This window comes from Pseudophryne corroboree, chromosome 12, assembly GCF_028390025.1.
Source record: "Pseudophryne corroboree isolate aPseCor3 chromosome 12, aPseCor3.hap2, whole genome shotgun sequence".
In the NCBI taxonomy this organism is placed as follows: domain Eukaryota; kingdom Metazoa; phylum Chordata; class Amphibia; order Anura; family Myobatrachidae; genus Pseudophryne; species Pseudophryne corroboree.
In genome coordinates, this window is record NC_086455.1 from 3,655,501 (window position 1) to 3,799,679 (window position 144,179).

General features: G+C 50.5%; 1 protein-coding gene across 4 annotated transcripts; it reads right to left on the reverse strand.

The window, feature by feature from the left end:
* Positions 1 to 4,343: 4,343 nt before the first annotated feature.
* Positions 4,344 to 110,811, reverse strand: INTS3 (integrator complex subunit 3). Of its 4 annotated transcripts, none has more exons than XM_063946700.1 (30): positions 109,994 to 110,811; positions 79,340 to 79,423; positions 74,149 to 74,232; positions 68,747 to 68,860; positions 65,355 to 65,439; positions 64,527 to 64,593; positions 62,719 to 62,863; positions 60,731 to 60,860; positions 49,865 to 49,962; positions 48,238 to 48,429; positions 47,664 to 47,751; positions 43,582 to 43,661; positions 41,227 to 41,318; positions 40,467 to 40,573; positions 37,750 to 37,881; positions 37,490 to 37,619; positions 37,263 to 37,317; positions 37,061 to 37,164; positions 36,730 to 36,774; positions 36,463 to 36,583; positions 35,585 to 35,752; positions 35,380 to 35,448; positions 30,073 to 30,142; positions 28,779 to 28,892; positions 25,850 to 25,898; positions 20,172 to 20,339; positions 11,896 to 11,996; positions 6,846 to 6,918; positions 6,514 to 6,667; positions 4,344 to 4,760 (listed from the first exon to the last, which is right to left on the reverse strand). In XM_063946700.1, exons 1-30 carry the CDS (start codon positions 110,060 to 110,062, stop codon positions 4,683 to 4,685), a joined length of 3,066 nt encoding a protein of 1,021 aa, XP_063802770.1. In that variant the 5' UTR covers positions 110,063 to 110,811; the 3' UTR covers positions 4,344 to 4,682. The 4 variants fall into 4 exon arrangements, with proteins under 4 accessions (XP_063802770.1, XP_063802771.1, XP_063802769.1 ...); XM_063946701.1 differs by having other exon boundaries at positions 30,073 to 30,148; positions 35,585 to 35,738; positions 36,464 to 36,583; positions 109,994 to 110,810; XM_063946699.1 differs by having other exon boundaries at positions 30,073 to 30,148; positions 109,994 to 110,810.
* Positions 110,812 to 144,179: the final 33,368 nt, after the last annotated feature.

The window sequence follows — 144,179 nt, forward strand, 5'->3', positions numbered from 1 at the left end:
GTCACTCTCCCAATCACTGAATGAGGCCTATGAAGGAGATGTAACACACTGCGACTGACGCGGCCAATAATGTATAAATATTATTAAATGCCATCATTAACGATAAAATACTCCTGTGTCAGGCGTTTATATACCGCAATAACTGACGGCGGCAGCCCGGTCTGTACTGCGGCCAGCCGATCACCACACCTGCAGCTCCGGCTGCAACGTATACCATACAAATAACAATTCACTTTTATTGCATCAGACTCGTGTATATCATCAAAGACAGCAGCACATCCCTGTGCATAGACAGGTATAGCAACAGTGCCATCAGCAATAGCCGGATGTGATTGGTGCAAAGGTATATGGGGGTGGGTGCCATGGTGGCGAGGAGAACCGGTGCTGGATCATCACCGCAGATCTTACCTGCCATCTGATAATATATAATAAACCTTATGGCGGCAGATAATATATATACAATGGATGCAGTTTACGCCACAAATATAGGTGCTGTTCTGCCTAAGGGTAGGGAGGCGAAACGCCAGGTCGCGACTCAGCATGCGCAGTACCGTAAAGCACGATTTGCGCTTCTCAATCGGACGTACATCCAACCGTGCCTGAGCCCAAATCTGTTATTCCTCCCAATGATGGCGGAGCATTATTTCTGCCATAACATCTCTCAGGTTTCAGATTCTGCAGGGTTACAATAGTCCCCTGCGGCGTACTCAGTCTCAGTGTACTGCGGAGTCATGCTCTGGAGAGGAGGCGCGGTCACAGAGCAGCGTTCCTGCGCTGGGTTATGTGGGGAACTCCAGGAATGAGGCCAGGTGACTGGAAATAATTAACTCCAGAGGTGGGGGGTGGGGGAGATGAATGTACTGCCACGTTCCAACTCCCCGAGGCCAGATGAGTACAGATCCAGGACATTGTGGAACAGCTGTGACACCTCCACTCCCGAAACAAAATCTGTGCTGCTCCCCTGATCATGTCCCCGCGCCACTCCAGATTCTCAGCAGCGTTCAGTGCTCCAATCACCTCATAATACATCGCAGCAGTATGTGTCCTTCATTGTGATCACTGATAGGAAGCCGGTGATAATCCACAGTAAAGAGTCCTGTATGTGTAGGAAATCCTCACTCACACATCTCTCATCTCCTGATATACTCTGTGCTGCTGGGGACCCTGCTCCTCCCACTATATAACTCTCAGTCTGTGGCTCCCTGCTGCCTCCATTCCCCTCCTCACATCATGTCACTGCCCCTGTCACATGCAGCCCTGTCCTCACTGACACATCACTCATCTCCTGATATACTCTGTACTGCTGGGGACCCTGCTCCTCCCACTATATAACTCTCAGTCTGTGGCTTCCTGCTGCCTCCATTCCCCTCCTCACATCATGTCACTGCCCCTGTCACATGCAGCCCTGTCCTCACTGACACATCACTCCTCTCCTGATATACTCTGTGCTGCTGGGGACCCTGCTCCTCCCATTATATAACTCTTAGTCTGTGGCTTCCTGCTGCCTCCATTCCCCTCCTCACATCATGTCACTGCCCCTGTCACATGCAGCCCTGTCCTCACTGACACATCACTCATCTCCTGATATACTCTGTGCTGCTGGGGACCCTGCTCCTCCCACTATATAACTCTCAGTCTGTGGCTTCCTGCTGCCTCCATTCCTCTCCTCACATCATGTCACTGCCCCTGTCACATGCAGCCCTGTCCTCACTGACACATCACACATCTCCTGATATACTCTGTGCTGCTGTGGATCCTGCTCCTCCCACTATATAACTCTCAGTCTGTGGCTTCCTGCTGCCTCCATTCCCCTCCTCACATCATGTCACTGCCCCTGTCACATGCAGCCCTGTCCTCACTGACACATCACTCATCTCCTGATATACTCTGTGCTGCTGGGGACCCTGCTCCTCCCACTATATAACTCTCAGTCTGTGGCTTCCTGCTGCCTCCATTCCTCTCCTCACATCACGTCACTGCCCCTGTCACATGCAGCCCTGTCCTCACTGACACATCACTCATCTCCTGATATACTCTGTGCTGCTCGGGACCCTGCTCCTCCCACTATATAACTCTCAGTCTGTGGCTTCCTGCTGCCTCCATTCCCCTCCTCACATCATGTCACTACCCCTGTCACATGCAGCCCTGTCCTCACTGACACATCACCCATCTCCTGATATACTCTGTGCTGCTGTGGATCCTGCTCCTCCCACTATATAACTCTCAGTCTGTGGCTCCCTGCTGCCTCCATTCCCCTCCTCACATCACGTCACTGTCCCTGTCACATGCAGCCCTGTCCTCACTGACATCACTCATCTCCTGATATACTCTGTGCTGCTCGGGACCCTGCTCCTCCCACTATATAACTCTCAGTCTGTGGCTTCCTGCTGCCTCCATTCCCCTCCTCACATCATGTCACTGCCTCTGTCACATGCAGCCCTGTTCTGACACATCACTCATCTCCTGATATACTCTGTGCTGCTGGGGACCCTGTTCCTCCCACTATATAACTCTCAGTCTGTGGCTCCCGGCTGCCTCCATTCCCCTCCTCACATCACTGTCCCTGTCACATGCAGCCCTGTCCTCACTGACACATCACTCATCTCCTGATATACTCTGTGCTGCTGGGGACTCTGCTCCTCCCACTATATAACTCTCAGTCTGTGACTTCCTGCTGCCTCCATTCCCCTCCTCACATCATGTCACTGCCCCTGTCACATGCAGCCCTGTCCTCACTGACACATCACTCATCTCCTGATATACTCTGTGCTGCTGGAGACCCTGCTCCTCCCACTATATAACTCTCAGTCTGTGGCTTCCTGCTGCCTCCATTCCCCTCCTCACATCATGTCACTGCCCCTGTCACATGCAGCCCTGTCCTCACTCACACATCTCTCATCTCCTGATATACTCTGTGCTGCTGGGGAACCTGCTCCTCCCACTATATAACTCTCAGTCTGTGGCTTCCTGCTGCCTCCATTCCCCTCCTCACATCATGTCACTGCCCCTGTCACATGCAGCCCTGTCCTCACTCACACATCTCTCATCTCCTGATATACTCTGTGCTGCTGGGGAACCTGCTCCTCCCACTATATAACTCTCAGTCTGTGGTTTGCTGCTGCCTCCATTCCCCTCCTCACATCATGTCACTGCCCCTGTCACATGCAGCCCTGTCCTCACTGACACATCACTCATCTCCTGATATACTCTGTGCTGCTGGGGACCCTGCTCCTCCCACTATATAACTCTGTCTGTGGCTTCCTGCTGCCCCCATTCCACTCCTCACATCATGTCACTGCCCCTGTCACATGGTGCCCTGTCCTCACTGACACATCACTCCTCTCCTGATATACTCTGTGCTGCTGGGGACCCTGCTCCTCCCACTATATAACTCTCAGTCTGTGGCTTCCTGCTGCCTCCATCCCCCTCCTCACATGTCACTGCCCCTGTCACATGCAGCTCTGTCCTCACTGACACATCATTCATCTCCTGATATACTCTGTGCTGCTGGGGACCCTGCTCCTCCCACTATATAACTCTCCTGTGGCTTCCTGCTGCCTCCATTCCCCTCCTCACATCATGTCACTGCCCGTCACATGCAGCCCTGTCCTCACTGACACATCACTCATCTCCTGATATACACTGTGCTGCTGGGTACCCTGCTCCTCCAACTATATAACTCTCAGTCTGTGGCTTCCTGCTGCCTCCATTCCCTCCTCACATCATGTCACTGTCACATGCAGCCCTGTCCTCACTGACACATCACTCATCTCCTGATATACTCTGTGCTGCTGGGTACCCTGCTCCTCCAACTATATAACTCTCAGTCTGTGGCTTCCTGCTGCCTCCATTCCCTCCTCACATCATGTCACTGCCCCTGTCACATGCAGCCCTGTCCTCACTGACACATCACTCCTCTCCTGATATACTCTGTGCTGCTGGGGACCCTGGTCATCCCACTATATAACTCTGAGTCTGTGGCTTCCTGCTGCCTCCATTCCCCTCCTCACATTATGTCACTGCCCCTGTCACATGCAGCCCTGTCCTCACTGACACATCACTCATCTCCTGATATACTCTGTGCTGCTGGTGACCCTGCTCCTCCCACTATATAACTCTGTCTGTGGCTTCCTGCTGCCTCCATTCCCCTCCTCACATCATGTCACTGCCCCTGTCACATGCAGCCCTGTCCTCACTGACACATCCCTCATCTCCTGATATACTCTGTGCTGCTGTGCACATTCTGATGATGTGATTGGTTAGAGGCTGTGTGGATAGGCAGGAGAGGAATAGAGGGCGAGGTGCGAGCAGGAATAGAGGGCGAGGTGCGCTGGGAGACGGGGTGGGTTTCAGGAATCCATTTATTGTGTTTTAAAATATTATTTTTCTAAAAAACATGTACATGTCTGTATGGGGGCGGCGCGTCCGGTAATGAGACTTTTATTTACAGTTCAATAAGAAAATATGAAATTTGTTTTAGTATAAAGGTCCCGCCTCCGTCATGGGAGGGGCTCAGCGTCCACTCAGTTTATTGCGCCCGTGTAGCGTGGCTTCTGGGGAAGATGGCGGACTGATGTGAATTGTTAGACGCAGTGATCTGCCCAGTACAGATAAAGTCCCCAACAACGTCCTGATCCGCCCACTGCGGCCTGGATATCGTCAGCTCCAACCAGTGGGGGGGATCAATCACTGTCTGAGCCCACCGCGGCGGACCCCTTCCTCTTCCTCTTGCTGGGCTTTGGCTTGGCGTCTTCCTCCTCCTGTAAGTACATTATCACATCACACAATGGTGCAAGTATTATCCTGTCCCACCCCACCAAGAGTCCAACACGGGGACCACCAGCCCCTTCCCAGCATTACTGTGTACCAATCCCCTCATCAATGGTCCATAGTCCCTCTCACACCAGCCACCCCCACCACAGTCCCCACGTGGCCATCTCACACCAGCCACCCCCACCACAGTCCCCACGTGGCCATCTCACACCAGCCACCCCCACCACAGTCCCCACGTGGCCATCTCACACCAGCCACCCCCACCACAGTCCCCACGTGGCCATCTCACACCAGCCACCCCCACCACAGTCCCCACGTGGCCATCTCACACCAGCCACCCCCACCACAGTCCCCACGTGGCCATCTCACACCTGCCACCCCCACCACAGTCCCCACCCCACCGGGCCATCTCACACCTGCCACCCCCACCACAGTCCCCACCCCACCGGGCCATCTCACACCTGCCACCCCCACCACAGGCCCCACCCCACCGGGCCATCTCACACCCGCCACCCCCACCACAGTCCCCACCCCACCGGGCCATCTCACACCTGCCACCCCCACAGTCCCCACCGGGCCACCCCCCACCACATTCCCCACCCCACGGGGCCATCTCACACCTGCCACCCCCACAGTCCCCACCTGGCCCTCCCACACCTGCCAACCCCACCACAGTCCCCACCGGGCCATCTCACACCTGCCAACCCCACCACAGTCCCCACCGGGCCATCTCACACCTGCCACCCCCCCATCCCCCCACAGTCCCCACCAGGCCATCTCACACCTGCCCCCCCCCCCTTCCCCCACAGTCCCCACCAGGCCATCTCACACCTGCCCCCCCCCCCTTCCCCCACAGTCCCCACCAGGCCATCTCACACCTGCCCCCCCCCCCCCCCCCCTTCCCCCACAGTCCCCACCAGGCCATCTCACACCTGCCACCCCCCACCACAGTCCCCACCGGGCCATCCCACACCTGCCCCCCACCGGGCCATCTCACACCTGCCACCCCCACCACAGTCCCCACCGGGCCATCTCACGCCGCCAGCCCCCCCCCCACATACACACAGTACCCACCAGGCGCTCTCAGACCATTCACAGTCCCCACTAGCATCATGCAATCTCAAACCAGTCACCCATTATCCCCACCAGGCGCTCTCACCCCCGCGCAGGCCCCACCAGGCGCTCTCACCCCCGCGCAAGACCCACCAGGCGCTCTCACCCCCGCGCAGGACCCACCAGGCGCTCTCACCCCCGCGCAGGCCCCACCAGGCGCTCTCACCCCCGCGCAGTCCCCACCAGGCGCTCTCACCCCCGCGCAGTCCCCACCAGGCGCTCTCACCGCCGCGCAGGCCCCACCAGGCGCTCTCACCGCCGCACAGGCCCCACCAGGCGCTCTCACCGCCGCACAGGCCCCACCAGGCGCTCTCACCGCCGCACAGGCCCCACCAGGCGCTCTCACCGCCGCACAGTCCCCACCAGGCGCTCTCACCGCCACGCAGTCCCCACCAGGCGCTCTCACCGCCACGCAGTCCCCACCAGGCGCTCTCACCGCCACGCAGTCCCCACCAGGCGCTCTCACCCCCGCGCAGTCCCCACCAGGCGCGACTGGCGCTCTCACCCCCGCGCAGTCCCCACCAGGTGCTCTCACCCCCGCGCAGTCCCCACCAGGCGCTCTCACCCCCGCACAGGCCCCACCAGGCGCTCTCACCCCCGCACAGGCCCAGTCTCCCTGCGACTCACCGATGCGGTGCTGGATGCAGAGTCCTCTTCTGTGTTAGCCGGCTGCGCCATGTTCTTTCTACTTCGAGGACTCGTCATGGGACCTTTCCGCCGACTCTTGGGCGGCTTTGTTGAGTCTTCATATTCCTCCGCCAGTGAGAAAAGGTCGCTGAATCTGAGAGGACAAGACACTATCTAGGATCTGTTCTTTAATGTACGGATGCACTATTACCAATCAAGACGCCCTAAGACTATGCAGCGGAAGTGAACGACACAGCCGCGTCGGGCAACAGAAGGCCCCCACTGGGTGTTCTATACAGCACACAGCCTCAACCCCCAGGTGCGGCACTTACTTCATCTTGTGTGCCTCGTCGCAGCTGGCCTGGACATGCTGGAGGGCTTGTAGGATCGGCGTCTGGCTGAAAACTGAGCAGAAAACACCATTATGGGTCCAGCCTAGTAATAACTCTCATCCTCACTGCTGCCACGTCAGTGACCAGCACAGGGATGGATGGCCCCATGATAGACACGTCAGGATGCTAGCAGCATGTAACACACATCACACAGCACTCGGAGAGAATTCAGCTTCTTATCATTAATGAGATGACATTTGGGGGTAGCACTATGTGGAACGTATGGTTGATAACCATCCTCCACGGTGCCCCAGCAAACTGCAGATACTGCCGATACCTGCCAGGTGCCCCGGAACAGGGAGAAGAGGAAAAGACTGTCACATCAGGCTTGCAGTAGCACTGTTCCGCCACCAGGGGGAGCTGCAGCTCCACAGTCAGAAAGGAATCTCGTGCAATGTGGCTTCTAATACCAAAAACTTCTCATTAAAAGCCTAAAAACAGGGTCACATGGGACCCGAAAGGTTCTCTTTCGCTCTCCAGGACTGGACAACACCCTGTGAGACCTTACCTGCCTGCCGTGTGTTATCCCTGTATTACAATGACCCCCATATAACATTACATGCCGCCACTGACAGCTGCTGTGATCACTAGTGTTTGGTGACCTCTATATATAACATACAATGACCTCCATATAACACTACATGCCGGCACTGACAGCTGCTGTGATCACTAGTGTTTGGTGACCTCTATATATAACATACAATGACCCCCATATAACACTACATGCCGCCACTGACAGCTGCTGTGATCACTAGTGTTTGGTGACCTCTATATATAACATACAATGACCCCCATATAACACTACATGCCGGCACTGACGGCTGCTGTGATCACTAGTGTTTGGTGACCTCTATATATAACATACAATGACCCCCATATAACACTACATGCCGCCACTGACAGCTGCTGTGATCACTAGTGTTTGGTGACCTCTATATATAACATACAATGACCCCCATATAACACTACATGCCGCCACTGACAGCTGCTGTGATCACTGTTTGTGACCTCTATATATAACGTACAATGACCCCCATATAACATTACATGCCGGCACTGACAGCTGCTGTGATCACTAGTGTTTGTGACCTCTATATATAACATACAATGACCTCCATATAACACTACATGCCGCCACTGACAGCTGCTGTGATCACTAGTGTTTGGTGACCTCTATATATAACATACAATGACCCCCATATAACACTACATGCCGCCACTGACAGCTGCTGTGATCACTAGTGTTTGGTGACCTCTATATATAACATACAATGACCCCCATATAACACTACATGCCGCCACTGACAGCTGCTGTGATCACTAGTGTTTGGTGACCTCTATATATAACATACAATGACCCCCATATAACACTACATGCCGCCACTGACAGCTGCTGTGATCACTGTTTGTGACCTCTATATATAACGTACAATGACCCCCATATAACACTACATGCCGCCACTGACAGCTGCTGTGATCACTGTTTGTGACCTCTATATATAACGTACAATGACCCCCATATAACACTACATGCCGCCACTGACAGCTGCTGTGATCACTAGTGTTTGGTGACCTCTATATATAACATACAATGACCCCCATATAACACTACATGCCGCCACTGACAGCTGCTGTGATCACTAGTGTTTGTGACCTCTATATATAACGTACAATGACCCCCATATAACACTACATGCCGCCACTGACAGCTGCTGTGATCACTAGTGTTTGGTAACCTCTATATATAACATACAATGACCTCCATATAACAGTACATGCCGCCACTGACAGCTGCTGTGATCACTAGTGTTTGGTGACCTCTATATATAACATACAATGACCCCCATATAACACTACATGCCGGCACTGACGGCTGCTGTGATCACTAGTCTTTGGTGACCTCTATATATAACATACAATAACCTCCATATAACACTACATGCCGCCACTGACAGCTGCTGTGATCACTAGTGTTTGGTGACCTCTATATAGAACATACAATGACCCCCATATAACACTACATGCCGCCACTGACGGCTGCTGTGATCACTAGTGTTTGGTGACCTCTATATATAACATACAATAACCTCCATATAACACTACATGCCGCCACTGACAGCTGCTGTGATCACTAGTGTTTGGTGACCTCTATATAGAACATACAATGACCCCCATATAACACTACATGCCGCCACTGACGGCTGCTGTGATCACTAGTGTTTGGTGACCTCTATATATAACATACAATGACCCCCATATAACACTACATGCCGCCACTGACAGCTGCTGTGATCACTAGTGTCTGGTGACCTCTATATATAACATACAATGACCTCCATATAACACTACATGCCGGCGCTGACGGCTGCTGTGATCACTAGTGTTTGGTGACCTCTATATATAACATACAATGACCCCCATATAACACTACATGCCGCCACTGACAGCTGCTGTGATCACTAGTGTTTGTGACCTCTATATATAACATACAATGACCCCCATATAACACTACATGCCGCCACGGACAGCTGCTGTGATCACTAGTGTCTGGTGACCTCTATATATAACATACAATGACCTCCATATAACACTACATGCCGCCACTGACAGCTGCTGTGATCACTAGTGTTTGGTGACCTCTATATATAACATACAATGACCCCCATATAACACTACATGCCGCCACTGACGTCTGCTGTGATCACTAGTGTTTGGTGACCTCTATATATAACATACAATGACCCCCATATAACACTACATGCTGCCACTGACAGCTGCTGTGATCACTAGTGTTTGGTGACCTCTATATATAACATACAATGACCTCCATATAACACTACATGCCGCCACTGACAGCTGCTGTGATCACTAGTGTTTGGTGACCTCTATATATAACATACAATGACCACCATATAACACTACATGCCGCCACTGACGGCTGCTGTGATCACTAGTCTTTGGTGACCTCTATATATAACATACAATGACCTCCATATAACATATATAACAATATGGGATGTGGCTGAGGGATTTGGACACAAGGATGTCTTGATAGGAAGAAGATCTGGATGTGGGATTTCGGAAGAGGATAGACCAGCGTATAAGAGCCTTTGGCCGAAGCTTATGTTACTTCTATTCCGCTCTCCTAATGAATAGCAACTTTAATTGCTCCCTACAATCATTGTCATGACTAGAAAGGAGACTTCAGGACTTTACTTTAAGTGCAGAAACCATTGCTGAGGTCTGTAAGAAAAGTAAAACACCTTCGATGGGCCAAAGACTCCGGAACTGGACACTGGATCAGTGGAAAAAAGTACTTTGGTTCGACGAGTCCAAATATGAGCTTTTCGGAATCAGAAGACTACAGAATGTTGGAAGAATGTTTGGAGAACGTGTCTCAGATAAGTCATACAGTTACACGTCATGACTTGGGGTGGTTCTGGTGGAGGACAGGTTGGCGATTTAGTTCCATCAACTATGGATATAATGATAATATGACTAATACTGTTTCACATAATATTGTAACTAAACATTATCAAACTGGTTTATAATTTTATAGTAGAACATAAATTTCAGATTAAAAGGACTTTCATCAATGTGTCCTCCTCTGGCGTGTATCACTGGGTCACATAATTTGGACATCCGAGACACTGACTTTTCTAAAGTTTGGTAACTTATCCCTTTCCAGGTCTCAGACATTCCCATAAATCTTCACTATTTGTTGGAGCCATTGCACAAACTTTTCAGTCTAATTCATCCCAGAGGTTCTCAATGGGATGAGATCAGGTGGCTGAGGAGGCCACGCCATCATCTGTAGAACGTTCTGCTCTTCCTTACTTTCCAAATAACTGATAGACGGATGTGTGCTGAGGGTCATTATCTTGTTACAGGATGGAACCCTTCCCAATAATTCCACTTCCACTTAGTACAGCGTGATGTACTAACATACGGTGGTATCGTTTCTTTTCACTACATTTTGTTTTTTTATTAACAATTACTTTTCTTGGCCAAAGACTTTTGCACGCTAGTGTAGGTGGTGAGGACCCATGGGATGAGGTGGTGATGGGGATAGTATGTAGTGTGGCACCATGGGGATAGGAGGGTAGGTCTTGACAGTGGGCATTACACAGGGGTACGTGGCCGGGGCAGGAAGAGGACAGGTGGGGAGGACCCATGGGATGAGATGGTACATGGGGATAGGAGGGTAGGTCCTGACAGTGAGCATTATACAGGGATACGTGGCCAGGGCAGGAAGGGGACAGGTGGTGAGGACCCTTGGGATGAGGTGGTACATGGGGACAGGAGAATAGGGCCAGGCAATGGGCATTATACAGGGGTACGTGGCTGGGGCAGGAAGAGGACAGGTGGTGAGGACCCTTGGGATGAGGTGGTACATGGGGACAGGAGAATAGGGCCAGGCAATGGGCATTATACAGGGGTACGTGGCTGGGGCAGGAAGAGGACAGGTGGTGAGGACCCTTGGGATGAGGTGGTACATGGGGACAGTAGAATAGGGCCAGGCAATGGGCATTATACAGGGGTACATGGCCGGGGCAGGAAGAGGACAAGTGGTGAGGATCCATGGGATGAGGGTAGGTCTTGACAGTGGGCATTACACAGGGGTACGTGGCCGGGGCAGGAAGAGGACAGGTGGTGAGGACCCATGGGATGAGGTGGTACATGGGGATAGGAGGGTAGGTCCTGACAGTGAGCATTATACAGGGATACGTGGCCGGGGCAAGAAGAGGACAGGTGGTGAGGACCCTTGGGATGAGGTGGTACATGGGGACAGGAGAATAGGGCCAGGCAATGGGCATTATACAGGGGTATGTGGCTGGGGCAGGAAGAGGACAGGTGGTGAGGACCCTTGGGATGAGGTGGTACATGGGGACAGGAGAATAGGGCCAGGCAATGGGCATTATACAGGGGTACGTGGCTGGGGCAGGAAGAGGACAGGTGGTGAGGACCCTTGGGATGAGGTGGTACTAACAGTTTTGTTTGGTGTTGGACAGGTTCACTCTCAGATTGTCCAGATGTTCCAGGATCTGCTCCAGCGTCAGTTGGGCCAATTTACTGCTCGAACTCCGGAGACTGCAAAGAGGAAACAGCAGATTATACATCCATGTGCCTGACGGTCGCCGACCAGGAGAGGTCACACAGCACATCTCGCCTCCATCTGTGTCACTCACTGACCTCTCTCTCTGACCAGGCCTGTCTCGTCTCCATGTGTCACTCACTGACCTCTCTCTGACCAGGCCTGTCTCGTCTCCATGTGTCACTCGCTGACCTCTCTCTCTCTCTCTCTCTCTGACCAGGTCTGTCTCGTCTCCACATGTCACTCACTGACCTCTCTCTCTGACCAGGCCTGTCTCGTCTCCATGTGTCACTCACTGACCTCTCTCTCTGACCAGGCCTGTCTCGTCTCCATGTGTCACTCACTGACCTCTCTCTCTCTCTCTGACCAGGCCTGTCTCTTCTCCATGTTTCACTCACTGACCTCTCTCTCTCTCTGATCAGGCCTGTCTCGTCTCCATGCGTCACTCACTGACCTCTCTCTCTCTCTGACCAGGCCTGTCTCGTCTCCATGTGTCACTCACTGACCTCTCTCACTGACCAAGCCTGTCTCGTCTCCATGTGTCACTAACTGACCTCTCTCTCTGAAAAAGGCCTGTCTCGTCTCCATGTGTCACTCACTAACCTCTCTTTCTCTCTGACCAGGCCTGTCTCGTCTCCATGTGTCACTCACTGACCTCTCTCTCTGACCAGGCCTGTCTCGTCTCCATGTGTCACTAACTGACCTCTCTCTCTGACAAAGGCCTGTCTCGTCTCCAAGTGTGTCACTAACTGACCTCTCTCTCTCTCTCTCTGACCAGGCCTGTCTCGTCTCCAAGTGTGTCACTCACTAACCTCTCTCTCTGACCAGGCCTGTCTCGTCTCCAAGTGTGTCACTCACTGACCTCTCTCTCTGACCAGGCCTGTCTCGTCTCCATGTGTCACTAACTGACCTCTCTCTCTGACAAAGGCCTGTCTCGTCTCCAAGTGTGTCACTAACTGACCTCTCTCTCTCTCTCTCTGACCAGGCCTGTCTCGTCTCCAAGTGTGTCACTCACTAACCTCTCTCTCTCTCTCTCTCTGACCAGGCCTGTCTCGTCTCCATGTGTCACTCACTGACCTCTCTCTCTCTCTCTCTCTCTCTCTGACCAGGCCTGTCTCGTCTCCATGTGTCACTCACTGACCTCTCTCTCTCTGACCAGGCCTGTCTCGTCTCCATGTGTCACTCACTGACCTCTCTCTCTCTCTGACCAGGCCTGTCTCATCTCCATGTGTCACTAACTGACCTCTCTCTCTGACAAAGGCCTGTCTCATCTCCATGTGTCACTCACTGACCTCTCTCTCTGACCAGCCCTGTCTCGTCTCCATTTGTCACTCACTGACCTCTCTCTCTCTCTCGCTGACCAGGCCTGTCTCGTCTCCATGTGTCACTCACTGACCTCTCTCTGACCAGGCCTGTCTCGTCTCCATGTGTCACTCACTGACCTCTCTCTCTGACCAGGCCTGTCTCGTCTCCATGTGTCACTCACTGACCTCTCTCTCTGACCAGGCCTGTCTCGTCTCCATGTGTCACTCACTGACCTCTCTCTCTCTCTCTGACCAGGCCTGTCTCGTCTCCATGTGTCACTCACTGACCTCTCTCTCTGACCAGGCCTGTCTCGTCTCCATGTGTCACTCACTGACCTCTCTCACTGACCAAGCCTGTCTCGTCTCCATGTGTCACTCACTGACCTCTCTCTCTGACCAGCCCTGTCTCGTCTCCATTTGTCACTCACTGACCTCTCTCTCTCTCTCTCTGACCAGGCCTGTCTCGTCTCCATGTGTCACTCACTGACCTCTCTCTCTGACCAGGCCTGTCTCGTCTCCATGTGTCACTCACTGATCTCTCTCTCTCTCTCTCTCTGACCAGGCCTGTCTCGTCTCCATGTGTCACTCACTGACCTCTCTCTCTGACCAGGCCTGTCTCGTCTCCAAGTGTGTCACTCACTAACCTCTCTCTCTCTCTCTGACCAGGCCTGTCTCGTCTCCATGTGTCACTCACTGACCTCTCTCTCTCTCTGACCAGGCCTGTCTCATCTCCATGTGTCACTCACTGACCTCTCTCTCTGACCAGGCCTGTCTCGTCTCCATGTGTCACTCACTGACCTCTCTCTCTGACCAGGCCTGTCTCGTCTCCATGTGTCACTCACTGACCTCTCTCTGACCAGGCCTGTCTCGTCTCCATGTGTCACTCACTGACCTCTCTCTCTGAACAGGCCTGTCTCGTCTCCATGTGTCACTCACTGACCTCTCTCTCTGACCAGGCCTGTCTCGTCTCCATGTGTCACTCACTGACCTCTCTCTCTGACCAGGCCTGTCTCGTCTCCATGTGTCACTCACTGACCTCTCTCTCTCTCTGACCAGGCCTGTCTCGTCTCCATGTGTCACTCACTGACCTCTCTCTCTGACCAGGCCTGTCTCGTCTCCATGTGTCACTCACTGACCTCTCTCTCTGACCAGGCCTGTCTCGTCTCCATGTGTCACTCACTGACCTCTCTCTCTGACCAGGCCTGTCTCGTCTCCATGTGTCACTCACTGACCTCTCTCTCTGACCAGGCCTGTCTCATCTCCAAGTGTGTCACTCACTAACCTCTCTCTCTCTCTCTCTGACCAGGCCTGTCTCGTCTCCATGTGTCACTCACTGACCTCTCTCTCTGACCAGGCCTGTCTCGTCTCCATGTGTCACTCACTGACCTCTCTCTCTCTCTCTGACCAGGCCTGTCTCGTCTCCATGTGTCACTCACTGACCTCTCTCTCTCTCTGACCAGGCCTGTCTCATCTCCATGTGTCACTCACTGACCTCTCTCTCTGACCAGGCCTGTCTCGTCTCCATGTGTCACTCACTGACCTCTCTCTCTCTGACCAGGCCTGTCTCATCTCCATGTGTCACTCACTGACCTCTCTCTCTGACCAGGCCTGTCTCGTCTCCATGTGTCACTCACTGAACTCTCTCTCTCTGACCAGGCCTGTCTCGTCTCCATGTGTCACTCACTGACCTCTCTCTCTCTCTCTGACCAGGCCTGTCTCGTCTCCATGTGTCACTCACTAACCTCTCTCTCTCTCTCTCTCTCTGACCAGGCCTGTCTCGTTTCCATGTGTGTCACTCACTGACCTCTCTCTCTGACCAGGCCTGTCTCGTCTCCATGTGTCACTCACTGACCTCTCTCTCTCTCTCTCTCTCTGACCAGGCCTGTCTCGTCTCCATGTGTCACTCACTGACCTCTCTCTCTCTCTCTCTCTCTCTGACCAGGCCTGTCTCGTCTCCATGTGTCACTCACTGACCCCTCTCTCTCTCTGACCAGGCCTGTCTCGTCTCCATGTGTCACTCACTGACCTCTCTTTCTGACCAGGCCTGTCTCATCTCCATGTGTCATTCACTGACCTCTCTCTGACCAGGCCTGTCTCATCTCCATGTGTCACTCACTGACTTGTCTCTGACCAGGCCTGTCTCGTCTCCATGTGTCACTCACTGACTTGTCTCTGACCAGGCCTGTATAGCACCTTGGACAGGTCACACTGTGATATGCATGGGTGTAATATGCATGGGAGTAATGGGTGTGATATGCAGGAAAGGAATGATGTGATGAATACTATACACGTTACAGGCACAGCTGGATAACTCCAGAGTTAGCAGATGTATCTGGATCTATAGCATATTACAGTGCGGCACTGGTGTGGTGAGTTGGATCTATACCATATTACAGTGTGGCACTGGTGTGGTGAGTTGGATCTATAGCATATTACAGTGCGGCACTGGTGTGGTGAGTTGGATCTATAGCATATTACAGTGCGGCACTGGTGTGGTGAGTTGGATCTATAGCATATTACAGTGCGGCACTGGTGTGGTGAGTTGGATCTATACCATATTACAGTGCGGCACTGGTGTGGTGAGTTGGATCTATAGCATATTACAGTGCGGCACTGGTGTGGTGAGTTGGATCTATACCATATTACAGTGCGGCACTGGTGTGGTGAGTTGGATCTATAGCATATTACAGTGCGGCACTGGTGTGGTGAGTTGGATCTATAGCATATTACAGTGCGGCACTGGTGTGGTGAGTTGGATCTATACCATATTACAGTGCGGCACTGGTGTGGTGAGTTGGATCTATAGCATATTACAGTGCGGCACTGGTGTGGTGAGTTGGATCTATACCATATTACAGTGCGGCACTGGTGTGGTGAGTTGGATCTATACCATATTACAGTGCGGCACTGGTGTGGTGAGTTGGATCTATAGTATATTACAGTGCGGCACTGGTGTGGTGAGTTGGATCTATAGCATATTACAGTGCGGCACTGGTGTGGTGAGTTGGATCTATACCATATTACAGTGCGGCACTGGTGTGGTGAGTTGGATCTATAGCATATTACAGTGCGGCACTGGTGTGGTGAGTTGGATCTATAGCATATTACAGTGCGGCACTGGTGTGGTGAGTTGGATCTATAGCATATTACAGTGCGGCACTGGTGTGGTGAGTTGGATCTATACTATATTACAGTGCGGCACTGGTGTGGTGAGTTGGATCTATAGCATATTACAGTGTGGCACTGGTGTGGTGAGTTGGATCTATACCATATTACAGTGTGCACTGTTGTGGTGAGTTGGATCTATACCATATTACAGTGCGGCACTGGTGTGGTGAGTTGGATCTATAGTATATTACAGTGCGGCACTGGTGTGGTGAGTTGGATCTATACCATATTACAGTGCGGCACTGGTGTGGTGAGTTGGATCTATAGCATATTACAGTGCGGCACTGGTGTGGTGAGTTGGATCTATACCATATTACAGTGCGGCACTGGTGTGGTGAGTTGGATCTATACCATATTACAGTGCGGCACTGGTGTGGTGAGTTGGATCTATAGCATATTACAGTGCGGCACTGGTGTGGTGAGTTGGATCTATAGCATATTACAGTGCGGCACTGGTGTGGTGAGTTGGATCTATAGCATATTACAGTGCGGCACTGGTGTGGTGAGTTGGATCTATACCATATTACAGTGCGGCACTGGTGTGGTGAGTTGGATCTATACCATATTACAGTGCGGCACTGGTGTGGCGAGTTGGATCTATACCACATTACAGTGCGGCACTGGTGTGGTGAGTTGGATCTATAGCATATTACAGTGCGGCACTGGTGTGGTGAGTTGGATCTATACCATATTACAGTGCGGCACTGGTGTGGCGAGTTGGATCTATAGTATATTACAGTGCGGCACTGGTGTGGTGAGTTGGATCTATACCATATTACGTGGCGGCACTGGTGTGGTGAGTTGGATCTATACCATATTACAGTGTGGCACTGGTGTGATGAGTTGGATCTATAGTATATTACAGTGCGGCACTGGTGTGGTGAGTTGGATCTATACCATATTACAGTGCGGCACTGGTGTGGTGAGTTGGATCTATAGTATATTACAGTGCGGCACTGGTGTGGTGAGTTGGATCTATACCATATTACGTGGCGGCACTGGTGTGGTTAGTTGGATCTATACCATATTACAGTGCGGCACTGGTGTGGTTAGTTGGATCTATACCACATTACAGTGCGGCACTGGTGTGGCGAGTTGGATCTATACCACATTACAGTGCGGCACTGGTGTGGTGAGTTGGATCTATAGCATATTACAGTGCGGCACTGGTGTGACGAGTTGGATCTATACCATATTACAGTGCGGCACTGGTGTGACGAGTTGGATCTATACCATATTACATGGCGGCACTGGTGTGGTGAGTTGGATCTATAGCATATTACAGGGCGGCACTGGTGTGGTGAGTTGGATCTATAGCATATTACAGTGCGGCACTGGTGTGGTGAGTTGGATCTATAGCATATTACAGTGCGGCACTGGTGTGGTGAGTTGGATCTATAGCATATTACAGTGCGGCACTGGTGTGGTGAGTTGGATCTATAGCATATTACAGTGCGGCACTGGTGTGGTGAGATGGATCTATACCATATTACAGTGCGGCACTGGTGTGGTGAGTTGGATCTATAGCATATTACAGTGCGGCACTGGTGTGGTGAGTTGGATCTATAGCATATTACAGTGCGGCACTGGTGTGGTGAGTTGGATCTATAGCATATTACAGTGCGGCACTGGTGTGGTGAGTTGGATCTATAGCATATTACAGTGCGGCACTGGTGTGGTGAGTTGGATCTATAGCATATTACAGTGCGGCACTGGTGTGGTGAGTTGGATCTATACCATATTACAGTGCGGCACTGGTGTGGTGAGTTGGATCTATACCATATTACAGTATGGCACTGGTGTGGTGAGTTGGATCTATACCATATAACAGTGCGGCACTGGTGTGGTGAGTTGGATCTATACCATATTACAGTGCGGCACTGGTGTGGTGAGTTGGATCTATACCATATTACAGTGCGGCACTGGTGTGGTGAGTTGGATCTATACCATATTACAGTGCGGCACTGGTGTGGTGAGTTGGATCTATACCATATTACAGTGCGGCACTGGTGTGGTGAGTTGGATCTATACCATATTACAGTGCGGCACTGGTGTGGTGAGTTGGATCTATACCATATTACAGTGCGGCACTGGTGTGGTGAGTTGGATCTATACCATATTACAGTGCGGCACTGGTGTGGTGAGTTGGATCTATAGCATATTACAGTGCCGCACTGGTGTGGTGAGTTGGATCTATAGCATATTACAGTGCGGCACTGGTGTGGTGAGGTAGTGTGAGGGAATGCAGTCACAATCCCGGTGGTCAGCATACCGACGCCAGAATGCCGGCAGGGGGCCGAGGGCTATTACCACTCTTGGGTGTCCATCGGCATTCTGGCGGATGGGACCCCAGCGTCGGCAAGCTGAACTCTAGATAGCGACCGTCGGGATCCCGAACCTAACCCATTAGTGTGACACTATCAGCTGTCTCCTCCGCCAAGATCAGGCACTCAGGAAAGACTACAGAGACAATGAGATGCCATACAGGAGTAATATAAGCTACAGCTGGTAATTGTGGTTCTGATCCGTGTCCAGGACACCAGGATGATCATCTGAAACACTGGAGGATGGAGACATGGATAGAAGGTCCTGGTTCTTCTGGCAGGAGAATTTGGAAGTCGTGGTCTAGGCGCTCAGGTCGGCTGAGATGGGGAATGGTGGTCTAGGCTCTCATGGTGAGTGAGATGGGGAGTGGTGGTTCTTGGCTCTCAGGGTGGGATAGATGGGGAGTGGTGGTTCTTGGCTCTCAGGGTGGGATAGATGGGGAGTGGTGGTCTAGGTTCTCAGGGTGGGATAGATGGGGAGTGGTGGTCTAGGTTCTCAGGGTGGGTGAGATGGGGAGTGGTGGTCTATGCTCTCAGGGTGGGTGAGATGGGGAGTGGTAGTCCAGGTGGCTCTTAGGGTGGGTGAGATGGGGAGTGGTAGTCCAGGTGGCTCTTAGGGTGGGTGAGATGGGGAGTGGTAGTCCAGGTGGCTCTTAGGGTGGGTGAGATGGGGAGTGGTAGTCCAGGTGGCTCTTAGGGTGGGTGAGATGGGGAGTGGTGGTCTAGGTTCTTAGGGTGGGTGAGATGGGGGAGTGGTAGTCTAGGTGGCTCTCAGGGTGGGTGAGATGGGGAGTGGTGGTCTATGCTCTCAGGGTGGGTGAGATGGGGAGTGGTAGTCTAGGTGGCTCTCAGGGTGGGTGAGATGGGGAGTGGTGGTCTATGCTCTCAGGGTGGGTGAGATGGGGAGTGGTAGTCTAGGTGGCTCTCAGGGTGGGTGAGATGGGGAGTGGTAGTCTAGGTGGCTCTCAGGGTGGGTGAGATGGGGAGTGGTGATTCCTTTCTGTCAGGATGGGTGATATGGGGAATTATGGTCTAGGCAGTGGTGGTTCCTGGCTCTGAGGATGTTGGAGATGGGCAGTGGTGGTTCCTGGCTCTGAGGATGTTGGAGATGGGCAGTGGTGGTTCCTGGCTCTGAGGATGGTTAAGATGGTACTGATGTTACTGGTCCTTGTGTTGGATGAGATCAAGCAAGGAGGTACCGATGTTGGTTAAGATCAAGCATGAAGGTACCGATGTTGGTTAAGATCAGGTGTAGTGGTACTAGTTCCAAGGCCTGATCAGGAGACCTGTTCCTAGTTCTCGCCATGGGATGTGGTAGTCTTCTAGCCAGGCCAGACTTGGCATAAAACTGCTACGTCTAAACAAGGCCTCTTACCTTTGCCGTTTCCGGGGAAGACTGTTATTCTTGATGAGCAAAGACTTGATATGTTCCGCCAAATTGTCGTCATGCTTCAAGCACCAGTGCCGCAGTATACTCGTGGTGAACTGATCATCAGGGTGACACGGCCGGCTGAGGACCATCTTTACCATCTCCTCAGTAGGTCTGGAGATTAGAAGAAGAATGATTTGGGAGGTATCATAGATGCTGAAAACGGGGAGGAATCGCAGATAAACGCAACGTAATAGTAAAAGTAACCTCTGCCTAGAGCGAAACTGAGCGATGGGTGCTCGGAGAGGCACCAACAGCCCCGCTAACCCCACATAGATGGAGGACAGGAGATGCCAGGTGGATAAGAGATCTCGCTGTACAGGATATTGCAGAATGTGACACGCTGAGGGAAGGGTGCTGTTGTGTTAAGTGCCACTTCTGTATACTCAGTGTGTCTGCATATATCCGGAGGGCTTATCGTGCTGCAATCACTGCGGACTGTAATGTGCATCACTGCTGAGCTACCACCATCCTACTTATTGCACCCACTGAGTAGCGTCCTGCTCTGTCTATTCTGCCCCATCTCCCGGGCGTAACACCTGACTGCTGGCTGTGCTGCCGTACGGAGAGGGAGAGTGTCAGCGCTCAGTGACAGAGCGCTCTTATCTACCAGGCCGCTGTCTCCTCTGCACAATAGGAGAATTCATGACACAGAGGGTGTCTGAGCGGCAGGCGGACGTACAAAAGAGCCCTGGTACAGATAAGAGGCCAGTGTAATTAGGGACCAGCGCAGCCCTAATTATGTCTCCCCCTCCACACAGGACGCCATTCCACTCAGTCATTCACCCAGTCATTCCACTCACAGGCCGAACACAGGGGCTCGTCTTCTCTGTACAGACTATTCTCCAGCTGCTAGATAGCCCCTCATCCTGCCCCACACAGTCCTCTATCCCATCCTGCACCACACACACAGTCCTCTCTCCCATCCTGCCCCACACACACAGTCCTCTCTCCCATCCTGCCCCACACACACAGTCCTCTCTCCCATCCTGCACCACACACAGTCCTCTCTCCCATCCTGCACCACACACAGTCCTCTCTCCCATCCTGCCCCACACACAGTCCTCTCTCCCATCCTGCCCCACACACAGTCCTCTCTCCCATCCTGCACCACACAGTCCTCTCTCCCATCCTGCCCCACACACACAGTCCTCTCTCCCATCCTGCACCACACACAGTCCTCTCTCCCATCCTGCCCCACACACAGTCCTCTCTCCCATCCTGCCCCAGAAACACAGTCCTCTCTCCCATCCTGCCCCACACACACAGTCCTCTCTCCCATCCTGCACCACACACAGTCCTCTCTCCCATCCTGCCCCACACACAGTCCTCTCTCCCATCCTGCCCCACACACAGTCCTCTCTCCCATCCTGCACCACACAGTCCTCTCTCCCATCCTGCCCCACACACACAGTCCTCTCTCCCATCCTGCACCACACACAGTCCTCTCTCCCATCCTGCCCCACACACAGTCCTCTCTCCCATCCTGCCCCAGAAACACAGTCCTCTCTCCCATCCTGCCCCACACACACAGTCCTCTCTCCCATCCTGCACCACACACAGTCCTCTCTCCCATCCTGCCCCACACACAGTCCTCTCTCCCATCCTGCCCCACACACAGTCCTCTCTCCCATCCTGCCCCACACACAGTCCTCTCTCCCATCCTGCCCCACACACAGTCCTCTCTCCCATCCTGCCCCACACACACAGTCCTCTCTCCCATCCTGCCCCACACACAGTCCTCTCTCCCATCCTGCACCACACAGTCCTCTCTCCCATCCTGCCCCACACACAGTCCTCTCTCCCATCCTGCCCCACACACAGTCCTCTCTCCCATCCTGCCCCAGAAACACAGTCCTCTCTCCCATCCTGCCCCACACACACAGTCCTCTCTCCCATCCTGCACCACACACAGTCCTCTCTCCCATCCTGCACCACACACAGTCCTCTCTCCCATCCTGCCCCACATAGTCCTCTCTCCCATCCTGCCCAGACACACACAGTCCTCCCTCCCATCCTGCCCCACACACACAGTATTCCCTACCATTCTGCCCCACACACACAGTACTCTCTCCCATCCTGCCCCACACACACAGTGCCCCCTCCAATCCTGCCCCACACACAGTCTTCTCTCCAATCCTGCCCAGACACACATAGACCTCTCTCCCATCCTGCCTCACACACACAGTCCTCCCTCCCATCCTGCCCCACACACACAGTACTCTCTCCCATCCTGCCCCACACACACAGTCCTCTCTCTCATCCTGCCCCACACACACAGTGCCCCCTCCAATCCTGCCCCACACACAGTCCTCTCTCCCATCCTGCCCCACCCACAGTCCTCTCTCCCATCCTGCCCCACACACAGTCCTCTCTCCCATCCTGTCCCACACACCGTCCTCTCTCCCATCCTGCCCCACACACAGTCCTCTCTCCCATCCTGCCCCCCACACACAGTCCTCTATCCCATCCAGCCCCACACACAGTCCTCTATCCCATCCAGCCCCACACACAGTCCTCTCTCCCATCCTGCCCCACACACAGTCCTCTCTCCCATCCTGCCCCACACACACAGTCCTCTCTCTCCCATCCTGCCCCACACACACAGTCCTCTCTCCCATCCTGCCCCAGACACACAGTCCTCTCTCCCATCCTGCCCCACACACAGTCCTCTCTCCAATCCTGCCTCACACACACACACAGTGCCCCCTCCAATCCTGCCCCACACACAGTCCTCTCTCCAATCCTGCCACACACACACAGTGCCCCCTCCAATCCTGCCCCACACACAGTCCTCTCTCCCATCCTGCCCCACCCACAGTCCTCTCTCCCATCCTGCCCCACACACAGTACTCTCTCCCATCCTGCCCCACACACAGTCCTCTCTCCCATCCTGCCCCACACACACAGTCCTCTCTCCCATCCTGCCCCACACACAGTCCTCTCTCCCATCCTGCCCCAGACACACAGTCCTCTCTCCCATCCTGCCCCAGACACACAGTCCTCTCTACCATCCTGCCCCAGACACACAGTCCTCTCTCCCATCCTGCCCCAGACACACAGTCCTCTCTCCCATCCTGCCCCACACACAGTCCTCTCTCCCATCCTGCCCCACACATAGTCCTCTCTCCCATCCTGCCCCACACACACAGTCCTCTCTCCCATCCTGCCCCAGACACACAGTCCTCTCTCCCATCCTGCCCCACACACAGTCCTCTCTCCCATCCAGCCCCCCGCACACAGTGCACCCTCCCATCCTGCCCCCCGGACACAGTGCCCCCTCCCATCCTGCCCCACACACACAGTCCTCTCTCCCATCCTGCCCCACACACAGTCCTCTCTCCCATCCTGCCCCCCACACACACTGGACCCCTCCCATCCTGCCCCACACACACAGTCCTCTCTCCCATCCTGCCCCACACACACACAGTTCTCTCTCCCATCCTGCCCCACACACACACAGTTCTCTCTCCCATCCTGCCCCACGGACACAGTCCTCTCTCCCATCCTGCCCCACACACACAGTGCCCCCTCCAATCCTGCCCCACACACAGTCCTCTCTCCCATCCTGCCCCCCGCACAGTGCCCCCTCCCATCCTGCCCCACACAGTCCTCTCTCCCATCCTGCCCCCCGCACACAGTGCCCCCTCCAATCCTGCCACACACACAGTCCTCTCTCTCATCCTGCCCCACACACACACAGTCCTCTCCCCCATCCTGCCACACACACAGTCCTCTCTCCCATCCTGCCCCCACACAGTCCTCTCTCCCATCCTGCCCCCCACACACAGTCCTCTCTCCCATCCTGCCCCACACACACAGTCCTCTCTCCCATCCTGCCCCACACACAGTCCTCTCTCCCATCCTGCCCCACACACATAGTCCTCTCTCCCATCCTGCCCCAGACACACAGTGCCCCCTCCCATCCTGCCCCCCCCCCCACACACAGTCCTCTCTCCCATCCTGCCCCACACACACACAGTCCTCTCTCACATCCTGCCCCCCCCACACACAGTCCTCTCTCCCATCCTGCCCCACACACAGTCCTCTCTCACATCCTGCCCCCCACACACAAAGTCCTCTCTCCCATCCTGCCCCACACACAGTCCTCTCTCCCATCCTGCCCCACACACAGTCCTCTCTCCCATCCTGCCCCCCGCACACAGTGCCCCCTCCAATCCTGCCACACACACAGTCCTCTCTCTCATCCTGCCCCACACACACACAGTCCTCTCTCCCATCCTGCCACACACACAGTCCTCTCTCCCATCCTGCCCCAGACACACAGTCCTCTCTCCCATCCTGCCCCCCACACAGTCCTCTCTCCCATCCTGCCCCACACACAGTCCTCTCTCCCATCCTGCCCCAGACACACAGTCCTCTCTCCCATCCTGCCCCACACACACAGTCCTCTCTCCCATCCTGCCCCACACACAGTCCTCTCTCCCATCCTGCCCCACACACAGTCCTCTCTCCCATCCTGCCCCACACACAGTCCTCTCTCCCATACTGCCCCACACACAGTCCTCTCTCCCATACTGCCCCACACACAGTCCTCTCTCCCATCCTGCCCCACACACACAGTCCTCTCTCCCATCTTGCCCCACACACACAGTCCTCTCTCCCATCCTGCCCCACACACAGTCCTCTCTCCCATCCTGCCCCACACACACACACACAGTTCTCTCTCCCATCCTGCCCCACACACAATCCTCTCTCCCATCCTGCCCCACACACACAGTCCTCTCTCCCATCCTGCCCCACACACAAAGTCCTCTCTCCCATCCTGCCCCACACACAGTCCTCTCTCCCATCCTGCCCCACACACAGTCCTCTCTCCCATCCTGCCCCACACACACAGTCCTCCCTCCCATCCTGCCCCACACACACAGTCCTCTCTCCCATCCTGCCCCACACACATAGTCCTCTCTCCCATCCTGCCCCAGACACACAGTGCCCCCTCCCATCCTGCCCCCCCCCCACACACAGTCCTCTCTCCCATCCTGCCCCACACACACACAGTCCTCTCTCACATCCTGCCCCCCACACACACAGTCCTCTCTCCCATCCTGCCCCCCACACACAGTCCTCTCTCCCATCCTGCCCCAGACACACAGTGCCCCCTCCAATCCTGTCCCAGACACACAGTGCCCCCTCCCATCCTGCTCCACACACATACAGTCCTCTCTCCCATCCTGCCCCACACACATACAGTCCTCTCTCCCATCCTGCCCCACACACAGTCCTCTCTCCTATCCGGCCCCCACACAGTCCTCTCTCCCGTCCTGCCCCAGACAGACACAGTCCTCTCTCCCATCCTGCCCCACACACAGTCCTCTCTCCCGTCCTGCCCAGACACATACAGTCCTCTCTCCCATCCTGCCCCACACACAGTCCTCTCTCCTATCCTGCCCCCACACAGTCCTCTCTCCTATCCTGCCCCCACACACTCCTCTCTCCTATCCTGCCCCCACACAGTCCTCTCTCCCGTTCTGCCCCAGACACAGTCCTCTCTCCCATCCTGCCCCAGACAAACACACAGTCCTCGCTCTTTCCTCCTGCCGCAGAATTACAAGTACGCATAATCTTCAATACACGTGATCTACGGTCACAGTGCTACTCACTTCTCTCGTCTGAGCTGTAAGAGGAGACAGGATAAAGCCTCGGGGTGTTCTGTAACGAGAAGTAAGTAAGACAGGACAAGTCGTGTGAGCAGAGTCAGGCAAGGGAAAGGGGGAACAGGGTTAGTAAGGCAGGACAAGACGTGTAAGCAGAGTCAGGCAGGGGAATAAGAACAGGGTGAGTAAGGCAGGACAAGTCGTGTGAGCAGAGTCAGGCAGAGGAAGGGGAAGGGGAAGGGGAACTGGGTTAGTAAGGCAGGACAAGGCGTGTGAGTAGAGTCAGGCAGAGGAATAGGGGAACAGGGTGAGTAAGGCAGGGCATGGCGTGTGAGCAGAGTCAGGCAGGAAAAGGGGAACAGGGTGAGTAAGGCAGGACAATGCGTGTGAGCAGAGTCAGGCAGGGGAAGGGGAACAGGGTGAGTAAGGAAGGACAAGGCGTGTGAGCAGTCAGGCCGGGGGAAGGGGGAACAAGGTGAGTAAGGCAGGACAAGACGTGAGAGCAGAGTCAGGCCGGGGAAGGGGGAACAGGGTGAGTAAGGCAGGACAAGGCGTGAGAGCAGAGTCAGGCCGGGGAATGGGGAACAGGGCGAGTAAGGCAGGACAAGGCGTGAGAGCAAAGTCAGGCCGGGGAAGGGGGAACAGGGTGAGTAAGGCAGGACAAGGCGTGAGAGTAGAGTCAGGCAGGGGAAGGGGAACAGGGTGAGTAAGACAGGACAAGGCGTGAGAGCAGAGTCAGGCAGGGGAAGGGGAACAGGGTGAGTAAGGCAGGACAAGGCGTGAGAGCAGAGTCAGGCAGGGGAAGGGGAACAGGGTGAGTAAGACAGGACAAGGCGTGAGAGCAGAGTCAGGCAGGGGAAGGGGAACAGGGTGAGTAAGACAGGACAAGGCGTGAGAGCAGAGTCAGGCAGGGGAAGGGGAACAGGGTGAGTAAGGCAGGACAAGGCGTGAGAGTAGAGTCAGGCAGGGGAAGGGGAACAGGGTGAGTAAGGCAGGAGAAGGCGTGAGAGCAAAGTCAGGCCGGGGAAGGGGGAACAGGGTGAGTAAGGCAGGACAAGGCGTGAGAGTAGAGTCAGGCAGGGGAAGGGGAACAGGGTGAGCAAGATAGGACAAGGCGTGAGAGCAGAGTCAGGCAGGGGAAGGGGAACATGGTGAGTAAGGCAGGACAAGGCGTGAGAGCAGAGTCAGGCCGGGGAAGGGGGAACAGGGTGAGTAAGGCAGGACAAGGCGTGAGAGCAGAGTCAGGCAGGGGAAGGGGAACAGGGTGAGTAAGGCAGGACAAGGCGTGAGAGCAGAGTCAGGCAGGGGAAGGGGAACAGGGTGAGTAAGGCAGGACATGGCACGTGAGCAGAGTCAGGCAGGAGAATGGGGAACAGGGTGAGTAAGGCAGGACAAGGCGTGTGAGCAGAGTCAGGCAGGGGAAGGGGAACAGGGTGAGTAAGGCAGGACAAGCAATGAGAGCAGAGTTAGGCAGGAGAATGGGGAACAGGGTGAGTAAGGCAGAACAAGGCGTGTGAGCAGAGTCAGGCAGGGCAAGGGGAACAGGGTGAGTAAGGCAGGACAAGGCGTGTGAGCAGAGTCAGGCAGGGGAAGGGGAACAGGGTGAGTAAGGCAGGACAAGGCGTGTGAGCAGAGTCAGGCAGGGGAAGGGGAACATGGTGAGTAAGGCATGACTAGGCGTGAGAGCAGAGTCAGGCAGGGGAAGGGGAACAGGGTGAGTAAGGCAGGACAAGGCGTGTGAGCAGAGTCAGGCAGGGAAAGGGGGACATGGTGAGTAAGGCAGGACAAGGCGTGTGAGCAGAGTCAGGCAGGGGAAGGGGAACAGGGTGATTAAGGCAGGACAAGGCGTGTGAGCAGAGTCAGGCAGGGGAAGGGGAACAGGGTGAGTAAGGCAGGACAAGGCGTGTGAGCAGAGTCAGGCAGGGGAATGGGGAACAGGGTGAGTAAGGCAGGACAAGGCGTGAGAGCAGAGTCAGGCAGGGGAAAGGGAACAGGGTAAGGCAGGACAAGGCGTGAGAGCAGAGTCAGGCAGGGGAAAGGGAACAGGGTGAGTAAGGCAGGGCAAGGCGTGAGAACAGAGTCAGGCAGGGGAAAGGGAACAGGGTGAGTAAGGCAGGACAAGGCGTGAGAGCAGAGTCAGGCAGGGGAATGGGGAACAGGGTGAGTAAGGCAGGACAAGGCGTGAGAGCAGAGTCAGGCAGGGGAAGGGGAACAGGGTGAGTAAGGCAGGACAAGGCGTGAGAGCAGAGTCAGGCAGGGGAAAGGGAACAGGGTGAGTAAGGCAGGACAAGGCGTGTGAGCAGAGTCAGGAAGGGGAACAGGGTGAGTAAGGCAGGACATGGCGCGTGAGCAGAGTCAGGCAGGGGAATGGGGAACAGGGTGAGTAAGGCAGGACAAGGCGTGTGAGCAGAGTCAGGCAGGGGAAGGGGAACATGGTGAGTAAGGCATGACTAGGCGTGAGAGCAGAGTCAGGCAGGGGAAGGGGAACAGGGTGAGTAAGGCAGGACAAGGCGTGTGAGCAGAGTCAGGCAGGGGAATGGGGAACAGGGTGAGTAAGGCAGGACAAGGCGTGTGAGCAGAGTCAGGCAGGGGAATGGGGAACAGGGTGAGTAAGGCAGGACAAGGCGTGTGAGCAGAGTCAGGCAGGGGAATGGGGAACAGGGTGAGTAAGGCAGGACAAGGCGTGAGAGCAGAGTCAGGCAGGGGAATGGGGAACAGGGTGAGTAAGGCAGGACAAGGCGTGTGAGCAGAGTCAGGCAGGGGAAGGGGGAACAGGGTGAGTAAGTCAGGACATGGCGTGTGAGCAGAGTCAGGCAGGGGAAGGGGAACATGGTGAGTAAGGCAGGGCATGGCGTGTGAGCAGAGTCGGGAAGGGGAACAGGGTGAGTAAGGCAGGGAATAACGTCACAGACAGAGCACAATATATGGAACCCACCTTTGTATTTCAGGTGCTGGAGGATGGGGATAATAGTCTCCAGGGGAACATTGTGGGCGAGGAAGAGCTGCCATGTGCAGTACTGCTCAAAGGTCTCCCATTCTAAACTCTGAACTGAAAGAGGAGATGAGTGCACTTTGTACACAACAGCCAACCCTGCCGACACAGTGTGACCGGCACCTAACTCACATCACCCAACCCTGCTGACACAGTGTGACCAGCACCTAACTCACATCACCCAACCATGCCGAAACAGTGTGACCGGCACCTAACTCACATCACCCAACCATGCCACCACAGTGTGACCAGCACCTAACTCATATCACCCAACCATGCCGAAACAGTGTGACCGGCACCTAACTCATATCACCCAACCCTGCTGACACAGTGTGACCAGCACCTAACTCACATCACCCAACCATGCCGAAACAGTGTGACCGGCACCTAACTCATATCACCCAACCATGCCGAAACAGTGTGACCAGCACCTAACTCACATCACCCAACCCTGCTGACACAGTGTGACCAGCACCTAACTCACATCACCCAACCATGCCGAAACAGTGTGACCGGCACCTAACTCATATCACCCAACCATGCCGAAACAGTGTGACCGGCACCTAACTCACATCACCCAACCCTGCTGACACAGTGTGACCAGCACCTAACTCACATCACCCAACCATGCCGAAACAGTGTGACCGGCACCTAACTCATATCACCCAACCATGCCGAAACAGTGTGACCGGCACCTAACTCATATCACCCAACCATGCCGAAACAGTGTGACCAGCACCTAACTCACATCACCCAACCATGCCGAAACAGTGTGACCGGCACCTAACTCATATCACCCAACCATGCCGAAACAGTGTGACCGGCACCTAACTCACATCACCCAACCATGCCGACACAGTGTGACCGGCACCTAACTTACATCACTCAATCATGCCGTCACAGTGTGACCGACTCCCAACTCACGTCAGTCAACACAGTGTGACCGGCACCTAACTCACGTCAGCCAACTGTGCCGACACAGTCTGACCGACTCCCAACTCAGATGATCCAACCCTGCCGACGCAGTGTGACCGGCACCTAATTGGCATCACCAAACCATGCCGACACAGTGAGACAGACTACCAACTCACATCACCCAACCCTGCCGACACAGTGTGACCGGCACCTGACATCACCAAACCATGCCGACACAGTGTGACCAGCTGCCAACTCACATCACCCAACCCTGCCCATACAGTCCCCAGCCCATACCTACCATCAACATCAATCTACTCACTTAAAATGTTCAACACAGAGTCTTTCCGGAACATCACCAGGTTTCCCATCATGACATGACACACCAACTCCTGCAGCTGAACAAGACAGAGGATCGTACAAGTCATAGCAGAGCCCTCCTGCCCACCAACGCATGATAGCAGAGCCCACCTGCCCACCAACGCATGATAGCAGAGCCCTCCTGCCCACCAACGCATGATAGCAGAGCCCTCCTGCCCACCAACGCATGATAGCAGAGCCCTCCTGCCCACCAACGCATGATAGCAGAGCCCTCCTGCCCACCAACGCATGATAGCAGAGCCCTCCTGCCCACCAACGCATGATAGCAGAGCCCACCTGCCCACCAACGCATGATAACAGAGCCCACCTGCCCACCAACGCATGATAGCAGAGCCCACCTGCCCACCAACGCATGATAGCAGAGCCCTCCTGCCCACCAACGCATGATAGCAGAGCCCTCCTGCCCACCAACGCATGATAGCAGAGCCCTCCTGCCCACCAACGCATGTTAGCAGCGCCCTCCTGCCCACCAACGCATGATGGCAGAGCCCACCTGCCCACCAACGCATGATAGCAGAGCCCTCCTGCCCACCAATGCATGATAGCAGAGCCCACCTGCCCACCAACGCATGATAGCAGAGCCCGCCTGCCCACAACGCATGATAGCAGAGCCCGCCTGCCCACCGACGCATGACAGCAGAGCCCGCCTGCCCACCAACGCATGATAGCAGAGCCCGCCTGCCCACAACGCATGATAGCAGAGCCCGCCTGCCCACCGACGCATGACAGCAGAGCCCGCCTGCCCACCGACGCAAACGGCAGAGCCCTCCTGAACACAGACGCATGATAGCAGAGCCCGCCTGCCCACCAACGCATGATAGCAGAGCCCACCTGCCCACCAACGCATGATAGCAGAGCCCACCTGCCCACCAACGCATGATAGCAGAGCCCGCCTGCCCACCGACGCATGACAGCAGAGCCCGCCTGCCCACCGACGCATGACAGCAGAGCCCGTCTGCCCACCGACGCAAACAGAGCCCTCCTGAACACCGACGCATGATAGCAGAGCCCGTCTGCCCACCAATACATGATAGCAGAGCCCACCTGCCCACCAACGCATGATAGCAGAGCCCACCTGCCCACCAACGCATGATAGCAGAGCCCTCCTGCCCACCAACGCATGATAGCAGAGCCCTCCTGCCCACCAACGCATGATAGCAGAGCCCACCTGCCCACCAAAGCATGGCAGCAGAGCCCACCTGCCCACCAACGCATGACAACAGAGCCCACCTGCCCACCAACGCATGATAGCAGAGCCCACCTGCCCACCAACGCATGATAGCAGAGCCCACCTGCCCACCAACGCATGATATCAGAGCCCACCAACGCATGATAGCAGAGCCCACCAACGCATGATAGCAGAACCCTCCTGCCCACCAACGCATGATAGCAGAGCCCACCAACGCATGATAGAAGAGCCCGCCCGCCCACCAACGCATGATAGCAGAGCCCGCCCACCAATGCATGACAGCAGAGCCCACCCGCCCACCAAAGCATGACAGCAAAGCCCACCTGCCTACCAACGCATGACAGAAGAGCCCTCCTGCCCACCAACGCATGACAGCAGAGCCCTCCTGCCCACCAACGCATGACAGCAGAGCCCTCCTGCCCACCAACGCATGACAGCAGAGCCCACCCGCCCACCAACGCATGACAGCAGAGCCCACCCGCCCACCAACGCATGACAGCAGAGCCCGCCTACCCACCAACGCATGACAGCAGAGCCCTCCCGCCCACCAACGCATGACAGCAGAGCCCTCCCGCCCACCAACGCAATACAGCAGAGCTCGCCCGCCCACCAACGCATGACAGCAGAGCCCACCTGCCCACCAACGCATGACAGCAGAGCCCGCCCGCACACCAACGCATGACAGAAGAGCCCGCCCACCAACGCATGATAGCAGAGCCCGCCCACCAACGCATGATAGTTGAGCCCGCCTGCCCACCAACGCATGATAGCAGAGCCCACCTGCCCACCAACGCATGATAGCAGAGCCCACCTGCCCACCGACGCATGATAGCAGAGCCCGCCTGCCCACCGACGCATGACAGCAGAGCCCGCCTGCCCACCGACGCATGACAGCAGAGCCCGCCTGCCCACCGACGCAAACAACAGAGCCCTCCTGAACACCGACGCATGATAGCAGAGCCCGTCTGCCCACCAAATCATGATAGCAGAGCCCACCTGCCCACCAACGCATGATAGCAGAGCCCACCTGCCCACCAACGCATGATAGCAGAGCCCTCCTGCCCACCAAAGCATGATAGCAGAGCCCTCCTGCCCACCAACGCATGATAGCAGAGCCCTCCTGCCCACCAACGCATGATAGCAGAGCCCACCTGCCCACCAACGCATGATAGCAGAGCCCACCTGCCCACCAACGCATGATAGCAGAGCCCACCTGCCCACCAACGCATGATAGCAGAGCCCACCTGCCCGCCAACGCATGAAAGCAGAGCCCACCTGCCCGCCAACGCATGGCAGCAGAGCCCACCTGCCCACCAACGCATGACAACAGAGCCCACCTGCCCACCAACGCATGATAGCAGAGCCCACCTGCCCACCAACGCATGATAGCAGAGCCCACCTGCCCACCAACGCATGATATCAGAGCCCACCAACGCATGATAGCAGAACCCACCAACGCATGATAGCAGAACCCTCCTGCCCACCAACGCATGATAGCAGAGCCCACCAACGCATGATAGAAGAGCCCGCCCGCCCACCAACGCATGATAGCAGAGCCCGCCCACCAATGCATGACAGCAGAGCCCACCCGCCCACCAAAGCATGATAGCAAAGCCCACCTGCCTACCAACGCATGATAGAAGAGCCCTCCTGCCCACCAACGCATGACAGCAGAGCCCTCCTGCCCACCAACGCATGACAGCAGAGCCCTCCTGCCCACCAACGCATGACAGCAGAGCCCACCCGCCCACCAACGCATGACAGCAGAGCCCACCTGCCCACCAACGCATGACAGCAGAGCCCGCCTACCCACCAACGCATGACAGCAGAGCCCTCCCGCCCACCAACGCATGACAGCAGAGCCCTCCCGCCCACCAACGCAATACAGCAGAGCTCGCCCGCCCACCAACGCATGACAGCAGAGCCCACCTGCCCACCAACGCATGACAGCAGAGCCCGCCCGCACACCAACGCATGATAGAAGAGCCCGCCCACCAACGCATGATAGCAGACCCCGCCCGCCCACCAACGCATGATAGTAGAGCCCGCCCGCCCACCAACGCATGATAGCAGAGCCCGCCCGCACACCAACGCATGATAGAAGAGCCCGCCCGCCCACCAATGCATGATAGCAGAGCCCGCCCACCAACGCATGATAGCAGAGCCCACCCGCCCACCAAAGCATGATAGCAGAGCCCGCCCACCAACGCATGATAGCAGAGCCCGCCCACCAACGCATGATAGCAGAGCCCATCTGCCCACCAACGCATGATAGCAGAGCCCGTCCGCCCACCAACGCATGATAGCAGAGCCCGCCCGCACACCAACGCATGATAGAAGAGCCCACCCACCAACGCATGATAGAAGATCCCGCCCACAAACGCATGATAGCAGAGCCCGCCCGCCCACGCATGATAGCAGAGCCCAGAGCCCTCCTGCCCACCGACGCATGACAGCAGAGCCCACCAGCCCACCAACGCATGATAGCAGAGCCCACCTGCCCACCAACGCATGATAGCAGAGCCCGCCCACCAACGCATGATAGCAGAGCCCAGCTGCCCACCAACGCATGACAGCAGAGCCCACCAACGCATGATAGCAGAGCCCACCTGCCCACCAACGCATGATAGCAGAGCCCACCCACCAACGCATGATAGAAGAGCCCGCCCGCCCGCCCACCAACGCATGATAGCAGAGCCCGCCCACCAACGCATGATACCAGAGCCCGCCCGCCCACCAACGCATGATAAAAGAGCCTGCTCGCCCACCAACGCATGATAGAAGAGCCCGCCCACCAACGCATGACAGAAGAGCCTGCCCACCAACGCATGATAGAAGAGCCCGCCCACCCACCAACGCATGATAGAAGAGCCCGCACGCCCACCAACGCATGATAGAAGAGCCCGCCCGCCTGCCCACCAACGCTGGATAGCAGAGCCCTCCCGCCCACCAACGCATGATAGCAGAGCCCGCCTGCCCACCAACGCATGACAGCAGAGCCCTCCTGCCCACCAACGCATGATAGCAGAGCCGGCCTGCCCACCGACGCATGATAGCAGAGCCGGCCTGCCCACCGACGCATGATAGCAGAGCCCGCCTGCCCACCAACGCATGATAGCAGAGCCCGCCTGCCCACCAACGCATGACAGCAGAGCCCACCAACACATGATAGCAGAGCCCACCAACACATGATAGCAGAGCCCACCAACGCATGATAGCAGAGCCCGTCAGCCCACGAACGCATGATAGCAGAGCCCGTCAGCCCACCAACGCATGATAGCAGAGCCCGTCAGCCCACCAACGCATGATAGCAGAGCCCACCTGCACACCAACGCATGATAGCAGAGCCCACCTGCACACCAACGCATGATAGAAGAGCCCGCCCACCAACGCATGATAGAAGAGCCCGCCCGCCTGCCCACCAACGCTTGATAGCAGAGCCCTCCCGCCCAACAACGCATAATAGCAGAGCCCGCCTGCCCACCAACGCATGACAGCAGAGCCCTCCTGCCCACCAACGCATGATAGCAGAGCCCACCTGCCCACCAACGCATGATAGCAGAGCCCGCCTGCCCACCGACGCATGATAGCAGAGCCCGCCTGCCCACCGACGCATGATAGCAGAGCCCGCCTGCCCACCAACGCATGATAGCAGAGCCCGCCTGCCCACCAACGCATGACAGCAGAGCCCACCAACACATGATAGCAGAGCCCACCAACGCATGATAGCAGAGCCCGTCAGCCCACCAACGCATGATAGCAGAGCCCGTCTGCCGACCAACGCATGATAGCAGAGCCCACCTGCACACCAACGCATGATAGCAGAGCCCACCTGCACACCAACGCATGATAGTAGAGCCCGCCTGCCCATCAACGCATGATAGCAGAGCCCACCAACGCATGATAGCAGAGCCCACCTGCCCACCAACGCATGATAGCAGAGCCCACCAACGCATTATAGAAGAGCCCGCACGCCCACCAATGCATGATAGCAGAGACAGCAGTCAGAGAATACAGACACACACTGATACACAATGGACACACAATGGACACACCTACCTGGGCAGAGTCGATGACAGCTACTATCATGTTGAGAAGCTCTCCGCTCCTAAGCGTTTCATCCGGGAACTGGAGAAGAGAGAGAGTCAGATCTGCCCACTAGCTGCAGCACACCATTCCCATGCACCAGTACTATACAACCCTGCGTCTTACACCTGAGAGCCACTGTCAGGATGGACAGATCACACTGTTGCCGAAGTCTCACCTCGCTGTATATAGAAGGCGTCAGGTAGCACAGCAGCCGCACATCGTCCTCCTGGCAGGCCTTCATATCCATCATCAAGCACGTGTGCAGGTCCCCGAGCTGCGTGGCCTGGGCAAAGGACTCATATAAATTCATCTTTCCGGCCGCCGCCTTGCTGTAGTGGGGCGTCCAGTATACGGGAAGAGAGAGAGTGGCGAGAGTGAGTACCGGGGGGAGAGCACCGGGTAACTGGGGGCGGGGGGGGGACAACATTACGTTGTAATATTCCTTCCAGACACTGGTCCCGCTATGAACACTTCTGGGGTGGTTACCATAACTCCCCACCACTGCGTATAGGGAGCATGAACTACGCACAGACCTGGGAGGGGGGGGGGGAGGGGGGGGTTGTCACATACAACGCCTCACCGGACAGGAAACGTATCTGTTTACCAGGAGGAGGAGGGAAGGAGCGCTCTGGATTTTAATTAATTATCTCTAATGAACAGACCGGACGGAGAGAGCAGGGACTGGATGTTATTAAGTAGGATCAGTGTATTAATGAGGAGATTATGTATCCCAGGCACACACCGCGGAGGGGGCAGATGCAGCCGCAAGACAATCCCTGCACCTTAACGCCCGGGCTGCAGGTAGGGTGCCAGGTGGTGTGTACAGAACATTACACGCCCCAGACATCCTCAGCCGCAGCCCAAACAGGATAACGAGGACTAATTGCAGATAGGCTTAGTAAATGAGTGACCTGGCCATTACAGGATCCCGGGAATGCGGAACATAAGAGGATGCAGTGTCCGTGAAATGACAGCGGCAGACAGCAGAGATCTTCCCTCTAGGCACAGGGACACAACATGTGGGAATCAGGGTTATCAGTGAGTGGCTCCTCACCTGGCCTTCAGGTAGTACAGCAGATGGTAGCCGATCTTGGGCTGCTTCTGGTAGAGCTCGGAGAGAAGGTCCAGGAGCAGAGAAAAGCCATTGCTGCCCTCCTGCATCTGGATAAGGTTTCTGGAAGGAGGTAATGGGAGAGAGTGAGGACTACGGTGTATTGGGCGAAGACGTGGAACCTCCCATAATGAGCTTTCAGTTCCTGGGGGGTTGTGGAGTGTTTCAGGGGCTGCTACTGTACAGGGGTGGTTTTAGAGGACACATACCGAAATATCAGATAAAGGGGCTTCCCCACCGACTCCTCCAGAGACCTGTAGATGAAAGTATTAATGTTACTCATAGGATAACCTACCTACCTAGCAGGCAATGACTTACTGCATCCAACAAGCCATCGGGCCAGACAGCACACCTCCCCCACTTGGCTGCCAATGTCTCAACCACCCACCAAACATATTTTCATTACATTGCACCACACTTAGCCTGACCATTTAACTAAGGTCCCCTTCTTATTTCCATGGAAGGCCTCCCACAGAGGCTGGCCGTGTGGAACAGCCAACGTGGAAACCAGGCAGGCATGAAGCAAATGGGAAGACCTACTCTTCTGTGATCTCCTCTGGAAGGACCTCTCCTCTAAAATGGGCTTTAAACAACTCCTGGAGGCAAGAAGCCAGTACGGATAACTGTTCTGAGTCAAAGTCTTCCTGCGGAGAGGGGAAACAAGCAGGGGGAGGAGGGTGTCAGAGAAAAGTGAGGTCACAGCAATAATATCATGGCAGATCCACGTGTACCTGCCACTCACCTCCAAAATCTGCTCCACGATGTCCTGCATCAGCTCACACTGGGACTCCATGTCACTGCAACACACAAGCATACAGACGCTATAGGCTATAAGACTCACAGACAGGCCGCTGGTCCGTCATTAAGGTGGGAACTATGAACGTGGCTTCATGCAATGGTGATCTGTAATGCAGGGACAAGGTAGGAAAACATGGGGGGAAATCTGTCAGTGGGACTGGTTTTACCAACCTTTCCTTCTGCAGAGCCACCACCTTCTCCCTCACAGGCTCCTCCAGCTGCTCCAAGTACGGGGTAATGTCCACGGGCTCCTCAATGATGGGCTCCTTGATGGGATGGAAGCGGAACTCCCGCTTTTTTTCTGGCGCGATTACCAGATAGTAAGGATAGAGAGAGAGAAGGTAGCGGGAGGGGAGAACGATTTTACATAGATATATACATGTTCCTTCTAGAGAAGATTGGTAAATAAAATAGAACAGATGGGTCAGTACCATTGTCCGAACTCTTGCTGGTCAACTCCTCCTCATCATCACTGAACGCAGCCTCCGAATTGTCGTAGCAGCTCTCCTCCTTGTCTGCCAGGCTGTTCTCCATCTCCATGGATGCCGGCTCCTCCGTCTTTACTGAGAACGGCGATTAAACCATTTTAGTCACCTGCACCCAACAATATGGGCGTTACCACATAAAATGGGGTAAACCTGATGGGTCACCATGGAAGGCGGACTACTGTGTAATACGGCTTAGAAGTTGAGCCGCTGTGATACGAATTAGAAGGTGGGCCGCTGTGTGATACGGATTAGAAGGTGGGCCGCTGTGTGATACGGATTAGAAGGTGGGCCGCTGTGTGATACGGATTAGAAGGTGGGCCGCTGTGTGATACGGATTAGAAGGTGGGTCGCTGTGTGATACGGATTAGAAGGTGGGCCGCTGTGTGATACGGATTAGAAGGTGGGCCGCTGTGTGATACGGATTAGAAGGTGGGCCGCTGTGTGATACGGATTAGAAGGTGGGCCGCTGTGTGATACGGATTAGAAGGTGGCCTGCTGTGTGATACGGATTAGAAGGTGGGCCGCTGTGTGATACGGATTAGAAGGTTGGCCGCTGTGTGATACGGATTAGAAGGTGGGCCGCTGTGTGATACGGATTAGGTGGTTGGCCGCTGTGATACGGATTAGAAGGTGGGCCGCTGTGATACGGATTAGAAGGTGGGCCGCTGTGTGATACGGATTAGAAGGTGGGCCGCTGTGTGATACGGATTAGAAGGTTGGCCGCTGTGATACGGATTAGAAGGTGGGCCGCTGTGATACGGATTAGAAGGTGGGCCGCTGTGTGATACGGATTAGAAGGTGGCCTGCTGTGTGATACGGATTAGAAGGTGGCCTGCTGTGTGATACGGATTAGAAGGTGGGCCGCTGTGTGATACGGATTAGAAGGTGGGCCGCTGTGTGATACGGATTAGAAGGTGGGCCGCTGTGTGATACGGATTAGAAGGTGGCCCGCTGTGTGATACGGATTAGAAGGTGGGCCGCTGTGTGATACGGATTAGAAGGTGGGCCGCTGTGTGATACGGATTAGAAGGTGGGCCGCTGTGTGATACGGATTAGAAGGTGGGCCGCTGTGTGATACGGATTAGAAGGTGGCCTGCTGTGTGATATGGATTAGAAGGTGGGCCGCTGTGTGATACGGATTAGAAGGTGGGCTGCTGTGTGATACGGATTAGAAGGTGCTGCCGTGTGATACGGATTAGAAGGTGGGTCGCTGTGTGATACGGCTTAGAAGGTGGGCCGCTGTGTGATACGGTTTAGAAGGTGGGCCGCTGTGTGATACGGATTAGAAGGTGGGCCGCTGTGTGATATGGATTAGAAGGTGGGCCGCTGTGTGATACGGATTAGAAGGTGGGCCGCTGTGTGATACGGATTAAAAGGTGCTGCCGTGTGATACGGATTAGAAGGTGGGCCGCTGTGTGATACGGATCAGAAGGTGCTGCCGTGTGATACGGCTTAGAAGGTGCTGCCGTGTGATACGGATTAGAAGGTGGGCCGCTGTGTGATACGGATTAGAAGGTGGGCCGCTGTGTGATACGGATTAGAAGGTGGGCTAATGTATGATGCGAGACACTAGAACCGACACAGGCCACTGTCAGTGAATCCTACTCCATTTGAACTCCAATCTTTCACTAATAAAGACTATTTTCACGTTTAAGATGATTATGATGTTGGGGGAGACAAGCAGGAGAATTATCTGCAGCAAGAGAATAGGAAAATGAGAAAACTGCGTAAAATAGGAGAGAGTATTGGATGAGAAACAGCAGCAGGTGAGCAATGCAGTAGGGAAACGATGGGGCAAAAGCAGCAGGCGAGCAACCAGGAAAGGAGAAGCACAGCAGCAGGCGAGCAACCAGGGAGGAGGAGCAGCAGGCGAGCAACCAGGGAGGAGGAGCAGCAGGCGAGCAACCAGGGAGGAGAAGCAGCAGGCGAGCAACAGGGAGGAGCAGCAGCAGGTGAGCAACCAGAGAGGAGCAGCAGCAGTCGAGCAACCAGGGAGGAGCAGCAGCAGGCGAGCAACCAGGGAGGAGGAGCAGCAGGCGAGCAACCAGGGAGGAGCAGCAGCAGCAGGCCAGCAACAAGGGAGGAGGAGCAGCAGCAGCAGGCCAGCAACAAGGGAGGAGGAGCAGCAGCAGCAGGCCAGCAACAAGGGAGGAGCAATAGCAGCAGGCCAGCAACCAGGGAGGAGCAGCAGCAGTCCAACAACCAGGGAGGAGCAGCAGCAGGCCAGCAACCAGGAAGGATTAGCAGCAGCAGGCTGCCACCAAGGGATAAACAGCAACAGGCTGCCACCAAAAGATGAGCAGCAGCAGGCTGCCACCAAGGGAGGAGCAGCAGAAGGTGAGTAACCAGGAGGGAGCAGCAGCAGGCAATAAGCCAGAGAGTAGCAGCCAACAAGAAATAAGAAAGTAGCAGCACGTAAGAAAAGAGAAGCAGGCGAGCAGAGAGGGAGCAGCAGCCGGCCGGCAACCAGGGAGCAGCAGCCGGCCGGCAACCAGGGAGCAGCAGCCGGCCGGCAACCAGGGAGCAGCAGCCGGCCGGCAACCAGGGAGCAGCAGCCGGCCGGCAACCAGGGAGCAAGAAAAAAAAAAGAAAAGAGCAGTGACAATAGGCGATGACAGAAGAGAGCGTCAGACCAGCACATACTCACGTGCAGCCCTTACTTTCTGATGCAGGAGATGGGAGGTTACAAAACTCTGGAAACTTTTCTCTGAGCATCGATCGCAATTCTTTGTCTAATTTGGGGTTGTGGAACAATGGAGCCAAGTGTCTAAATGTAATAGAAGAGACAAGTGGAAGAGTTAGCAATACAGAAGTGCACATCCCAAGTGCGAGCTCACCTATAGGACAATCCGTAGCGGAGGGTACACACATTAGCGGAACGCAACTTGCGTGTTTGTAACTGCGCATGCTCTGGAACCACGAGAAACGGGGAGCCGTGCGCATATCAACTACTGGGCTATACTGGGAAGCCGGACGGACAAGTCAATACGCTTCTTTTATAGAACTCACAAATCTGATCTGGACCCACCAGAGAGTATACCCCGTGCCTCTCTCGGACCACCTCTGACCTGTCTCACCAGCCTACGGGAGACCCCCGCCACAAAACAGAGGAGAGGCTGCACGCTTCCCAGCCCTGCTGACACTTCTGGTACTAGCGATGGGAATTATAATGGTCGTGGCCTCAGCGAGATGTAGTGTGGGAGCATCGACCCCACGTCACCATGTCTAGTGCATGCCGCACAGCTCGCACTAAACCCGCTACGGCACGAGGCACCCCAGGGCGTGCTATCACTTCATACATCACGGCTACGGTGCAGCGCTTACAGAGCGGTAATGTGTGAAGCCACATAACAGGCAGCGGTTATAAAAACGCTGCGCCGGCCCGCGCCACACCCCACCGCAATTCCCCTTTGTACTTACGCCAAGACCCTCTTCTCCATGATGTGGGTGAGGGAACTGAACACCCCTTGTCTGACGTTCCCCTCTAGAGGAGGGTAAAAATTGGGTATTATCTACAAAACAAAACAAACAATAACAAATCAAGCAACGAACTCATTGTGATGTCTCAATAAGCTGAATTTCTGCAGAACTAAGTGGAAGCCCTGTAAGAACTTATTCACAGTCCGCGCTATGTTCTCATAGTGCACATGTGCAGAGCCAGGAATCTCCGGTCACCGGACTGTCACGTGACACTGCGCACAGAGGGGACGCAGCGCCACGTGAGGCTCCGGACACCGGACTGTCACGTGACACTGCGCACGGAGCGCAAAGGGGACGCAGCGCCACGCGAGGCTCCGGTCACCGGACTGTCACGTGACACTGCGCAGAGGGGACGCAGCGCCACGTGAGGCTCCGGACACCGGACTGTCACATGACACTGCGCACAGAGGGGACGCAGCGCCACGCGAGGCTCCGGTCACCGGACTGTCACGTAACACTGCGCACGGAGCGCAAAGGGGACGCAGCGCCACGCGAGGCTCCGGACACCGGACTGTCACGTGACACTGCGCACAGAGGGGACGCAGCGCCACATGAGGCTCCGGTCACCAGACTGTTACGTGACACTGTGCACGGAGCGCAGCGGGGACGCAGAGCCACGTGAGGCTCCGGTCACCGGACTGTCACGTGACACTGCGCACGGAGCGCAGAGGGGACGCAGCGCCACGCGAGGCTCTGGTCACCAGACTGTCACGTGACACTGCACACAGAGGGGACGCAGCGCCACGTGAGGCTCCGGTTACCGGACTGTCACGTGACACTGCGCACGGAGCGCAAAGGGGACGCAGCGCCACGCGAAGCTCCGGTCACCGGACTGTCACGTGACACTGCGCATAGAGGGGACGCAGCGCCACGTGAGGCTCCGGTCACCAGACTGTTACGTGACACTGCGCACGGAGCGCAGCGGGGACGCAGAGCCACGTGAGGCTCCGGTCACCGGACTGTCACGTGACACTGCGCACGGAGCGCAGAGGGGACGCAGCGCCACGCGAGGCTCTGGTCACCAGACTGTCACGTGACACTGCACACAGAGGGGACGCAGCGCCACGTGAGGCTACGATTACCGGACTGTCACGTGACACTGCGCACGGAGCGCAGAGGGGATGCAGCGCCATGTGAGGCTCTGGTCACCGGACTGTCACATGACACCGCGCACGGAGCGCAGAGAAGACGCAGCGCCACGCGAGGCTCTGGTCACCAGACTGTTACGTGACACTGCGCACGGAGCGCAGAGGGGACACAGCACCACGTGAGGCTCCGGTCACCGGACTGTCACGTGACACTGCGCACGGAGCACAGAGGGGACGCAGCGCCACGTGAGGCTCTGGTCACCGGCCTGTCACGTGACACTGCGCACGGAGCGCAGAGGGGACGCAGCACACCACACAGGAGGCGGTATGTGCGTTAGGGTTTCCCTGTGCCTATCACAGATGATATATGAGCAGCTATACAGGAGTGTAGGGATTCACACGCCAATAACAGATGATTTATGAGCGGCTATACAGGAGTGTAGGGATTCACACGCCAATAACACAGATGAGAAATTGGGAAAAGAGAATCCTGGACTAAATATAAAATAATTACTCAGTGGGAAGGGGGCACTGAGAGCGCGGGTTGGGGCGGGCGGAGGTTGGGGTCCCAATGGGAATACATCCTTAAACCGAATTCCAAAATTGGAAACATTCTTTGCATTTCTCTGTGTTTCCAGAGCTGGCGGGAAAAGGGGGAGCCAGAACTGTGCTTGGATCACCTCCCGGAGTACTATATCCCGGGGAACGACAGGTGAGAACAGGAGGGGACTACAGACCATACTAAGCAGTGGGGAGTGGGCAGGTGTAGCAGTCAGGGTGGTCTAGCCGAGTCCCACCATTCACATCCGGCAACGCTGCCACAAGACCACAATCTGCTTTTTCTTGTGTTTCTTTTTAATGTAAGAATTCCCTGATCCCAGTAAGATTATTAGAGTCCCCGGCTACACTCCCGGCTTCACAGTAATTGCCTCCACCATGTAAACATCTGCCACCATCCGGCGAGACGGAGCTCTGGACTGCAGAGGTGAGGAGGTGACGTCTTCTCCCATCTGTGCGTTTCATGTGCGCCCATTAGGCGTCTGTGCCTCAGAGGGCAGTGTGCAGATGGCTTCATTAACGAGCTATGTATAATTCAAAGGCTTTCCTCTGCCTGCCTCTGTCCTAACGATCTGCTGACCTCCGGCCTCCGCTCTCAGCGCAGAATACGGGGGGCGGAGCGCAGGCGATGGCTTGTCTGTACACATACCCGGCACATGAAGTCCAGCAGGGTGGCGGTGATGGCCGGGTGCGGCTTCATAGAGTGGTGCATCACCAGGATGGCCGGTTCTGTGGGAGGGAAAGACTAGCGGGGTTAGGATGTGGATACGGGGAACAGGCCAATATTCATGCAAATTACACCTACATGTATCTGAGACAATTATAATCATGGTAAGCAGAGAACGCGGCGTCAGCAGCCACTGTACTATCCGGCAGACATCAGGGAGGGGATGACATGGAGAATGCACTGACGTGTTCATAGATGGCAGCAAAGGCTTACCAGCAGCGAGGGTGACGGAGAGGAGGGGCTATAGGGATATAAAGCAGTACGGGGGGGACACAGGCAGATAGTGTGCAGATACGACATGGGAGGTGCACGACATACAGGGAGGTACGATGGGGGGGTCTTGGGATAGAATGGGGTGCGACTTTCTGTGAGAGGAAGGTCCGTACATAGCGTGGGTAGTTACAGCATCTGCCACACCTCCAGAAGTAAATGGAAGAGACTTCCTGGAATCATTTCAGGGGTTTCATCCTAACAACAGACCCTGGTTATCACAGCACAACGCCTGCTATCCCATCCCACCCCGCTCAGTGCATTTCATAGAAGACACTAATGAGCAAGGAAGTAAACATGGCTGCCTGGCTCCTTTACCTCATACCCAGCAGCCAAGAGTGACAAGTCCGACGTATGACAGAACATGTCAATGCCAATATAATGAGCGGCAATAATGAAACAGCTATTACATATCTAGCGGAGGTGAGACGCTGCCTGGGGTGGGAATTATCCAGCCTTGTCTGGGCCTGATAACTGGATGTGACTGCAGAGATGGATTAACAGCTCATTACTGACTGCACCAAATATGGCCATATATCACCTACCCACACTGGAGAGAGATACCCTGTGCTTCATGCTAATATTCACACAAAGACAGCCAATCAAATCCCTACAAACCAGTGACATCACTGAGAGCGCAGCTAATCCAGTCACTTGGAATCAGTGACATCACTGAGAGTGCAGCCTATCCGGTCACTAGGAACCAGTAACATCACTGAGAGCGCAGCCTATCCAGTCACTAGGAACCAGTAACATCACTACGAGCGCAGCCTATCCAGTCACTAGGAGCCAGTGACATCACTGAGAGTGCGGCCTATCCAGTCACTAGGAACCAGTAACATCACTACGAGCGCAGCCTATCCCGTCACTAGGAGCCAGTGACATCACTGAGAGCGCAGCCTATCCAGTCACTAGGAACCAGTAACATCACTGAGAGTGCAGCCTATCCATTCACTAGGAACCAGTAACATCACTGAGAGTGCAGCCTATCTAGTCACTAGGAACCAGTGACATCACGAGAGTACAGCCTATCCGGTCACTAGGAACCAGTAACATCACTGAGAGCGCAGCCTATCCAGTCACTAGGAGCCAGTGACATCACGAGAGCGCAGCCTATCCGGTCACTAGGAACCAGTAACATCACTGAGAGCGCAGCCTATCCAGTCACTAGGAACCAGTAACATCACTGAGAGTGCAGCCTATCCAGTCACTAGGAACCAGTAACATCACTGAGAGTGCAGCCTATCCGGTCACTAGGAACCAGTGACATCACGAGAGCGCAGCCTATCCGGTCACTAGGAACCAGTAACATCACTGAGAGCGCAGCCTATCCAGTCACTAGGAACCAGTAACATCACTGAGAGTGCAGCCTATCCAGTCACTAGGAACCAGTAACATCACTGAGAGTGCAGCCTATCCGGTCACTAGGAACCAGTGACATCACTGAGAGTGCAGCCTATCCGATCACTAGGAACCAGTGACATCACTGAGAGTGCAGCCTATCCAGTCACTAGGAGCCAGTGACATCACTGAGAGTGCAGCCTATCCAGTCACTAGGAGCCAGTGACATCACTGAGAGTGCACCCTATCCAGTCACTAGGACCCAGTGACATCACTGAGAGTGCAGCCTATCCAGTCACTAGGAACCAGTAACATCACTGACAGTGCAGCCTATCTAGTCACTAGGAACCAGTGACATCACTGAGAGTGCAGCCTATCCAGTCACTAGGTGCCAGTGACATCACTGAGAGTGTAGCCTATCCAGTCACTAGGTGCCAGTGACATCACTGAGAGTGCAGCCTATCCGGTCACTAGGAACCAGTGACATCACTGAGAGTGCAGCCTATCCAGTCACTAGGAACCAGTAACATCACTGAGAGTGCAGCCTATCCAGTCACTAGGAACCAGTAACATCACTGAGAGTGCAGCCTATCCAGTCACTAGGAACCAGTGACATCACGAGAGCGCAGCCTATCCCGGTCACTAGGAACCAGTGACATCACGAGAGCAAAGCCTATCCGGTCACTAGGAACCAGTAACATCACTGAGAGTGCAGCCTATCCGGTCACTAGGAACCAGTAACATCACTGAGAGTGCAGCCTATCCAGTCACTAGGAGCCAGTGACATCACTGAGAGCGCAGCCTATCCAGTCACTAGGAACCAGTAACATCACTACGAGCGCAGCCTATCCAGTCACTAGGAGCCAGTGACATCACTGAGAGTGCGGCCTATCCAGTCACTAGGACCCAGTGACATCACTGAGAGTGCAGCCTATCCAGTCACTAGGAACCAGTAACATCACTGAGAGTGCAGCCTATCCAGTCACTAGGTGCCAGTGACATCACTGAGAGTGCAGCCTATCCAGTCACTAGGAGCCAGTGACATCACTGAGAGTGCGGCCTATCCAGTCACTAGGAGCCAGTGACATCACTGAGAGTGCAGCCTATCCAGTCACTAGGAACCAGTAACATCACTGAGAGTGCAGCCTATCCAGTCACTAGGAACCAGTAACATCACTGAGAGTGCAGCCTATCCAGTCACTAGGTGCCAGTGACATCACTGAGAGTGCAGCCTATCCAGTCACTAGGAGCCAGTGACATCACTGAGAGTGCAGCCTATCCAGTCACTAGGAACCAGTGACATCACTGAGAGTGCAGCCTATCCAGTCACTAGGAGCCAGTGACATCACTGAGAGTGCGGCCTATCCAGTCACTAGGACCCAGTGACATCACTGAGAGTGCAGCCTATCCAGTCACTAGGAACCAGTAACATCACTGAGAGTGCAGCCTATCCAGTCACTAGGTGCCAGTGACATCACTGAGAGTGCGGCCTATCCAGTCACTAGGACCCAGTGACATCACTGAGAGTGCAGCCTATCCAGTCACTAGGAGCCAGTGACATCACTGAGAGTGCAGCCTATCCCGTCACTAGGACCCAGTGACATCACTGAGAGTGCAGCCTATCCAGTCACTAGGAACCAGTAACATCACTGAGAGTGCAGCCTATCCAGTCACTAGGAGCCAGTGACATCACTGAGAGTGCAGCCTATCCAGTCACTAGGAACCAGTAACATCACTGAGAGTGCAGCCTATCCAGTCACTAGGTGCCAGTGACATCACTGAGAGTGCAGCCTATCCAGTCACTAGGAGCCAGTGACATCACTGAGAGTGCAGTCTATCAGGTCACTGGGGCACGAGACGATAATCGCAGTGCACTTGGGGGCTGCACTCGTCCTCCAATCGCAATATGCCCCAGTCATATCGGAAGTCCTATAGATTGTAAGCTTGCGAGCAGGGCCTACCTACCTCTATGTCTGTCTGTTTTTACCCAGTTTTGTTCTATTACTGTTGTTCTAATTGTAAAGCGCAACGGAATATGCTGCGCTATATAAGATACTGTTAATAAAATAAAATAAAGTGATCTGACTGGTCCGTTGTGGTTCCAGGTCCATGCGTCAGTGCTGAAACTGGCTCTGCACGAGTGGTATCTTTCCAGTGTTGATGTAATTGACCGGCACATTCACACACCCCCTCCCGGGTCACACATCAGACACGAGCAGGAATGTTTGGGTGAAGGGGAGAAGCCGGCTGATGAAAGGCAGCAGAGAAGTGGTGAAGGACATTGAGATAAGGTGGAGGCAGAGATAAGAGACGCTCTGCGTCACACAGCCTGCAGAGCGTTCTTCCTAGGGGAAACATCACACAGGTAAAGCGACACGGTGATCTCATCTTACCAATGTTCATGATGCTGTCCTTCTCCGGACTGAAGAACAGCCAATCGTAAAACAGGGCCAGCTTGGCGTTGGACGCAGCCACGTTGGACTGGAAGAAAGAAGACATAAGTTGGAGAAGCTGGCTGCCATTCATAGAGTATCCTGCAGAGGGCGTGCAAGCTGCCATATCACCCCTCTGGTGAGGCACAATCATCAGAACAGCTCCCCTAGTGGGCGGTTTATAAGGACAAATTGTGGAATTAATGGCCGACTGCAAAGAGTTCATTTTAGTAACAGTCCAGGTTTTAGGGATATCCATGTTTGAGTGCAGATGGTTTAAACCAAAATGACTGAGGTGCTACTTAAGTCACCATTGCTGAAGGCTTGTGTATCCTGAAAACCTGGACTGTCAGTGCGCCTTGAGGACTGAGTTTTGGAAACCCCAGCATGACACAGGAGTATATTGCAGTGTATTCACTGCCGCGGAACGGGTGCCATGGCGTACCGCATGGATACAGCGCCCTTTTACAGTCTGCCCCCCGTTGCGCACTGTGCGGCTGGGCTCAGTCTGTCTGTACGAGGGAGCGTCACTCACCGTGCAGGTGGTCAGCAGCCACCCGATGATCGCCCAGCGAGGCAGGACGTCGGAGCTGAGCACCTCATTAGACGGGTGCACCACCCCACAGATATAGCGGATCAGGTCGCAGCGTAGGGATTGGCTGTCCGGGGTGGAGAGGTACTGGCGCTGGAACCAATCTTGGTACCTCTTCTGCTGACCGAAGCGCACCTGGGTGGGAGGAGGAGAAGGGAGATGTTGATTAGACCAGAAAGACCCAATGCAAAGACCATAACAGCGCCAGCTGAATAATGTCCCTCCTAACTACCCCCAGACATGCAGAACGTACACCTAGTCCTCTCTTGGTTACTGATCCCCTGGTCTCTAACACCCAGAGAACGACGTTACTTCTTAACTACAGCCAAAAGAACTCAACCTCACAGCCCACCGTTAGAGAACCTCAATGATCCTCTTAAGCATAGGGAGGTCTTCTACTGGAGACAGTTAACAAGTCCTAAGGAATCAAGGCTTCAGAAGCTCCACTAGAACGGCTAAGAGCGTTTGGGCTCTGTACGAGCTGTGGACCCAATAAGTTCCTAATAACCCTAACGGATCAGAACTTGGTCCTCCTGATCTTCTAACAAGACATGGGGAAGCCACCAAGTGACATCTCAGCCTAAAGACAGCATGACCTCCCATCAAGATATGAAGTCTCTGATAAGGTTACAATACCCCTATCTGATCAGAACTCGGCCTCCCTGGTCTTCAGACTAGACTAAGAGAGGTCAGCCGGTGACATCTCAGCCTAAGATGCAGAGCTTCGTCTTTGCAATCTTCTAACAAGATCCACAGACGGTTTAGACCTACTGATCCCTTTCAGAGTCCCTCTCCCTTATCTAGACCCGGAGAACCAGATCTCAGCACCTATAACCTATCCAGACAGGCTCCTACCAAGAATTGGAGAACAAAGACTAACCTAATGCCTCACGCTTAGAGTGCCTTCTGCAAGAAAGGCCCTGCAGCAACCTACGTCACCTTAATACTAAATAATAGGAGGTTTCTGTGACATTGGCAAGCCAGCTACACCTATACACGGATAAATGGCGCTAACACTACCACTACAGTGTGTTTCTGAGGGCACGGGAAGCTGAATGCCTCATATACAGTACACACGTGTAGCAATCAGATCCGCTCCACTATCTAGCAGATATCGCAGAACCTGATACGCCTGTCAGAATTCACATCTCTCCAGCTGAGCGGAGACAGAAACCAGGGTTCACACGTCTAGATACGCCTGGTGGAGCCTCCGCAATGCTTCTTATACAGGGGACGTGTGTATCTTACACATCGATGGCTCTTCCTTCCACACATGGAGGTTCCACCTCAGTGATCGGGAGAGGAGCAGAGGGCTGAGGGATATCGATCTGGATCTAGAGCAGGCTATTATCCCATTCATAATAACAAACCGTCAAAGCTAACGCGATCGCTCGCCCGAGGAGGCCAGATAATTGGGGCTTGGGGAGGGGGCGTACAGACCAGGGGATTATGGGAGAATGAAGATGTGATTCAGGAACTCTCTCAACACCATTTGCCCAGTTCAACTGAATCACAGGCTCGCTGCGACACGTCTGTTCGCAGAAAGGCCGCGTTGTTACCATTCCCGTACCCGTGATGTCATGAAGAGGAGCTTGGTCTCCATATCGGGGGTCAGTCGACACGCCAGGAACTTCCGGGATGTGCGAGACTGCAGCAGCTGGAGTATTCCTACAAAGGACGAGAACAAATTATCACCGCAGGAGCTCACAATCTATGGATCCCGCTGGAACAATGGGCAGTCAACCGTGCAATGATCCCAAACTACTACTGGCGGCACAGTGGTTAGCATTGCCGCCTCACTGATCTGGGGTCACTGGTTAATTGGCTGCTAAGAAAATAAATGGACCCCAGACTGTGTGCACCAGGGAAACGAGACTGGGAGCTCCCGTCAGGCATGTAGTGCTGTGACCGCGCCGCGGCGTAAGGTGCCGCCATAAAGCTGAGTAGCTGAGCAAATAATTAACAGAGCGTTAGCGATTTGTACCCCAAAACATAAGGTGTGGGGCGGATCCCCAGTCACCACCCCCCAGCCACCCACATGACCCGGGGGAGTGCAAGGTGCACCAGGCAGCGGAGCGATGGACGCGTTCTAGTTATTACAGCCAATGTGTAGTAATACAGGGAGTGTCACATGACCTGAAAGCCGACCGTCCGTATACTGAAATCGCGCAATTTATTACATGTTAATGTCTTGTGCTGCTTCCCACAGTACAGGCCATATGTGGCGCAATGCCTATGGGAGCGCAGGGCCGCAGGGAAATAAGAGCAGCTGCTAATGGGCCGCTGTCAGGATGGAAGTGACATATATAAGCTCCGAGGGATTGGCGCTGACGGGCAGGAGTGAAGGGGTTAATGTGCTGCCAGAGCACAACAACTGCATAATACAGCCGCTCGCCTGTGAGCGATAATAAGGGGACCCCCCCCCCAGCTGCTTATCTCATGCACATACCTACGAGCCCCCGCTAACCTCCGGCTCACAGTGCAAGGGGGGGCCGGGGGCGAGCAGACTGGAAGATGGGTGAGAGGAGGCAGCTGCCGGTGCAGAGCGGCTCAGGAGAAAGCGTCTATAAATAGATGTTCCACAGAGCCCAGCGCCAGAGAGCGGAGCGGGGAAATAATTAGGCCCTGTGCAGGTGGGGGGCCGGGGGTATGGGGGGGGGGGACCACCAGCATAAAGAAGTACAATCGTGGGTTCCTCTTACTGCACAAAAGTAGCAGCCTATGGATGTATAACCTACATAGGTGATCCCCTCACCATGGAATTAGGCTATAATACCCACTGGCGCTCCTATAGAAATATACTGACAGTATACAGTATTTGCAGCCACCATCCTTATAATGTAACGGAGGCACTGCAGAGGCTTCACTTATTCCTCCTCCACAACCCATGCGTCCCAGCTCAATCATCTCTGTATACCAGCCGGACCCCCTCCGGTACAACACACATATAGAGGAGAGGGATAATAACACACATATAGAGGAGAGGGATAATAACACACATATAGAGGAGAGGGATAATAACACACATATAGAGGAGAGGGATAATAACACACATATAGAGGAGAGGGATAATAACACACATATAGAGGAGAGGGATAATAACACACATATAGAGGAGAGGGATAATAACACACATATAGAGGAGAGGGATAAAAACACACATATAGAGGAGAGGGATAATAACACACATATAGAGGAGAGGGATAATAACACACATATAGAGGAGAATGATAATAACACACATATAGAGGAGAGGGATAATAACACACATATAGAGGAGAGGGATAATAACACACATATAGAGGAGAGGGATAACAACACACATCTAGAGGAGAGGGATAATAACACACATATAGAGGAGAAGGATAATAACACACATATAGAGGAGAGGGATAATAACACACATATAGAGGAGAGGGATAATAACACACATATAGAGGAGAGGGATAATAACACACATATAGAGGAGAGGGATAATAACACACATATAGAGGAGAGGGATAATAACACACATATAGAGGAGAGGGATAATAACACACATATAGAGGAGAGGGATAATAACACACATATAGAGGAGAGGGATAATAACACACATATAGAGGAGAGGGATAATAACACACATATAGAGGAGAATGATAATAACACACATATAGAGGAGAGGGATAATAACACACATATAGAGGAGAGGGATAATAACACACATATAGAGGAGAGGGATAATAACACACATATAGAGGAGAATGATAATAACACACATATAGAGGAGAGGGATAATAACACACATATAGAGGAGAGGGATAATAACACACATATAGAGGAGAGGGATAACAACACACATCTAGAGGAGAGGGATAATAACACACATATAGAGGAGAAGGATAATAACACACATATAAAGGAGAGGGATAATAACACACATATAGAGGAGAGGGATAATAACACACATATAGAGGAGAGGGATAATAACACACATATAGAGGAGAGGGATAATAACACACATATAGAGGAGAGGGATAATAACACACATATAGAGGAGAGGGATAATAACACACATATAGAGGAGAGGGATAATAACACACATATAGAGGAGAATGATAATAACACACATATAGAGGAGAGGGATAAAAACACACATATAGAGGAGAGGGATAATAACACACATATAGAGGAGAGGGATAATAACACACATATAGAGGAGAATGATAATAACACACATATAGAGGAGAGGGATAATAACACACATATAGAGGAGAGGGATAATAACACACATATAGAGGAGAGGGATAATAACACACATATAGAGGAGAATGATAATAACACACATATAGAGGAGAGGGATAATAACACACATATAGAGGAGAGGGATAATAACACACATATAGAGGAGAGGGATAACAACACACATCTAGAGGAGAGGGATAATAACACACATATAGAGGAGAAGGATAATAACACACATATAGAGGAGAAGGATAATAACACACATATAGAGGAGAGGGATAATAACACACATATAGAGGAGAGGGATAATAACACACATATAGAGGAGAGGGATAATAACACACATATAGAGGAGAGGGATAATAACACACATATAGAGGAGAGGGATAATAACACACATATAGAGGAGAAGGATAATAACACACATATAGAGGAGAGGGATAATAACACACATATAGAGGAGAGGGATAATAACACACATATAGAGGAGAGGGATAATAACACACATATAGAGGAGAGGGATAATAACACACATATAGAGGAGAATGATAATAACACACATATAGAGGAGAGGGATAATAACACACATATAGAGGAGAGGGATAATAACACACATATAGAGGAGAGGGATAATAACACACATATAGAGGAGAATGATAATAACACACATATAGAGGAGAGGGATAATAACACACATATAGAGGAGAGGGATAATAACACACATATAGAGGAGAGGGATAACAACACACATCTAGAGGAGAGGGATAATAACACACATATAGAGGAGAAGGATAATAACACACATATAAAGGAGAGGGATAATAACACACATATAGAGGAGAGGGATAATAACACACATATAGAGGAGAGGGATAATAACACACATATAGAGGAGAGGGATAATAACACACATATAGAGGAGAGGGATAATAACACACATATAGAGGAGAGGGATAATAACACACATATAGAGGAGAGGGATAATAACACACATATAGAGGAGAGGGATAACAACACACATATAGAGGAGAAGGATAATAACACACATATAGAGGAGAGGGATAATAACACACATATAGAGGAGAAGGATAATAACACACATATAGAGGAGAGGGATAATAACACACATATAGAGGAGAGGGATAATAACACACATATAGAGGAGAGGGATAATAACACACATATAGAGGAGAGGGATAATAACACACATATAGAGGAGAGGGATAATAACACACATATAGAGGAGAGGGATAAAAACACACATATAGAGGAGAGGGATAATAACACACATATAGAGGAGAGGGATAATAACACACATAGAGGAGAATGATAATAACACACATATAGAGGAGAGGGATAATAACACACATATAGAGGAGAGGGATAATAACACACATATAGAGGAGAGGGATAACAACACACATCTAGAGGAGAGGGATAATAACACACATATAGAGGAGAAGGATAATAACACACATATAGAGGAGAGGGATAATAACACACATATAGAGGAGAGGGATAATAACACACATATAGAGGAGAGGGATAATAACACACATATAGAGGAGAGGGATAATAACACACATATAGAGGAGAGGGATAATAACACACATATAGAGGAGAAGGATAATAACACACATATAGAGGAGAGGGATAATAACACACATATAGAGGAGAGGGATAATAACACACATATAGAGGAGAGGGATAATAACACACATATAGAGGAGAGGGATAATAACACACATATAGAGGAGAATGATAATAACACACATATAGAGGAGAGGGATAATAACACACATATAGAGGAGAGGGATAATAACACACATATAGAGGAGAGGGATAATAACACACATATAGAGGAGAATGATAATAACACACATATAGAGGAGAGGGATAATAACACACATATAGAGGAGAGGGATAACACACATATAGAGGAGAGGGATAACAACACACATCTAGAGGAGAGGGATAATAACACACATATAGAGAAGGATAATAACACACATATAAAGGAGAGGGATAATAACACACATATAGAGGAGAGGGATAATAACACACATATAGAGGAGAGGGATAATAACACACATATAGAGGAGAGGGATAATAACACACATATAGAGGAGAATGATAATAACACACATATAGAGGAGAGGGATAATAACACACATATAGAGGAGAGGGATAATAACACACATATAGAGGAGAGGGATAAAAACACACATATAGAGGAGAGGGATAATAACACACATATAGAGGAGAGGGATAATAACACACATAGAGGAGAATGATAATAACACACATATAGAGGAGAGGGATAATAACACACATATAGAGGAGAGGGATAATAACACACATATAGAGGAGAGGGATAACAACACACATCTAGAGGAGAGGGATAATAACACACATATAGAGGAGAAGGATAATAACACACATATAGAGGAGAGGGATAATAACACACATATAGAGGAGAGGGATAATAACACACATATAGAGGAGAGGGATAATAACACACATATAGAGGAGAGGGATAATAACACACATATAGAGGAGAGGGATAATAACACACATATAGAGGAGAAGGATAATAACACACATATAGAGGAGAGGGATAATAACACACATATAGAGGAGAGGGATAATAACACACATATAGAGGAGAGGGATAATAACACACATATAGAGGAGAGGGATAATAACACACATATAGAGGAGAATGATAATAACACACATATAGAGGAGAGGGATAATAACACACATATAGAGGAGAGGGATAATAACACACATATAGAGGAGAGGGATAATAACACACATATAGAGGAGAATGATAATAACACACATATAGAGGAGAGGGATAATAACACACATATAGAGGAGAGGGATAACACACATATAGAGGAGAGGGATAACAACACACATCTAGAGGAGAGGGATAATAACACACATATAGAGAAGGATAATAACACACATATAAAGGAGAGGGATAATAACACACATATAGAGGAGAGGGATAATAACACACATATAGAGGAGAGGGATAATAACACACATATAGAGGAGAGGGATAATAACACACATATAGAGGAGAGGGATAATAACACACATATAGAGGAGAGGGATAATAACACACATATAGAGGAGAGGGATAATAACACACATATAGAGGAGAGGGATAACAACACACATATAGAGGAGAAGGATAATAACACACATATAGAGGAGAGGGATAATAACACACATATAGAGGAGAAGGATAATAACACACATATAGAGGAGAGGGATAATAACACACATAGAGGAGAGGGATAATAACACACATATAGAGGAGAGGGATAATAACACACATATAGAGGAGAGGGATAATAACACACATATAGAGGAGAGGGATAATAACACACATATAGAGGAGAGGGATAATAACACACATATAGAGGAGAGGGATAATAACACACATATAGAGAAGAGGGATAATAACACACATATAGAGGAGAGGGATAATAACACACATATAGAGGAGAGGGATAACAACACACATATAGAGGAGAGGGATAATAACACACATATAGAGGAGAGGGATAATAACACATATAGAGGAGAGGGATAATAACACACATATAGAGGAGAGGGATAACAACACACATATAGAGGAGAGGGATAATAACACACATATAGAGGAGAGGGATAATAACACACATATAGAGGAGAAGGATAATAACACACATATAGAGGAGAGGGATAATAACACACATATAGAGGAGAGGTATAATAACACACATATAGACGAGAGGGATACACTTTTATTATACCTGTCATCTATATGTGTGTTATACACTTTTATTATCCCTCTCCTCTATGTGTGTTATACACTTTTATTATCTCTCTCGTCTATGTGTGTGTTATACACTTTTATTATCCTTCTCGTCTGTGTGTGTGTTATACACTTTTATTATCCTTCTCGTCTATATGTGTGTTATACACTTTTATTATCCCTCTCGTCTTTGTGTGTTATACACTTTTATTATCCCTCTCGTCTATATGTATGTTATACACTTTTATTATTCCTCTCGTCTATATGTGTGTTATTATCCCTCTCGTCTATGTGTGTGTTATACACTTTTATTATTCCTCTCATCTATATGTGTGTTATTCTCCCTCTCGTCCATGTGTGTTATACACTTTTATTATCCCTCTCCTCTGTATGTGTGTTATACACTTTTATTATCCCTCTCGTCTATATGTGTGTTATACACTTTTATTATCCCTCTCGTCTACATGTGTTATACACTTTTATTATCCCTCTCGTCTATGTGTTTGTTATACACTTTTATTATCCCTCTCGTCTATGTGTGTGTTATACACTTTTATTATCCCTCTCGTCTATGTGTGTTATACACCTTTATTATCCCTCTCGTCTACATGTGTTATACACTTTTATTATCCCTCTCGTCTACATGTGTGTTATACACTTTTATTATCCCTCTCGTCTACATGTGTGTTATAAACTTTTATTATCCCTCTCCTCTATATGTGTGTTATACACTCTTATTATCCCTCTCGTCTATATGTGTGTTATACACTTTTATTATCCCTCTCGACTATGTGTGTTATACACTTTTATTATCCCTCTCGTCTATATGTGTGTTATACACTTTTATTATCCCTCTCATCTATGTGTGTTATACACATTTATTATCCCTCTCGTCTATATGTGTGTTATACACTTTTATTATCCCTCTCATCTATGTGTGTTATACACATTTATTATCCCTCTCATCTATGTGTGTTATACATTTTTTTTATCCCTCTCATCTATATGTGTGTTATACACTTTTATTATCCCTCTCGTCTATATGTGTGTTATACACTTTTATTATCCCTCTCATCTATGTGTGTTATACACATTTATTATCCCTCTCATCTATGTGTGTTATACATTTTTTTTATCCCTCTCGTCTATATGTGTGTTATACACTTTTATTATCCCTCTCGTCTGTATGTGTGTTATACACTTTTATTATCCCTCTCGTCTACATGTGTGTTATACACTTTTATTATCCCTCTCCTCTGTATGTGTGTTATACACTTTTATTATCCCTCTCGTCTATATGTGTGTTATACACTTTTATTATCCCTCTCGTCTATATGTGTGTTATACACTTTTATTATCCCTCTCGTCTGTATGTGTGTTATACACTTTTATTATCCCTCTCGTCTACATGTGTGTTATACACTTTTATTATCCCTCTCCTCTGTATGTGTGTTATACACTTTTATTATCCCTCTCGTCTATATGTGTGTTATACACTTTTATTATCCCTCTCGTCTATATGTGTGTTATACACTTTTATTATCCCTCTCGTCTACATGTGTTATACACTTTTATTATCCCTCTCGTCTACATGTGTTATACACTTTTATTATCCCTCTCGTCTATATGTGTGTTATACACTTTTATTATCCCTCTCGTCTATGTGTGTGTTATACACTTTTATTATCCCTCTCGTCTATGTGTGTTATACACTTTTATTATCCCTCTCGTCTATGTGTGTTATACACTTTTATTATCCCTCTCGTTTATATGTGTTATACACTTTTATTATCCCTCTTGTCTATATGTGTGTTATACACTTTTATTATCCCTCTCATCTATGTGTGTTATACACATTTATTATCCCTCTCATCTATGTGTGTTATACACCTTTATTATCCCTCTCGTCTACATGTGTTATACACTTTTATTATCCCTCTTGTCTATATGTGTGTTATACACTTTTATTATCCCTCTCATCTATGTGTGTTATACACATTTATTATCCCTCTCATCTATGTGTGTTATACACTTTTATTATCCCTCTCATCTATATGTGTGTTATACACTTTTATTATCCCTCTCGTCTATGTGTGTTATACACTTCTATTATCCCTCTCGTCTCTGTGTGTGTTATACACTTTTATTATCCCTCTCCTCTATATGTGTGTTATACACTTTTATTATACCTGACGTCTATATGTGTGTTATACACTTTTATTATCCCTCTCGTCTATATGTGTGTTATACAATGTGTGTGTTATACACTTTTATTATCCTTCTCATCTATATGTATGTTATACACTTTTATTATCCCTCTCGTCTATATGTGTGTTATACACTTTTATTATCCATCTCGTCTATATGTGTTATACACTTTTATTATCCCTCTCGTCTATATGTATGTTATACACTTTTATTATCCCTCTTGTCTATATGTGTGTTATACACTTTTATTATCCCTCTCATCTAAGTGTGTTATACACATTTATTATCCCTCTCATCTATGTGTGTTATACATTTTTATTATCCCTGTAGTCTATATGTGTGTTATACACTTTTATTATCCCTCTCGTCTATGTGTGTGTTATACACTTTTATTATCCCTCTCGTCTATGTGTGTGTTATACACTTTTATTATACCTGACGTCTATATGTGTGTTATACACTTTTATTATCCCTCTCGTCTATATGTGTGTTATACACTTTTATTATCCCTCTCGTCTATATGTGTGTTATACACTCTTATTATCCCTCTCGTCTATGTGTGTGTTATACACTTTTATTATCCCTCTCGTCTATGTGTGTGTTATACACTTTTATTATACCTGACGTCTATATGTGTGTTATACACTTTTATTATCCCTCTCGTCTATATGTGTGTTATACACTTTTATTATCCCTCTCGTCTATATGTGTGTTATACACTTTTATTATCCCTCTCGTCTATATGTGTGTTATACACTTTTATTATCCCTCTCGTCTATATGTGTGTTATACACTTTTATTATCCCTCTCGTCTATATGTGTGTTATACACTTTTATTATCTCTCTCGTCTATGTGTGTGTTATACACTTTTATTATCCCTCTCGTCTATATGTGTGTTATACACTTTTATTATCCCTCTCGTCTATATGTGTGTTATACACTCTTATTATCCCTCTCGTCTATGTGTGTGTTATACACTTTTATTATCCCTCTCGTCTATGTGTGTGTTATACACTTTTATTATACCTGACGTCTATATGTGTGTTATACACTTTTATTATCCCTCTCGTCTATATGTGTGTTATACACTTTTATTATCCCTCTCGTCTATATGTGTGTTATACACTCTTATTATCCCTCTCGTCTATGTGTGTGTTATACACTTTTATTATCCCTCTCGTCTATGTGTGTGTTATACACTTTTATTATCCCTCTCGTCTATGTGTGTTATACACTTTTATTATCCCTCTCGTCTATATGTGTGTTATACACTCTTATTATCCCTCTCGTCTATATGTGTGTTATACACTCTTATTATCCCTCTCGTCTATGTGTGTGTTATACACTTTTATTATCCCTCTCGTCTATGTGTGTGTTATACACTTTTATTATACCTGACGTCTATATGTGTGTTATACACTTTTATTATCCCTCTCGTCTATATGTGTGTTATACACTTTTATTATCCCTCTCGTCTATATGTGTGTTATACACTTTTATTATCCCTCTTGTCTATATGTGTGTTATACACTTGTTTGCTGATGGTCTGCATGACATCATAACTTGGACAGGACTGGAAGGGGGACCGTCTGTTATATGCCGATAAATGACACTTGTGGCAGGATTTAGCGGAGTCTCAGATCGCCGGATGTGCGGGAAGCCGGCCTATATTGGGCAATCACAAGGCATGGTTTTGACAGAGACAATGAGGATCATTCTCTGACTATATGTCAATAAATTATCGCCGGCACAGCAACGCAATACCCCGCCCTCCCTGCGACACTGCTCCGATGAGGGAATGGTTAACTCACAGGGGAGGGGCTATCTAGCTCGCACACGCCCAGTGCGCCTAAAAGCACTGGATTTCAGTACCGACATTTTTTTTTGGGGGGGGGGGGGGGGGGGGTGGATAGATAAATAAAATAATTCTCATAATTGGAAAATCCAGGGGGGGCCGCGGTACACGAGCAGCGGCGATTACTGCAGTGGGTACATACTGGGGTCTATGGGAATTTAACCCTATACCAGGCAGGGAAAACTGGTTCAGAAAAGCCCTTTATGGAAATGTATTATAGCTGGGGCTTGGTTCTAAAAACAATATCTCATTATTAGATCCTGGTAAGCGGAACGTTCCTAACTGTCCATCACCTTACACTGTACCATAGCGGAGGGGGGCCGGATGATGGGGGTACCTGTAAATTGGGGGTTCAGAGCTTGTGGGTTGTGCAGCATATCCTTCCACAGCAAATCAAACTCCGGGATCCGAGCGACGTTCTGCAGGAGCCGCACCAAGTCCCGTCCAATCATGAAACAGTCCATGAACTATGGGGAAAAAGGGAGAACAACAGGTCACATGATCATATAAATGCCCCATACCTGCGCGGACCCCAACATGGAGAGATGGGAGACAACAGCGGCATCACACAAGTGATGTCCTATAGCAGAGGAGGCTGCGGTCAATGTTACTCTACCCCAGCAGGGATACTGCAGTACAGGAACGGGAGATACTATCACACGGGGGGGAGGTGTAGGGGGGAGTCACAGCACTTATCCGCTCCCGTAGGAGCATCACACAGGGGAGTCACAGCACTTACTCGCTCCCGTAGGAGCATCACACAGGGGAGTCACAGCACTTTCTCGCTCCCGGAGGAGCATCACACAGGGGAGTCACAGCACTTTCTCGCTCCCGGAGGAGCATCACACAGGGGAGTCACAGCACTTACTCGCTCCCGGAGGAGCATCACACAGGGGAGTCACAGCACTTTCTCGCTCCCGGAGGAGCATCACACAGGGGAGTCACAGCACTTATCCGCTCCCGTAGGAGCATCACACAGGGGAGTCACAGCACTTACTCGCTCCCGGAGGAGCATCACACAGGGGAGTCACAGCACTTATCCGCTCCCGTAGGAGCATCACACAGCGGAGTCACAGCACTTACTCGCTCCCGGAGGAGCATCACACAGGGGAGTCACAGCACTTTCTCGCTCCCGGAGGAGCATCACACAGGGGAGTCACAGCACTTACTCGCTCCCGGAGGAGCATCACACAGGGGAGTCACAGCACTTACTCGCTCCCGGAGGAGCATCACACAGGGGAGTCACAGCACTTTCTCGCTCCCGGAGGAGCATCACACAGGGGAGTCACAGCACTTACTCGCTCCCGGAGGAGCATCACACAGGGGAGTCACAGCACTTACTCGCTCCCGGAGGAGCATCACATAGGGGAGTCACAGCACTTACTCGCTCCCGGAGGAGCATCACACAGGTGAGTCACAGCAATTACTCGCTCCCGGAGGAGCATCACACAGGTGAGTCACAGCAATTACTCGCTCCCGGAGGAGCATCACACAGGGGAGTCACAGCACTTACTCGCTCCCGGAGGAGCATCACACAGGGGAGTCACAGCACTTACTCGCTCCCGGAGGAGCATCACATAGGGGAGTCACAGCACTTACTCGCTCCCGGAGGAGCATCACACAGGTGAGTCACAGCAATTACTCGCTCCCGGAGGAGCATCACACAGGTGAGTCACAGCAATTACTCGCTCCCGGAGGAGCATCACACAGGGGAGTCACAGCACTTACTCGCTCCCGGAGGAGCATCACACAGGGGAGTCACAGCACTTACTCGCTCCCGGAGGAGCATCACACAGGTGAGTCACAGCACTTATCCGCTCCCGGAAGAGCATCACACAGGGGAGTGACAGCACTTTCTCGCTCCCGGAGGAGCATCACACAGGGGAGTCACAGCACTTACTCGCTCCCGGAGGAGCATCACACAGGGGAGTCACAGCACTTACCCGCTCCCGGAGGAGCATCACAGAGGTGAGTCACAGCACTTATCCGCTCCCGGAAGAGCATCACACAGGGGAGTCACAGCACTTACTCGCTCCCGGAGGAGCATCACACAGGGGAGTCACAGCACTTACTCGCTCCCGGAGGAGCATCACACAGGGGAGTCACAGCACTTACCCGCTCCCGGAGGAGCATCACACAGGTGAGTCACAGCACTTATCCGCTCCCGGAAGAGCATCACACAGGGGAGTCACAGCACTTACTCGCTCCCGGAGGAGCATCACACAGGGGATGTTCTATAGCGGAGGAGGCGGTCTGTGTTACTCTACCTCAGCAGGGATACAGCGGCGGGAGATACTATCACATGGGGGGGGTCACAGTACTTACCCGCTCTCTGAGGAGCATCATGCAGAAATCCACCTCCTTCTGCCTCAGCGGCGAGAGCTGGGGGGTGCCGTGGTGGTCTACAATCAGTCGCAGGTAGGTGTACACAGACATCGCTATGAGGATGCTGCTCTTCATGACCCACTCCCTGTAACACGGGGCGAGAGGAACGGAGGGAGACACATATGGTAAATTATATTTACCAGGAATGTATCCTTTCAGCAGGATTACGAAGTATAAAGCACAGATCACATGGAGAACCAGATCGCAGAACCATTGTGCCGACTCCCTGATATCCAACAATGCAAATGAGACACGTGAGCTTACAATCACATGTATCCCGTAGGCTCCCAGGAGCCGGGCCCTCCCTACCCCCCACTTCACGGCTGCTCTGCTTGTGTCTCTGTCTGCAACGTGTGCTTCGTATGACTGACCGGGCCTTATAAACACACAATGACTGCAGATCACGGGGTAATACACGGGGAACAGGTATGACCGTGCGATCAGCTTTAGTATCCCCTGCGTCCCTCTCCTCGCCAATGCCTGCGTGCAGCGTCCTTTATTTCAGCTGCGGACGTGCACCGGAGGCACCACATGACAATGCCATAACGACTGCAAGCCTCTGACACAGTCCCAGCAGCCTCTCACGGTCCGAGAGCGAGCGTGTGGGAGAGGGGAGGAATAACAGTAACGCACATCACTGGAATGTTTTGCTTTCTAAATAAAGAGCAATTAGCCCTAGATTCATGGCCGTTCCTCTCCTAGAGAACACATCCTATTTATACGCCACATTTATCTTCCTAACCCCGCTTATTACTGCTCTGCAAACACGGATATTCTGCGCAACACCGACACTGTCACTACAACAGGAAAGGGAGACGCTCCGCTCATCAATCCGTTCTCAGCAGTAGCAAATGGTTCTCGTTAGTTCACAATTTCTCATGATGTCCCGGATAATCCTCCGTGAGGTATAAGCCGGGGTCCGTGGAGGGGTCAGATGCAAGGGGGGGACGTGCCCTGGAAGATAAGTGACTGACGGGCCAGCATGAACCAGACACTTGCCCTTTTTTAGGCTTGCTAAACAGCCGTAGTACTCAGCCCATTCGTCTTCTGCGCGGTGCGGGCCTGGGACAGCGCATCTGGCTGCTCACAGAGCAACGTGTATTTTGGCAACCCAAGAATTTATTTTGACAGGATGGATTGATGCCATCGTCACGCAATATTTATTATATTAATACAAGAGCTACTCATCCTTTGTGTGTTTATACATTCATTGCATTATGATGTAGAGGGTGAGCTGATTTGCCTTCTGTTTTACTGAATAGCTGTATAATAACTGTTGACCGCAACAAGCTGCCATATTTCTATGAATGCTTGCTTCCCATCTCCAACTAATAACCTGGAGAAGGGCGATTTAACGGATTAAGAGCAGCAATGAGTGACTGATTCCATTTATCATTCGCTTATGTTGTCCCAATATTACAACTGCTATAAAATATTTTATCATAAGACAGCAAGGAATCCCCCACATAGAATTTACTAAGCAATATCCTGATGTTACTAAAATATAAAATGACACCCTGGCTGACTGTGACAGGACACACGGTGAGGAAAGAGACATTGCCTCTACGCAAGCTGCAGCCATTTTGTGGCATTACCTCACAATGCCCTAGTGCAGTGAATGACCAGGAATCCTGGCTCGGCTCACAAAATGGCCGCCTGTACTCTGTGTAGGCAGCAGTGACCGATGAATGAAGCCCCCGTGCCGCTGGGTATAAGTTAACAAGCTCCACACTCTGGAGACCACTTACTTCTGATCCATCAGAATTTCCAGCACACTCTCAGCCAGCCAGATATTCTTAGCGGATATGTCGCCCCCTGTAGGTGGAAGGAGGAGAGACAGACGGAGAGAATAATGGCATTTTCCGGAGATTACAGACGTTCAGTAATTACATCTTGACGAACATGTGTTCCCAGGTGACAGGATCTGTGATTACATCCGCGCAGTGTTACAGACATTGCAGAGACCTCACCGGCTGCATGTAATCAGCCAGTATTGGTGTACGCAGGCAGCCATTACCTCAGGGGATGATGTATACAGAACACCCCCCACCGTGTTACTGTCCCCGAGTCACACTCATGTGGTACCAATAATTCACATTACCCCAGTGTCAGTATTAGTGTATGCAGACAGCCATTACCTCAGGGGATGATGTATACAGAACACCCCCCCACTGTGTTACTGTCCCCGAGTCACACTCATGTGATACCAATAATTCACATTACCCCAGTGTCAGTAATAGTGTATGCAGGCAGCCATTACCTCAGGGGATGATGTATACAGAACACCCCCCACCGTGTTACTGTCCCCGAGTCACACTCATGGAGTACCAATAATTCACATTACCCCAGTGTCAGTAATAGTGTATGCAGGCAGCCATTACCTCAGGGGATGATGTATACAGAACACCCCCCACCGTGTTACTGTCCCCGAGTCACACTCATGGAGTACCAATAATTCACATTACCCCAGTGTCAGTAATAGTGTATGCAGGCAGCCATTATCTCAGGGGATGATGTATACAGACACCCCCCCCCCCCCCCATGTTACTGATCCCCTGTCCCCGAGTCACACTCACCTGCGATCTGCTTCATGAAGGTCATACACACCCCATCTGCGCCCAGCACCCCGCTCTTCACCAGCTCTCGGACCAGCCACACCAGCTGACATGAATAGAAGGTGGCACCAGTTAGTGAGACACCCTGACAATGTCCTGTATGTCAGCAGTACCGGCATCAGTCAGTCATAGTTCCCTATCATACAGTGACAATCTCCACACACCGAACCGGCATCACCTCATCACCTCCAGCCCCCTATCTTACACACCGAACCGGCATCACCTCATCACCTCCAGCCCCCGATCTTACACACCGAACCGGCATCACCTCGTCACCTCCAGCCCCCTATCTTACACACCGAACCGGCATCACCTCATCATCTCCAGCCCCCAGCTTACACACCGAACCGGCATCACCTCGTCACCTCCAGCCCCCTATCTTACACACCAAACCGGCATCACCTCATCACCTCCAGCCCCCTATCTTACACACCGAACCGGCATCACCTCATCACCTCCAGCCCCCTATCTTACACACCGAACCGGCATCACCTCGTCACCTCCAGCCCCCTATCTTACACACCGAACCGGCATCACCTCATCACCTCCAGCCCCCTATCTTACACACCGAACCGGCATCACCTCGTCACCTCCAGCCCCCAGCTTACACACCGAACCGGCATCACCTCGTCACCTCCAGCCCCCTATCTTACACACCAAACCGGCATCACCTCATCACCTCCAGCCCCCTATCTTACACACCGAACCGGCATCACCTCATCACCTCCAGCCCCCTATCTTACACACCGAACCGGCATCACCTCATCACCTCCAGCCCCCAATCTTACACACCGAACCGGCATCACCTCATCACCTCCAGCCCCCTATCTTACACACCGAACCGGCATCACCTCGTCACCTCCAGCCCCCAGCTTACACACCGAACCGGCATCACCTCATCACCTCCAGCCCCCTATCTTACACACCGAACCGGCATCACCTCATCACCTCCAGCCCCCTATCTTACACACCGAACCGGCATCACCTCATCACCTCCAGCCCCCTATCTTACACACTGAACCGGCATCACCTCATCACCTCCAGCCCCCTATCTTACACACCGAACCGGCATCACCTCGTCACCTCCAGCACCCTATCTTACACACCGAACCGGCATCACCTCATCACCTCCAGCCCCCAGCTTACACACCAAACTGGCATCACCTCAGCGTACCCAACACCAATGTCACCTCATCACCTCCAGCCCCCTATCTTACACACCAAACCGGCATCACCTCATCACCTCCAGCCCCCTATCTTACACACCGAACCGGCATCACCTCGTCACCTCCAGCCCCCAGCTTACACACCGAACCGGCATCACCTCGTCACCTCCAGCCCACACACCGAACCGGCATCACCTCATCACCTCCATCACGCCTATCTTACACACCAAACCGGCATCACCTCATCACCTCCAGCCCCCTATCTTACACACCGAACCGGCATCACCTCATCACCTCCAGCCCCCTATCTTACACACCGAACCGGCATCACCTCATCACCTCCAGCCCCCTATCTTACACACCAAACCGGCATCACCTCGTCACCTCCAGCCCACACACCGAACCGGCATCACCTCGTCACCTCCAGCCCCCTATCTTACACACCGAACCGGCATCACCTCATCACCTCCAGCCCCCTATCTTACACACCGAACCGGCATCACCTCATCACCTCCAGCCCCCTATCTTACACACCGAACCGGCATCACCTCATCACCTCCAGCCCCCAGCTTACACACCGAACCGGCATCACCTCATCACCTCCAGCCCCCTATCTTACACACCAAACCGGCATCACCTCGTCACCTCCAGCCCCCAGCTTACACACCGAACCGGCATCACCTCATCACCTCCAGCCCCCTATCTTACACACCGAATCGGCATCACCTCCAGCCCCCAGCTTACACACCGAACCGGCATCACCTCCAGCCCCCAGCTTACACACCGAACCGGCATCACCTCCAGCCCCCATCTTACACACCAAACTGGCATCACCTCAGCGTACCCAACACCAATGTCACCTCATCACCACAGAGTCTCCAACATGAATGTCACCTCATCACCTCAGCGTACCAAACACCAAAATCCCCTCATCACCTCCAGCCCCCTATCTTACACACCGAACCGGCATCACCTCATCACCTCCAGCCCCCTATCTTACACACCGAACCGGCATCACCTCATCACCTCCAGCCCCCAGCTTACACACCAAACTGGCATCACCTCAGCGTACCCAACACCAATGTCACCTCATCACCTCCAGCCCCCTATCTTACACACCAAACCGGCATCACCTCATCACCTTCAGCCCCCTATCTTACACACCGAACCGGCATCACCTCATCACCTCCAGCCCCCTATCTTACACACCGAACCGGCATCACCTCAGCATACCCAGGACCAATGTCACCTCATCACCTCCAGCCCCCATATTACACACCAAACCTGCATCACCTCAGCGTACCCAACATCAATGTCACCTCATCACCTCAGCATCCCCAACACCAATGTCATCTCATCACCTCCAGACCCCTATCTTACACACCGAATCTGCATCACCTCAGCGTACCCAACACCAATGTCACCTCATCACCACAGAGTCTCCAACATGAATGTCACCTCATCACCTCAGCGTACCAAACACCAACATCCCCTCATCACCTCCAGCCCCCTATCTTACACTCCGAACCGGCAGCACCTCAGTGTACCCAGGACCAATGTCACCTCATCACCTCCAGCTCCCATCTTACACACCGAACCTGCATCACCTCAGCGTACCCAGGACCAATGTCACCTCATCACCTCCAGCCCCCATCTTACACACCGAACTGGCATCACCCCAGCGTACCCAGGCCCAATGTCACCTCATCACCTCCAGCCCCCATCTTACACACCGAACTGGCATCACCTCAGCGTACCCAACACCAATGTCACCTCTTCACCTCCAGCCCCCATCTTACACACCGAACTGGCATCACCTCAGCGTACCCAACACCAATGTCACCTCATCACCTCTAGCCCCCATCTTACACACCGAACTGGCATCACCTCAGCGTACCCAACACCAATGTCACCTCATCACCTCCAGCCCCAATGTCACCTCATCACCTCAAGCTCCACTTTCACGCCAACATCAGCTGATTACCCCAAAACCTGCTTAATTTGAGCCCCACCCCACCCCTTGACCAACATCAGAGCCACACATCCCAAGCACCCTCGTCACCAATGTCACACCGGTCAGACACGTGCCCACAAAGAGACAGGCCTCACCTCTGTGACAGGCGTACCCCCTCCCAGCCAAATGAGCAGTCCCCTTCCTGCACACCTCTCCCACCTCCATGTACCTACCTGTGTCCGGCAGGTGTCCTGCAGCTTCAGGTATTTCTCCATTAGGAGCTGGTTGATCTTGTTGAGGACGATGTTCATGCCGTCTCTGCTGACAAGAGCCAGGTCGCGGTAACACTACGGGGGTGAGAGACGGGTCACACGCCGGCACAGATAACAACCCTGTACCAGTTACCACTGCATCTGCCAAGAACAGAGGTTCTCAGTTGTGGTCCTCAAGGCGGTCCAGGTTTTACGTTTATCCATGCTTGGCCACAGGTGACTTAATGAGCACCTCAGTCAGTATGATTTAACCATCTGTGCTGAGCCTAAACCTAAACCCTGGACCATTGGGCGTGCCTTGAGAACCGCGTTTGAGAATCCCTGTCCTAGACGCAGCCCGGACACATTTACAAGCCAGGTTATGTGTCAGGGCGAGTATCCCTAAAGATGCAGATGGCACATGTAATAAGCGACAGGTGCCGGTAAGTGTGCATCTTAGTTGCTGCAACTGAACTGCTTCACAAGACTGCGCCGATTCATCCGATATGCGACACATGTATGCCTGTGTGTGACTGAGGCTGAATCGCTATAGGAAGTGCAACAATGCAACGCCGCGGCTTTATATCACGGCAAACCCCGCTGTGCAACGTATACAGACTCAGGCGCACACAGATCACAAGTGTCGCATACTGCATTAATCAGTGCAGTCCGGTGAAGCGGTATAGTCATGCCATGTTGCGACTACGATGAACATTTACTCGAAAAAGAATTTAAAGAAAACCAATCAGCGCCAGCCGTGGCTCATTCATGCCAGGAGTATGGCGTGCTGGTGCTAGATGTATGAGGACACAAATGTACGTAACGTGTAACCGCTTAGAACCTGCTGTATAGGTGTGAAAGCCCCCTACGTAGGTTACACCGGCTGAGGGCATCACGGTCCACCTCCGGTGTATCGCAGTAGGCCATCGCGGTGGACGGGAGACCACAGCGCTATGACATGATTCGCTAGAGAGAACGTCAGTGGTTCTGGAAGAGCAGCAGCAGTTATTCTGTCACATATATATCTACATCAAAGTAAGGAGATGAGCCCCCCACCCCTGGAGCATAAGACCAGAGAGTGAGGGGCAATTAGAGGATTAGACAGAACGCGCTATAAGGTGGGTGAGGGATCATCTCCGGCTGAAGACCGTTTCCCCGCTGCACAGTAATTGCCGCCAGCACTTCTGTCACCACCTTGGTGGAGAATTAGCATAGCGCCCCCCGGGGGACGGATGTGTGGGAAGGTACAGAGGACGCGCAGCACTTCACAGGCACAGACGCACGCGTGCAGATATAGTCACACCTGTGAGCGGATAAATAAAAGATGACACGGAGAGGAAGCGACACAAAGAGATGGAATGAGTAACGATGGGGGGAATGAAGCGGAGGAATGACTGTTCTCTCTGCAGACGTGACGGTGTTAACCCCGATCTCACACACAGATGCCAGGCAGAGTGTCAGCTCCAGCATCAAAGTGACAGATCTAATTATCCGTCAACCGAGAGGCCTGCAGCGAACCGGCGCCGCGGATCAAACGCCGCGTCAGAAGGAACTAATGAGAAAGTTTCAGGAGACGGCAGTAAAGGTGCGATCTGTCACCGCCCCTGGCGCCCGGTGCATTCGCCTGATGTACAGATGGCGCAGGCGGCACAGAACCTTATCCTGTCTGATGAATTATACAGCTATAACGAGTCAGAGCGTAATAACGTCACTGGAGTGTTAGATATAAGTTATTGCGTGCTAATTAGTGATTGGGTCCCCGCAATGACGCGGACAGCGGCACTTCTGGAGTGTGTGTCCCCCGCACACCATCTATGTTCTGCGGAAACGGCTCTGACTCCCCAGGACCCCTCCGCAGATACCTCCTTAGCTATATGGGGGATTCAGACTTTATGTGACTACATTACACATGGCCGGCGGCACATTACAGCAAACACATCACCTTAATATTTCCAGCCATGTCTGTGCCTTTTACCAGGTGTCACATCATCTGGCATTGCTACTAATTTCTCTACAATTGTCTGTGTCTTTCAGCCAGGAATCCGATCATCAGGCGGAATTGTTTACACACCTATCACGTCTTTGCTTTGTAGCCAGGTATTAAATAATAATTAAAGCCTTTTAGCCAGATATCAGAACATCAGGCAGAGCAGTTTATTTTTCCATCCCCATATCTGGGCCTTTAACCAAGTGTTAGATCATCAGGAAAAGGGGGGTATTTATTATAGCCATGTCTGTGCCTTTTAGCCAGGTATTAGTTCATCAGGCAGAGCTGTTAATTCTACAATACAGTGTCTGTGCCTTTTAGCCAGGTATTACTTCATCAGGCAGAGCTGTTAATTCTACAATACAATGTCTGTGACTTTTAGCCAGGTATTAGTTCAGACAGAGCTGTTAATTCTACAATACAGTGTCTGTGCCTTTTAGCCAGGTATTACTTCATCAGGCAGAGCTGTTAATTCTACAATACAATGTCTGTGCCTTTTAGCCAGGTATTAGTTCAGACAGAGCTGTTTATTCTACAATACAGTGTCTGTGCCTTTTAGCCAGGTATTAGTTCATCAGGCAGAGCTGTTAATTCTACAATACAATGTCTGTGACTTTTAGCCAGGTATTAGTTCAGACAGAGCTGTTTATTCTACAATACAGTGTCTGTGCCTTTTAGCCAGGTATTAGTTCATCAGGCAGAGCTATTTATTCTATAATACAGGGTCTGTGCCTTTTAGCCAGGTATTAGTTCATCAGGCAGAGCTGTTTATTTTACAATACAGTGTCTGTGCCTTTTAGCCAGGTATTAGTTCATCAGGCAGAGCTGTTTATTCTACAATACAGTGTCTGTGCCTTTTAGCCAGGAATTAGTTCAGGCAGAGCTGTTTATTCTACAATACAGGGTCTGTGCCTTTTAGCCAGGTATTAGTTCATCAGGCAGAGCTGTTTATTCTACAATACAGTGTCTGTGCCTTTTAGGCAGGTATTAGTTCATCAGGCAGAGCTGTTTATTCTACAATACAGTATCTGTGCCTTTTAGCCAGGTATTAGTTCATCAGGCAGAGCTGTTTATTCTACAATACAGTGTCTGTGCCTTTTAGCCAGGTATTAGTTCATCAGGCAGAGCTGCTTATTCTACAATACAGTGTCTGTGTCTTTTAGGCAAGTATTAGTTCATCAGGCAGAGCTGTTTACTTTTCCAACCCGTATCTGTGCCTTTAACAAAGTATTAGATCATCGGGCAAAGGGGGGTGTTTACTCTAGCCATGTCTGTGCCTTTTAGCCAGGTATTAGAACATCAGGCAGAGCTGTTTATTTCTCCATCCAGTCTGTGCCTTTTAGCCAGGTATCGGGGAGCTGTATTCTTTTCCAGCCAATGTCTGTGCCTTTTAGTCAGGTATTAGATCATCAGGAAGAGCTAATCATGTGAATACACGCAGACAACCGCAGGTCTATACTGAGACCGGTACACCCTATCGCTGCGAGGAAGCAGAATGCGCTAATTAGTGGGAAATCTAACACATCCGGTGCCAGCGCAGCTCGGGGACCTGTAGCGGTCCCCAGATACCAGACTACCCCGAGGAACGCCGTACCCCAGTAATCAGCGGCGTGCTGGATGAAGCCGGCCTCCTCCCACTTCTCAATCATTGATCAGAAACTTCAGCTGTCTGGAGAAAGTAATTAGCAGCTTGAAAAGAGCTTCCTCCACTTAGAGGACGACTGCGCCAGCGCGCCCCCCCCACCCCTCCCCCGCACTTCCAGCTAACGACTATTCCTAATAAACCCAGTCTGACGGATTAAACTAACACGATGCGGATCAGCTCACAGCACGGAGATTCTGGAAATTAACTCTCGGCTGCCTTGTGGCCAACTCTGTACCTGTCTGCGTGTAGCCGGCAAGAGACGGACGGCTGACTGATGACGGACAGCGGTAACACCAGCCCTGAGACTTATACACTGCCGACGCTCATCTCCTGGCAGCAAGGGGACGAGGAGGCGCTTCGTACTCACAGCCCGTTGCAATTCCCAGCCCTATCCGTACCTCCAGCCTGACCCCCTACTAGGAAAGGGTGGGGGGGGGGGGCATATGTAAGTGGAGGAGCTTAGGTGGGGCTTATTATGTGCAGATGTTGTGTGTGTGAGTAGCGCAGCGTCTCCGATACGCAGTAATTGTCATTGTTACGCTAGACAGAAGCTGCATCTTCTACATGTGAGGTCATCATCCCATGCAGCGACCCCTGCTGGAGACCATGTGACCACTGACGCACAGCGCCAAATGCTCGCATCTCATCCAATACGATTCCCGTGTGTGTCGCCCACAGGCAGGCTTCTATGCAGGAAGAGTTCCTGCCAGCGGGAGGTTATGTTATCATGCTTGTACTGCAAGTGCATGCAGACCGGATTCCTCTGACAGACCATCACCTGGCAGCCAGCAACACGTTCTATGCGGTCAGATATCTCGCAATTCTCCCAGGGGCCTCCCCACAGTTATCTCCGCTCCTTCACAAAGTAACAAGCCACGTGTAGGAACACTGATTTATAGAGTAATGTCCGACACCCAAGTCTTCCTGCATCAGTCTAATGTCTACTCTGTGCTTATCATACCCGTCACATGTACTCCTGTCCTCACTGACACATCCTCCTGATATACTCTGTGCTGCTGGGGACCCTGCTCCTTCCACTATATAACTCTCAGTCTGTGGCTTCCTGCTGCCTCCATTCCCCTCCTCACATCATGTCACTGCCCCTGTCACATGCAGCCCTGTCCTCACTGACACACCACTCATCTCCTGATATACTCTGTGCTGCTGGGGACCCTGCTCCTCCCACTATATAACTCTCAGTCTGTGGTTTCCTGCTGCCTCCATTCCTGCCTCACATCATGTCACTGCCCCTGTCACATGCAGCCCTGTCCTCACTGACACATCCCTCATCTCCTGATATACTCTGTGCTGCTGGGGACCCTGCTCCTCCCACTATATAACTCTCAGTCTGTGGCTTCCTGCTGCCTCCATTCCCCTCCTCACATCATGTCACTGCCCCCGTCACATGCAGCCTGGCAGAAGGTAGGGATTAGGTAGGGATTGCAGTCCTGAGACTGGGGATTCCTCTCAGGGGCCGCAGCATTAATAGTATTACAGCAGCAGCAGCATATGGAAACAGAGGGCTGAGCCGGGGTCACGACCTCTCCCAGGGTGAGTGTTTGCTTAGCGTTTCCCAGAAAGTTGGGAGGGCAGCTCCACATGTCACAGTAACAGGACGGCAGAGCCTTGCAGGACGGGGGCGGGCGGCAGCCGGAGCTGATGGCGAGGACTGGGTGCTATATACCATCCGAGACTTCCTCTGCTGCCGCCATGTATGAAGATCCCCGAGCACGTACTCACTGCACCACTCACCTTCTGTGCCTGGGCCGGCTCATACAGCACGAGGGTAAAGAGTCCCAAACAGACCTCTTCATGCTGGGTGGCTCCTTTACACACCTAGGGAGGGGGAGAAGAGACTGTCAGAGGTGGCCCCAGCACTTATATCCCAGCGTCAGAGTGTAAGCTCTGCGGGTGCAGTATATCTGTGTATACACAATATCACCCCCTATCATACACTCACCAGCACTTATATCCCAGCGTCATAGAGTGTAAGCTCTGCGGGTGCAGTATATCTGTGTATACACAATATCACCCCCTATCATACACTCACCAGCACTTATATCCCAGCGTCATAGAGTGTAAGCTCTGCGGGTGCAGTATATCTGTGTATACACAATATCACCCCCTATCATACACTCACCAGCACTTATATCCCAGCGTCATAGAGTGTAAGCTCTGCGGGTGCAGTATATCTGTGTATACACAATATCACCCACTATCATACACACACCAGCACTTATATCCCAGCGTCATAGAGTGTAAGCTCTGCGGGTGCAGTATATCTGTGTATACACAATATCACCCCCTATCATACATCCCAGCGTCATAGAGTGTAAGCTCTGCGGGTGCAGTATATCTGTGTATACACAATAACACCCCCTATCATACACTCACCAGCACTTCTATCCCAGCGTCATAGAGTGTAAGCTCTGCGGGTGCAGTATATCTGTGTATACACAATATCACCCCCTATCATACACTCACCAGCACTTATATCCCAGCGTCATAGAGTGTAAGCTCTGCGGGTGCAGTATATCTGTGTATACACAATATCACCACCTATCATACACTCACCAGCACTTATATCCCAGCGTCATAGAGTGTAAGCTCTGCGGGTGCAGTATATCTGTGTATACACAATATCACCCCCTATCATACACTCACCAGCACTTATATCCCAGCGTCATAGAGTGTAAGCTCTGCGGGTGCAGTGTTATATCTGTGTATACACAATATCACCCCCTATCATACACTCACCAGCACTTATATCCCAGCGTCATAGAGTGTAAGCTCTGCGGGTGCAGTATATCTGTGTATACACAATATCACCTCCTATCATACACTCACCAGCACTTATATCCCAGCATCATAGAGTGTAAGCTCTGCGGGTGCAGTGTTATATCTGTGTATACACAATATCACCCCCTATCATACACTCACCAGCACTTATATCCCAGCGTCAAGGAGTGTAAGCTCTGCGGGTGCAGTATATCTGTGTATACACAATATCACCCCCTATCATACACTCACCAGCACTTATATCCCAGCGTCATAGAGTGTAAGCTCTGCGGGTGCAGTATATCTGTGTATACACAATATCACCCCCTATCATACACTCACCAGCACTTATATCCCAGCGTCATAGAGTGTAAGCTCTGCGGGTGCAGTATATCTGTGTATACACAATATCACCCCCTATCATACACTCACCAGCACTTATATCCCAGCGTCATAGAGTGTAAGCTCTGCGGGTGCAGTATATCTGTGTATACACAATATCACCCCCTATCATACACTCACCAGCACTTATATCCCAGCGTCATAGAGTGTAAGCTCTGCGGGTGCAGTATATCTGTGTATACACAATAACACCCCCTATCATACACTCACCAGCACTTATATCCCAGCGTCATAGAGTGTAAGCTCTGCGGGTGTAGTATATCTGTGTATACACAATAACACCTCCTATCATACACTCACCAGCACTTATATCCCAGCGTCATAGAGTGTAAGCTCTGCGGGTGCAGTATATCTGTGTATACACAATATCACCCCCTATCATACACTCACCAGCACTTATATCCCAGCGTCATAGAGTGTAAGCTCTGCGGGTGCAGTAAATCTGTGTATACACAATATCACCCCCTATCATACACTACCAGCACTTATATCCCAGCGTCATAGAGTGTAAGCTCTGCGGGTCCAGTATATCTGTGTATACAGAATATCACCCCCTATCATACACTCACCAGCACTTATATCCCAGCGTCATAGAGTGTAAGCTCTGCGGGTGCAGTATATCTGTGTATACACAATATCACCCCCTATCATACACTCACCAGCACTTATATCCCAGCGTCATAGAGTGTAAGCTCTGCGGGTGCAGTATATCTGTGTATACACAATATCACCCCCTATCATACACTCACCAGCACTTATATCCCAGCGTCATAGAGTGTAAGCTCTGCGGGTGCAGTATATCTGTGTATACACAATATCACCCCCTATCATACACACACCAGCACTTATATCCCAGCGTCATAGAGTGTAAGCTCTGCGGGTGCAGTATATCTGTGTATACACAATAACACCCCCTATCATACACTCACCAGCACTTATATCCCAGCGTCATAGAGTGTAAGCTCTGCGGGTGCAGTATATCTGTGTATACACAATATCACCCCCTATCATACACTCACCAGCACTTATATCCCAGCGTCATAGAGTGTAAGCTCTGCGGGTGCAGTATATCTGTGTATACACAATATCACCCCCTATCATACACTCACCAGCACTTATATCCCAGCGTCATAGAGTGTAAGCTCTGCGGGTGCAGTATATCTGTGTATACACAATATCACCCCCTATCATACACTCACCAGCACTTATATCCCAGCGTCATAGAGTGTAAGCTCTGCGGGTGCAGTATATCTGTGTATACACAATATCACCCCCTATCATACACTCACCAGCACTTATATCCCAGCGTCATAGAGTGTAAGCTCTGCGGGTGCAGTATATCTGTGTATACACAATAACACCTCCTATCATACACTCACCAGCTCTTATATCCCAGCGTCATAGAGTGTAAGCTCTGCGGGTGCAGTATATCTGTGTATACACAATATCACCCCCTATCATACACTCACCAGCACTTATATCCCAGCGTCATAGAGTGTAAGCTCTGCGGGTGCAGTATATCTGTGTATACACAATATCACCCCCTATCATACACTCACCAGCACTTATATCCCAGCGTCATAGAGTGTAAGCTCTGCGGGTGCAGTATATCTGTCTATACACAATAACACCCCCTATCATACACTCACCAGCACTTATATCCCAGCGTCATAGAGTGTAAGCTCTGCGGGTGCAGTATATCTGTGTATACACAATATCACCCCCTATCATACACTCACCAGCACTTATATCCCAGCGTCATATAGTGTAAGCTCTGCGGGTGCAGTATATCTGTGTATACACAATATCACCCCCTATCATACACTCACCAGCACTTATATCCCAGCGTCATAGAGTGTAAGCTCTGCGGGTGCAGTATATCTGTGTATACACAATATCACCACCTATCATACACTCACCAGCACTTATATCCCAGCGTCATAGAGTATAAGCTCTGCGGGTGCAGTATATCTGTGTATACACAATAACACCTCCTATCATGCACTCACCAGCACTTATATCCCAGCGTCATAGAGTATAAGCTCTGCGGGTGCAGTATATCTGTGTATACACAATAACACCTCCTATCATACACTCACCAGCACTTATATCCCAGCGTCATAGAGTGTAAGCTCTGCGGGTGCAGTATATCTGTGTATACACAATATCACCTCCTATCATACACTCACCAGCACTTATATCCCAGCGTCATAGAGTGTAAGCTCTGCGGGTGCAGTATATCTGTGTATACACAATAACACCCCCTATCATACACACACCAGCACTTATATCCCAGCGTCATAGAGTGTAAGCTCTGCGGGTGCAGTATATCTGTGTATACACAATATCACCTCCTATCATACACTCACCAGCTCTTATATCCCAGCGTCATAGAGTGTAAGCTCTGCGGGTGCAGTATATCTGTGTATACACAATATCACCCCCTATCATACACTCACCAGCACTTATATCCCAGCGTCATAGAGTGTAAGCTCTGCGGGTGCAGTATATCTGTGTATACACAATATCACCCCCTATCATACACTCACCAGCACTTATATCCCAGCGTCATAGAGTGTAAGCTCTGCGGGTGCAGTATATCTGTGTATACACAATAACACCCCCTATCATACACTCACCAGCACTTATATCCCAGCGTCATACAGTATAAGCTCTGCGGGTGCAGTATATCTGTGTATACACAATATCACCCCCTATCATACACTCACCAGCACTTATATCCCAGCGTCATAGAGTGTAAGCTCTGCGGGTGCAGTATATCTGTGTATACACAATATCACCCCCTATCATACACTCACCAGCACTTATATCCCAGCGTCAGACCCCCGCTGTGTGTGTCAGGGTACCTGAGGCGGGGGAATAGAGTGTAAGCTCTGCAGGTGCAGTATGTGTTATATCTGTGTATGCGGCAGACATGGTAATACCAACAATAACACCCCGGTGAGTGACACCCTCACAGCGCTACAGGGCGCACCCACCCGTCACATGATTTATGATTTCGTGACATTAAATGTGGGGTAAATGTTCCTCTCACCGCCCTGTGAGTTACTGATCCGCCACGCAGGACGCAGCGTCACCCACAGAGCGCTGTGGGAAGGTCCCCCTGTCGCTACCCCTGATCCCAGCGAGGTTGACACAGGCCCGGAGACTGTATAGGGGCTCATTCCCATCAGGTACCAATCTGCGAGGGCGAGTTCATTTCACAAATGCGCGCTCCAGAGTATCCTCCAATCCAATTAAAACGCCCATTGGCGACACTCGCAGTGGGGGTTAGCGAATCCACCCATATGTGATGTGGGAGAAAAGTGGGGAGACCTTCCTGCACCCCAGAAGAGGGAGCGCTCCATTAGCAGAATCATACATGGGGGTAGCGGACAGTGAAATGCGCGGTCACTGCTTCAATGCGAATCTGTCATTGGATTGCAAAATAAATTTTCAGTAAAAACGGCAGCTCGTGGCTCGCGCAACGGAACTCGCACCTGATAGGACTGACCCCTGTGAACGGAGGCTGGGGGGCACATCACAGCGACATGGGGGATTATGGCGGTAATATGCCCGCAGGGACACAGACCCCATATAGTACAGGGGGAATGCAGGGGGTCACTGGAGCAGGAGGCACTGTGGACCTCATGCCTCGCGCATGGCTGAGGAGCCACTCCGTCGGGTCACATCACACCAGGCCAGGCAGATGAACACAATCATGTCGCCCAACGTCTCAGACTGCGGGTCCAGATGTACTTACGTAGGCATTGAGCGCGTCGTTGGCTTCTCGCTCCGACACGCCGGTCGTCATGGAGGTTACCAGCCCCATGCAGCGCTCCAGACGCTGAAAAGGAAAGAGAGGGAGATGAGCAACACACGGGACATCACCAGTGTACACATTTATTTATATAGCGCCAGCATACGCCGAAGTGCAGCATGCGTCAGATAAAACACATAGGTGACCGTACAGGACAGGGGTACAGCGGGAGCTGGGTAATGGGGTGCGAACATCACAGTCCCCGGAATAATGCGCTATGAAACCAGCACAAACATGGGGAGAACATACAAACTCCGCACATTTAACCCTGGTAGGGGTCGTACCCAAGACCTCAGTGCTGTGAGGCAGCAATGCTAACCGTTACGCCACTGTGCCAGGAGTGCAGGGCGTAGCCACACCCTAGCATACACATAATCAGGACGATCCCCCAGCAGGGGCGGCAGGATAAGCGGTCACTATAAATGAGGCATCAGCTCCGCTATGGCTCCCTGGGAGCATTAAGGTTACTCTGTATTACAGGCAGAGTAGTGGGTGCTGGGAAGGGGCTTCCATCAGAGGCAGCGTACACTGTACCTACACCCACACGCAACCCCGCACCCGGACACGGATATAGGACGGGTAATTAGGAACGGGAGATGATGTTACCCTAATACTGTAATAGCTAACTGTCAAAGTCAGAAAAATATCACGATGCACACTGCCATATTTGCACCTCATATGTGTCCCTGCTGCGCATGCGTGCGCTCTCCCGTGCGTGCGCATACTCGCTGTTGCGGGCACCCGCAGGCGCACGGTATGCGCATTTACGGTAGAGATTGTATGCGTCTAGCGGGCGACTCTTTCGTTACATATTTTCACCATATAATGTATTTTGTAGATTATGGTCCCTTTGATAGAATCTGAAAGTTTAGTTAATGTAGCATGTTCATGGACAGAGAAATCCCTCTTTGTTTGATACGAAGGGTCAGACAGGAGTAATACAGTGGTGTTTAGTATCCATCGGAAGAATATTTAATTAGCAATATTCCGGTGTTGGTTTGAAACAGATTAATCGCTCGTGCGAATAGTTATGGACATAAGAAGTTTATGTCCATTTACTATTATTTGCACTTACTTATCCATGCGGCGGGAAACCTAGTTTCCCACCCACCTGAGCAGTTGGAAATTGTCACAGCCCACCTGTATGAATCAACCTATGACCTTTTGTTATAATGCGAAGACGAATTCCTGTGTCCAATAAACAATGAGATTGTAGGGACCATTGAATTGTATTGTGCGTGGGGCATAAATAGACAAGCCGATCACATCCAGCTCACTCTTCAACGGTTCTCATTGCTGATAATCGGGAGCTGGATGTCCAGAGGCGCATGCGATCGTTCCCCTTTGTGCGTAAGTTTTTCTCCGCAATCATATTGTCTTTCTTGTTATTGTGGGCCATATCTCTCTCTCTCTCTCTCTCTCCTCTTTCTCTCTCATTTTTCCTTAAACGTAATAGTATTGTATTGTATTTCCTGTGTAGTTATCTGGTTAGTTAGTCTATGTTATATTGTAGTGTATGACTTGTACTGTATTATTCTTTTTGCAAGTATAACATCCATATAAGGCGTTAGACCCTAAGCCTGGTAGTTGTGTATTTCTTATAGTGTTAAGTATTCCCAGAGCGTCAGTGACGCTCGAACAGCTTTTAAGTTAATAAGGTTACACTGTGTTGCATCTACACCCTATCTCTACACTAAGGTTTTACTGCATATTACATTGTTTATGGTTTAGATATAAAGGTTTAAACATTGTGAGCATCTGCGCCGCTGGTGATCTCCTCGTGGTCCCGAGCGTCCGCTACGCTATAGCGAACCATTACGTTAGTCAGCAGCCAATAGCGTGCCGGCCTGTGATCACTTGGCCGTGAGCGAACGTGACGCTTGAGCGTCTCGACCACGGCTAAGCGATTGTTACGCAACGTGCGTACCCTTACGGTACTCCATATGTCAATAGCGTACAGTGTTCTTAGGCCTCTTAAAGGGTTTTAAATAAGATAAATATTCAGCTTTATCAATTGGCGGCTCGTCCGTCCTTCACATATCTCTGCTAGGTAATTTCAGCAGACATTATCCATCAGCAAAGGGCGGGAGATCATATTCCTCGTAGTGCTGTCTGGATAAGCGTCTGCTTCGCTTAGTAAAGGGTGCTGAAGGAATCCGGAACCGGAGGTAAGAACAACACACTAGTGTCTTTTAAAACTGTTTATTTCTGTCTTGCGTACGCACGCACATATCTGCATTTCCTTTTCAGTCGTGTATTTTTCATATATCACTCTCCTGTTTGCCATTTTATAATTGATAAAACGTGCTAAGAGAGATTTGTCGCTATTTCATAGTTAAAGTGTAAAAGTAATACATTAAGGGATAAAGTAAAGCGCACACGTAACTCTACCTAAAGGTACAAGGAGAGATTGGCGTGGGGTTCGGTAGATGATCGAGGATCATCTACATTGATAAACGTGTACATTGTGTTACGGTGGATATTTGCTTTGCGTACACGTGTCTCTAACAAAGGGTGAGACTCGCGTACGCAACTCAAAGGCCGACGCACGCAGCGTATATTACGCAACGGAGCGCCCGGGTACGCCCACGTAACTCAAATCACACGCTAGTGTTATTTTAACAGGCGAAAAGGTGGCAACGCGATAAATAGCGCAAGTTTATTTTAGTGTCCGAAATTTAGACTAACAGATCCTTCTCCAAATTCACAACACATCTGGTTTAAAGAAAATTTCTGCGCAGAAATAGAAATAGAAACAAAAGTATACATGTGGTGAGTGAGTGTTTTGTATATATAAGTTTATACAATTTTCAAGGTTGAACCACAAGAAGTCGAGTTCTCGCAGAGGTACATGCATGTAAGTGTCGTACATGGTGGCTAGGGAGGCATCCCTTGTTAAATATAAAATTTGAGCAGTAGAGTGTAGTAGACCAGGAGGTCATACTGTAGCACAGACCAGGAGGTCCATAACAAGACCAGGAGGTCCAGGTACAGCAGACAAAGAAGTCCGCTATAAATAAGAGAAAAGGGCACAACCCAGGGGGTTGGTGCAAAACCCATATAGGCCAATAAAGCTCTGGCTGAAGGAATTTGCAGCCGAAATTTTCGATTCCACTGGTCGCTCAGCACATAAGATTAGTTGCTTATGTGCTGAACGATTGTACCGCACGTAATTGTGTGCATTAGTTAGTCTGACCAGTACCATTTGTGTACGAACCCGGTCATAAACACTATTTGTACATTCTGACGTGATTTGTGTAATTTTTTATTTTCTGAAGGGAAGTTCGCTGGTCACTCAGGAATTGTCCAACAACCAATAGTTACTGGAAAGGGTCAATGCTCTGCGGAACACACTCACATGTTCCAGTAAATAGAGGTTCCTAGGGGCCCTGGGTCGAGTACGCCAGCGCTAAGGCAGTGTGTAGGTCGTATTGGTCGGCGTGGGCGAGTGAGTGGGGTACTCGGTAAACCGCCACCGTCAGCCTATCGTGAACATTTTGGTTTTTGTAAGGGTTCGCTGAAGACCCTGATTGAAGGTCAGAGGTGGTGAAAGCAACGCCTGCAAGTTATGGGGGCCAATTGTTCAGGAAGGGGGCGATCAACCTCGGTTCAAGTTGATTCAGTAAACCGACCAGTCGGGTCGGCAAGGTACGTAATGTGTGAAAAATATGGTTCACACACAGAGGTTTTATGTGATGAATGGGAGAGAATGACTGTACATGACGGGGAGAAATTCCCAAGAGTAGGTAGCTTTAGCCCAGAAGTGTTACAAAATTTAAGGAGGAGGATATGTCTCATTAAATCAACAAAGAGACGAATCCAGCATTATGATTATTTGCAGTTATGGCAACAGGAGGGTGAAATACAGAGAGGATTGGCTCTGGCGGCGGGATCTAATCCTATCAAGAAATTGATAGCCACGGCCCCGCCGCCACCATACATATCAGGAGAGAAATTGGTTGCGGAGAATGACGCACTAGGGTGTAACAAACAAACACTTAGCAACTGTGTAAATGTTAATAAGTTAACCAATGCAAGTACTAACCCGTGCAAGTTGTACCCTGTTTTGAACTTTCCCCAGGAGTGTGATCAAGAGGACGAATCGGCAACAATATCGGCGCTCTCTCTAGCAGCCACCATATCAGAAACAACAGTAGGCACGGCCCAACCCATAAGATTAGTAACAAAGCCCCCTAGCGGAGGGACAGGTGAGGTCGTATCTACGGGTAAGTACGGCACCATACACTATGCTGAAACCATTTCACCACAGGCTGTAGAACCTACACAGAATGATGTTAGTAGACTTAATCCTGTGAGGGTAATAGCAGTTCCAAATGGGAAAACTGACACAACAGGAATCACTCCTGTTAGGAATATTGCCATGTACAGCCCATTTTCCCGAATGGAATTAAGAACCATAGTGTCTGAATTCCCTGACCCTAGGAAAGACTTAGTTGCCAGCCAGAAATACATCAGAGACCTAGGGAACACTTTAGAGCCCAATAACAAAGACTGGCAGATATTGTTGAGGGCATGTTTACCCTCCAATGTCGACGCAGCTCAATTTTTAGCTGACTGTGGATTGGATCAGGATGTACCTCTTACAGATGTGTACAACAAAGATAATGTAAAAAGAATAAGTTTACAATTAAAAGAGTATTTTCCAGCGGTAGTTAAATGGAACAAGATTTTCTCCATTAAACAAAGAGAGTCAGAAACTGCTGCAGAATATTTTCACAGGGCATTATTAGAAATGGCAAAATACACAGGTATAGAGGACATTAAAACAAACATAAACCATCGAGAAGTAGCAGTATCTGTACTGATGGATGGTTTAAAAGAGACATTAAAAACAAGGGTACAGACCACGCAACCATGTTGGCGAGGTCTGTCGGTGGCTACTTTGAGAGAGGCAGCTGTGGATCACGATCGGAATATCACCAGACACAGGGAATCACAAGGTGATAAGTTAATGGCCGTAAGTATACAGGCCCTGACCACAAGGCAGCCTTTGTATAAATCACCAAACCCTGTGGGTAAGTCAAATGTGGTAACTTGTTTTTCTTGTCATAGACAGGGACACATGGCACGAGACTGTAGAGTGAAACATTCACAAAACTCATATCAACCCCCTAGACAACGACACGACACACGACATTGGGAGCATGGTCCGCAGAAACGGAGTTATGAGCCACATGCAGGGGAAACAAAAAGATACCCCCCGAACAGAGACTGGCAAGCCTCTGGTAGTTCCCATTTAACCCCTTCACAGGTAGTTGCTGCCAGCGGGATTCAGGGAGGTCACCATACCCAATAGGGGTGTGGCCATACCTGTAATCTGCAGCCAGTAAAATTGATTGCAAGTCTTGGGAGTGAACCCGAAATTGCAATTAATGTAGCTGGTAAATCATTAAACTTCCTTGTAGATACGGGGGCGGCCAAGTCAGTGATAAATTCGACAGTGGGCATGAGAACCACTGGTAAGACAATTCCAGCCATGGGAGTAACGGGAGTAGTCCAGCACTACCCTGTTAGCAAACCAGCCGAGATTACAGTAGGGCCTTTACATACCAAGCATTCCTTTTTGCTGGCTGCATTGGCACCGACTAATCTCCTGGGAAGAGACTTATTGTGTAAAATGGGGTGCGTCATTTATTGTACTCCTGAAGGTGTATTCTTGGACATACCTGAGAATCACGCTCAGGAAGTGCGAGACATGTTAGACTCCCCATCAAAATTAATGTCACATACCATTATGACAAATAGGACTCCATCCCAAGTAGAAGAAATGACATCCCAGATACCAGAGTCACTGTGGACTAAAGACGGACAAGACACTGGATTGATGGCAAACGTAGCTCCAGTAATTGTGCAAGTAAAAGATGGTAGGATAGCTCCAAAAATCCCACAATACCCTCTGAAGCCAGAGGTGGAGTTAGGAGTATACCCAGTAATAGAGCGCTTGCTACAACAGGGCATTCTGGTAAGAACGTCCAGCACTGCCAATAGTCCCATCTTCCCTGTGAAAAAGAGTGGGGGGAGGGGTTACCGGCTAGTGCAGGATCTAAGGGGGATTAACAAAATAGTTGAGAGTCAGTTCCCCGTAGTGCCAAATCGAGCTGTCATCCTTATGCAAATCCCTCCCACTGCAAAATTTTTCACTGTTATTGACCTCTGCTCCGCTTTCTTTTCGGTACCTCTGCACCCTGACAGCCAATATTTGTTCGCATTTACATACAGAGGAGTCCAATACACATGGACTCGATTACCACAAGGTTTCATAGACAGTCCAAGTATATTTTCCCAGGCTTTGCATGATTGTTTACAGTCTTTCCAACCAGAGAGTGGATCAGTATTGATACAGTACGTGGATGATCTACTACTGTGTTCTGATTCATTGGAAGCATCCCTGAAGGATACGAAACAGCTCCTGTTTCATCTTTCAGACACAGGACACAAGGTTTCCAAAGACAAGTTGCAATTATGCCAAGCTAAGGTAAAATATTTGGGACACTGTCTAACACAAGGACTGAGACACCTGACCGCTGATAGAATTCAAGCAATTAGAGACATGACTCTGCCTCAAACCCAGCAACAGATCAGAACGTTTTTAGGAATGTGTGGGTATTGCCGTAACTGGATCCCAGGATTTTCCATTCTAGCATTACCTTTGCAGGAGATGGTTTCCTCAAACAAGCCTGATCGGATTTCGCACACAGACGAGTCCGAAATGGCATTTGAGAGACTTAAACAGTGCCTAACGCAGGCACCAGCATTAGGTATGCCAGACTATGGGAAACCCTTTGAGCTGTACGGAACAGAAAGTGCTGGTTGCGCAGCAGGCGTCTTAACCCAAAAGCACGGTGATGCCAGCAGGCCGGTAGCATACTATAGCGCTCAGCTAGATACGGTAGCGCGATCCCTCCCCACATGCTTGCGAAGCGTTGCTGCGATAGCATTGCTAGTAACGAAAAGCGAAGATGTAGTGCTAGGTCACAACCTCACAATTCATACACCACATGCAGTGTCAGCCTTGCTAAATTCTGCCCAAACCAGGCACGTCTCATCAGCGCGGTTTACAAGATGGGAATTGGCACTAATGGCCCCCGTAAACATCACCATAAGGAGATGCAGTGCATTAAATCCTGCAACATATCTCCCAGGTGTGCCTGGACAGGCACAAAGGGTGGAGGATGAGAGTGGTGGGGAAGGAGAATTTAATACAAAGGAGGACACACATGATTGTATGGAATATTTGACCCAAAATTTTACCGCAAGGCCTGACATCAGTGACAACCCACTGGAAGATGTAGACCTAACTTTCTACACGGACGGTAGTTGTCACAGACAGTCAGACTCGGGAGACTTGTGTACTGGATACGCAGTCGTAGATGACCAAGGCACCATAGAAGCAGAACCGCTAGGCCCACCTCACTCAGCCCAGGTTGCTGAACTGGTCGCCCTAACCAGAGCATGTGAATTGGCTAAGGGCAAATCAGCCAATATCTACACCGACTCTAGATACGCATTCGGGGTAGTCCATGATTTCGGAGCCCTATGGCGCCTCAGAAATTTCATGACAGCAGCTGGTACACCGGTAGCGCATGCAACTCACATAAAAAGGCTTCTAACAGCGATACAGGAACCCGACAGAGTGGCTGTTATCAAGTGTAAAGCACACACATATAGCCAGGACCCAGTATCACTTGGTAACAGCCGAGCAGACGAAGCAGCTAAGTTAGCAGCTGGTACCCCCAGACAGACAGACACCACACAACTGATGGTATTTAATACCATCAACACACAGAAGTTGTGTGAGATGCAAAATTTGTGTTCCACACAGGAAAAGGCAGTCTGGAAGGCAAAGGGATATGGCCAGGAGTCCTCAGGACTCTGGACGGATGGACAAGGTAAACCGGTGGCCCCCAGAGCATATCTTCCATGTTTAGCTGAGGCAGCTCACGGGCTGACTCATCTGGGCAAGGAAGGAATGTGCAAGTTGGTAAGAGCATATTGGTGCGCCCCAGGATTTTCATCTCATGCAAGTAAGAGAGCAATGTCATGCCTTACATGCTTGAGAAAGAATATCGGAAAGGCAATACCAACAGAACCATCTCATGTCCCACCTACAGGCGGTCCTTTTCAGGTAATACAGATTGACTTTATACAATTACCCCCTTGTCGAAATTTGAAATATGTACTTGTTTGTATAGATGTGTTCTCAAATTGGGTCGAAGCATTTCCTGCGGCCACAAATACCGCTATGTTTACTGCTAAGAAAATTGTGCAGGAATTTGTATGTAGATATGGTATCCCTAGAATTATCGAAAGTGATAGGGGTACCCATTTTACAGGTGATGTCTTTCAAGGAATGTGTAAGTTGATGGGAATTGATAGCAAGCTGCACACTCCATACCGTCCACAGGCGAGTGCGAAGGTGGAAACAGTGAACAGCACTATTAAAAATAAACTGAGCAAAGTTATGGCAGAGACAGGATTGACATGGCCAGAAGCTTTACCCATTGTACTGTACAGCATCAGAACCACTCCCAGGTCCCCTCTTAATCTGTCTCCCTTTGAAATCTTGTTTGGTCGACAACCGCATGTTATGATTAACCCTCAGGATGATTTGAAGTGTAACAATGAAGTGACTGTAAAGTACCTGGTTAACATGAGTAAACAGCTAAGGAATCAAAATGACAATCTGAAGTTAGTGATTCCTGATTTGCCAGATAGTAATTGTCATGACATTGAACCTGGGGATTATGTAATGATACGGAATTTTCTACGCTCAGGTTGCCTTATTGACAGATGGGAGGGACCATACCAAGTCTTATTGACTAGCACTACAGCATTGAAGGTTGCCGAGAGAGAGACTTGGGTTAATTCGTCCCATTGTAAGAAGGTTGCTGATCCAGAGGGGTCCCGTGATAAGGAACAGACGGTAGAGGAAGTTGTATCACTGGAGTGTCTGTTCCAGGAGGACTGAGGCGGCACCTGAGCATTGAAAATCACAAGATCAAAAGCAGTTGTCGATCCCCCGTTTCCCTTTTATTGTTTTTCTCCACTTCCCATCCCCTCTCCCTCAAATTATTTTTCCCCCTTCTCATTCTTCTTCGTTTCCTCCTATAAGATGGACTTGCCTCAAGAGACTGTGATCCGGATTTTCCTGTTGACCATGATGTTGACCAGAGCAGTCTGTTCCGGCGAGAGTACCCTGGAGGTCGAGAAAGGTTCTGGAATGGGTTCTGATGACAGAGATGGAGGCGTAGTTTTCCGAGAACAACATAATCAACAAGCAAAGGCGAGTATCAGAAAACGATCCGATAATATAGACCATAGAAGGAATTGTGAAGGATTGTTAGCTGAAGAAAACTGTATCTGTAGGCTCTGTGACAATGTAGTTGAGGATGGGTGCATCAAGAAATGCCAATCCAGTTTTAATATCCACATGGACCGGCACCCCTTGAGTGACTATCACTCCTTAGTGGGTAGTGTGTTAAATCAAACAGATTGTTGGGTATGCTCTCAAGTACCTCAAGGTCATAGCAAATCAGGACTAGTACCATTTCCTTTAACGATAGGGGAGGTACTTGAGCCAAGTGGTGGGAGGCCGGTGGACAGGAGGTTTAATATCTCCAGTCCTCCTAGTTTGAAGCTCCACCAATATCATGTGGATAAGTCCCTAATATGTTTTAACATTTCCAATCCCCGAAAGCCGGGAAATTGGGAAGTGTCATGGAGTAACCAAACCATGACCTTTTCATATAGAGCAGATAGAATGCCGACAGATACAGAGCTTATACGCCACATAGCCAGTAGAGGAAAATCTTTCCGATATAGGTATACCCTAGGAAGTAGGATTACGAGAGTTGGAGAGGTATCCCCAGGATACTGTGCACATATCGTACAAGCTGATACGTGTACTAGACAGATGGGAGAATTAGGGTTAGGAGATTTCATATGGAAGATGTGTAATATGGTTATGTCCTACTCCGTCCCATATGTTCTCCCCGATGATGCATATTTCATATGCGGGAGGAAGGCGTATAAGTGGCTTGCCCCAAACTCTGAAGGATTGTGTTATATTGGAAAAGTACTGCCTGAAGTAATGACTGTATCACATGCCAAAATGAAAGATATTCACCGTGTTGCCCAAGCTCCTTATACTCACACCCACTACGAGCACGTAGTTAAACGGCACCTGATAGAAAGAACAGAGCATCCGGCCTCTGACATGATCCATGAATCCACCGGGATTCAGTTTCTACTTGCGTTAGACATCACTCGCACCGCCAGAGGAGTGTTGAATTATAAATACATATCTGCGCTCGCAAATTTGTTAGACAATATCACAGAAATGTATGATGACACGTTTAGGTATACTGGAAGAGAACTTCAAGCTTATAAAACAGAACTGGTTCAGCATAGAATGGTTCTCAATTATCTCACGGCAGTAACAGGTGGATATTGTGTCACACTGGCAACGCAGTACGGCGTGAAATGCTGCACATATATAACGAATAGTACCGAGGACCCGGTCGAGGTCATAGACCAAAAGATGGACGATATTCTCCAATTGAAGTGGGAATTTCGCAGGAGACACAATCTCACCCTTGCTGCTGTGAGTAATGAGCTGACTAGTTGGGTGTCATGGTTGAACCCGCGAAATTGGTTCTCTGGTTTAGGAGAATGGGCTCAAGGAGTCATAATGGATGTAGGGAAGTTTCTCCTATGTATCTTAGGTGTTGTCATAACGATTGGCTTGATATTTAGATGCGGTCAGGCTTTAACGAAGTGTAAACGAAGTACTAGGGTGATGAGTTTAAGGAGTGAGGAAATTGTAATTCCAATGGATTTGATTTATGACCCAACTGTAGAAACAATGATGTGATGAAAATGCGATTTCTACGGTCCGTTTCTTTCACCTGTTTTTCCGTTTTTTCCAAGGTAAAAAGACCCACTTTTGACGAGGAATTTGATGATCCTGTATACAGACAACTGATGGATTAAAGAAGAAGTTTTGACAACCTTATACACAGATATTTGATGAACTATGCCATAGACCCCCAGTTTCCCTAGAAATTTTAAAATTACGCTAGCCCAACACTTTTGTAAGTCTATGGACATTGACAAAGCTTTTTGCCCACACGCCTTTTGGCAAAAGCACAAAGAAGACTGCATTCAACAGACACCGAACAAGACTTCAACCGACAAATGTTCATTAACCTGACATAGAATACCACTGCATTTACCGTAATTATGTCTTTACTTCATCTCTACAACCTTCAGGTAATTACACACATAGTCGATAGGGAATACAGGCACAGATATCAGCAATCACATATTCCCCCATTCATGTATCATCAACTAAAATGTGCTCCCCATTTTGTTACAACCACAGTCGAAAAGAGCTCGGTAAAGTTTGACAGCCAATCCACAGACCCGTACCACGGGATAAGAAGGAATTCAAATGTATACTTCGCAATACCTCGAAGCTTGATTTAAAACACGTACGGCACGATGATACATGACCCCCAAACACGGATTCATACACACATGCTTCTGCTATCTCACTAGGTCATACCCTTTTCCTACCTTCTCCTCTCCTCCCCTACCCAACCATGGAAATGTATTTACACTTGACATATATTTTTCTCTTTTTGAAATGTTTTAGGAAGTGGCAGTTATTGTTGACTGCCAAAGGGTGGACTGTCAAAGTCAGAAAAATATCACGATGCACACTGCCATATTTGCACCTCATATGTGTCCCTGCTGCGCATGCGTGCGCTCTCCCGTGCGTGCACATACTCGCTGTTGCGGGCACCCGCAGGCGCACGGTATGCGCATTTACGGTAGAGATTGCATACGTCTAGCGGGCGACTCTTTCGTTACATATTTTCACCATATAATGTATTTTGTAGATTATGGTCCCTTTGATAGAATCTGAAAGTTTAGTTAATGTAGCATGTTCATGGACAGAGAAATCCCTCTTTGTTTGATACGAAGGGTCAGACAGGAGTAATACAGTGGTGTTTAGTATCCATCGGAAGAATATTTAATTAGCAATATTCCGGTGTTGGTTTGAAACAGATTAATCGCTCGTGCGAATAGTTATGGACATAAGAAGTTTATGTCCATTTACTATTATTTGCACTTACTTATCCATGCGGCGGAAAACCTAGTTTCCCACCCACCTGAGCAGTTGGAAATTGTCACAGCCCACCTGTAATGAATCAACCTATGACCTTTTGTTATAATGCGAAGACGAATTCCTGTGTCCAATAAACAATGAGATTGTAGGGACCATTGAATTGTATTGTGCGTGGGGCATAAATAGACAAGCCAATCACATCCAGCTCACTCTTCAACGGTTCTCATTGCTGATAATCGGGAGCTGGATGTCCAGAGGCGCATGCGATCGTTCCCCTTTGTGCGTAAGTTTTTCTCCGCAATCATATTGTTTTTCTTGTTATTGTGGGCCATATCTCTCTCTCTCTCTCTCTCTCTCTCTCTCTCCTCTTTCTCTCTCATTTTTCCTTAAACGTAATAGTATTGTATTGTATTTCCTGTGTAGTTATCTGGTTAGTTAGTCTATGTTATATTGTAGTGTATGACTTGTACTGTATTATTCTTTTTGCAAGTATAACATCCATATAAGGCGTTAGACCCTAAGCCCGGTAGTTGTGTATTTCTTATAGTGTTAAGTATTCCCAGAGCGTCGGTGACGCTCGAACAGCTTTTAAGTTAATAAGGTTACACTGTGTTGCATCTACACCCTATCTCTACACTAAGGTTTTACAGCATATTACATTGTTCATGGTTTAGATATAAAGGTTTAAACATTGTGAGCATCTGCGCCGCTGGTGATCTCCTCGTGGTCCCGAGCGTCCGCTACGCTATAGCGAACCATTACGTTAGTCAGCAGCCAATAGCGTGCCGGCCTGTGATCACTTGGCCGTGAGCAAACGTGACGCTTGAGCGTCTCGACCACGGCTAAGCGATTGTTACGCAACGTGCGTACCCTTACGGTACTCCATACGTTAATAGCGTACAGTGTTCTTAGGCCTCTTAAAGGGTTTTAAATAAGATAAATATTCAGCTTTATCATAACCCTGCTATAGCGCCAGCATACTCTGTAGCGCTGTACACCTGGGGATGTGACTATAAGGCTGTCACTGACGTGTGCGGGTGACAGGGGCTGTTACACAGACGCTGCAGAGTAACAGGGGAGCGGAGCCGGGGCACAGACTGACGCTGTATGAGGGAGAGTGCCAACCCTCTGTGCTAGAGTAACATTCAGTGTATCTCCTACAGGACTGAGCCGTAACACCATATACCACTGCACCCAGCACTGGTTACTGATATACAGACAGGACTAACCTGTAACACCATATAACACTGCACCCAGCACTGGTTACTGATATACAGACAGGACTAACCTGTTACACCATATAACACTGCACCCAGCACTGGTTACTGATATACAGACAGGACTGACCCGGTACACCATATAACACTGCACCTAGCACTGGTTACTGATATACAGACAGGACTAACCTGTAACACCATATAACACTGCACCCAGCACTGGTTACCGATATACAGACAGGACTGACCCGTTACACCATATAACACTGCACCCAGCACTGGTTACTGATATACAGACAGGACTGACCCGTTACACCATATAACACTGCACCTAGCACTGGTTACTGATATACAGACAGGACTAACCTGTAACACCATATAACACTGCACCCAGCACTGGTTACTGATATACAGACAGGACTGACCCGTTACACCATATAACACTGCACCCAGCACTGGTTACTGATATACAGACAGGACTGACCCGGTACACCATATAACACTGCACCTAGCACTGGTTACTGATATACAGACAGGACTAACCTGTAACACCATATAACACTGCACCCAGCACTGGTTACTGATATACAGACAGGACTGACCCGTTACACCATATAACACTGCACCCAGCACTGGTTACTGATATACAGACAGGACTGACCCGTAACACCATATAACACTGCACCTAGCACTGGCTACTGATATACAAACAGGACTGACCCGTAACACCATATAACACTGCATCAAGCACTGGTTACTGATATACAGACAGGACTAACCTGTAACACCATATAACACTGCATCAAGCACTGGTTACTGATATACAGACAGGACTGACCCGGTACACCATATAACACTGCACCCAGCACTGGTTACTGATATACAGACAGGACTGACCCGGTACACCATATAACACTGCACCCAGCACTGGTTACTGATATACAGACAGGACTGACCCGTAACACCATATAACACTGCACCTAGCACTGGTTACTGATATACAGACAGGACTAACCTGTAACACCATATAACACTGCATCAAGCACTGGTTACTGATATACAGACAGGACTGACCCGTTACACCATATAACACTGCACCTAGCACTGGTTACTGATATACAGACAGGACTAACCTGTAACACCATATAACACTGCATCAAGCACTGGTTACTGATATACAGACAGGACTGACCCGTAACACCATATAACACTGCACCTAGCACTGGCTACTGATATACAAACAGGACTGACCCGTAACACCATATAACACTGCATCAAGCACTGGTTACTGATATACAGACAGGACTAACCTGTAACACCATATAACACTGCACCCAGCACTGGTTACTGATATACAGACAGGATTGACCCGTTACACCATAAAACACTGCACCCAGCACTGGTTACTGATATACAGACAGGACTGACCCGTTACACCATAAAACACTGCACCCAGCACACTGAGGGATACAGACAAGGCTGACCCGTACCCCCATATACCACTGCACCCAACATACTGAGAGATAGACAGGACTGACCCGTACCACCATATATCACTGCACCCAGCATACTGAGAGATACAGACAAGACTGACCCGTACCACCATATACCACTTTACCCAGCATACTGAGAGATACAGACAGACGGAAGCTGTATGAGGGAGAGCGAAACCCCTCTCACCGGGTCTCCTCCGTGCTACAATAACACTCAGTGTATCTCCTACACAGGACTGACCCGTAACACCATATACCACTGCACCCAGCACTGGTTACTGATATACAGACAGGACTAACCTGTAACACCATATAACACTGCACCCAGCACTGGTTACTGATATACAGACAGGACTGACCCGTTACACCATATAACACTGCACCCAGCACTGGTTACTGATATACAGACAGGACTGACCCGTAACACCATATAACACTGCACCCAGCACTGGTTACTGATATACAGACAGGACTGACCCGTTACACCATATAACACTGCACCCAGCACTGGTTACTGATATACAGACAGGACTGACCCGTTACACCATATAACACTGCACCCAGCACTGGTTACTGATATACAGACAGGACTGACCCGTTACACCATATACCACTGCACCCAGCACTGGTTACTGATATACAGACAGGACTGACCTGTAACACCATATAACACTGCACCCAGCACTGGTTACTGATATACAGACAGGACTGACCCGTTACACCATATAACACTGCACCCAGCACTGGTTACTGATATACAGACAGGACTGACCCGTTACACCATATAACACTGCACCCAGCACTGGTTACTGATATACAGACAGGACTGACCCGTTACACCATATAACACTGCACCCAGCACTGGTTACTGATATACAGACAGGACTAACCTGTTACACCATATAACACTGCACCCAGCACTGGTTACTGATATACAGACAGGACTAACCTGTTACACCATATAACACTGCACCCAGCACTGGTTACTGATATACAGACAGGACTGACCCGTTACACCATATAACACTGCACCCAGCACTGGTTACTGATATACAGACAGGACTGACCCGTTACACCATATAACACTGCACCCAGCACTGGTTACTGATATACAGACAGGACTGACCCGTTACACCATATAACACTGCACCCAGCACTGGTTACTGATATACAGACAGGACTGACCCGTTACACCATATAACACTGCAGCAAGCACTCTTATCCCAGCAATCATATCAATGTTATTAGCCGGCTTCTTATAGGACTGGATAAAAGTGCGGGGTCACCTGGGTCAGCAATTTACAAACATTAAATATTTCCCAACGCCAGCAGCCGCCTGAGAGCCATTACACACAACGCACAGCACAACAATCCACTGTACCACACAACAATCCACGGTACCACACAACTCACCGCACAGCAATCCACTGTACCACACAACACACCGCACAGCAATCCACTGTACCACACAACAATCCACGGTACCACACAACACACCACACAGCAATCCACTGTACCACACAACAATCCACTGTACCACACAACACACCGCACAGCAATCCACTGTACCACACAACAATCCACTGTACCACACAACACACCGCACAGCAATCCACTGTACCACACAACAATCCACGGTACCACACAACACACCGCACAGCAATCCGCTGTACCACACAACACACCGCACAGCAATCCACTGTACCACACAACAATCCACTGTACCACACAACACACCGCACAGCAATCCACTGTACCACACAACAATCCACTGTACCACACAACACACCGCACAGCAATCCGCTGTATCACACAACACACCGCACAGCAATCCGCTGTACCACACAACACACCGCACAGCAATCCACTGTACCACACAACAATCCACGGTACCACACAACACACCACACAGCAATCCAGTGTACCACACAACAATCCACTGTACCACACAACACACCGCACAGCAATCCACTGTACCACACAACAATCCACTGTACCACACAACACACCGCACAGCAATCCGCTGTACCACACAACAATCCACTGTACCACACAACACACCGCACAGCAATCCACTGTACCACACAACAATCCACTGTACCACACAACACACCGCACAGCAATCCACTGTACCACACAACAATCCACTGTACCACACAACACACCGCACAGCAATCCGCTGTACCACACAACACACAGCACAGCAATCCACTGTACCACACAACAATCCACTGTACCACACAACACACCGCACAGCAATCCACTGTACCACACAACAATCCACTGTACCACACAACACACTGTACAGCAATCCGCTGTACCACACAACAATCCACTGTACCACACAACACACCGCACAGCAATCCGCTGTACCAGACAACACACCGCACAGCAATCCACTGTACCACACAACAATCCACTGTACCACACAACACACCGCACAGCAATCCGCTGTACCACACAACAATCCACTGTACCACACAACACACCGCACAGCAATCCGCTGTACCAGACAACACACCGCACAGCAATCCACTGTACCACACAACAATCCACTGTACCACACAACACACCGCACAGCAATCCACTGTACCACACAACAATCCACTGTACCACACAACAATCCACTGTTCTACTGATATACAGACAGGACTGACCCGTTACACCATATAACACTGCACCCAGCACTGGTTACTGATATACAGACAGGACTGACCCGTTACACCATATAACACTGCACCCAGCACTGGTTACTGATATACAGACAGGACTGACCCGTTACACCATATAACACTGCACCCAGCACTGGTTACTGATATACAGACAGGACTGACCCGTTACACCATATAACACTGCAGCAAGCACTCTTATCCCAGCAATCATATCAATGTTATTAGCCGGCTTCTTATAGGACTGGATAAAAGTGCGGGGTCACCTGGGTCAGCAATTTACAAACATTAAATATTTCCCAACGCCAGCAGCCGCCTGAGAGCCATTACACACAACGCACAGCACAACAATCCACTGTACCACACAACAATCCACGGTACCACACAACTCACCGCACAGCAATCCACTGTACCACACAACACACCGCACAGCAATCCACTGTACCACACAACAATCCACGGTACCACACAACACACCACACAGCAATCCACTGTACCACACAACAATCCACTGTACCACACAACACACCGCACAGCAATCCACTGTACCACACAACAATCCACTGTACCACACAACACACCGCACAGCAATCCACTGTACCACACAACAATCCACTGTACCACACAACACACCGCACAGCAATCCACTGTACCACACAACAATCCACGGTACCACACAACACACCGCACAGCAATCCGCTGTACCACACAACACACCGCACAGCAATCCACTGTACCACACAACAATCCACTGTACCACACAACACACAGCAATCCACTGTACCACACAACAATCCACTGTACCACACAACACACCGCACAGCAATCCGCTGTACCACACAACACACCGCACAGCAATCCGCTGTACTACACAACACACCGCACAGCAATCCACTGTACCACACAACAATCCACGGTACCACACAACACACCACACAGCAATCCACTGTACCACACAACAATCCACTGTACCACACAACACACCGCACAGCAATCCACTGTACCACACAACAATCCACTGTACCACACAACACACCGCACAGCAATCCGCTGTACCACACAACACACCGCACAGCAATCCGCTGTACTACACAACACACCGCACAGCAATCCACTGTACCACACAACAATCCACGGTACCACACAACACACCACACAGCAATCCACTGTACCACACAACAATCCACTGTACCACACAACACACCGCACAGCAATCCACTGTACCACACAACAATCCACTGTACCACACAACACACCGCACAGCAATCCGCTGTACCACACAACAATCCACTGTACCACACAACACACCGCACAGCAATCCACTGTACCACACAACAATCCACTGTACCACACAACACACCGCACAGCAATCCACTGTACCACACAACAATCCACTGTACCACACAACACACCGCACAGCAATCCGCTGTACCACACAACACACAGCACAGCAATCCACTGTACCACACAACAATCCACTGTACCACACAACACACCGCACAGCAATCCACTGTACCACACAACAATCCACTGTACCACACAACACACTGTACAGCAATCCGCTGTACCACACAACAATCCACTGTACCACACAACACACCGCACAGCAATCCGCTGTACCAGACAACACACCGCACAGCAATCCACTGTACCACACAACAATCCACTGTACCACACAACACACCGCACAGCAATCCGCTGTACCACACAACAATCCACTGTACCACACAACACACCGCACAGCAATCCGCTGTACCAGACAACACACCGCACAGCAATCCACTGTACCACACAACAATCCACTGTACCACACAACACACCGCACAGCAATCCACTGTACCACACAACAATCCACTGTACCACACAACAATCCACTGTACCACACAACACACCGCACAGCAATCCGCTGTACCACACAACACACAGCACAGCAATCCACTGTACCACACAACAATCCACTGTACCACACAACACACCGCACAGCAATCCACTGTACCACACAACAATCCACTGTACCACACAACACACCGTACAGCAATCCGCTGTACCACACAACACACCGCACAGCAATCCGCTGTACCAGACAACACACCGCACAGCAATCCGCTGTACCACACAACAATCCACTGTACCACACAACACACCGCACAGCAATCCGCTGTACCACACAACACACCGCACAGCAATCCGCTGTACCACACAACAATCCACTGTACCACACAACACACCGCACAGCAATCCACTGTACCACACAACAAACCGCACAGCAATCCGCTGTACCACACAAAAATCCACTGTACCACACAACACACCGCACAGCAATCCACTGTACCACACAATAATCCACTGTACCACACAACACACCACACAGCAATCCACTGTACCACACAACAATCCACTGTACCACACAACACACTGCACAGCAATCCACTGTACCACACAACACACCGCACAGCAATCCACTGTACCACACAACACACCGCACAGCAATCCGCTGTGCCACACAACACACCGCACAGTAATCCGCTGTACCACACAACAATCCACTGTACCACACAACACACCGCACAGTAATCCGCTGTACCACACAAGACACCGCACAGTAATCCGCTGTACCACACAACACACCGCACAGTAATCCGCTGTACCACACAACACACCGCACAGTAATCCGCTGTACCACACAACGCACCGCACAGCAATCCGCAACACAACAAAAACCAGACACAAAAGCAAGCAGGCAGACAGCTGGGTGGGCACGAGGGTGGGGTAAAGCGTGAGACTACAGCGGCGGCTACTGGGGGTGCCAGGGGGTATCATTACACCAATGCGTCGCAGTGTGATGGGCATACGTCACACTGCGGCCTCCCCTCATCCTCTGCCACCTGCGCCAACCACACACATCATAAGCCTCCCCTCAACCTCTGCCACCTGTGCCAACCACACATCATAGGCCTCCCCTCAGCTCCTGCCACCTGCGCCAACCACACATCATAGGCCTCCCCTCATCCTCTGCCACCTGCGCCAACCACACATCATAGGCCTCCCCTCATCCTCTGCCACCTGCGCCAACCATACACATCATAGGCCTCCCCTCAGCCTCTGCCACCTGCGCCAACCGCACATCATAGGCCTCCCCTCAGCTCCTGCCACCTGCGCCAACCACACATCATAGGCCTCCCCTCATCCTCTGCCACCTGCGCCAACCACACACATCATAGGCCTCCCCTCAGCCTCTGCCACCTGCGCCAACCACACATCATAGGCCTCCCCTCAGCCTCTGCCACCTGCGCCAACCACACACATCATAAGCCTCCCCTCAGTCCGCCACCTGCGCCAACCACACACATCATAGGACTTCCCTCAGCCTCTGCCACCTGCGCCAACCATACATCATATGTCTCCCCTCAGCCTCTGCCACCTGCGCCAACCACACATGTCTCCCCTCAGCCTCTGCCACCTGCGCCAACCACACACATCATAGGTCTCCCCTCAGCCTCTGCCACCTGCGCCAACCACACACATCAAAGGGGCAGACTAGATGGGCCAAGTGGTTCTTATCTGCCGTCAAATTCTATGTTTCTATGTCTCCCCTCAGCCTCTGCCACCTGCGCCAACCACACACATCATAGGTCTCCCTTCAGCCTCTGCCACCTGCGCCAACCACACACATCATAGGTCTCCCCTCAGCCTCTGCCACCTGAGCCAACCACACACATTATAGGTCTCCCCTCAGCCTCTGCCACCTGCGCCAACCACACACATCATAGGTCTCCCCTCAGCCTCTGCCACCTGCGCCAACCGCACATCATAGGCCTCCCCTCAGCCTCTGCCACCTGCGCCAACCGCACATCATAGGTCTCCCCTCAGCCTCTGCCACCTGCGCCAACCACACACATCATAGGTCTCCCCTCATCCTCTGCCACCTGCGCCAACCACACACATCATATGCCTCCCCTCAGCCTCTGCCACCTGCGCCAACCACACACATCATAGGTCTCCCCTCATCCTCTGCCACCTGCGCCAACCACACACATCATAGGCCTCCCCTCAGCATCTGCCACCTGCGCCAACCGCACATCACAGGTCTCCCCTCAGCCTCTGCCACCTGTGCCAACCACACACATCATAGGCCTCCCCTCAGCCTCTGCCACCTGCGCCAACCACACACATCATAGGCCTTCCCTCAGCCTCTGCCACCTGCCTGCGCCAACCACACATCATAGGTCTCCCCTCAGCCTGTGCCACCTGCCTCGCCAACCACACACATCATAGGCCTCCCCTCAGCCTCTGCCACCTGCGCCAACCACACACATCATAGGCCTCCCCTCAGCCTCTGCCACCTGCGCCAACCACACACATCATAGGTCTCCCCTCAGCCTCTGTCACCTGCGCCAACCACACACATCATAGGTCTCCCCTCAGCCTCTGCCACCTGCCTGCGCCAACCACACACATCATAGGCCTCCCCTCAGCCTCTGCCACCTGCCTGCGCCAACCACACACATCACAGGCCTCCCCTCAGCCTGTGCCACCTGCGCCAACCACATACATCATAGGTCTCCCCTCAGCCTCTGCCACCTGCGCCAACCATATACATCATAGGTCTCCCCTCAGCCTCTGCCACCTGCGCCAACCACACACATCATAGGCCTCCCCTCAGCCTCTGTCACCTGCGCCAACCACACACATCATAGGCCTCCCCTCAGCCTCTGCCACCTGCGCCAACCACACACATCATAGGCCTCCCCTCAGCCACCTGCCTGCGCCAACCACACACATCATAGGCCTCCCCTCAGCCTCTACCACATGTCATGGGTATCACAAGGTGTAAGAGCCAAGACAGTGCCAGGGGCCGAGCTGCCAGTAATAACTGTACAGGATGCAGCTGACTAGCACATGGCACACTCATTGTAACACAGCCACCTGCGTGTAACCAGGACCAGCCGCCACAGACACGTACAACCGCGCTTATAAGAACGTGTGACAGTATCAGAGTACCAGTCTGCTATCTCTATATAACATATATATTATATATATTACACTACTACACCCAATAAGACAGGTCATCACGCTGGTGGAAGACGTATAGTAATAAGAAACTAGATATCCCAGGCAGAGTACTACAAGTCCCAGAGTGCACTGCTGGACTCACGGTCTGAGATGAGCAGAAGCAGCATCTCTCTCCTGGGTAAGACACCATGAATGATTTTCCATACCATCCACGTGGACTAGGACTGGGAACAGTGACCTGGCCCGCAGCTGCAGGGGGACACGGAGCGCTAATTGAGGTTCCCAGTCATTTTACGGAGTAAATGACACAATAATGACCTCATGACGGCCTTTTCTGTGTCAACTTTTTCAGTGTCGACTTTTTACCAATGTCAACCTGTGCCTGGCCTACCAGTGGTATATAGATTTAGCTGCAGCTATACGTCTCCTCACACCTATACATACTGTATGATTTATAAGCACAGTTCCCTGATTGTCCTTCCAGTCTCTATGCCATGTTGGTTTGGGATCTGCCACACATTCAGCACCGGGGACTGGCGGCCGTATACTCACGTTACACACAGCTACACCGGTTTATTATTACTGGTCATTACTAGTGCCCAGCACATTACTACCCATCTGTGCCCTCCAGCAGTGACCCTAGGGCCTGTGACCCCTGTCATGTCTGTAACGTCGCCTCTAGACCACAGTATAAGGCTATGCACTAGCAGTAAGATGGTAACCACAAGAGCTAGCACTCATGCCTGATATAACGTCAGGGTAATAACTGTGGCTGGGAACGCTACATTCCCACCCGGTGCATCACTAATGGCTGTTAGCGCTGTCTGCATACAACACAGGATAACGGGAGGAGACTGGATAATGTCAGCACCACACGGACAATGCGGACATCACTCACTCAGTGACCTCATCCCGGGAAAGAGAGAGTGGTACCCGGGTGGCGGGGTTACAGGCACAGTCTGATATGACCTGAGGAAGGAGAATGCTTTATCCAGAAAACACGTCCTGTAATGATGAAGATCTGTCTGTAAGTTGGCCGTCAGACCATATAAATCGATTGACTTTTTAAAGGGTTGAATACTTTTGCAAACCACTGTACATACTTAGGGGACAATTCCATTGTCTTACCTCACAGCTACCACTAGGGGGTGCAAAAAAAGAGCTATTCAATGGTTTAAACGCCCAGCAGCCACGGGACTGACACTTTATCTCGCAGCCTCCTGAGTTTGGCCGCCAAACGCAAGACTTTAGGCAGGTTGAGGCTTTTTTTTTCGGCTAAACCCTGTCTGTTTGGGCGCGACATGCGCAATGTGTATAACATCAATTGAATTGAGACAATTGCTTGGTCGTCTAAACAGTCCCATTTATATGGGATTTTAAGACACCCAAAACAAATGAATGTCCCCCTTAGTGCTCTATAATAGAAATATCTACAGCATTCTACCAGCAATACCACTAATTACACCAGAGTCTTACCTTTATACTATGAACCTTCCCACAAGTTACCTTACAAGTTCTCACAACTATTAATGAGGACATATAGCCAAATCCCACCAACATCTGTCCTGGTGACACACACCTCCCGAAAGCTTCTTCCTGAGACCTCTTCTTCCACCTATCATAATGGTCACTCCCTATGGACCATCTGTTCTGGTGACACACACCTCCCGAAAGCTTCTTCCTGAGACCTCTTCTTCCACCCATCATAATGGTCACTCCCTATGGACCATCTGTTCTGGTGACACACACCTCCCGAAACAGCCTCTTCCAGAGACCTCTTCTTCCACCCATCATAATGGTCATTCCCTATGGACCATCTGTTCTGGTGACACACACCTCCTGAAACAGCCTCTTCCAGGGACCTCTTCTCCACCCAACATAATGGTCACTCCCTACGGACCATCTCTTCTGGTGACACACACCTCCCGAAACAGCCTCTTCCAGGGACCTCTTCTCTAACCTATCATAATGGTCACTCCCTATGGACCATCTGTTCTGGTGACACACACCTCCCGAAACAGCTTCTTCCAGAGACCTCTTCTCCCACCCAACATAATGGTCACTCCCTATGGACCATCTGTTCTGGTGACACACACCTCCTGAAACAGCTTCTTCCAGGGACCTCTTCTCCAACCTATCATAATGGTCACTCCCTATGGACCATCTGTTCTGGTGACACACACCTCCTGAAACAGCCTCTTCCAGGGACCTCTTCTCCCACCTATCATAATGGTCAATCCCTATGGACCATCTGTTCTGGTGACACACACCTCCCGAAACAGCCTCTTCCAGGGACCTCTTCTTCCACCTATCATAATGGTCATTCCCTATGGACCATCTGTTCTGGTGACACACACCTTCCGAAACAGCTTCTTCCAGAGACCTCTTCTCCCACCCAACATAATGGTCACTCCCTATGGACCATCTGTTCTGGTGACACACACCTCCTGAACAGCTTCTTCCAGAGACCTCTTCTCCCACCCAACATAATGGTCACTCCCTATGGACCATCTGTTCTGGTGACACACACCTCCTGAAACAGCTTCTTCCAGGGACCTCTTCTCCCACCCATCAGAATGGTCACTCCCTATGGACCATCTGTTCTGGTGACACACACCTCCTGAAACAGCTTCTTCCAGAGACCTCTTCTCCCACCCATCATAATGGTCACTCCCTATGGACCATCTGTTCTGGTGACACACACCTCCTGAAACAGCCTCTTCCAGGGACCTCTTCTCCCACCTATCATAATTGTCACTCCCTATGGACCAACAAACTCTTCCAGGGACCTCTTCTTCCACCCATCATAATGGTCACTCCCTATGGACCATCTGTTCTGGTGACACACACCTCCTGAAACAGCCTCTTCCAGGGACCTCTTCTCCACCCAACATAATGGTCACTCCCTAAGACTGTCACACAGTAACAAAATGACTAAGTGTAATGAGTGTCACACAGTAACAATATGAGTATAAGTGTAATGAGTGTCACACAGTAACAATATGAGTATAAGTGTAATGAGTGTCACACAGTAACAATATGAGTATAAGTGTAATGAGTGTCACACAGTAACAATATGAGTATAAGTGTAATGACTGTCACACAGTAACAATATGAGTATAAATGTAATGAGTGTCACACAGTAACAATATGAGTATAAGTGTAATGACTGTCACACAGTAACAATATGAGTATAAGTGTAATGACTGTCACACAGTAACAATACAAGTACAGGTTGAGTATCCCATATCCAAATATTCCGAAATATAGGACTTTTTTGAGTGAGATAGTGAAACTTTTGTTTTTTGATGGCTCAATGTACACAAACTTTGTTTAATACTCAAAGTTATTAAAAATATTGTATTATATGACCTTCAGGCTGTGTGTATAAGGTGTATGTGAAACATAAATGAATTGTGTGAATGTAGACACAATTTGTTTAATGCACAAAGTTATAAAAAATATTGGCTAAAATTACCTTCAGGCTGCGTGTATAAGGTGTATATGAAACATAAATGCATTCTGTGCTTAGATTTAGGTAATATCACCATGATATCTCATTATGGTATGCAATTATTCCAAAATACGGAAAAATCCCATATCCAAAATACCTCCGGTCCCAAGCGTTTTGGATAAGGGATACTCAACCTGTATAAGTGTAATGAGTGTCACACAGTAACAATATGAGTATAAGTGTAATGAGTGTCACACAGTAACAATATGAGTATAAGTGTAATGAGTGTCATACAGTAACAATATGAGTATAAGTGTAATGAGTGTCACACAGTAACAATATGAGTATAAGTGTAATGAGTGTCACACAGTAACAATATGAGTATAAGTGTAATGAGTGTCACACAGTAACAATATGAGTATAAGTGTAATGAGTGTCACACAGTAACAATATGAGTATAAGTGTAATGAGTGTCACACAGTAACAATATGAGTATAAGTGTAATGAGTGTCACACAGTAACAATAGGAGTATAAGTGTAATGAGTGTCACACAGTAACAATAGGAGTATAAGTGTAATGACTGTCACACAGTAACAATATGAGTATCAGTGTAATGACTGTCACACAGTAACAATATGAGTATAAGTGTAATGACTGTCACACAGTAACAATATGAGTATAAGTGTAATGACTGTCACACAGTAACAATATGAGCATAAGTGTAATGAGTGTCACACAGTAACAATATGAGTATAAGTGTAATGAGTGTCACACAGTAACAATAGGAGTATAAGTGTAATGACTGTCACACAGTAACAATATGAGTATCAGTGTAATGACTGTCACACAGTAACAATATGAGTATAAGTGTAATGACTGTCACACAGTAACAATATGAGTATAAGTGTAATGAGTGTCACACAGTAACAATATGAGTATAAGTGTAATGAGTGTCACACAGTAACAATATGAGTATAAGTGTAATGAGTGTCACACAGTAACAATATGAGTATAAGTGTAATGACTGTCACACAGTAACAATATGAGTATAAGTGTAATGAGTGTCACACAGTAACAATATGAGTATAAGTGTAATGAGTGTCACACAGTAACAATATGAGTATAAGTGTAATGAGTGTCACACAGTAACAATATGAGTATAAGTGTAATGAGTGTCACACAGTAACAATATGAGTATAAGTGTAATGAGTGTCACACAGTAACAATATGAGTATAAGTGTAATGACTGCCACACAGTAACAATATGAGTATAAGTGTAATGACTGTCACACAGTAACAATATGAGTATAAGTGTAATGACTGTCACACAGTAACAATATGAGTATAAGTGTAATGAGTGTCACACAGTAACAATATGAGTATATGTGTAATGAGTGTCACACAGTAACAATATGAGTACAAGTGTAATGACTGTCACACAGTAACAATATGAGTATAAGTGTAATGACTGTCACACAGTAACAATATGAGTATCAGTGTAATGACCAGTAACAATATGAGTATAAGTGTATTGACTGTCACGCAGTAACAATATGAGTATAAGTGTAATGACTGTCACACAGTAACAATAAGAGTATCAGTGTAATGACTGTCACACAGTAACAATGAGTATAAGTGTAATGAGTGTCACACAGTAACAATATGAGTATAAGTGTAATGAGTGTCACACAGTAACAATATGAGTATCAGTGTAATGAGTGTCACACAGTAACAATATGAGTATCAGTGTAATGACTGTCACACAGTAACAATATGAGTATAAGTGTAATGACTGTCACAGTAACAATATGAGTATAAGTGTAATGACTGTCACACAGTAACAATATGAGTATAATTGTAATGAGTGTCACACAGTAACAATATGAGTATAAGTGTAATGACTGTCACACAATTACAATATGAGTATCAGTGTAATGACCAGTAACAATATGAGTATAAGTGTATTGACTGTCACGCAGTAACAATATGAGTATAAGTGTAATGACTGTCACACAGTAACAATATGAGTATCAGTGTAATGACTGTCACACAGTAACAATGAGTATAAGTGTAATGAGTGTCACACAGTAACAATATGAGTATCAGTGTAATGACTGTCACACAGTAACAATATGAGTATCAGTGTAATGACTGTCACACAGTTACACCCTTGGCCGCTGTGATCTATCTACGCCAATTACAACAAAGTAACGGAAATATATTGTCCCTTAAACACAGCATAACTATGACCTATGGATTTCCCTCTCTTCAGATCACCTACTTGTGGCTCTTATTACCCGCATCACTGCCTTCTTGTGTTCTGTGCTTTCCAGTCCTGTCTCTAAATCATCATGGAGAGCTGAGCAGTGCTGTTGTCCTGGGATACGAGACAGAGCTGTACCCAGGGCAGAAAAGACAGCGGGCCCACATCGTTTCTCAGGACAGAAAAAAATACACAACCCTGCCTGATGATATAAACACATAGCTGCAGCACACAGAAGGAACCCAGGGAACACATTCTGCGCAGTACCTTAATCATTGTGTGTGTGTATATATATATATATATATATATATATACATATACATATATATATACACACACGCGCGCACCAGCAGCTCTCAGTGTGACTGGGGTGCCCCGCACGCTCTGTGGACCCCACCCTGGCACCCCCTAATGAGTGTCACACAGTAACAATATGAGTATCAGTGTAATGAGTGTCACACAGTAACAATATGAGTATCAGTGTAATGAGTGTCACACAGTAACAATATGAGTATCAGTGTAATGAGTGTCACACAGTAACAATATGAGTATAAGTGTAATGAGTGTCACACAGTAACAATATGAGTATAAGTGTAATGAGTGTCACACAGTAACAATGAGTATAAGTGTAATGACTGTCACACAGTAACAATATGAGTATAAGTGTAATGAGTGTCACACAGTAACAATATGAGTATCAGTGTAATGAGTGTCACACAGTAACAATATGAGTATCAGTGTAATGACTGTCACACAGTAACAATATGAGTATAAGTGTAATGACTGTCACACAGTAACAATATGAGTATAAGTGTAATGACTGTCACACAGTAACAATATGAGTATAAGTGTAATGACTGTCACACAGTAACAATATGAGTATAAGTGTAATGACTGTCACACAGTAACACTATGAGTATCAGTGTAATGAGTGTCACACAGTAACAATATGAGTATCAGTGTAATGAGTGTCACACAGTAACAATATGAGTATCAGTGTAATGAGTGTCACACAGTAACAATATGAGTATAAGTGTAATGAGTGTCACACAGTAACAATATGAGTATAAGTGTAATGAGTGTCACACAGTAACAATATGAGTATAAGTGTAATGACTGTCACAAGTGTAATGACTGTCACACAGTAACAATATGAGTATCAGTGTAATGAGTGTCACACAGTAACAATATGAGTATCAGTGTAATGAGTGTCACACAGTAACAATATGAGTATAAGTGTAATGAGTGTCACACAGTAACAATGAGTATAAGTGTAATGACTGTCACACAGTAACAATATGAGTATAAGTGTAATGAGTGTCACACAGTAACAATATGAGTATCAGTGTAATGACTGTCACACAGTAACAATATGAGTATCAGTGTAATGACTGTCACACAGTAACAATATGAGTATAAGTGTAATGACTGTCACACAGTAACAATATGAGTATAAGTGTAATGACTGTCACACAGTAACAATATGAGTATAAGTGTAATGACTGTCACACAGTAACAATATGAGTATAAGTGTAATGACTGTCACACAGTAACACTATGAGTATCAGTGTAATGACTGTCACACAGTAACAATATGAGTATCAGTGTAATGAGTGTCACACAGTAACAATATGAGTATAAGTGTAATGACTGTCACACAGTAACAATGAGTATCAGTGTAATGACTGTCACACAGTAACAATGAGTATAAGTGTAATGAGTGTCACACAGTAACAATATGAGTATAAGTGTAATGAGTGTCACACAGTAACAATATGAGTATCAGTGTAATGACTGTCACACAGTTACACCCTTGGCCGCTGTGATCTATCTACGCCAATTACAACAAAGTAACGGAAATATATTGTCCCTTAAACACAGCATAACCATAACCTATAACCTATGGATTTCCCTCTCTTCAGATCACCTACTTGTGGCTCTTATTACCCGCATCACTGCCTTCTTGTGTTCTGTGCTTTCCAGTCCTGTCTCTGAATCATCATGGAGAGCTGAGCAGTGCTGATGTCCTGGGATACGAGACAGAGCTGTACCCAGTGCAGAAAAGACAGCGGGCCCACATCGTTTCTCAGGACAGAAAAAGTACACAACCCTGCCTGATGATATAAACACATGGCTGCAGCACACAGAAAGAACCCAGGGAACACATTCTGCGCAGTACCTTAATCATTGTGTGTGTGTGTGTGTGTGTGTGTGTGTGTATATATATATATATATATATATATATATACGCACGCACCAGCAGCTCTCAGTGTGACTGGGGTGCCCCGCACGCTCTGTGGACCCCACCCTGGCACCCCCTAATGATGAGTTACCTCTTCCAGCTCGTCCTTGGCATCCAGGCTGGTGGAGATCAGTAGTTTCCCTTTAGATTTCTGCTCCATTTTGGAGTTTGTGAGTGGTCTCTCCGGAAGGGGAGTGGGGGGGAGCAGGGTGACACCAGCCCCTTCCTCTATTTGCCCACACAGCGTCAGTTATATATGGGGGGGATTGGGGTGTAAGTGGGGGTTACCCCTGGGTGGGGGTAACAGGGTGTTGCTACAAGATTGGGGGCCACTGACAGGTGTATAGTTGTACTATACAGTATTGAGGGGGGGGGGGCACTTGGCTGGAAGGGGACCTCTTTTTTGGGGTGAACCCAAACCTGTCTTTTGGGGGGCTGCTATAAATAATGAGGGTGACCAGTATTTTGGGGCCCCAGGTTCTTGGGGCCCTATTATAGAGAATGGGGGCCCCAGGCTGTGATTTGGGGGTTACTATAGGGAATGGGGGCCTAGGCTGTGATGTGGGGGTAACTGCAGAGAATAGGGGGCCCCAGGCTGTGATTTGGGGGTAACTATAGGAAAGGGGGGGCAACAGGATGTGCCCTGGGCTGGCAGGGGGAGATTGTGGTACAGTGGAGCTGTAGAGGGTGGAGACTGGGGGGCTGTGAGCCGGTAATGGGGGTACACTGCTGGCCTCGGTCTAAGGCCGGTACCGGGAGATCTCACCCCCGATTCTAACACACAGAGGAAGCCATCCCGAGCCCAACAACCGCCCGGAAGCTCCCGCCCTCGTTCCAGCTATCGGCCAATCACAACGCGTAGAGGCCCCTGACTGACAGTCCGTCATCCCGCCCCCTACAGGGACCGCTTACCCCTTGGACCGTTTCCACCAATGACAGCGTGTTTCGGGCGGCGTAAGGCCGAAGCGTTAATCCCACCACGTGATCAGGGTGGAAAGCGGCTCCGCCATGTTTAGTGTGGGCAGCTGCCAGTTTAGTCCTGTGTTAGGCCGGGTGATGATATGAGAATGGTGTGTGGTATTAGGGGAGACCCGGGGACATGACAGAGAAGCTGTAGCTCAGAGGGAAGAGGCTGGGCCAGGGGGAACAGTGAGGGGAGGGGAGCATGTATATCCTCTATCATCATGCATGTCCTCTGCTGACTCCTAGTCTGTGCCCATCCCTCAGTGTCATCACCACACAGACCTGGTGCTCTCCTCAGCACCATGATCCCTGGAACCCCACTGACTGCCCCAGCAGTGCCCTCAGTTACCAATCACCCATCCATAGCACAGATACCTATTCCTACTGAGGTTACTAATGTCCCCTCATCCGCCTGCTGGGTGTCACACTCATTACTGTCCCCTCATCCGCCTGCCGGGTGTCACACTCATTACTGTCCCCTCATCCGCCTGCCGGGTGTCACACTCATTACTGTCCCCTCATCCGCCTGCCGGGTGTCGCACTCATTACTGTCCCCTCATCCGCCTGCCGTGTGTCACACTCATCACTGTCCCCTCATCCGCCTGCCGGGTGTCACACTCATTACTGTCCCCTAACCCGCCTGCCGTGTGTCACACTCATTACTGTCCCCTCATCCGCATGCCGTGTGTCACACTCATTACTGTCCCCTCATCCGCATGTTGTGTGTCACACTCATTACTGTCCCCTCATCCACATGTTGTGTGTCACACTCTTTACTGTCCCCTCATCTGCCTTCCGGGTGTCACACTCATTACTGTCCCCTCATCCGCATGCCGTGTGTCACACTCATTACTGTCCCCTCATCCGCCTGCCGTGTGTCACGCTCATTACTGTCCCCTCATCCGCCTGCCGGGTGTCACACTCATTACTGTCCCCTCACCCGCCTGCCGTGTGTCACACTCATTACTGTCCCCTCATCCGCATGTTGTGTGTCACACTCTTTACTGTCCCCTCATCTGCCTGCCGGGTGTCACACTCATTACTGTCCCCTCATCCGCCTGCCGGGTGTCACACTCATTACTGTCCCCTCATCCGCCTGCGGTGTGTCACACTCATCACTGTCCCCTCATCCGCCTGCCGGGTGTCACACTCATTACTGTCCACTCTTCCACCTGCCGGGTGTCACACTCATCACTGTCCCCTCCTCCGCCTGCCGTGTGTCACACTCATCACTGTCTCCTCATCCGCCTGCCGTGTGTCACACTCATCACTGTCCCCTCATCCGCCTGCCGTGTGTCACACTCATTACTGTCCCCTCATCCGCCTGCCGGGGGTCACACTTATTACTGTCCCCTCATCCGCCTGCCGGGGGTCACACTCATCACTGTCCCCTCATCCGCCTGCCGTGTGTCACACTCATCACTGTCCCCTCATCCGCCTGCCGTGTGTCACACTCATCACTGTCCCCTCATCCGCCTGCCGGGTGTCACACTCATCTCTGTCCCCTCATCTGCATGCTGTGTGTCACACTCATCACTGTCCCCTCATCCGCCTGCCGGGTGTCACACTCATCTCTGTCCCCTCATCTGCATGCTGTGTGTCACACTCATCACTGTCCTCTCATCTGTCTGCGGGGTGTCACACTCATCACTGTCCCCTCATCCGCCTGCCGGGGGTCACACTCATTACTGTCCCCTCATCTGCCTGCCGGGTGTCACACTCATTACTGTCCCCTCATCCGCCTGCCGTGTGTCACACTCATCACTGTCCCCTCATCCGCCAGCCGTGTGTCACACTCATTACTGTCCCCTCATCCGCCTGCTGGGTGTCACACTCATTACTGTCTCCTCATCTGCCTGCTGTGTGTCACACTCATTACTGTCCCCTCATCCGCCTGCCGGGTGTCACACTCATTACTGTCCCCTCATCTGCCTGTGTGTCACACTCATTACTGTCCCCTCATCCACATGTTGTGTGTCACACTCTTTACTGTCCCCTCATCTGCCTTCCGGGTGTCACACTCATTACTGTCCCCTCATCCGCATGCCGTGTGTCACACTCATTACTGTCCCCTCATCCGCCTGCCGTGTGTCACGCTCATTACTGTCCCCTCATCCGCCTGCCGGGTGTCACACTTATTACTGTCCCCTCACCCGCCTGCCGTGTGTCACACTCATTACTGTCCCCTCATCCGCATGTTGTGTGTCACACTCTTTACTGTCCCCTCATCTGCCTGCCGGGTGTCACACTCATTACTGTCCCCTCATCCGCCTGCCGGGTGTCACACTCATTACTGTCCCCTCATCCGCCTGCTGTGTGTCACACTCATCACTGTCCTCTCATCCGCCTGCCGGGTGTCACACTTATTACTGTCCACTCTTCCGCCTGCCGGGTGTCACACTCATTACTGTCCCCTCCTCCGCCTGCCGTGTGTCACACTCATCACTGTCTCCTCATCCGCCTGCCGTGTGTCACACTCATCACTGTCCCCTCATCCGCCTGCCGGGTGTCACACTCATTACTGTCCCCTCCTCCGCCTGCCGTGTGTCACACTCATCACTGTCTCCTCATCCGCCTGCCGCGTGTCACACTCATCACTGTCCCCTCATCCGCCTGCCGTGTGTCACACTTATTACTGTCCCCTCATCCGCCTGCCGGGTGTCACACTCATCACTGTCCCCTCATCCGCCTGCCGTGTGTCACACTCATCACTGTCCCCTCATCCGCCTGCCGTGTGTCACACTCATCACTGTCCCCTCATCCGCCTGCCGGGTGTCACACTCATCTCTGTCCCCTCATCTGCATGCTGTGTGTCACACTCATCTCTGTCCCCTCATCTGCATGCTGTGTGTCACACTCATTACTGTCCCCTCATCCGTCTGCGGGGTGTCACACTCATTACTGTACCCTCATCCGCCTGCCGGGGGTCACACTCATTACTGTCCCCTCATCTGCCTGCCGGGTGTCACACTCATCACTGTCCCCTCATCCGCCTGCCGTGTGTCACACTCATCACTGTCCCCTCATCCGCCTGCCGGGTGTCACACTCATTACTGTCCCCTCATCCGCATGCCGTGTGTCACACTCATTACTGTCCCCTCATCCGCCTGCCGGGTGTCACACTCATTACTGTCTCCTCATCTGCCTGCTGTGTGTCACACTCATTACTGTCCCCTCATCCGCCTGCCGTGTGTCACACTCATTACTGTCCCCTCATCCGCCTGCCGGGTGTCACACTCATTACTGTCCCCTCATCTGCCTGTGTGTCACACTCATTACTGTCCCCTCATCCGCATGCTGTGTGTCACACTCATTACTGTCCCCTCATCCGCCTGCCGTGTGTTACACTCATTACTGTCCCCTCATCCGCATGCTGTGTGTCACACTCATTACTGTCCCCTCATCCGCCTGCCGTGTGTTACACTCATTACTGTCCCCTCATCCGCATGCTGTGTGTCACACTCATTACTGTCCCCTCATCCGCCTGGCGTGTGTCACACTCATTACTGTCCCCTCATCCGCATGCTGTGTGTCACACTCATTACTGTACCCTCATCCGCCTGCCGTGTGTCACACTCATTACTGTCCCCTCATCCGCCTGCTGGGTGTCACATTCATTACTGTCTCCTCATCTGCCTGCTGTGTGTCACACTCATTACTGTCCCCTCATCCGCCTGCCGGGTGTCACACTCATTACTGTCCCCTCATCTGCCTGTGTGTCACACTCATTACTGTCCCCTCATCCACATGTTGTGTGTCACACTCTTTACTGTCCCCTCATCTGCCTTCCGGGTGTCACACTCATTACTGTCCCCTCATCCGCATGCCGTGTGTCACACTCATTACTGTCCCCTCATCCGCCTGCCGTGTGTCACGCTCATTACTGTCCCCTCATCCGCCTGCCGGGTGTCACACTTATTACTGTCCCCTCACCCGCCTGCCGTGTGTCAAACTCATTACTGTCCCCTCATCCGCATGTTGTGTGTCACACTCTTTACTGTCCCCTCATCTGCCTGCCGGGTGTCACACTCATTACTGTCCCCTCATCCGCCTGCCGGGTGTCACACTCATTACTGTCTCCTCATCTGCCTGCTGTGTGTCACACTCATTACTGTCCCCTCATCCGCCTGCCGTGTGTCACACTCATCCGCCTGCCGTGTGTCACACTCATTACTGTCCCCTCATCCGCCTGCCGGGTGTCACACTCATTACTGTCCCCTCATCTGCCTGTGTGTCACACTCATTACTGTCCCCTCATCCGCATGCTGTGTGTCACACTCATTACTGTCCCCTCATCCGCCTGCCGTGTGTTACACTCATTACTGTCCCCTCATCCGCATGCTGTGTGTCACACTCATTACTGTCCCCTCATCCGCCTGCCGTGTGTTACACTCATTACTGTCCCCTCATCCGCATGCTGTGTGCCACACTCATTACTGTCCCCTCATCCGCCTGCCGTGTGTCACACTCATTACTGTCCCCTCATCCGCATGCTGTGTGTCACACTCATTACTGTACCCTCATCCGCCTGCCGTGTGTCACACTCATTACTGTCCCCTCATCCGCCTGCTGGGTGTCACATTCATTACTGTCTCCTCATCTGCCTGCTGTGTGTCACACTCATTACTGTCCCCTCATCCGCCTGCCGGGTGTCACACTCATTACTGTCCCCTCATCTGCCTGTGTGTCACACTCATTACTGTCCCCTCATCCACATGTTGTGTGTCACACTCTTTACTGTCCCCTCATCTGCCTTCCGGGTGTCACACTCATTACTGTCCCCTCATCCGCATGCCGTGTGTCACACTCATTACTGTCCCCTCATCCGCCTGCCGTGTGTCACGCTCATTACTGTCCCCTCACCCGCCTGCCGTGTGTCACACTCATTACTGTCCCCTCATCCGCATGTTGTGTGTCACACTCTTTACTGTCCCCTCATCTGCCTGCCGGGTGTCACACTCATTACTGTCCCCTCATCCGCCTGCCGGGTGTCACACTCATTACTGTCCCCTCATCCGCCTGCTGTGTGTCACACTCATCACTGTCCCCTCATCCGCCTGCCGGGTGTCACACTTATTACTGTCCACTCTTCCGCCTGCCGGGTGTCACACTCATTACTGTCCCCTCCTCCGCCTGCCGTGTGTCACACTCATCACTGTCTCCTCATCCGCCTGCCGTGTGTCACACTCATCACTGTCCCCTCATCCGCCTGCCGGGTGTCACACTCATTACTGTCCCCTCCTCCGCCTGCCGTGTGTCACACTCATCACTGTCTCCTCATCCGCCTGCCGTGTGTCACACTCATCACTGTCCCCTCATCCGCCTGCCGTGTGTCACACTTATTACTGTCCCCTCATCCGCCTGCCGGGTGTCACACTCATCACTGTCCCCTCATCCGCCTGCCGTGTGTCACACTCATCACTGTCCCCTCATCCGCCTGCCGTGTGTCACACTCATCACTGTCCCCTCATCCGCCTGCCGGGTGTCACACTTATTACTGTCCACTCTTCCGCCTGCCGGGTGTCACACTCATTACTGTCCCCTCCTCCGCCTGCCGTGTGTCACACTCATCACTGTCTCCTCATCCGCCTGCCGTGTGTCACACTCATCACTGTCCCCTCATCCGCCTGCCGGGTGTCACACTCATTACTGTCCCCTCCTCCGCCTGCCGTGTGTCACACTCATCACTGTCTCCTTATCCGCCTGCCGTGTGTCACACTCATCACTGTCCCCTCATCCGCCTGCCGTGTGTCACACTTATTACTGTCCCCTCATCCGCCTGCCGGGTGTCACACTCATCACTGTCCCCTCATCTGCCTGCCGTGTGTCACACTCATCACTGTCCCCTCATCCGCCTGCCGTGTGACACACTCATCACTGTCCCCTCATCCGCCTGCCGGGTGTCACACTCATCTCTGTCCCCTCATCTGCATGCTGTGTGTCACACTCATCTCTGTCCCCTCATCTGCATGCTGTGTGTCACACTCATTACTGTCCCCTCATCCGTCTGCGGGGTGTCACACTCATTACTGTACCCTCATCCGCCTGCCGGGGGTCACACTCATTACTGTCCCCTCATCTGCCTGCCGGGTGTCACACTCATCACTGTCCCCTCATCCGCCTGCCGTGTGTCACACTCATCACTGTCCCCTCATCCGCCTGCCGGGTGTCACACTCATTACTGTCCCCTCATCCGCATGCCGTGTGTCACACTCATTACTGTCCCCTCATCTGCCTGCCGGGTGTCACACTCATTACTGTCTCCTCATCTGCCTGCTGTGTGTCACACTCATTACTGTCCCCTCATCCGCCTGCCGTGTGTCACACTCATTACTGTCCCCTCATCCGCCTGCCGGGTGTCACACTCATTACTGTCCCCTCATCTGCCTGTGTGTCACACTCATTACTGTCCCCTCATCCGCATGCTGTGTGTCACACTCATTACTGTCCCCTCATCCGCCTGCCATGTGTTACACTCATTACTGTCCCCTCATCCGCATGCTGTGTGTCACACTCATTACTGTCCCCTCATCCGCCTGCCGTGTGTTACACTCATTACTGTCCTCTCATCCGCATGCTGTGTGTCACACTCATTACTGTCCCCTCATCCGCCTGCCGTGTGTCACACTCATTACTGTCCCCTCATCCGGATGCTGTGTGTCACACTCATTACTGTACCCTCATCCGCCTGCCGTGTGTCACACTCATTACTGTCCCCTCATCCGCATGCTGTGTGTCACACTCATTACTGTCCCCTCATCCGCCTGCCGTGTGTTACACTCATTACTGTCCCCTCATCCGCATGCTGTGTGTCACACTCATTACTGTCCCCTCATCCGCCTGCTGTGTGTCACACTCATTACTGTCCCCTCATCTGCATGCTGTGTCACACTCATTACTGTCCCCTCATCCGCCTGCCGTGTGTCACACTCATTACTGTCCCCTCATCCGCCTGCCGGGTGTCACACTCATTACTGTCCCCTCATCTGCCTGTGTGTCACACTCATTACTGTCCCCTCATCCGCATGCTGTGTGTCACACTCATTACTGTCCCCTCATCCGCCTGCCGTGTGTTACACTCATTACTGTCCCCTCATCCGCATGCTGTGTGTCACACTCATTACTGTCCCCTCATCCGCCTGCTGTGTGTCACACTCATTACTGTCCCCTCATCTGCATGCTGTGTGTCACACTCATTACTGTCCCCTCATCCGCCTGCCGTGTGTCACACTCATTACTGTCCCCTCATCCGCATGCTGTGTGTCACACTCATTACTGTACCCTCATTTGCGTGCTGGGCTTGCTCAGTCTATCGCACAGTAGTGCACAAGGGGAGGGAAAGATCAAGGAGACGTTGTTGTGACCGATGGTGAAGAGATCGGACCCCTAGTGCACTTCAGCATTGCTCAGACATGCCCAGCCCGTCACATGGTAGTGCACACAGGGAGGGGACACAGGCGGGGTGGGTGCGGCAGGGTTGCACAGTGTACGGCACGGTAGCGCACACGGGGAGGGAACGCTTACACTGGCATTGCTCACATAGGCGGGGTGGGTGCGGCAGGGTTGCACAGTGTACGGCACAGTAGTGCACACGGGGAGGGAACGCTTACACTGGCATTGCTCACATAGGCTGGGTGGGTGCGGCAGGGTTGCACAGTGTACGGCACGGTAGTGCACACGGGGAGGGAACTCTTACACTGGCATTGTTCACATAGGCGGGGTGGGTGCGGCAGGGTTGCACAGTGTACGGCACGGTAGCGCACTAGGGGAGGGAACGCTTACATTGGCATTGCTCACATAGGCGGGGTGGGTGCGGCAGGGTTGCACGGTGTATGGCACAGTAGTGCACACGGGGCGGGAACGCTTACACTGGCATTGCTCACATAGGCGGGGTGGGTGCGGCAGGGTTGCACAGTGTATGGCACGGTAGTGCACACGGGGAGGGAACTCTTACACTGGCATTGCTCACATAGGCGGGGTGGGTGCGGCACGGTTGCACAGTGTACGGCACGGTAGTGCTCTAGGGGAGGGAACGCTTATACTGGCATTGCTCACATAGGCAGGGTGGGTGCGGCAGGGTTGCACGGTGTACGGCACGGTAGTGCACACGGGGAGGGAACTCTTACACTGGCATTGCTCACATAGGCGGGGTGGGTGCGGCAGGGTTGCACAGTGTACGGCACGGTAGTGCACAGGGGGAGGGGACGCTTACACTGGTATTACTCACATAGGCGGGGTGGGTGCGGCAGGGTTGCACAGTGTAATGCACGGTAGTGCACAGGGGAGATCTGCCTGCACTGTATGGGGGTCACTGACTGGTAATAGGCGTCCAGTGTATGTAACTTCCAGGGACTGACTCCAGTGTGACACCTGATAGAACACGGCGCGCCCTCGGATTCATGGCAGTAATTCAGATCATACTTACCGACTTTATGGCTGCTCTCTCCGGGAGAAAGCAGCCAGGTTGGCTCAGCAGGGGGCGGGGCAGGGTAGTGACGAGCAGAGGGGGGCGGGGCAGAGGTGGAACGGGGGCGGAGGTGGGGTGGGGCTGTGGCTGATGTATCGCGTCATTTAAGCCGCACACCCCGCTGTGTAATGGCGATATTACCGGCATTATACTGCAGGGGGCGTGGTTATGATGACGCAATTCAACAAGAATCGCGTCATCGACTGCCCGGACCGCCCACTTTACTCACTAAGTGGGCGGCCGGGCAGGGGGACCACAGAAATCGGGAGACCTGCCTGCTCTTCTGGGGGGGGGCGGGATGGTCACCTGATTTTCAGGAGCCTCCCGGCCATTCCGGGGGAGAGTAGGCAAGTATGACTACACCTGCAGTGCACACGGGGGGTCATTCAGACCCGATCGCACGCTGCCTTTTTTAGCAGCCGTGCGATCGGGTCTGAACAGCGCATGCGTGTGGTCCGCAATGCGCAGGCGCGTCGGCCGCCAGCGACGGGGATCACCGGGCAGCGAAGAATCTAACGAAGAAAGCAATCGCACCGGCGATCGTAAGAAGATTGACAGGCAGAAGGCGTTCGTGGGCGGCAACTCTCTGTTTTCTGGGAGTGTCCGGAAAAACGCAGGCGTGCCCAGCCGTTCCGGAGGAGGATTCCTGACGTCCTGGATCGTCGCAGCGGCTGAGTAAGCCCTGGGCTGAGCAGAGACTTGCGCAGCTCACTGCGCAGACCATCGCACCCCTGCACAGCGATTACCTCCTCCCCTATAGGTGGCGATTACCTGGTCGCAGCAGTGCAATAAACCGCCAGCGTGCGACCAGGTCTGAATGACCCCCAATGTCAATTATTTAGTGTGCGAGTCCTGTGTTTGGACACATTCATATTGAGTTCATTGTGCGTATGGGTAAGCGGTATGCCACATGACGGGTATTCCTCTGAGGCCGCACCGGGCAGAGATCCATTGCCCAATCCCAACGCCTCTGGTAGCTGTCTCCTGCCCGCATTAGGGAAGACTGTGAGCACAACCGGGGCTCATCTAATATTTAGTGTCGCCGCAGCTATATAAAGGCGCCATAAATGTTTAACTTGGCAAAGAGACAATTGCGCAAGAGATATATAATTCAGCTGGTTACCATGGTGATTATCTCACAGGGAAGCGGGGACTGTCAGCGTTATCTGAGGATGAGACATGCACCTCTGTGGGCCGGGCCCCACCCAAGTCACCGATCGTACACGTCTATATCTGCAGTAACGATCACCTGGCTGATAACGCGGCGTTACACCGCGGGCTTCAGGGGCGATATTATACAGCGCTCCCCACAGGAAGGGTCCAGTCCTCAGACTATGGCCTCTGACAGTCCAACCATCAGGCCACACTGACAAGCAAGCAGCTGTATGTAATATGCGCAGGAACAGGAGGCTGAACACGAGGGTCACACCGATGTCCGCCGTCCTGCCACTATATTACTACCCCTTCCATACATAACCATCCGCCATCCTGCCACTATATTACCACGACTTCCATACATGACCATCCGCCGTCCTGACACTATATTACTACCCCTTCCATACATGACCATCCGCCGTCCTGACACTATATTACTACCCCTTCCATACATGACCATCCGCCGTCCTGATACTATATTACTACCCCTTCCATACATGACCATCCACTGTCCTGATACTATATTACCACCCCTTCCATACATGACCATCCGCCGTCCTGACACTATATTACTACCCCTTCCATACATGACCATCCACTGTCCTGATACTATATTACTACCCCTGTCATACATTATCATCCGCCGTCCTGACACTATATTACCACCCTGTGACGACACGTGATGACACAGCTGGCGCGTCGTGTCGCTCAGTGGTAAAAGACACGTGGTTACTTTCCTAGCCCTGGTCCTACACATGGACTTCATCAATTGCCAATATGTTATTAGTTATATGTTAGGCAATATTGTATTATATTGTATGATGTTATTGTTACAAGGGTACAGTTATGTTTTCAATGTATATATATGAATGTAATGGTTATTGTGTTATAGTTTGTAAAATAATGTTTTCCCAATATGACTGATCAGATAACCTGTGTGTTTGCTGTTGTGTAGATACAGCCAGTCTCAGATGTCAGGCCATACACCCCCCTCATTCTTCCCCACACAATCAGATTAAGTAAGGTTACTTTAGTTAACATCTATTGTGGCCTAGGGGACATGCCTGGACAAGTGAAACTGTTCTGGGGGTGTCGCCTTATTGTAGAAAAGACAAAGGTTTGATAATAGCAAACAGGGGACGTGAGAGAGATCTGGGACAGGAGAGGAGAGAGTGTGGCAGGAGACTGACTAAGAAGTAATGTTCTGTCAGGAGTTCCAGGAGGGAATTGTCGTGTAGAATTGGATCACAGAAGTGTGCTGAGCTGTTTATAACCCATTCTGTTCAATAAACCACTGTTGGTTTTTCATCTACCACCATGACTGAGTGATTTGGAACCCGGTATCCTCACATTTGGCGGCAGCGGTGGGATCACTCAAGACACCAGCAGAAAGGTATAAACCACAGCAGGCAATGGATTCCGCCCCGCTATGCTACCGTTACAGCAAGAAGGATCAACTACAGGACCTCTGTCGAGCAAGACGGATTGAGTTTAATACAGTGGATACCAAGGAATCCCTAATTGGAAAACTGGCTCAATGGGACGTTGAGCACCCTTGTGATAAGGACGAAGAGGAGGATATGGTCGAGGCCTCAGCGGAGGAGACCAGTAATGGAACCAGGGCAGTGGAGCTTGTGGTTGAAAGTTTGTCAGCATATCGGCAGGCTGAGAAGCCGGATCTTTTATTTATAGTTTCCAAAATGCAGTACATTTGGGAGTACTGGAATGAAGCTCAGTGGGAAATCAGCAGGTGGAGAGTATCCAGCATACAGGACAAGTTGTGTCATCTGGGGAATGCGTTCATGCACTGCAGAAGTGAAGCAGCCACATGGAATCTGCTGGGGGAGCCAGAGTTTGAGGATTTCAGGGAGGAAGTGATCGCCACAGTGGCCCAAATGACACAAAGTATACAATATACAGAGACGGAAGAGCAAGTGCAGAGTAAATTGCCTTCCCGGACAGAGCCAGAAGAAGTGGCATTGGATCGGGGGCCCCTGGATACCCCAGCATGGCGAGGCCAGTGTTACAGGGTGGATGCTGAAAGGCACCACCTGCAACAGCTTCTCCCATACCCAGTGGTCTATACGGAAGGAAGCACACGAAGTGAAGACAGCAGTGAGCACAATCCAGGCACCCCAGGAGGAACTGCACTACAACTTCCCTTTTGCTGAGATGGAGGATGAGGACTTGGTGAGAGAGTGTCAAGAACTGTCTGCCCAGTATGTTACACTGGAAAAGGATGACCTTGACCAGGTGGATGCAAGGAAGCGCTGTCTGCAACCCGTTCTCTTCTCCCTGGGGGAATGTCACAGTGAAACACTCAGTGACCGGCCTGAGCTGTGCTACAACTGGCCATTTGCAGGCTTGGAGGATATAGAAACCACCCCAGAGTGCCAGCGAGACATTGAGGAAGAAGTTGCCACTATCACCCGACCACCACTTCAGCAACAGAGCCTCCAAGGGAATCCTTCAGGTGAGCACCAACCAGTCCTGGCTATTGAGCCATTTACAGTGTTGTGTTTGGGGGAGGCTACTGAAAATGAGAAGGAAGTGGGGTCTGTCATCCAAACACCCCAGGAGAAGATGCACTATGCCTTCACATTGGCAGAGGTGGAAGAGGAGATCTCTGCGAGGGCAGCAGTAGGTGGCAATGTCCCAACTATAAGCATGGCTAGTGCAGACAGTGTCTCACTTCAGGCTGATCAGCATATTCGGCTGAGGGAGGCCTATTGTGAAGCTATGTTCATGGCTGCCCCAGTTATTTTATCAGAAAAGGATGTTCAGGAAGGGCCCAGTGTATCCCCCAGCTATTGTATCTCTCCCAGAAGATTCTGGAGGTCTGTTCCCATTCAGTGAACTTGATGGTAAGGAGCTGCAGTCTGAATGCCAGAATCTTCCCTATGACTCAGAGAAAATCCAGGTATCAGACATGGTGAAAATAGCATCAGCTCAGGAACTGGAAGGGAACATGTTGCTCTACTCTAGGGCACCTGAATGTGTTTTGGACTGGCATTGTGTGCAAGGTGAAATGACTGACTCTAACCAAGACAATGGTGTTCAGCCAGGACATGTAACAGTGAATGCAGTGAATGGAGAAGGTAATGCCACTGTCCCTGTGAACCTACATCCATTTTCCAGTACAACCATGGTCGAGTTGGTGGGTACACACAAGGAAGCTGAGCAGATTGTACTCCAGGCCAAAGCATTCAAGACTCAGAGTAGGATCCCACAAGTTACCCAGCCATCCAGGCTGGAGGAAGCATTTACCCAGGATAGCACAGAAGAAACTTCTGGCATGGAGGAATCCCCATTGTGCCCTGACAATTACGATACCCATGATTCATGTTTGGGGGAGGGAAGCCACTGTCCTGATGCACCAGAGGTGATGGAAGTGGGGTTCCCAGGGAATACATTGTTGGGGAGGGAGAGTGAGGGCCCCAGAGATCAGATTTTGTTTATGGAGGAAAACTGTAACTATGTGAAATTTGAGGTTACCCAGTTGGGTGTAGGGGAATTATTAAGTCCCCAGGTGCAGTTATTGGACTTATTGAATTACACTGTTGCACATGCTGTTACCCCAACCCAGCGGCTGTCTACAAAGGGGACTTTGATTAATGTATTTAGATGGGACACCGGGGGGAAATACAAGAACTATGGACTGCTGATCACGTTTCCACTGGACCCTGGTAAGACTGTATTGAGTTATGCACTGTGGGCCACACACCCACCAGACCGGGGAAAGAAATTCCCACACAAGCCTCATGACAATTACCACAGACTTTGGACCTGGGACGCAGGTGGTCTCCGTACAAACTGTACAATGCTATTCACAAAAACCACCAGACCCACAAGAGAAACCTGCCAGTCATTATTATGACGGGGCACAGACTGTCTGATGTAGGAGAGCATCACTGCGCTCAGCAAGCTTCAGCTACTTAGGACACAGGGCGAGAAAGTAGGGGAAGGTAATGTGACGACACGTGATGACACAGCTGGCGCGTCGTGTCGCTCAGTGGTAAAAGACACGTGGTTACTTTCCTAGCCCTGGTCCTACACATGGACTTCATCAATTGCCAATATGTTATTAGTTATATGTTAGGCAATATTGTATTATATTGTATGATGTTATTGTTACAAGGGTACAGTTATGTTTTCAATGTATATATATGAATGTAATGGTTATTGTGTTATAGTTTGTAAAATAATGTTTTCCCAATATGACTGATCAGATAACCTGTGTGTTTGCTGTTGTGTAGATACAGCCAGTCTCAGATGTCAGGCCATACACCCCCCTCATTCTTCCCCACACAATCAGATTAAGTAAGGTTACTTTAGTTAACATCTATTGTGGCCTAGGGGACATGCCTGGACAAGTGAAACTGTTCTGGGGGTGTCGCCTTATTGTAGAAAAGACAAAGGTTTGATAATAGCAAACAGGGGACGTGAGAGAGATCTGGGACAGGAGAGGAGAGAGTGTGGCAGGAGACTGACTAAGAAGTAATGTTCTGTCAGGAGTTCCAGGAGGGAATTGTCGTGTAGAATTGGATCACAGAAGTGTGCTGAGCTGTTTATAACCCATTCTGTTCAATAAACCACTGTTGGTTTTTCATCTACCACCATGACTGAGTGATTTGGAACCCGGTATCCTCACACACCCCTTCCATACATAACCATCCACCGTCCTGCCACTATATTACCACCCCTTCCATACATAACCATCCGCCGTCCTGACACTATATTACTACCCCTTCCATACATAACCATCCGCCGTCCTGACACTATATTACCACCCCTTCCATACATGACCATCCGCCGTCCTGACTCTATATTACCACCCCTTCCATACATGACCATCCGCCGTCCTGACACTATATTACCACCCCTTCCATACATAACCATCCGCCGTCCTGACACTATATTACCACCCCTTCCATACATGACCATCCGCCTTCCTGCCACTATATTACCACCCCTTCCATACATGACCATCCGCCGTCCTGACACTATATTACCACCCCTTCCATACATGACCATCCGCCGTCCTGCCACTATATTACCACCCCTTTCATACATGACCATCCGCCGTCCTGCCACTATATTACCACCCCTTCCATACACGACCATCCGCCGTCCTGACACTATATTACTACCCCTTCCATACATGACCATCCGCCGTCCTGACACTATATTACCACCCCTTCCATACATGACCATCCGCCGTCCTGACACTATATTACTACTTCTTCCATACATGACCATCGCTGCCCCTTCTCCTGGCAGGTCCCTGACATTACTAGTCTGCGAGACCAAGATGGCTGCACCTATAGCTGTGTGTAACGGCACCTTACGTCTCCCACCCCAATCTCCATCTAATAATCTCTAGTCCTAGGTCAGATACATGAGACACGTACATGGCTCTAACCCGGGGGACCCACCACCACAGCAGGGTAATGTACTGCTCCTGCTCACCCACCTCCTGCTGTAAGTGATGGAAATCCGGAAATACTGGCTCACAGTCAGAGGTGCAGGGAGTGTAAGCGTCCACTCTCCTAGTGCGCTACCGTGCCGTACACTGTGCAACCCTGCCGCTCCCACCCCGCCTATGTGAGCAATGCCAGTGTAAGCGTTTGTTTGTGGCAGAAAAGTGACTAAAGACCCTAAAAAAATAAATATAAATTGTGTCCACTTTTGTGTGTGTGTCGCTCTTTTCCATTGCAACAATTTGACACTGTCACCTAATGCATGTCTACCATTAGTGGTAGACCTACTGACTGTAGATCTAATAATCCACACCCACGCTAACCGCAGCCTAATGCTAACTGCAGCCTAACGCTAACCGCAGTCTAACGCTAACCGCAGCGTAACGCTAACCGCAGCCTAACGCTAACCGCTATCTAATGCTAACCGCAGCCTAACGCTAACCGCTACCTAATGCTAACCGCAGCCTAACGCTAACCGCTACCTAATGCTAACCGCAGCCTAATGCTAACCGCAGCCTAACGCTAACCGCAGCCTAACGTTAACCGCTATCTAATGCTAACCGCAGCCTAACGCTAACCGCTACCTAATACTAACCGCAGCCTAACGCTAACCGCTACCTAATGCTAACCGCAGCCTAACGCTAATTGCAACCTAACCGCAGCCTAACGCTAACTGCAACCTAACCCTAACCGCAGCCTAACGCTAACTGCAGCCTAACTCTAACCGCAGCCTAACACTAACCGCAACCTAACGCTAACCGCAGCCTAACACTAACCGCAGCCTAACCCTAACTGCAACCTAACACTAACCGCAACCTAACACTAACCGCAGCCTAACCCTAACCGCAGCCTAATGCTAACTGCAGCCTAACACTAACCGCAGCCTAACACTAACCGCAACCTAACGCTAACCGCAGCCTAACGCTAACCGCAGCCTAACGCTAACTGCAGCCTAACCCTAACCGCAGCCTAACGTTAACCGCAACCTAATGCTAACCACAGCCTAACATTAACCACAGCCAAACACTAACCACAGCCAAACACTAACCGCAGCCTAACAATAACCAAAGCCTAACACTAATCGCAGCCTAACCCTCCCTAACCACAGCAAAACACTAACCACAGCCAAGCGCTAACCACTGCCTAACGCTAACTAGAGCCTAATGCCAACCACAGCCTAACGCTAACCACAGCCTAACCCTAACCACAGCTTAACCCTAACCACAGCCAAACACTAACCAAAGCCTAACGCTAACTGCAGCCTAACGCTAACAGCAGCCTAACCCTAACCACAGCAAAACACTAACTACAACCAAACACTAACCACAGCATAACGCTAACCACAGCCTAAAGCTAACCACAGCCAAACTCTAACCGCAGCCTTATGCTAACCGCAGCCTAACTCTAACCGCAGCCTAACACTAACCGCAGCCTAACCCTAACCACAGCAAAACACTAACCACAGCAAAACACTAACCATAGCCAAATGCTAACTGCAGCCTAACGCTAACCAGAGCCTAACGCTAACCACAGCCTAACCCTAACTGCAGCCAAACACTAACCGCAGCCTAACACTAACCGCAGCCTAACACTAACCAAAGCCTAACATTAACCACAGCCTAACACTAACCACAGCCTAACACTAACCACAGCAAAACACTAACCACATCCAAACACTAACCACAGCCAAACGCTAACCACAGCCAAACGCTAACCGCAGCCTAACACTAACCGCAGCCTAACACCAACCGCAGCCAAACCCTAACCACAGCCTAGCGCTAACTGCAGCCTAACACTAATTGCAGCAAAACACTAACCGCAGCCAAACCCTAACCACAGCCTAGCGCTAACTGCAGCCTAACACTAATTGCAGCAAAACACTAACAACAGCCTAACGGTGTGTGTCATCATGTATGCAAGAGAGCTGTAATAACCTGTGCAAGATCTGAGGGCCTGGTTCCAATTCGGGACAGTTGGGAGGTATGTAGCATGTCAGTCATGGGGGGACTATGAGCAATTGTGCCACGGCTATGGGGGGACTGCGAGCGATCATGCTGCAGGTATGGCGGGACTGTGAGTGAGCATGCTGCAGCTATGGGGGGACTGTGAGCGATCATGCTGCGGCTATGGGGGGACTGTGAGTGATCATGCTGCGGCTATGGGGGGACTGTGAGTGATCATGCTGCAGGTATGGGGGGACTGTGAGCAATCATGCTGCAGTTATGGGGGGACTGTGAGCAATCATGCTGCAGGTATGGGGGGACTGTGAGCAATCATGCTGCAGGTATGGGGGGACTGTGAGCAATCATGCTGCAGGTATGGGGGGACTGTGAGCGATCATGCTGCAGGTATGGGGGGACTGTGAGCAATCATGCTGCAGGTATGGGGGGACTGTGAGTGATCATGCTGCAGCTATGGGGGGAGTGCGAGCGATCATGCTGCGGCTATGGGGGGACTGTGAGAGATCATGCTGCAGGTATGGGGGGACTGTGAGTGATCACGCTGCAGGTATGGGGGGACTGTGAGTGATCATGCTGCAGGTATGGGGGGACTATGAGCGATCATGCTGCGGCTATGGGGGGACTATGAGCGATCATGCTGCAGCTATGGGGGGACTGTGAGCGATCATGCTGCAGGTATGGGGGGACTGTGAGTGATCATGCTGCAGGTATGGGGGGACTGTGAGTGATCATGCTGCGGCTATGGGGGGACTATGAGCGATCATGCTGCAGCTATGGGGGGACTGTGAGCGATCATGCTGCAGGTATGGGGGGACTGTGAGTGAGCATGCTGCGGCTATGGGGGGACTGTGAGTGATCATGCTGCAGGTATGGGGGGACTGTGAGTGATCATGCTGCAGGTATGGGGGGACTGTGAGTGATCATGCTGCAGGTATGGGGGGACTGTGAGTGAGCATGCTGCAGGTATGGGGGGACTATGAGTGAGCATGCTGCAGGTATGGGGGGACTATGAGTGATCTTGCTGCGGCTATGGGGGGACTATGGGCGATTATGCTGCAGCTATGGGGGGACTGTGAGTGAGCATGCTGCAGGTATGGGGGGACTATGAGTGAGCATGCTGCAGGTATGGGGGGACTATGAGCGATTATGCTGCAGCTATGGGGGGACTGTGAGTGAGCATGCTGCAGGTATGGGGGGACTATGAGTGATCTTGCTGCGGCTATGGGGGGACTATGAGCGATTATGCTGCAGCTATGGGGGGACTGTGAGTGAGCATGCTGCAGCTATGGGGGGACTGTGAGTGAGCATGCTGCAGCTATGGGGGGACTGTGAGTGAGCATGCTGCAGCTATGGGGGGACTGTGAGTGAGCATGCTGCAGCTATGGGGGGACTGTGAGCGATCATGCTGCAGCTATGGGGGGACTATGAGCGATCATGCTGCAGGTATGGGGGGACTGTGAGTGAGCATGCTGCGGCTATGGGGGGACTGTGAGTGATCATGCTGCAGGTATGGGGGGACTGTGAGTGATCATGCTGCAGGTATGGGGGGACTGTGAGCGATCATGCTGCAGGTATGGGGGGACTGTGAGTGATCATGCTGCAGGTATGGGGGGACTATGAGTGATCATGCTGCAGGTATGGGGGGACTGTGAGTGATCATGCTGCAGCTATGGGGGGACTGTGAGTGATCATGCTGCGGCTATGGGGGGACTATGAGCGATTATGCTGCAGCTATGGGGGGACTGTGAGTGAGCATGCTGCAGCTATGGGGGGACTGTGAGTGAGCATGCTGCAGCTATGGGGGGACTGTGAGTGATCATGCTGCAGCTATGGGGGGACTGTGAGTGAGCATGCTGCAGGTATGGGGGGACTGTGAGTGATCATGCTGCAGGTATGGGGGGACTGTGCGCGATCGTGCTGCAGATATGGGGGGACTGTGAGCGATCATGCTGCAGGTATGGGGGGACTGTCAGCGATAGTGTTCCTGCTATGGGGGGACTGTGTGCGATCGTGCTGCAGGTATGGGGGGACTGTCAGCGATGCAGGTATGGGGGGGGACTATCAGCGATCGTGCTCCTGCTATGGGGGGACTGTGTGCGATCGTGCTGCAGGTATGGGGGGACTGTCAGCGATGCAGGTATGGGGGGGGACTATCAGCGATCGTGCTCCTGCTATGGGGGGACTATCAGTGACCGTGCTCCTGCTATGGGGGGACTGTGTGCGATCAGGCTGTATCATTATGGCACTGTAGGGAAGTGCTGGGGCTTTTCCAATGGAGAAGAAAATAAAACCAGATTATGTATTTGCTCAGTATAAATATATTGGACAAACAAAATCCCTTTTCTTATTTATGAGTGGGGGAAAACAACATGCGGCCCCCAGCTGCTGCGGAACTACACATCCCAGCATTCTCTGCCAGTTTTAGCATGCCCTAATAGCATGAGCATTGGCAGGTCATGCTGGGATGTGTAGTTCCACAGCGGCATGTTGTATACCCCATCTGTAGAGCGTTGCACAGTGATACCACCGCTGCCACCTCAGAGTGCTGTGGACCCAGGAATGTAATAGGATCTCTGAGCAGCGCTGTGATTCATCTGCATGAAATGAATATTGATGGAGGCTGGAATTTCAAGGTATTAATGCAATTTTAATAAACATCAATGACATAAAAAATACATAAAACACATACAGGCGTGTATTCTCAGCTGAGGATACTCGTGTTTGGGGATAATGAGTCCTGGGGAGTACGGGAGCGTGTACACGTGCTGGATGGGTGTAATTAGTCCTTTATACGCAGTGCCCCTTAGATATGTTATGTAACTGCTGTTCATGTGCAGTCACGTGTCATCTCACGCCTGCTGCTAATTAGCTGTTTGCAGAGTCGGCTCCCCGCGTTCCAGAATCCCCCAAGCCGGTTTTTATGGGTCCAAGGCAACTTCCATCCACCCAAAATAAGAATTTCCTCCTTCTGCGAACAATATGATTCCGTCACTGGCTATATGGGTTTATGTATCTCTTTATGTCTGATGTCAGATAAAATTAAATGAGTATCTTGAAATACTGTCTTTCATTCATTTTGATTTAAGATGACTAATCTTACTCAGAGGAAATATAACGGTGCTTGTTTTATAACGAGGGGGGGGGGGGGGGGGCGATCAGGCATCTGGCTGCTCTCATCATTTGATAGATCAGTTTATCTACATGTCCAGGCCATTGACTGGGAGGCTCGGGAGGAAGTGCCAAAGGTTCCTGAAGATGAAGCCACTGGTCATCTTGCTGGTGAGATCCGGGATTCCATCCCAACAAATTAGGATTTTATGGCAGGTCTGCCATATATAGATGAAGGAACCTTTACCACCAAAGGTCCTATAGCATTGAGGAGGCATAGATGCATATTTTATGTAAGCTGGAAGGTACCTTAATATGAGTGACAGTGCTCTTATAGTGGACAGAAGGTCCTCTTCAGGGGTCCTACCCTGTTCCATCTGGCATTAAAGCTGATACCTTGGGGTAGGAGCTTGTTTTGAGGATTACAAATGATTGTGGAGAGCAGACGCCACACCCTTTGTTATGGCTGTGCACAACCCAACTGAAGCCACATTGATGGTAGCAGATGGTCTTGGGAAGGACTATAACATGCTTTAACTGGAGGTGCAAGAAGGAATTTGCCCCAGGAACTGTGTATTTATGACATGGAATAATTTATTACCAGTCATTTATAATGAGATGGAATTACCATTGTCTGTAACACCAACAACCTGATACCTTCATTAAGCCAGAAAATAGAGTAGTCTTTGGAAGATGTCTGAATCTTTGGAATGTGGTCACACTCTTTGGGAGACGGTCACACTCTTTGGGAGATGGTCTCACTCTTTGGGAAGGCGGTCTCACTCTTTGGGAAGGCGGTCTCACTCTTTGGGAAGGCAGTCTCACTGTTTGGAAGGCGATATCACTCTTTGGAAGGTGATCTCACTCTTGGGAAGGCGATCTCACTCTTGGGAAGGTGGTCTTACTCTTGGGAAGCCGGTCTTACACTTGGGAAGGCGGTCTTACTCTTCAGAAGGCGATCTCACTATTTGGAAGGCAATCTCACTCTTGGGAAGGCGGTCTCACTTTGGGAAGGCGGTCTCACTCTTTGGAAGGCGGTCTCACTCTTTGGAAGGTGATCTCACTCTTTAGGAGGCGGTCTCACTCTTTGGAAGGCGATCTCACTCTTTGGAAGTGGTCTCACTGTTTGGAAGTGGTCTCACTCCCTGGACGGTGGTCTCACTCCCTGGACGGTGGTCTCACTCTTTGTAGGACGATCTCACTCTCTGGAAGGCGGTGTCACTCTTAAGAAGGCAGTCTCACTCTTCGAATGTAGTCTCCCTCATTCAAAGGTGGTCTCACTCTTTGTAAGGGGTCTGACTATTTGGAAGGCGGTCTCACACACTGGAAGGCGGCATCACTCTGGAAGACAGTCTCACTCATTGGAAAGCTGTCTCAATGATTGGACTGTGGTTTCGCTCTTTTGAAAAATTGTGAACATGTGTAACTCTCTGCAAGATAGTGGCGCTTTATGAAAGACAGCCGAGCTTTATGAATGATTATCTCAGTCTTGTGCCATAACCATTGAGAGCGTTATCAATATTAATTAGTGTCGATATCAGCAGTCCTCCTAGTAGGGATCCACAATTGATCTTATAAGGGAGATTATTAATTGTGAATGTTCCCTCTGGAGACACCTCTATCTCCATCCAAGTACAGAGCCAGGATTCCGCTCCAGCAGGGAAATAATATTCTGTTTGAGCTGTTTGTAGAGGAACCCCTGCTGATCTTGGTACAGCGACCGGAGTCTACCGTGCGTCTTTATTATATGCCTGTTTGCCCTGATAACGATAACTCAAGTGTCATTGTGTAACGTCTGCGTATCTCATGTCCAACCATAGGCCATCAGCAGACGTCCCCTCTATAATATTTGAGACTGTTTTGTTCTTTCCTCCCCTAGGAGAACATCTCAGTCACTTTTGGTGTCCCTAATCCTGTTCTGACTCCTTCCTCCCCCAGTAATTCTATATATCGCATCGCTTCGAAGCACGACTTCAGCTGGGATGGATTAGAAGACTGTGAATGGCTGGCCACCGGCTATTTAAAGCTCTGTCTGTCATCCGCGCGGGGACATAATGGACACACACAAGACACAAAGACACCATTTCCCTCTGTATTGTTTACAGCCTCCCAGGCAGTGCGAAACGGCTGCTGCCTCCATTATCTTTAATTAAACTGCAGGAGATAGACGGCTGCATGTATGCTGGGTATGGAATGGAGATGCCGACGGTGGGGAGGAGAGAACCTCTCGCACTCAGCGTACCCAGAGCGGGAGGAAACAGGCGGCACCTGGAGAAGGGGTTAATGTGTTAGGCCAGGCCCGCCGAATGGAGAGGATTTCAAAGCTGCTGAGAGGCTCTGATGAAAAGAAGTGGAGTTCACGGACTGTTTGATCAGAATTATCCCGGGAGGTGTCATGCTGGGGAGAGCTGTAGCATGAAGGGGAGAGGGGGCTTAATCCACCGTTAATTAACCTTTAGTATCAGTGGTACATCACTAACTAGCTCACTTCTCGCCTGTCCCTTGCTGACAGACCTTCGCTCTGGCCTGTGACATAATATGCAGCGTCCTAGTAGTGCAACAAGAAACCACATCCTTTCTGTGTAACATTTAAGTGAACCCTTATGTTTAAAGGAATCCTGTCCTGAGCGTATGTAACAAATCATCGGGGTAATTACCGCCGAGGTGCCTGGGCCTCACCCCCTGTACCGTTACAGTATTGTAGCTTCTCAGAGCCCCTGCTACTCATTATCTGTGTCATGACCGTGGGGTACAGACACAATTACTAGATAGAGCATGTACGCAAACGTAGTAGGAGGGCAACAGTTTGTGACTGACCTATAGAGTGTGCTAGGGTGGGCCTGCTTTACCTCAGGACAGCATGCCATCATGGCCGCCCCCAGCCAGGAAAGCCAGTGACTGACCTATAGAGTGTGCAAGGGTGGGCCTGCTTTACCTCAGGACAGGATGCCATCATGGCCGCCATCAGACAGGAAAGCCAGTCACTGACCTATAGAGTGCGTTAGGGTGGGCCTGCTTTACATCAGGACAGGATGCCACCATGGCCGCCCCCAGACAGGGAAGCAAGTGACTGACCTATAGAGTGTGCTAGGGTGGGCCCGTTTTACCTCAAGACAGGATGTCATTATGGCCACCCCCAGACAGGTAAGCAAGTGACTGACCTATAGAGTGTGCTAAGGTGGGTCTGCTTTACCTCAGGACTGGATGTCATCATGGCCGCCCCCAGACAGGAAAGCCAGCGACTGACCTATAGAGTGTGCTAGGGAGAGCCCGCTTTACCTCAGGACAGAATGCCATTATGGCCGCCCCCAGACAGGAAAGCTATCGAATGACCTATAGAGGGGATGTGGTTATGTGACCGCCGGTCACTATACAGAAGCCAGAATCCCGCCCGGAGGAGTGTGCTAGGATGGGCCTGTTTTACCTCAGGACAGAATGTCATCAGTCAGGAAAGCCAGTGAATGAAGTGATAAGATTGGGAACCCCATGTTACACAATAAAGGTGTTCCTCCAGATCCCCCTCTGATTAGGTAAAACAGTCGTACTCAACCTCAGTCCTCAAGGCACACTAACAGTCCTGGTTTAAAGGATATCCATGCTTGAGCACAGGTGCTTAAATCAGTCAGACACGGGCATCCCTTCCCCGTACCCATGACTCACACAGAACTCTAGCTACATGACCACAGCACTCTCATGAGACGGAACAGTTCTGTGCGATCGCGTGGTCTCCGCCCAGTTCCCGCCCTATTTCATGGAGAGACACATCCGACAAAGGTCGGTCCCACTAATAATACCGTAGAATGAGGATACGGGAAGATGCGCGAGTTTCCATTTTCGCATGCGCCACACTAATTGGCAAAACTCGCAAATTTGTCGTCTACGCAAAGACACGCCTCAGCCTCTGTGTGACATTTCATGACAAAAATACCTAGCTATATTTTTTGAGTGCATTACTGAGCTCCCCCCTGCAGGTGTCGCTGTTGCTGCTGTCTGCGGCGAGGCTTATCTCACGGCAGAAACCTCTCCACAGGTTGGAGAAGCCTCTGGCTGAGTGTGGACATGAAATATGTGCTTATTGCTGATCGCAATGTTCAGCTCTGTCCACTTGTAAACAACACTCTCTCTCTGACTATTGTCTTCTTTAAAACATACTGTTATCTCCAATGCAGGGACTTGACCCGAAATAATTCACCCCCTTTCACCCCGGCCTGCGCACAAGCTCTGCACAAACCTCTCCCATTTATTTCCTGCATTCCTTCGCTGTAAAGCAGGGTCACGCAGACACACGCTCCACATCGGGCACTGCCTCAGAATCCGAAACACGTTGCATTTAAAAAACACTCTGACGCCTTCTCCGCGTGCCACCGTGTAGCCGACAGCTGCAACCAGCCCGTCGTGTAGGCGACGCGCCTTCCGATGCCAGCTCCGTGCCGTCTCCGTTCTGGCCGTTCAACAGTCTCTGCCTCTCCGGTGAACGCATGGCATCAATCAGCAGGTCAGGGAGGCGATGTCCGTGGACCCCTGCCTGACAGATGAGAGGAGACAGCTTCTCCCTGCTGTTACACAACACGGGGCGGAGGGCGCCGGTGCCAAAACTCATCCACTGGGATCACAAGAGCATCATAACACTTTCAATGCTGGATGAGTGGGTCACAGAAACTGTGCGCAGCTCACGGTGGTCGCTCAGCAAAGAGGTAAAAACGAACTCCACTGCGAGGGGGTGAAAGTTCACCGGTTGCACATGTGCGTACTCCCTCGCCCCCTGCACAGGGTACAAGCACACCCCAGAGAGCGCGGAGGCCCATCTTTTCCAAGAAATAAAATATTTCTGTAAATAGGCTGCAAATTGCACAACGCCAGTAATCTCTAGCTGGGCCCCAGATGCTGAGATCAGCCAGGCAGCAGAACTGTGCACTTCAAAGTTGTAATAAAAGCGAACTTGGTAAATCAGAAGCGCATGGCGACCATTTTTTTTTTAATGCCTCAGACCAGGGCCGCTCCTGCTCTTCCTCTCACAACGCGCTTGGCGGAGGAACTGCAGTAGCGTGAGGGGAGGGATGGAGGAGAAGGAAAGGAATGATAATAGGTGAGTAGAGAGGTAGAGGAGAAGGAGGGGGAGTGATAATAGATGATTGGGAGATGGAGGAGGAGAGGGAGTGATAATAGGTGAGTAGAGAGATGGAGGAGAAGGAAAGGAGTGATAATAGGTGAGTGGAGAGATGGAGGAGGGGGAGTGATAATAGGTGAGTGGGAGATGGAGGAGAAGGAGGGGGAGTGATAATAGGTGATTGGGAGATGGAGGAGAAGGAGAGGGAGTGATAATAGGTGAGTATAGAGATGGAGGAGAAGGAGGGGGAGTGATAATAGGTGATTGGGAGATGGAGGAGAAGGAGGGGGAGTGATAATAGGTGATTGGGAGATGGAGGAGAAGGAGGGGGAGTGATAATAGGTGATTGGGAGATGGTGGAGAAGGAGAGGGAGTGATAATAGGTGAGTGGGAGATGGAGGAGAAGGAGAGGGAGTGATAATAGGTGATTGGGAGATGGAGGAGAAGGAGGGGGAGTGATAATAGGTGATTGGGAGATGGAGGAGAAGGAGAGGGAGTGATAATAGGTGAGTAGAGAGATGGAGGAGAAGGAGGGGGAGTGATAATAGGTGAGTATAGAGATGGAGGAGAAGGAGGGGGAGTGATAATAGGTGAGTAGAGAGATGGAGGAGAAGGAGAGGAGTGATAATAGGTGATTGGGAGATGGAGGAGAAGGAGAGGGAGTGATAATAGGTGAGTATAGAGATGGAGGAGGAGGAGTGATAATAGGTGAGTATAGAGATGGAGGAGAAGGAGGGGGAGTGATAATAGGTGAGTAGAGAGATGGAGGAGAAGGAGGGGGAGTGATAATAGGTGATTGGGAGATGGAGGAGAAGGAGAGGGAGTGATAATAGGTGAGTAGAGAGATGGAGGAGAAGGAGGAGGAGTGATAATAGGTGAGTAGAGAGATGGAGGAGGGTGAGTGATAAATAGGTGAGAGGAGAGATGGAGGAGAAGGAGGAGGAGTGATAATAGGTGAGTAGAGAGATGGAGGAGAAGGAGGGGGAGTGATAATAGGTGAGTAGAGAGATGGAGGAGAAGGAGAGGGAGTGATAATAGGTGAGTAGAGAGATGGAGGAGAAGGAGAGGGAGTGATAATAGGTGAGTATAGAGATGGAGGAGAAGGAGGGGGAGTGATAATAGGTGAGTAGAGAGATGGAGGAGAAGGAGGGGGAGTGATAATAGGTGAGTAGAGAGATGGAGGAGAAGGAGAGGGAGTGATAATAGGTGAGTAGAGAGATGGAGGAGAAGGAGGGGGAGTGATAATAGGTGAGTATAGAGATGGAGGAGAAGGAGGGGGAGTGATAATAGGTGAGTAGAGAGATGGAGGAGAAGGAGAGGAGTGATAATAGGTGAGTAGAGAGATGGAGGAGAAGGAGGGGGAGTGATAATAGGTGATTGGGAGATGGAGGAGAAGGAGAGGGAGTGATAATAGGTGAGTATAGAGATGGAGGAGGAGGAGTGATAATAGGTGAGTATAGAGATGGAGGAGAAGGAGGGGGAGTGATAATAGGTGAGTAGAGAGATGGAGGAGAAGGAGGGGAGTGATAATAGGTGAGTAGAGAGATGGAGGAGAAGGAGGGGGAGTGATAATAGGTGAGTAGAGAGATGGAGGAGAAGGAGAGGGAGTGATAATAGGTGAGTATAGAGATGGAGGAGAAGGAGGGGGAGTGATAATAGGTGAGTAGAGAGATGGAGGAGAAGGAGGGGGAGTGATAATAGGTGAGTAGAGAGATGGAGGAGAAGGAGAGGGAGTGATAATAGGTGAGTAGAGAGATGGAGGAGAAGGAGGGGGAGTGATAATAGGTGAGTATAGAGATGGAGGAGAAGGAGGGGGAGTGATAATAGGTGAGTAGAGAGATGGAGGAGAAGGAGAGGAGTGATAATAGGTGAGTAGAGAGATGGAGGAGAAGGAGGGGGAGTGATAATAGGTGATTGGGAGATGGAGGAGAAGGAGAGGGAGTGATAATAGGTGAGTATAGAGATGGAGGAGGAGGAGTGATAATAGGTGAGTATAGAGATGGAGGAGAAGGAGGGGGAGTGATAATAGGTGAGTAGAGAGATGGAGGAGAAGGAGGGGAGTGATAATAGGTGAGTAGAGAGATGGAGGAGAAGGAGGGGGAGTGATAATAGGTGAGTAGAGAGATGGAGGAGAAGGAGAGGGAGTGATAATAGGTGAGTATAGAGATGGAGGAGAAGGAGGGGGAGTGATAATAGGTGAGTAGAGAGATGGAGGAGAAGGAGGGGGAGTGATAATAGGTGAGTAGAGAGATGGAGGAGAAGGAGGGGGAGTGATAATAGGTGAGTGGGAGATGGAGGAGAAGGAGGGGGAGTGATAATAGGTGAGTAGGGAGATGGAGGAGAAGGAGGGGGAGTGATAATAGGTGAGTGGGAGATGGAGGAGAAGGAGGGGGAGTGATAATAGGTGATTGGGAGATGGAGGAGAAGGAGAGGGAGTGATAATAGGTGAGTGGGAGATGGAGGAGAAGGAGGGGGAGTGATAATAGGTGAGTAGAGAGATGGCGGAGAAGGAGGGGAGTGATAATAGGTGAGTAGAGAGATGGAGGAGAAGGAGGGGGAGTGATAATAGGTGAGTAGAGAGATGGCGGAGAAGGAGGGGAGTGATAATAGGTGAGTAGAGAGATGGAGGAGAAGGAGGGGGAGTGATAATAGGTGAGTAGAGAGATGGAGGAGAAGGAGAAGGAGTGATAATAGGTGAGTAGAGAGATGGAGGAGGAGGAGGAGGAGTGATAATAGGTGAGTATAGAGATGGAGGAGAAGGAGGGGGGGTGATAATAGGTGAGTAGAGAGATGGAGGAGGGGGAGTGATAATAGGTGAGTGGGAGATGGAGGAGAAGGAGGAGGAGTGATAATAGGTGATTGGGAGATGGAGGAGAAGGAGAGGGAGTGATAATAGGTGAGTATAGAGATGGAGGAGAAGGAGGGGGAGTGATAATAGGTGAGTAGAGAGATGGAGGAGAAGGAGGGGGGGTGATAATAGGTGAGTAGAGAGATGGAGGAGGGGGAGTGATAATAGGTGAGTAGAGAGATGGAGGAGGAGGAGTGATAATAGGTGAGTAGAGAGATGGAGGAGGAGTGATAATAGGTGAGTAGAGAGAGGGAGGAGAAGGAGGGGGAGTGATAATAGGTGATTGGGAGATGGAGGAGAAGGAGAGGGAGTGATAATAGGTGAGTATAGAGATGGAGGAGAAGGAGGGGGAGTGATAATAGGTGAGTGGGAGATGGAGGAGAAGGAGGGGGAGTGATAATAGGTGATTGGGAGATGGAGGAGAAGGAGAGGGAGTGATAATAGGTGAGTATAGAGATGGAGGAGAAGGAGGGGGAGTGATAATAGGTGAGTAGAGAGATGGAGGAGAAGAGGGGAGTGATAATAGGTGAGTAGAGAGATGGAGGAGAAGGAGGGGGAGTGATAATAGGTGAGTAGAGAGATGGAGGAGAAGGAGAGGGAGTGATAATAGGTGAGTAGAGAGATGGAGGAGGAGGAGTGATAATAGGTGAGTATAGAGATGGAGGAGAAGGAGGGGGAGTGATAATAGGTGAGTAGAGAGATGGAGGAGGGGGAGTGATAATAGGTGAGTAGAGAGATGGAGGAGAAGGAGAGGGAGTGATAATAGGTGAGTAGAGAGATGGAGGAGGAGGAGTGATAATAGGTGAGTAGAGAGATGGAGGAGAAGGAGGGGGAGTGATAATAGGTGAGTAGAGAGATGGAGGAGGAGGAGTGATAATAGGTGAGTAGAGAGATGGAGGAGAAGGAGGGGGAGTGATAATAGGTGAGTAGAGAGATGGAGGAGGGGGAGTGATAATAGGTGAGTAGAGAGATGGAGGAGAAGGAGAGGGAGTGATAATAGGTGAGTAGAGAGATGGAGGAGGAGGAGTGATAATAGGTGAGTAGAGAGATGGAGGAGAAGGAGGGGGAGTGATAATAGGTGAGTAGAGAGATGGAGGAGAAGAAGGGGGAGTGATAATAGGTGATTGGGAGATGGAGGAGAAGGAGAGGGAGTGATAATAGGTGAGTATAGAGATGGAGAAGAAGGAGGGGGAGTGATAATAGGTGAGTGGGAGATGGAGGAGAAGGAGGGGGAGTGATAATAGGTGATTGGGAGATGGAGGAGAAGGAGAGGGAGTGATAATAGGTGAGTGGGAGATGGAGGAGAAGGAGGGGGAGTGATAATAGGTGATTGGGAGATGGAGGAGAAGGAGAGGGAGTGATAATAGGTGAGTATAGAGATGGAGGAGAAGGAGGGGGAGTGATAATAGGTGAGTAGAGAGATGGAGGAGAAGGAGGGGAGTGATAATAGGTGAGTAGAGAGATGGAGGAGAAGGAGGGGGAGTGATAATAGGTGAGTAGAGAGATGGAGGAGAAGGAGGAGGAGTGATAATAGGTGAGTAGAGAGATGGAGGAGAAGGAGAGGGAGTGATAATAGGTGAGTAGAGAGATGGAGGAGAAGGAGGAGGAGTGATAATAGGTGAGTAGAGAGATGGAGGAGGGTGAGTGATAAATAGGTGAGAGGAGAGATGGAGGAGAAGGAGGAGGAGTGATAATAGGTGAGTAGAGAGATGGAGGAGAAGGAGGGGGAGTGATAATAGGTGAGTAGAGAGATGGAGGAGAAGGAGAGGGAGTGATAATAGGTGAGTAGAGAGATGGAGAAGAAGGAGGGGAAGTGATAATAGGTAAGGGGAGAGATGGAGGAGAAGGAAGGGAGTGATAATAGTTGAGTAGAGAGATGGAGGAGAAGGAGGTGAGTGATAATAGGTGAGTAGAGAGATGGAGAAGGAGAGGGAGTGATAATAGGTGAGTAGAGAGATGGAGAAGGAGAGGGAGTGATAATAGGTGAGTAGAGAGGTAGAGGAGAAGGAGGGGGAGTGATAATAGGTGAGTAGAGAGATGGAGGAGGGGGAGTGATAATAGGTGAGTAGAGAGATGGAGGAGAAGGAGAGGGAGTGATAATAGGTGAGTAGAGAGATGGAGGATGGGGAGTGATAATGGGTGAGTAGAGAGATGGAGGAGAAGGAGAGGGATTGATAATAGGTGAGTAGAGAGATGGAGGAGGAGGAGTGATAATAGGTGAGTAGAGAGATGGAGGAGAAGGAGGGGGAGTGATAATAGGTGAGTAGAGAGATGGAGGAGAAGGAGGGGGAGTGATAATAGGTGATTTGGAGATGGAGGAGAAGGAGAGGGAGTGATAATAGGTGAGTATAGAGATGGAGGAGAAGGAAGGGGAGTGATAATAGGTGAGTGGGAGATGGAGGAGAAGGAGGGGGAGTGTTAATAGGTGATTGGGAGATGGAGGAAAAGGAGAGGGAGTGATAATAGGTGAGTGGGAGATGGAGGAGAAGGAAGGGGAGTGATAATAGGTGATTAGGAGATGGAGGAGAAGGAGAGGGAGTGATAATAGGTGAGTATAGAGATGGAGGAGAAGGAGGGGGAGTGATAATAGGTGAGTAGAGAGATGGAGGAGAAGGAGGGGAGTGATAATAGGTGAGTAGAGAGATGGAGGAGAAGGAGGGGGAGTGATAATAGGTGAGTAGAGAGATGGAGGAGAAGGAGGAGGAGGAGTGATAATAGGTGAGTAGAGAGATGGAGGAGAAGGAGAGGGAGTGATAATAGGTGAGTAGAGAGATGGAGGAGAAGGAGGAGGAGTGATAATAGGTGAGTAGAGAGATGGAGGAGGGGGAATGATAAATAGGTGAGTGGAGAGATGGAGGAGAAGGAGGGGGAGTGATAATAGGTGAGTAGAGTGATGGAGGAGAAGGAGGGGGAGTGATAATAGGTGAGTAGAGAGATGGAGGAGAAGGAGAGGGAGTGATAATAGGTGAGTAGAGAGATGGAGGAGAAGGAGGGGGAGTGATATTAGGGGAGTAGAGAGATGGAGAAGAAGGAGGGGAAGTGATAATAGGTAAGGGGAGAGATGGAGGAGAAGGAAGGGAGTGATAATAGGTGAGTAGAGAGATGGAGGAGAAGGAGGTGAGTCATAATAGGTGAGTAGAGAGATGGAGAAGGAGAGGGAGTGATAATAGGTGAGTAGAGAGATGGAGAAGGAGAGGGAGTGATAATAGGTGAGTAGAGAGATGGAGGAGGGGGAGTGATAATAGGTGAGTAGAGAGATGGAGGAGAAAGAGGGGGAGTGATAATAGGTGAGTAGAGAGATGGAGGAGAAGGAGGGAGAGTGATAATAGGTGAGTAGAGAGATGGAGCTGGAGAGGGAGTGATAATAGGTGAGTGGCAGGGTGGAGGAGAAGGAGGGGGAGTGATAATAGGTGAGTAGAGAGATGGAGGAGAAGGAGGGGGAGTGATAATAGGTGAGTAAAGAGATGGAGGAGAAGGAGAGGGAGTGATAATAGGTGAGTAGAGAGATGGAGGAGAAGGAGAGGGAGTGATAATAGGTGAGTAGAGAGATGGAGGAGGAGGAGTGATAATAGGTGAGTATAGAGATGGAGGAGAAGGAGGGGGAGTGATCATAGGTGAGTAGAGAGATGGAGGAGGGGGAGTGATAATAGGTGAGTAGAGAGATGGAGGAGAAGGAGAGGGAGTGATAATAGGTGAGTAGAGAGATGGAGGAGGAGGAGTGATAATAGGTGAGTAGAGAGATGGAGGAGAAGGAGGGGGAGTGATAATAGGTGAGTAGAGAGATGGAGGAGGAGGAGTGATAATAGGTGAGTAGAGAGATGGAGGAGAAGGAGGGGGAGTGATAATAGGTGAGTAGAGAGATGGAGGAGGGGGAGTGATAATAGGTGAGTAGAGAGATGGAGGAGAAGGAGAGGGAGTGATAATAGGTGAGTAGAGAGATGGAGGAGGAGGAGTGATAATAGGTGAGTAGAGAGATGGAGGAGAAGGAGGGGGAGTGATAATAGGTGAGTAGAGAGATGGAGGAGAAGAAGGGGGAGTGATAATAGGTGATTGGGAGATGGAGGAGAAGGAGAGGGAGTGATAATAGGTGAGTATAGAGATGGAGAAGAAGGAGGGGGAGTGATAATAGGTGAGTGGGAGATGGAGGAGAAGGAGGGGGAGTGATAATAGGTGATTGGGAGATGGAGGAGAAGGAGAGGGAGTGATAATAGGTGAGTGGGAGATGGAGGAGAAGGAGGGGGAGTGATAATAGGTGATTGGGAGATGGAGGAGAAGGAGAGGGAGTGATAATAGGTGAGTATAGAGATGGAGGAGAAGGAGGGGGAGCGATAATAGGTGAGTAGAGAGATGGAGGAGAAGGAGGGGAGTGATAATAGGTGAGTAGAGAGATGGAGGAGAAGGAGGGGGAGTGATAATAGGTGAGTAGAGAGATGGAGGAGAAGGAGGAGGAGTGATAATAGGTGAGTAGAGAGATGGAGGAGAAGGAGAGGGAGTGATAATAGGTGAGTAGAGAGATGGAGGAGAAGGAGGAGGAGTGATAATAGGTGAGTAGAGAGATGGAGGAGGGTGAGTGATAAATAGGTGAGAGGAGAGATGGAGGAGAAGGAGGAGGAGTGATAATAGGTGAGTAGAGAGATGGAGGAGAAGGAGGGGGAGTGATAATAGGTGAGTAGAGAGATGGAGGAGAAGGAGAGGGAGTGATAATAGGTGAGTAGAGAGATGGAGAAGAAGGAGGGGAAGTGATAATAGGTAAGGGGAGAGATGGAGGAGAAGGAAGGGAGTGATAATAGGTGAGTAGAGAGATGGAGGAGAAGGAGGTGAGTGATAATAGGTGAGTAGAGAGATGGAGAAGGAGAGGGAGTGATAATAGGTGAGTAGAGAGATGGAGAAGGAGAGGGAGTGATAATAGGTGAGTAGAGAGGTAGAGGAGAAGGAGGGGGAGTGATAATAGGTGAGTAGAGAGATGGAGGAGGGGGAGTGATAATAGGTGAGTAGAGAGATGGAGGAGAAGGAGAGGGAGTGATAATAGGTGAGTAGAGAGATGGAGGATGGGGAGTGATAATGGGTGAGTAGAGAGATGGAGGAGAAGGAGAGGGATTGATAATAGGTGAGTAGAGAGATGGAGGAGGAGGAGTGATAATAGGTGAGTAGAGAGATGGAGGAGAAGGAGGGGGAGTGATAATAGGTG

Coding starts and splice junctions, on each gene's coding strand:
- INTS3 (XM_063946699.1), bottom strand. CDS start 110,062: ATGGAGCAGAAATCTAAAGGGAAACTACTGATCTCCACCAGCCTGGAT. Junction 64,594..65,354: donor CTTCATGAAGCAGATCGCAG/GTGAGTGTGACT, acceptor TTCCACCTACAG/GGGGCGACATATCCGCTAAG. Junction 35,449..35,584: donor CGCCTTCTATATACAGCGAG/GTGAGACTTCGG, acceptor TCTCTTCTCCAG/TTCCCGGATGAAACGCTTAG.